Below are 125895 nucleotides of genomic sequence, written 5' to 3' on the forward strand. Positions count from 1 at the left end.
GCCCTGAAAACTTTTGCATTTTTGTCATGAAAAAGACAACAGAGCACTGCACGCTATTAAAGAAAATCTTAGAAAGTTTATATGAGTCAACAGTCTGCGATAATCACACAATGACAACAGATATGATCACTTGAGTAAAGAGCATCTGAAGACCCTCAGTAAAATAAAAACTAAATCATGAAAACGAAAATAAATGTTTGGAATTGTGTTGTGACAATATTATCAGTTTGACAGCAAGCTGCAGACTGCACAGTAACTGCTCTTTGTTAAAGAGGAACACAAAATAGGGAAGTCATTATGTACAATATTACATTAGGCTACCATAAATTAAAATATAGCACTTAATCCACAAAACCAACGAAATACATCCTATGTATATTTGACTTTTATGTGTGTGTGTGTTTGTTCTGTGGAACACTGGCAATCGTCTAACCTGGAAATAAATAAATAGAGTACCTGACAGCCGATATACGCGTTTATCATAGCAACAACATCAACGTGTGCTGCAGTAAAAGAAAGCAAATCATTGTTTTGAAAACTGTCTAAAATATTTACTAGGGGGCTTAGAATGAAAAATCTCAAGAAAAAAAAAAACTGGCATTTTTGACATGGGAATTGCCAAAGTAATGCGGCAGCAGGAAGGTTAAAGGGGAACTCAAGTGTGTGTGTGTGTGCGTGTCAGTGTGTGTGTGCGCATGTGTGTGCGTGTGCGTGCGTGCGTGTGTGTGTGTGTTACTGTGACAGAGATTGAATGATTCTTGGTGTTAGATCTCCCTCCCGACCTGCGAGGCAGCTGCTAAAGGGAATGGAATAGCCTGGAAATCAGCCATCTGGAAAGGGGGCAAAGCTACGGTATACAAACTCAATGACCCGGACGGGAACGACGTGGCATCTGCGGATTGGAGGAGCGGATGCGCTCTTTGACCAAGGGGTCATGGGTGACGTTATAAAAAGGGGATGTAGTGATGTGATCTGTTCTTTTGTGAATGGTTACGTTAAATGACCAGAAGGAGAACCTGTGTTGTGAAACGTGAGTGTTTTGTTTGTTTTTGTTTGTCATTAATAATACTGTCTGGATGGCTAACACGATCCGGAGCTGTCGTCAAAGGCCAGCACTAACACCACTGCACTTTGTTTTCACTAAAGAACTCTATTCACCACGAGCACTAGAACACGCACTGTGGGCTGGTGTTTGTGTTTGTGTTCCATGTGGTTATTATTTCGGGGCCAACCCGCAGATTACAAATAAACAATACATGCCACTGTATTGTTCATTACCATTGTTATTATTTACTGTTGTTTTGCCATCAGGCCATTGGATTTTAAAAAAAACATTAAACAACATTGCACAGGGGGCTCCCGAGTGGCACATCCAGTAAAAGCGCTCTGCGTGGAGTGCAGGATGTGCCCTATAGCCTGGACGTCACCGGTTCGAGTCCATGCTATTCCACTGCCGACCGTGGAAGGGAGCTCCCAGGGGGCACAACACAACTGGCCGAGCGTCTCCCGGGGGGGGGGGAGGGTTTAGGTTGGTGTGGCATTGTGCCCCACCCCTGTGTGTATTTTTGTGTTTTATGTTGTATGTAGTGTGTAAATGTTGGTGTATTGTAGTTGTGTGTAGGTGTGTGTAGCACGAGTTATTTAAAATGTATAATTGTATTTAGACTCAGGGATTGCACTTCACTTCACGTGCATTTAAAGTACTTAATAACATGTGAGCACGGGGTTGCACAGATTAGTTCACATGCTTGGATTCAAGTGAATAATTAATTGGTAATTGAATCCCAGCACAACAGTGTATATAGATGCACGTTTCATTCACTCGGGGTTGTGTGTTCGTGAGTGGAGAACGGGTGTGGAGAGAAGAATAAAAAAATTAAGGAAATAAATACTGAACGTCGCAGCGTCTCAGTTTCAACCACAGTACTGCCTGTCTGCGTGTGTGTTTCTTTCCAGCCTGACATCACCCCTACAGCCAGCCTGTCACAGTCGGCCAGGGTGTCACCGCGCATTCGAATGATATTGTTTCTTTCTTTTGGTTCATTTTGTATTTGCTTAGCTTAAAGTATTTCACAGTTGCAGTTGTTTAGCAATTTCTCACCTGCTCAGTGCATTATTTATTTTTGGTTCATAGAGGTTGAAGAGAAAAAGGGGAAGCAAAAAATGTAACTTGATGTATGACCCTAATCACACTTTATCTAAAGTCTCAGCAACTGTGCTTATTTTAGCTACATCAGAAATAGCAACTGCTCATTTCTGCAAAGTTGCATGCCAACCGCGTGAAGAAAGTTTTCTTGCTTTTCTGCAATGGTGCTCCGATGGGCAGGGACTGGAAGTATAGAGGTCTTACAAAAGGACGCTGATTAAATGAATTACCTGCAGGGCTGCTGGATGTACAATCCCTTGTTTGTCCATTGTCTGTGTTCCCCTTCATAGTAGTGGTGGAAGGGGTGGTACTTGAGCGTGTGGCACGAGTTGTGGTTGGGGGGGGTTTCGGAGCTAAGAAAAGGAAAATAAGTGAAAATTATTACACTGTTTCTACTGCTTAACATTCCTCTAATTCAAAATAAATTAAACATATTATACCATCAGTGCAGAACTATGTAAAAGTAGTCTGTGGGTTTCAGTAGCGGCTTGTGACAAGTGGGGAGGCTAAACAACCAAACCAAACCCTGAGCAGCCTCTTGCCTTTACTTCATTTGAGGTCTGATTACACTGGGCACGGCAGCGGAAAGCGGAAAAAATGGAATGTATTGTTTTGAATGGGTGCAATTACACTGAGTGCGGAACGGAAAAGCAGCACAGCGGAAAACCACACGGGATCGAAACCAGAGCGATCTTTTAATAATACCGCGAGGCAAATTTCCATCTAGACCAATCAACTGAAGTGTTGTTGTGTGACGTTATCTGCACTATATGCAGTGAGAGATGGTGAATGAAAGACTGGTTTTCAGGGTGCAAAAATGCCCTCAACTGTCCCATCCAGATTATAAGGATACGCTAAAGAAGCAAGACACCTGGGACACCATAGCAGCCAAACTAGACATGTCAAGTAAAAATATTTGGATTTGAAGAGCAACAGAAAACATACATTATATAGTGAACTCTATGCCATAGCCCTCCAAGCAAAACACTTCAAAGCTGAAAAAAAAGAGGTCTCAATAATGACGGGCTTCTTGCAGTATTTCATGGAGGTTTTTTGTACAGGTTTTTAAATTATATTGTCATAAAACTCTTGGATTCGCCATGCCAGGTAAACAATTCAGTCATGCAATGCACACTTTTTTTTTTAAATAGACACACATAAAAATATAGCATTGTGACAGGAATGGAGAGTGGTGACATCAGGCCAGAGTCAGGAAGCAAAACACACAAGGTACTGCACTTCAAAAAGACGCGGCGTGTGCCGTTTTATTTAAATAATACAAAAATAAAAGATTTTAACAAAAAGACTTTGCTTACAGAGCTAAAACAAAGCAGTTAAACAAAACAAATCTTGAACATAAAATAACAAAACCCAGGTCAGGCTGAACCTATCCGTTTTAGTTTCACTTTTATTTCTCTCTCGCTCCTCGCTCTCGTTCCTCCTCTGAACACCCACTTCAAAACTCCCACCTTGAGTGCAGAGAGCTGCAGGCTTTTATGCAGGTGACCATCTCCCGATTAGCAACAATTACACAACTAATTCAACTCGGGAGATGGTCACCTACTGCATGAGGTTTTTAATTATTCCTGGCAGAATACAACAACAAAACATATGGCGCTTCACCAACAAATATATACATAAATAAATCATAACAATCATAATAATAATAAACCACAAATACAACAAAACAAATACAAAATAATAAACTGCACAGGGGCGGAGAGGGAGACCCCTGTCAATGTACAGGGCTCCTCGCCCTGTTACAAGCACACACAAAAATATTTAACCTTTATTTCTTGACATCCTGCATCAAATTCATTTTTTCTCAACATTAACATGTGATAATACTATATCACATGGTTTAGTGCTTACTGCTTTCCACTACCGCTCCCAGTGTAATCAGACCTTAACACAGAGACCGGCCTAATGAAAATGAACGATTTCAAACAGTAAATATTGACAACATGAAAAGTTTTCTTTAAGACAATGAAAACAAACAGTCTATACAGTAAAGAAAACAAAATACGACGCAACACTCAAAATGAGACCCGATGTTAAAAATACCTTTGCCTGAATTGAATAGATACATGTAGTACAATACAAATGCAATGTCTCCTGTAAATGCATACGCGGCACGCCCAGTCCAGTAAATAACAGACTTTGAGTGGTACAGGCTAGCCTACTTAGGGACATATAGCCAATATAAAAGCAGTATACTTGACAGACAGGGGTGATTGACAGAACTGCAAACGCAAGTCAAAAAGGAAGTTAGAAAGGCCAAGGGGGCTAAAACCAATTCCAAAATGTTTTTCTAATATTATAACAGCAAGAGAACATTCAAAGAGGAGGTTAAATGTCTAAGAGATACAAATGGCAAAATCATAGACAAAGAAAAAAAATAGCAAATATATTAAATGATTACTTTTCACAAGTTTTTACAAAGGAAGATACAGACAACATGCTCCACATGTCGACCTGTTCCTATCCAGTTTTAAATAAATTTATCATAACAGAGGCAGAAGTATTAAAAGGACTAGGATCTCTTAAAATAAACAAATCCCCTGGGCTGGATGAGATCCTCCCAATAGTACTCAAATAAATGAAAGAAGTTATTTACAAACCGCTAACCAAGATCATGCAACAGTCTCTTGACACAGGGGCTGTACCGACAGACTGGAGAATTTCAAACGTGATACCGATCCACAAAAAGGGAGACAAAACCAAACCAGGTAACTACAGACCAATAAGCCTGACTTCTATTATATGTAAACTTATGGAAACTATAATAAGATCCAAAATGGAAAAATTACCTATATGGTAACAGCATCCTGGAAGACAGTTAGCATGGTTTTAGGAAAGGGAGATCGTGTCTAACTAACCTGCTTGACTTTTTTGAGGATGCAACATCGACATGGATAATTGCAAAGCATATGACATGGTTTATTTAGATTTCCAGAAAGCTTTTGACAAAGTCCCGCATAAAAGATTAATTCTCAAACTGAACGCAGTAGGGATTCAAGGAAATGCATGCACATGGATTAGGGAGTGGTTAACATGTAGAAAACAAAAAGTACTGATTAGAAGAGAAACTTCAAAATGGAGCGAGGTAACCAGTGGAGTACCACAGGGATCAGTATGAGGTCCTCTGCTATTCCTAATCTACATTAATGATTTAGATTCTGGTATAGTAAGCAAACTTGTTAAATTTGCAGATGACACAAAAATAGGAGGAGTGGTAAACACTATTGCAGCAGCAAAGGTCATTCAAAATGATCTAGACAGCATTCAGAACTGGGCAGACACATGGCAAATGACATTTAATAGAGAAAAGTGTAAAGTACTGCACGCAGGCAATAAAAATGTGCATTATAAATATCATATGGGAGATACTGAAATTGAAGAAGGAATCTTTGAATGAGACCTAGGAGTTTATGTTGACTCAGAAATGTCTTCATCTAGATAATGTGGGAAGCTACTAAAAAGGCCAACAAGATGCTCGGATATATAGTGAAAAGTGTTGAATTTAAATCAAGAGAAGTAATGTTGAAACTTTACAATGCATTAGTAAGACCTCATCTAGAATAGTGTGTTCAGTTCTGGTCACCTCGTTACAAAAAGGATACTGCTGCTCTAGAAAGAGTGCAAAGAAGAACAACCAGAATTATCCCAGGTTTAAAAGGCATATCATATGCAGACAGGCTTAAAGAATCAAATCTATTCAGTCTTGAACAAAGAAGACTACGCGGCAATCTGATTCAAGCATTCAGAATTATAAAAGGTATAGACAATGTCGACCCAGGGGTCACAAATGGAGATTAGATAAAGGGGCATTCAGAACAAAAAATAGGAGGCACTTTTTTACACAGAGAATTGTGAGGGTCTGGAACCAACTCCCCAGTAATGCTGTTGAAGCTGCCACCCTGGGATCCTTCAAGAAGCTGCTTGATGAGATTCTGGGATAAATAAGCTACTAACAACCAAACGAGCAAGATGGGCCAAATGGCCTCCTCTCGTTTGTAAACTTTCTTATTTTCTACTTGAAGAAAATGTCTGGCTTTTCTGCAATGGTGCTTCAAGTTAAAGTGAATTATAAGAAGCAGTTTAGAGGAGTTCTGAAGTGCAATTTAAAAATGAGGAGAGTGGGGAGAGACAGGAAACGAGAGGAGGGGGGACAAATAATACTGCACATAATAGCAGATAGTTAATGGCAGTACAGTAATTATTAAGCTACTCTACCCTTATATTTAACTAATTTACAGGATTTCTAACAATTAAAAGAAAGCATTATCTGTACATAAAGTAAAGTAAATGACTTGTCAATAGTTTACAATATACAGTACAAATTAAATGTGTACCAGAACACTGTAAATAAGAAGTATTGCCACCATGCAGCCAAGATAGCACCTACCCTAAAAGACATGACTGCAAGGTGTGTGGAAACTTGTAGATTGTTATACTTAAGGTTGAAAATCCTTCAGGGATAGCGTGGGTTAAATCTGTAACCAAGTCTGCTCTGTCACTCTAGAGACTGAATATGTGCAGTCATGTACTCTGATGCACCTGCCAACTGAGCATCTCATATCAAAGTGCAGCAGATGAGCTGTCTTGCACATCTGAAACTAACATGTAGTTTTTCATTTTTTTGCTCACTGCTCTCACATGTTTGCTAGATGGGTGATTATGTGTTCAGCTCCTCTCATTATATTGCTTTCATCAATATTCCAAAAAATGTGTCTCCATCTCATTAGGGTGAGTTATTATTACAATGATTTTGATTACATACCTTTATTGACAGTCACTTTCACTTCAGTGTATTCATCCACATTTATCTTTATATCAATTCCACAGTAATATGTCCCAGCATCTTTTTGTGTCAACTCTGTGATGGTCATAGTGAAGACTCTCGCTGACCGGTTATCATACAGAGAGAATCTCCCCTTAGTAACGAGGGTATCAGGCGCGCCACTTCTGATTACATCACTGCATGATGGCCAGAAACCACTACACAGGTACTTTTCATTCTCGTTATATTTAGGTTGATATGGGCAATCAATCTTTACATTTCCACCTTCAATCCCAGAAAATCCTTCAGCTGACTTCACAGAGCCTAAAACTGGTATTAAGAGACAACAAATGAGATCCTAATACAAATACTGAAATTCATGTGAGAACAGAATCAGAAACATGTTTAAAACCAGTGCTTCTCAACTCCAGTCCTGGAGACCCGCTGTGTCTACTAGTTTGAGTTCCAGTCGAGCTCTCAATTACTTAATACAACCCTTATTGCAACTATTAATGTGGCTAATTACAGTTTTTTGATATAATTAATATATATATATATATTGCGACGGGCGTTTATCATGTCCGTCCGTCACTGTAAAAAAATAAAATAATAATAAAAAAAAAACTATCTGGATCGATCACATTACCATTACATCAGCAATGGGGCGAAAGCAACCTCGACAAACTAGCATGCCCACTCCTCTCAATGGCTAACTTGCCTTTTCTAGCGTATGGAAAGTCAGTCTTTGTTTTGGTTTCCGGAGTGTTTAAACGGTACAGAAACTATTGCAGTGTAGGCCCTTATTTAATTATTTAAAAAAATACTGTATTTTAAAAACTGCGTATTATTATTTGTGAACATACTATACATACTATACATATACATATATACATATATATACACATACAGTAAAGCATAGAGAGAGAGAGAGAGAGAGAGAGAGAGAGAGAGAGAGAGAGAGAGAGAGAGAGAGAGAGAGAGAGAGAGAGAGAGAGATTTTTCAAATTGGGGGGATTGGGAGCCCTGAAAGACATTGATCAATACACAAAGAAACCCAATCACCGACTATGAATGAGTACAGCATCAGACTGAGCAGGACTCCCTACCTGATAATCAGGAAATCATCATGAGTGCGGTGTGGAGCATTACAGAAGACAACTATCACAGTAAAGCACTATAAACTCACACTGACACTCACGTGTTCATCTATCACAGTAAAGCACTATAAACTCACACTGACACTCACACGTTCATCTATCACAGTAAAGCACTATAAACACACACTGACACTCACGCGTTCATCTATCACAGTAAAGCACTATAAACTCACACTGACACTCACGCGTTCATCTATCACAGTAAAGCACTATAAACTCACACTGACACTCACGCGTTCATCTATCACAGTAAAGCACTATAAACTCACACTGACACTCACGCGTTCATCTATCACAGTAAAGCACTATAAACTCACACTGACACTCACGCGTTCATCTATCACAGTAAAGCACTATAAACTCACACTGACACTCACGCGTTCATCTATCACAGTAAAGCACTATAAACTCACACTGACACTCACGCGTTCATCTATCACAGTAAAGCACTATAAACTCACACTGACACTCACGCGTTCATCTATCACAGTAAAGCACTATAAACTCACACTGACACTCACGCGTTCATCTATCACAGTAAAGCACTATAAACTCACACTGACACTCACGCGTTCATCTATCACAGTAAAGCACTATAAACTCACACTGACACTCACGCGTTCATCTATCACAGTAAAGCACTATAAACTCACACTGACACTCACGCGTTCATCTATCACAGTAAAGCACTATAAACTCACACTGACACTCACGCGTTCATCTGTCACAGTAAAGCACTATAAACTCACACTGACACTCACGCGTTCATCTATCACAGTAAAGCACTATAAACTCACACTGACACTCACGCGTTCATCTATCACAGTAAAGCACTATAAACTCACACTGACACTCACTCGTTCATCTATCACAGTAAAGCACTATAAACTCACACTGACACTCACGCGTTCATCTATCACAGTAAAGCACTATAAACTCACACTAACACGCACGCGTTCATCTATCACAGTAAAGCACTATAAACTCACACTGACACTCACGCGTTCATCTATCACAGTAAAGCACTATAAACTCACACTGACACTCGCGTTCATCTATCACAGTAAAGCACTATAAACTCACACTGACACTCACGCGTTCATCTATCACAGTAAAGCACTATAAACACACACTGACACTCACGCGTTCATCTATCACAGTAAAGCACTATAAACACACACTGACACTCACGCGTTCATCTATCACAGTAAAGCACTATAAACTCACACTGACACTCACGCGTTCATCTATCACAGTAAAGCACTATAAACTCACACTGACACTCACGCGTTCATCTATCACAGTAAAGCACTATAAACTCACACTAACACGCACGCGTTCATCTATCACAGTAAAGCACTATAAACTCACACTGACACTCACGCGTTCATCTATCACAGTAAAGCACTATAAACTCACACTGACACTCGCGTTCATCTATCACAGTAAAGCACTATAAACTCACACTGACACTCACGCGTTCATCTATCACAGTAAAGCACTATAAACACACACTGACACTCACGCGTTCATCTATCACAGTAAAGCACTATAAACACACACTGACACTCACGCGTTCATCTATCACAGTAAAGCACTATAAACTCACACTGACACTCACGCGTTCATCTATCACAGTAAAGCACTATAAACTCACACTGACACTCACGCGTTCATCTATCACAGTAAAGCACTATAAACTCACACTGACACTCACGCGTTCATCTATCACAGTAAAGCACTATAAACTCACACTGACACTCACGCGTTCATCTATCACAGTAAAGCACTATAAACTCACACTGACACTCACGCGTTCATCTATCACAGTAAAGCACTATAAACTCACACTGACACTCACGCGTTCATCTATCACAGTAAAGCACTATAAACTCACACTGACACTCACGCGTTCATCGATCACAGTAAAGCACTATAAACTCACACTGACACTCACGCGTTCATCTATCACAGTAAAGCACTATAAACTCACACTGACACTCACTCGTTCATCTATCACAGTAAAGCACTATAAACTCACACTGACACTCACGCGTTCATCTATCACAGTAAAGCACTATAAACTCACACTGACACTCACGCGTTCATCTATCACAGTAAAGCACTATAAACACACACTGACACTCACGCGTTCATCTATCACAGTAAAGCACTATAAACTCACACTGACACTCACGCGTTCATCTATAACAGTAAAGCACTATAAACTCACACTGACACTCACGCGTTCATCTATCACAGTAAAGCACTATAAACTCACACTGACACTCACGCGTTCATCTATCACAGTAAAGCACTATAAACTCACACTGACACTCACGCGTTCATCTATCACAGTAAAGCACTATAAACTCACACTGACACTCACGCGTTCATCTATCACAGTAAAGCACTATAAACTCACACTGACACTCACGCGTTCATCTATCACAGTAAAGCACTATAAACACACACTGACACTCGCGTTCATCTATCACAGTAAAGCACTATAAACTCACACTGACACTCACGCGTTCATCTATCACAGTAAAGCACTATAAACTCACACTGACACTCACGCGTTCATCTATCACAGTAAAGCACTATAAACACACACTGACACTCACGCGTTCATCTATCACAGTAAAGCACTATAAACTCACACTGACACTCACGCGTTCATCTATAACAGTAAAGCACTATAAACTCACACTGACACTCACGCGTTCATCTATCACAGTAAAGCACTATAAACTCACACTGACACTCACGCGTTCATCTATCACAGTAAAGCACTATAAACTCACACTGACACTCACGCGTTCATCTATCACAGTAAAGCACTATAAACTCACACTGACACTCACGCGTTCATCTATCACAGTAAAGCACTATAAACTCACACTGACACTCACGCGTTCATCTATCACAGTAAAGCACTATAAACACACACTGACACTCGCGTTCATCTATCACAGTAAAGCACTATAAACTCACACTGACACTCACGCGTTCATCTCTCACAGTAAAGCACTATAAACTCACACTGACACTCACGCGTTCATCTCTCACAGTAAAGCACTATAAACTCACACTGACACTCACGCGTTCATCGATCACAGTAAAGCACTATAAACTCACACTGACACTCACGCGTTCATCTATCACAGTAAAGCACTATAAACTCACACTGACACTCACGCGTTCATCTATCACAGTAAAGCACTATAAACTCACACTGACACTCACGCGTTCATCTATCACAGTAAAGCACTATAAACTCACACTGACACTACAGAAGACATCTATCACAGTAAAGCACTATAAACTCACACTGACACTACAGAAGACATCTATCACAGTAAAGCACTATAAACTCACACTGACACTCACGCATTCATAATAGTGAACATATTCTAAATAGTCAGTGTATACAGTTTAGAGAAGATTGCCAGTTCTGTGTTACTGTATACAAAATCATTCAGAACAGATTACATGTAATCCAGGTTAGAGAATCACAGTGCTGTCAACAGTTTCCTGAAACTCAGACCTGTTCAAATCAACCTTCTTTAATAAGTAGTTGACAACAATTAAACACTCTTTACTGAATCAGCAAATCACAAAAACATACCTGTAATAAGACAGATGGTGACTTCAACAATGGCTTTCATCTTTAGATACTGAGCAGATCTGCTCCCCCTTTGCTTTTACACTGGGCAAAGATACTTCCCTTTTCAGAATATCACAGGAAATGACTTTTCAGAATACCACAGGAAATGACTGACCTTCTGTATTCTATAAATGGGTATGTGTACAACTTCACCACACCAAAGTGTGAAACACATCAAAACACTGCATGCAAAGCAAACATGTCACTAGAGCAGGGCTGCACAACTCTGCTGCATGATCCCTCGGCTGCATGTACTCTCATTTTAACTGGATTCAGGCATTTGAGGTGAGTAGCTGCACAGGGCTTCAATTAATTATTTTGATCCTGGCTGGGAAAACATAGTATTCTATTATTGTATTTATTGTTGGAAATGTTGAAAACCTCCAGTTTAACCGTGTCTGATGGACTGTTTTTTCTCCAAAGCGGAAGAATATACAATATATATATATTTTTTTTTTTTGAAAAAAAACAAACAAACAAAAAAAACTTGTTTTTTCCACGTTTTATCGTGTCAGTTTTATAAGCGGGATAACACACTCCAGGGCCTGTGGGTTGTGTTGCATTAACACACGGCTTTGCTTCGTGCCTCCAACCCAACCACATGTTAATGCAACACAACCCACATCCTGTCATGTGCTATCCCTTACTTAATAGGTACTCAACTGGAATGAAAACCTGGAATGGATCTCGAGGGCCGGAGTTGTGCACCCCTGCATTAGAGCCTCCTGTTGATCCAGTTAAGTAATTTAGGCACAGCTGGAATAGACACCAGCAGACACAGGGCGACCCCAGGTCCAGGATTGAGAGCCACTGATACACAGCAGTGCTTCTCAGCTCCAGTCCTGGGGACCCCCTGTGTCTGCTGGTTTCTGTTCAAACTGAGCTCTCAGAAACAAAGGGTGGAAGTAAACTGTTTATTTTAAATGTATTTCCCCCCATTGTGACAGGTAATGGTCACTAGTGGCCAGTATTGAGTTTGATTTGTTTTCTTGTTTCCTAGTTATGGGTAGAGGAATTGGTTAAGACTGCTGGTTCAATTGAGTAACGAGGGACCCAGCTGCAGCCTCTATAAGGAGCAAACTGAAAGACAAAAGCTTGCTGTGTGTTTTCTGGGTAAAGGCTGTGTAGGGAGGATGGGAAATCTCAGTTTAAAAGACCTGAGTGCCTTTCTATAGTTTGTTATTATTTGTTTTTTTAAATCTTTCTAATTCTGTTGAATTTCAATATTTGTATTAGCATCTAATGTGTTGTATCTTTATACCAGTTTTATTATTATTATTATTTATTTATTAGCAGACGGCCTTATCCAGGGCGACTTACAATTGTTACAAGATACCACATTATTTTACATACAATTATCCATTTATACAGTTGGGTTTTTACTGGAGCAATCGAGGTAAACTACCTTGCTCAAGGGTACAGCAGCAGCGTCCTCCACCTGGGATTGAACCCACAACCCTCTGGTCAAGAGTCCAGAACCCTAACCACTACTCCACACTGCTGCCCTTAAGAGCCAACACATTTTAGGTTCTGTGAAGTCAACTGAAGGATTTCTAGTAAATGGGATTGAAGGTGAAAATGTAAAGGTTGAATGCCCATATCAACCTGAATATAAAGAGAATGTAAAGTACCTGTGTTGTGGTTCCTGGCCATCATGCAGTGATGTAAATCAGAAGTGGCGAGCCTGAGACCCTCATTACTGAGGGGAGATTCTCTCTGTATGATAACCAGTCAGCGAGAGTCTTCACTGTGACCATCACAGAGCTGACACTAGAACATGCTGGGATATATTACTGTGGAGTTTATATAAATGGTTTGAAAAAGACAAACACACTGCAGTGAAAGTGACTGTCAGTAAAGGTATGCAATCAAATTATTATAATAAAAATTCACCCCATATCATTTTGATTAAATGGAATTATATATATAAAAAAAACTGAAATGTTTTATAATCTACTTTCTTAAACATTATATGTTGCTTAAATATATTTAGATATACTATACAATGTATTTTGTATGCATTTGATTTCTCAAATATATTCAAAATATTGTTTTATTTTTAGTATATGACACTAATATATTTTTTATTAAATGTTTTAAATATAAAGTATGAAGAATCTATTGTTTTTTAATGTATTAAATACATTTTATGAATTCTTATTATTTTGTGCACTGAAATGATTTATTATGGTGTTTTCTGATTAGTTTTTCTTTTTGTTGCTGCACTTTGGAATCTGCATGTTTAAATCACAGTTTATTTTTGTGCTCACACTATTTTACCATCTGCATGAGCACTTTCCCTACATTATCCAGTCCCCCGAATGAGAGTATCCAGGGTGATATAAAAGAGGAAGGACGGGCAGGAGGAGGGGAGCGGTGTAGGGAAGCAGTCTGGTAGAGTTTGCTGAAGGAAAAGGTGTTGCTGGAATAGTTAAATGGATGGATGGATGGATGGATGGAAGGATGGAAGGAAGAAGGACGAAGGAAGAGAGTCTAGGCTCCCCAGAAAGGAGGATTCTGGCTGTAGGGTAATTAACGGATTTGTTTTTGTTTTTTTTTCTTTGTTTTTGTTGTTTTCTTTGGGGGGGGGTTGTTGTTTCGGGACTGTGTTTCAATTTTTCTGTATTTTTTTTATTTTCTCTTTTTTTTGTTTATGTACCGCGCCATCTTTTTGTGACTGCTTTTTTCTATCCTGTCTCATTGGGCTGTTTTTTTTTTTAAAGCTACCCAGACACTGCGAAACTCATTGGGATTTTAGAAAGGTGTTTTTTTGTAACTGTATACATATTTTTATTTTTTGCTTTTGCATGCTTGTGTTTGGCTGGGTTACATTGCAGGGGCTGTCCAGGTTTGAGCAGACGATGCCAGGAGTCCTGTGACCGGTGAAGAGAGAGAGAAGGGAAGTAACGTTCATTATTCTCGTGTTTTTTTTTTTTTTTGAGTCTTTGATATATTACAAACTGTATCTCTAACTTATATTTACCCACCCTGAGTCGGCTCTGTGTTGTGTCAGAGTACGCCTGGAGCACACCAGGGTGATACTTGCTGGTTCCACGTCGGAGATCGAGAGAAGGGGTTGTAGCATTCTGTGGCCCGTGGTCCGGACCACTCAGCGCTGTGACGTCACAGTGGTCCGGACCACTCAGCGCTGTGACATCACTGTGGTCCGGACCATTCAGCGCTGTGACGTCACAGTGGTCCGGACCACTCCAGCTGTCGCTGTTATGTTATTATTTCACAGTTTCCTTTTCATTTTCTTTATTGGCAGTTATTTTACAAATACGTATCTTTCAGTAATTCATACCAGTGTTTAAGTTTATAATAATGTGCTTGGGACCCGGTACCATTATCATGTGTATTTAGAAAATTGACTTTACACTTCCAGAAACCTTATATTATGTAAGGTAAGTATGTTTTAAAACTTGCCGATATAATATATAGCCTACATATGCATTATGGTAGCCTTAACTACAAAATACACAATGACAATAATAAAACAATGTGTAGAGGGTTTCCTGATGAGTTTCATAGAGATTTAGTTGTTGTAGATGTATGGTTTCTAAATGTTGTTTAAAGTTATGTTGATGTTGAATAGTACTTTTGCACTTCTGTCAATGCCAGTGGCTTCTGTTTACTTTTGAAGAACTTTTCATTTCAGCACAATAACAGGGAATGATGCACTTGTCTGTGGAAATAAACAATTATAATATATACTACTAATTATAATAATCTTGATTTTGTCTTGTATTTTGTCATACTTGTACTTGCTAGAACCGAAGTCATTGTATTTATCTTGCTCTTAATTGTATTAATACTTGTATTGTGATTCTTAATATATTTTTGTTTACGACTGTAAGTCGCCCTGGATAAGGGCGTCTGCTAAGAAATAAATAATAATATAGCGCCTTTCATAACCAAATATCTCAAAGCACTTCACAAATAAGGGAAAAACTGATAAAATATCACTAAAACAACCATGACATATACAAAGTGATCAACAAAATACTATCACAATTAGAAATAAAGAATATAATAACAGGAGGAAAAAGGCAATTTCAATAAGAGGCTTTTTAGGCGAGATTCAAAAACAGACAGCCTAGGTGCGTAGACCAATGTTACATGAGAAAGGTTTGTATAACGGTTATTAACCAATGATATTGATTGAAGTAAGAATAACATGTTTAAAGCGTTGCGAGTTTGTGAAATTAATAATCACAATGTATCTTCCAATTATATAACATTCAGAAACAAAAACGACACAAATAGAATGTCTTTTGTGTGTGATTACGTCACCTACCAGCCCTACTGTTGCCTTCCCCTGTGCACGCTACTATAATATATATATATATATATATATATGATGTGTAAATTAAAATATGTTAGCATTGTCTATTAGTAAATGTCTGTTTTGCACTGTATTTGTGTCGTTTTTGTTTCTTAATGTTAATTAATTGGAGGAAGATACACTGATTATTAATCATTTGAAAGAGTATTTATGATTCCAGGTCTAGTTAAAATGTGTTCTATTAGCTCTGCCGCCCCTCCATTCTGACAACCTGTGCAACTGAAATGAACTCCTTTGCCTGACGCGGGAGTATTTTATGATGTGACGTCACTGACCTTGTTTAAATTTTCAGTATGTAGCGTATGAGATTTCACTGTGTAGTGTATGAGGTTTCACTGTGTAGTGTATGAGATTTCAGTGTGTAGTGTATGAGGTGTCGGTTTGAATTTTGTCCCTAACGGCGCCTCATACTAATAGCTAATTTCTAAATTAGTAAAGAATTGCGCTAATATAAGGAAGCTAAATTTGAACTCCTAGCTGGAGCAACGAGGGAGGGCGAGAGGGCGGGGCAGAGAAGGAGGGGGAGACGCTGCTAGGCAACCGGCTCGTGAACATTCCACTCATCTGAGCAGAGACCGTTAGGATTTAAAAATGCGAACGTTCCGAGCGGCGTTAGGCGCTTCGTTAAATTAACACACCGTTGCTAGCATTTGAATATAACCATATTTTAAATACTCAAATAGGACTGTATTAAAAATATATATTATGTTTTTCAAAGTAATGTGTTATGTGGAATATTAAAACAATCAAATTAAATAACACATGTTTGGACACAAAATATTTTTCAGTGAGGTTAACAAGTAGTCTGTTTACAACAAAAATGCAATTTGTGTTAGGAACACTATTTTAGTCTGATTTAAAATGGAAATTAAAATGGTATTGAGTGCTGACAAGAGTTTGGTATCAGCTGTTGATTTCCTTAAAACAATCTTTTCTAGTAAAATAAAGAAATGTATTCTTTTTAAAAATACGTAAAATTGAACTGTCAAAAGTGGGATTTAAACCCACGCCTCCATTCAGAGACCAGAACACAACATTTTTTGGAAAGACAGAGTCCTTGAGTCTGGCGCCTTAGACCACTCGGCCATCCTGACCAGCTGTGTTTGTTAATGTAGAAAACCGCATTATTTATTTCAGCACACACTAGGGTTCTCGTATCAAGGCCCGATTGGGTTTATTGCGCACATACGAATTGTTGCTCCATGAATGATGTTATGACAAGTGTAAAAAAAGAAACAGATTGAAGTCAACCCAAAAAAGTAAGATTATTTATTTCAATATCGTTATAGCTATAAACGATGCATGCATTTTTACAATAGCAATTGCTATTTGACAATGACCAATAAGTAATTTTGTTGCAATACTGTATACAATGTGAACATAATCAGACTTTGCTCCGTTGTCTCCAAGAAACATCTTCAATTTGTATTTAAAAAGGACGCCCAACGTGGGTCTCGAACCCACGACCCTGAGATTAAGAGTCTCATTCTCTACCGACTGAGCTAGCCGGTCTGACTGGTGCGTGTTTCTTTCACTGTAACCAACTGAGCTATTAATTTGTCATCTTTTTTGAGAATAGTGAATGACAGAACCAAAGATTCCAAATATAATCCACTGAACTGTAGCTTTATTATCATAATGAAAACAGATTACACATGACCACAGTTCTGTATCAAAATTAAGTCGTAAATATATGGTTTCCATTGTAGCTATTTACACACACTGTTCTGTTGTCTCCCAGGGTGTTATCTAACAAAACGACATATGCTGTGCTGCCATAATTGATTACATAGACTTTCCTGCCCCGTGTTGCTTTCATCTTAGATGTGATCTCAGGTTCTGCTGAGTTCTGCTCCCTCGATCACGTTCTGCAGCATCTCGCCTTGCTCATCACTCCCGTATGCTTTGGCGGCTTAACAGGTTGGTCTCTGTGGCGCAATCGGTTAGCGTGTTTGTCTATTAATTGAAAAGTTGGTGGTTCAAGCCCACCCAGGGATGATGCATTTTGCATTTCTTAATCACATGAGAAAATGGCACTCTGATACAGTGTTTTTTCTTCCAATTCCACTGAAGAAAAAAATATACTTTGTTTTTTATTTTAAAATAATACAAAACAAATATCGTCTTTTTGTTTGCCGAAACCTGGGATCGAACCAGGGACCTTTAGATCTTCAGTCTAATGCTCTCCCAACTGAGCTATTTCGGCTTGACAATCACCTTTTTGTCAATCCAGGATGTCAATGAAGGATGTCTATTGATATAGGGAGCCAGGAGGGAGCAGCAGGGAGGGGGGGCTCTTGAGGATCTCTCTGAGTGTCAGCAAACTGATGGGATGGATAGGAGTGTTGGAGAAGGGACGGAGATGAGGCGGCAGAAATACTGAATTCCAGAGATGTAGGCTTTAACGGTAGTGGGGGCTAAGTGAAGAGAATCCCTTGCATGGGCGATGGAGGCTACAATCCGCTGTTCATTAAATCGGAATGTGATGTATTATGATTTGAGTGCAGAAAGTTGTAAATGTTTTCCATCCAGTGGTAAATGAAGATTTGGTCACTGGGGCTAAGGGTGTGGCCATGTAGTGATGAGCAGATTGCAGAAGACTGGAGAGTGTTGTATGTAGTTGAACAGCAGAGGGTGTGGCTATGTAGTGATGAGCAGATTGCAGAAGACTGGAGAGTGTTGTATGTAGTTGAACAGCAGAGGGTGTGGCCATGTAGTGATGAGCAGATTGCAGAAGGCTGGAGAGTGTTGTATGTAGTTGAACAGCAGAGGGTGTGGCTATGCCGACCATCCTGTGTTAGTTAATACGGGATCGATCGGTTTGCTACCATCATGTCTGCTAAGCAATAAATAATGTCTGTTTGGACTGGAAAAGGTGAACTTGTAATCAGAGGTTTGGGTTTCACAACTCCAGTCAGTCATTCTCCTAATAGTGGAACTCCTTAAATCATAAATCAAAGCAGATTTCCAGTCTCATACCGTGTATTAAAGCTTGTAGTATCTGAGAGGATGAGCGGACATATGACTAAATTGCTGAGGAAATCAAGCGTGCCGTGTATATATATATATATATATATATATATATATATATATATATATATTTAGATCCAGGTATTGGGGGAACGGTGGAGCGTTGGAAGCTCTGGAGGAGAGCAGTTGCAGATTTGAACAGTAAACTAAAACAACTTTGTATGCTGCAATAGGAACAGATCTGAAGAGGGAGCCGAGATTTGCTTTAATGAGGAGATATTAACAGTAGAGGCAAGATCTGCTGAACGGGCAGCGTTCTGAGGGAGTAAACAATGGAATGCTGTCAGTAGTGTGCAGTGACCTGCTGTAGAGAGCAGAGAGCTGCTGAATGCAGTGGAAATTGGTATTTGAGAGTTAAGGCGTTTAAGATGATGTCGAAGATGGGGCTGCCTTTGGGCAGAGATAAAGAATGCATAGATCTGAGGCCGCTTTAGAACCTGAGAGGATGAGAATGCGTTGCTCGGAGGCTGCTGCAAAACCTATTGATTTGATCAGGAGCAGTCTAAGAGTGTATTGTCTATTGCAGTGTAGTCAAGCCATTTATATTTATTCTCAATTAACACAAACTCTTCAATTGCTAATAAATAAATAAATAAATTATGATTCTCCCTTTGTGCTTCTCGAAAGGCATACGATGGAGGGCGCACTGCAGTTTTTCAGTCGGGAATATTACAAATTAGCAGACTGTGCTTTAAAATACACATGTAGGGCAGGCGTCTGTTACAAAGAATTGTCAGACTGTATGTATCTCCATAATGATACACAGATACATTAAAACTATTTGGAGAATGCGGGCATCGATCCCGCTACTTCTCGCATGCTAAGCGAGCGCTCTACCATTTGAGCTAATTCTTCTTGAATTACGCCAGCGATTTTCATAGGCTACATCGCAGATTGAGACGAGCAATTCAGATTGTCATTGGCAATGTAGTGTAGACACATTTTGAGTGCGTATCTCATACTGGTAGAAACTCAGAAAAAAAGAAACCATCAAGCCTACAATTGTTCAGTTGTTTAAATCAATAAGCAAATTTCAAATTGATCATTGCTAATGTTAAAACAATTTAAGAACACTTTAAATAGGCCTTGACTAATATAAAAAAAATATAGTAATGTGATTTGCACTACGCAGACTAGATGATCTTAAATAAAGACATTATATCTGAAAATAACTTGTGCTTACCTCCACTTACAAGGAAAGTCTCAAACTTTGTATTCGTCCTCATAACGTGTTAGAAAATGTAAACAGCAGTTGGAGAATGCCGAAGTCGATCATCCTAGCATGTTAAACGAGGGCATTTCTCCTGTAAGCTGCGTCTAGTAATAGATCGTTTATACTGTTCTCAATGGTCCGCATCCCAGCCTGAGACCACGATCCAGTGGCCGACGGAGATGTTTTTCAAGTAATATGTTATTTGGAATATTAAAACAATCTTAAGTGAAATAACATGTTTGGACACAAAATATTAAGATTGAGATTAAGAGTCTCATGCTCTACCGACTGAGCTAGCCGGGCTGACTGGTGCTCGTTTCTTTCACTGTAACCAACTGAGCTATTAATTTGTCATCTTATTTGAGAAAAAAAGTGAATGACAGAACCAAAGATTCCAAATATAATCCACTGAACTGTAGCTTTATTATCATAATGAAAACAGATTACACATGACCACAGTTCTGTATCAAAATTAAGTCGTAAGTATATGGTTTCCATTGTAGCTATTTACACACACTGCTCTGTTGTCTCCCAGGGTGTTATCTAACAAAACGACATATGCTGTGCTGCCATAATTGATTACATAGACTTTCCTGCCCCGTGTTGCTTTCTTCTTAGATGTGATCTCAGGTTCTGATTTCTGCTCCCTCGATCACATTCTGCAGCATCTCGCCTTGCTCATCACTCCCGTATGCTTTGGCGGCTTAACAGGTTGGTTTCTGTAGTGCAATCGGTAAGCGCGTTAGGCTGTTAACCGAAAGATTGGTGGTTCAAGCCCACCCAGGGACGATGTTTTTTGCATTTCTTAATCACATTAGAAAATGGCACTCTGATACGCTGTTATTTCATCCAATTACGATGAAGAATAAATGTGCTCTGTTTTTTTAGTTCAAAATAATACAAAACAAATATCGTCTTGTTGTTTGCCGAAACCCGGGATCGAACCAGGGACCTTTAGATCTTCAGTCTAACGCTCTCCCAACTGAGCTATTTTGGCTTGACAAGACTGATGTTTCGAGATAGCATTCTTTTTGGCAATCCAGTAAACCTGTAATGAGAAACGTTCAACAGCTCGGCAACACCATAATAGAATCCGATGCCTTTACAAATGCTTTTCGAAACTGTTAAGTTTTCCCCCAAATGCGGTTCTCAACAAATGTTTTTTTTTTTTTTTTGTATTCCTTCCAGAGTAAGTCCAAAAGGCAAACACTGGAACTGGCTGCCTGAAAGTGCAGCGCTTGAACTGCCTCAACAAACGCTTAGCTCTAAAACGTGTACATTGAAAGTCTATTAACATCTTTAACACAATCATCTGTAGTGCAATAGCGGTTAATCCACAGGGTGATCAATAAAGTGACTGTTGGCTTTGTTTAAATATTAACAAGATGTTTTCAGGATTCACGCGTATTCTGAACAAGCACAATAGAATATGGTAGTGAAAGGACAAGAAAATAACAGGTTTATTGGCTCTGGTCTTGTATCATCACCCTGACTACTGTCCGTAAGAAAGTGGCATTAATAAAAACGTCATTATGCAAAGTTCCCAATGCGCAAATACGGAGCATATTTAAACTTCTTCACAATCTTAAACCTTCCCAAATGAATTTAAAATACTTACTGAAAGGTTATGCACATTTTCACTATCTCATGCAAGGAAGTGTTAATATGACTTTATTACCCAACTGTGTCAATGAAGACTGGTCAACAGTAATTTTGGATTCACTTTAGTTTATTGTGCTGTATCAAATGAAACATAAAAATGAATCGCAATACAATAAATATCTGTTTGATCGCTATACAATCAATATGTTGTATAGGCTAAATTGTATAAATAAATGTCCGGAAACAGTCAAATTCAAACACGTTAAAAAATAAAATAGTGCGGAATAAAAACAAAGGCGATTTTGACCTCGACGTGATTTGAACACGCAACCTTCTGACCTGGAGTCTGACGCGCTACCGTTGCGCCACGAAGTCCTGGTGTAATGCCATCTTATTATGCAATGCTAGAGTGTACAGCAAGCATGCCAAACACATGGTAATGCCGACGCTGATACGAGGAAAACACTCGGTATCACCAGGGTCATGGGAAACAGCCGACTCAATACTTGTTCGTAGCCAGCAGGGCTATGAAGTTGTCGGAAGTGTGTTTGATTCTCAGCTTTAAAAGTAAAGAAAACATAAAACAATGCGATTTGCTTTTATAATTTTCATTATTTGAAACGTGGGCATAAACACAGTTGTATTGGCTCGGAATAGTCTCTGGTCAATTACTTGGAAAGCAGCTATGCTGACCAATATATCACCAATAGGAGAAAGCTGGCAGTACTGAGTGACACAGCAGACGGATTCTCTCAGCGCGTCTCCTCTGAATGCGCACTGGCACAAAGGGACTTTGCTCATCTAATGACGTGGCAGAATGCAATAATGTATTGGGTTAATTTACCAACAAAAGAAACATAAATACATGTGTATGTATTTGATACAAATGACCCTATGCCTGTGTTTATTTATTTTCTTTTTGCACGTATTAATTAGTATTGTGTGAATATTTTATTTAGATCTTTTTTTTTTCTTTTCATAATTTTTTGTTTTCTTTGCACTGTGTTTTTTGCTGTGTTGATTATTATTTGTCTATTTTGTTTGGTGCACGGGTGAAACGGAGTTCATAATTAAAGTATTTTTTGTTTTGTTTATCACAAGCCGACACACGGACCTCAGGTCCCGCCCCAAACAATTGCAGGTACCTGTACACACCTGGAATTAGAAGGGCTTTGAGGAATAAAAAGGGCGAGGAACTAAGAGACTGGGAGCATGGAACTAGGAGATACCGGAATAGGAAAGAGAGAGAAGCCGAGGGAAGTAAACGAAAATAAAGAGGACGAGATTAGACAGCGAGTGGTTGGGTTTTTTTGTGCACGGACAGTGTTAGTTTCGTTTTGTTATTTTTTCTCGTGGACTCACTCTGGGAGGACTGCGGAACTTGGTGATTGAAGACATTTGAAAAGAGGTACTGACAAGAACCTTTGCGTTCGTGGTTTATGTCTCCTGAGGCCTTCAGCTGAAGCGCAGCACCCTATGGAGAGGGCTGCCCAAACAGGCGTCTGGACAGGAGCCCTAAGAGGAGGTCTGGACCAGAGAGTGGATGACGTATGGTTAAGTGAACAAATACACTTTAAAATGCATCTAATGGTCAAAAATAAAACAATAATTCAAATAAACAAACTGTCTGTCATAAAGGCAAGGAGGTGCTGAAGGTTTTAGGAGGTGAGAGAGATACGAATCTGGGCACAGAATGTGGTGAAGAAAGACCAGGCAGTAGAATAAGAAGAGCAAGTGGAAGGGGCGAAGGCAATGCTCCCTGAAGCTGCAGGCCGACTCGGGGAGGCTAAAGAGTGTGGAGTTTAATGGAACACCAGCTGATTGAAAGGAGGAACTTGCCGCGGGTTGGGGTCTGCTTCTGGGACCGGGCTGTGAATGGTTCACAAGACCTCATGGTTGAAATGGCTTAACGCTCCGAGTCTATTCATTGTATTCCCCTTGATGTCCTGGTAACTGTTGCCTTTTTTTCCCACTGGTAAATCACTGATGCTGTCATGATAAATTCACAGGGTGCACTCTGTTCCTTCAGGAGTCCTGCAGAGGAAGTGCTTCACAAGAGCAGTTAAACATAGTACTTCCATGGTCAGGTTATTGAATAGACAGAGCAGCCTTTTCTGAGGGTAGAGATTAAAGAGTGAAGGATGTCTATTGATATAGGGAGCCAGGAGGGAGCAGCAGGGAGGGTGGGCTCTTGAGGATCTCTCTGAGTGTCAGCAAACTGATGGGATGGATAGGTGTGTTGGAGAAGGGACGGAGATGAGGCGGCAGAAATACTGAATTCCGGAGATGTAGGCTTTAACGGTAGTGGGGGCTAAGTGAAGAGAATCCATTGCATGGGCTATGGAGGCTACAATCCGCTGTTCATTAAATTGGAATGGGATGTATTTTGTTTTGAGTGCAGAAAGTTGTAAATGTTTTCCATCCAGTGGTAAATGAAGATTTGGTCGCTGGGGCTAAGGCTGTGGCCATGTAGTGATGAGCAGATTGCAGAAGACTGGAGAGTGTTGTATTTAGTTGAACGACAGATGTTGGTGTTGTAGAGTTTGATGAGGGCTGAAGTGGCAGCTGGACCTGAACAAATATATGAAATCGACTGCCGAGTTGTTTCTGGAAACAAAGGCAGAGAGATGAGATGCAGACCATCCTCTCTTAGTTAATATGGGATTGATCAGCGGTTTGCTATCATCATGTCTGTTTGGAATGGAAAAGGTGAACTCATAAATCAGAGATTTGGCTTTCACAACTCCAGTCATTCTCCAAATAGTGGAACTCCTTAATTCATAAATCAAACAGATTTCCAGTCTCGTACCATGTGTTAAAGCTTGTAGTATCTGAGATGATGAGCGGACATATGACTAAATTGCGATAGAAAGTTTGGAGTGTGTGAGATACGCAGCGATAGCAAATCAGCTTAAATTATGTAGAGCTTGTGGTGTTATGCTGCCATCTAGAGGTTGCGATTGGAATTGAAACTACTGGCTTCAGTGAAGCAGGGTAGCATATATTTGGTTAATGCGATTAAAATCCTCGTCTGTGTATAAAACATTTGCTTTAGAACAGTTAGTGATGATATAAGTAAGTTAACGTAGGTCTAGAAGAGGAGCCTGCAGTATTTAGATGTCACAATTCGGCGAGTTGAAGCTCTCATGTTGCAAAAGCGCAGCAGCAGGAGCAAGAAGATTGCAGTCATGAGGCACAGGCTCGCATTGCCTGTTAAAGCTGCCTGGTCGCCATGGCAACTTACCACTGCCAGGAGTCACTCGATGAGGCATTGCCGTGGTAACCATGGTCTGTGAGGCGCCGGTGTGAAAGAGTTGCAGTGCAGCGGTGACATCAGAACAGTCTTTCTGATGAAAACGCAGAGCAAGCTGAGAATGACGCTGCGCTTTGAACGGCGCTGTAGCTGCGCTGGAGACTGGAGGGAGCAGAAAAGACTAACGATGGAGCTCCTGCAGAAAAATACAAAAGCTGAATGATGAAAAGAATCACCTGAGCAGGTAGGAAAATAGCTGATACTGTCTACCAGCGCTGAGCAGAGAAATGACCTGCAGTGAAAGGAGCGAACAACAAAAAAACAAACACAGACCAAAAACAAACACAGACGAAGGGCGGAAGCAGTGCTGGGTGTATAAATAGAAAAGAAGGAGAGATTGACATGCAAGCTACCTAACGGGATTGCCCATACCGCTCTGGTCACGGTCTTTTTACCTGACCAAACACAGCAGCGCAAGATAATGGCAGAGAGACTGGAACTTGATTGAAACTGAACTGCCCCCCCAGGAAGTAATTTGTTTGTCGCTATATAATCAATATGTTGTGTAGGCTAAATTGTATAAATAAATGTCCGGAGACATTCAAATCCAAACACGTTAAAAAATGAAATATAGTGGAATAGAAATAAAGACGGTTTTGACCTCGACGGGATTTGAACACGCAACCTTCTGATTTGGAGTCAGATACGCTACCGTTGCGCCACGAAGTCCTGGCGTAGTGCATGCTTCTTATGCAATGCTAGAGTGCACAGCGTGACGTGACAGAATTCAATAATGTGTTAATTTACCAAAAAAAAGAAACATAAATAAAAGTGTATGTATTTATTTGTGAATAAACTATCTTGCTTATACGATGGGACCGGAGACCTTACATCTGCATTCTAATGATCGTCCCACCCCTGAGAGACTTTGTCTTGACCAGGGATTAATATAATTTAAAAACAAACTGCGTGGTTCCACGCGATGGGAATGTGAATAGAGTCAGTTATATTTGCATCATTCTGTATGTGTGTGTGTATATATATATATATAATCTAAAGTAACTGTAGGTTTTTTTATTACTTTTTTATTTTATAACTGTAGCTTTATTATCATAATGAAAACACATTACACATGACCACAGTTCTGGAACTAAATGACAGTAACAAAGCCGTTCCCATATCGGGAGTCGAACCCGGGCCGCCTGGGTGAAAACCAGGAATCCTAACCGCTAGACCATATGGTAACGTGATTATCAAACTCATTTACACGCAACAGTAGCTACACTCTAAAACCATGTGTAAGTTTGGAACATTCATAAACACTTATCTGTAACACTTTTTAAACGCGTCAAGGCGTTTACTTTATAAACATGTTTAGAATATAAACGCGTTAAGGTGTTTGGATGAATATATTTTCTCCTAATTGAACTTTTATGCTCGCTCATTAATGCGCAATTGTAACTGTCTAGTAGTTTTACCATCATATTGCAAATGGCTAGGACAAGAACTCACATAAATGACATGAGTTGAAGCACAATCACTTGTAAGATACTGTACTCTTTTAATATTAATAATTAATGTGTTCCATGTTTCCAGTCAGTTTGATAGTTTTAATACTGTATTACATTCTGAATATGAATAGAGCTGAATTATTAATTGTAGATAATACTTAGAATACCAGATACATATTTAGCATTAAAAAGCAATACATGTGATTTATTTAACAGTCGTTCATTATTTTGTGTATCAGCCGCCACACAAAGCTGAGCGCAGTGCGGTATACTGTAATGATGCTCCAGTCAGTCTGCCCGGACTGCACCTGAACCATCTTAAAAACACGAAGCTTCTAATAAGATAATTTGTAAAAGTTAGTAAAGAATTGCGCTAATATAACGAAGCTAAATTTGAACTCCTAGCTGGAGCAAAGAGAGAGGGCGAGAGGGCGGGGCAGAGAAGGAGGGGGAGACGCTGCTAGGCAACCGGCTCGTGAACATTCCACTCAGCTGAGCAGAGACCGTTAGGATTTAAAAATGCGAACGTTCCGAGCGGCGTTAGGCGCTTCGTTAAATTAACACACCGTTGCTGGCATTTGAATATAACCATATTTTAAATATTCAAATAGGACTGTATTAAAAAATATATGTTTTTCAAAGTAATATGTTATTTGGAATATTAAAACAATCAAATTAAATAACACATGTTTGGACACCAAAATATTGTTCTTCCTCATAACGTGTTAGCAAATGTAAACAGCAGTTGAAGAATGCCGAAGTCGATCATCCTAGCATGTTAAACGAGGGCATTTCTCCTGTAAGCTGCGTCTAGTAATAGATCGTTTATACTGTTCTCAATGGTTCGCATCCCAGCCTGAGACCACGATCCAGTGGTAGACGGAGATGTTTTTCAAAGTAATATGTTATTTGGAATTTTAAAACAATCAAGTTAAATAACATGTTTGGACACAAAATATTTTTCAGTGACGTTAACAAGTAGTCTGTTTACAACAAAAATGCAATCTGTGTTAGGAACACTATTTTAGTCCGATTTAAAATGGAAATTAAAATGGTATTGAGTGCTGAAATGTATTATTTTTAAAAATAAGTAAAATTGAACTGTCAGAAGTGGGATTTGAACCCACGCCTCCATTCAGAGACCAGAACACACAATTCTTTAGAAAAACAGAGTCCTTGAGTCTGGCGCCTTAGACCACTCGGCCATTCTGACAAGCTGCGTTTGTTAATGTAGAAAACCGCATTATTTTTTTCAGCACACACTAGGGTGTCGTATCAAGGCCCGATTGGGTTTGTTACGCACATACCAACTGATGCTCCATGAATGATGTTAAGACAATTCTAAAAAAAAAGAAACGGATTGAAGTCAACCCAAAAAAGTAAGATTATTTATTTCAGTATCGTTATAGCTATAAACGATGCATGCTTTTTACAATAGCAATTGCTATTTGACAATGACCAATAAGTAATTTTGTTGCAATACTGTATACAATGTGAACATAATCAGACGTTGCTCCGTTGTCTCGAAGAAACATCTTCAATTTGTATTTAAAAAGGACGCCCAACGTGGGGCTCGAACCCACGACCCTGAGATTAAGAGTCTCATGCTCTACCGACTGAGCTAGCCGGGCTGACTGGTGCTCGTTTCTTTCACTGTAACCAACTGAGCTATTAATTTGTCATCTTATTTGAGAAAATAGTGAATGACACAACCAAAGATTCCAAATATAATCCACTGAACTGTAGCTTTATTATCATAATGAAAACAGATTACACATGACCACAGTTCTGTATCAAAATTAAGTCGTAAGTATATGGTTTCCATTGTAGCTATTTACACACACTGCTCTGTTGTCTCCCAGGGTGTTATCTAACAAAACGACATATGCTGTGCTGCCATAATTGATTACATAGACTTTCCTGCCCCGTGTTGCTTTCTTCTTAGATGTGATCTCAGGTTCTGATTTCTGCTCCCTCGATCACATTCTGCAGCATCTCGCCTTGCTCATCACTCCCGTATGCTTTGGCGGCTTAACAGGTTGGTTTCTGTGGTGCAATCGGTAAGCGCGTTAGGCTGTTAACCGAAAGATTGGTGGTTCAAGCCCACCCAGGGACGATGTTTTTTGCATTTCTTAATCACATTAGAAAATGGCACTCTGATACGCTGTTATTTCATCCAATTACGATGAAGAATAAATGTGCTCTGTTTTTTTAGTTCAAAATAATACAAAACAAATATCGTCTTGTTGTTTGCCGAAACCCGGGATCGAACCAGGGACCTTTAGATCTTCAGTCTAACGCTCTCCCAACTGAGCTATTTCGGCTTGACAAGACTGATGTTTCGAGATAGCATTCTTTTTGGCAATCCAGTAAACCTGTAATGAGAAACGTTCAACAGCTCGGCAACACCATAATAGAATCCGATGCCTTTACAAATGCTTTTCGAAACTGTTAAGTTTTCCCCCAAATGCGGTTCTCAACAAATGTTTTTTTTTTTTTTTTGTATTCCTTCCAGAGTAAGTCCAAAAGGCAAACACTGGAACTGGCTGCCTGAAAGTGCAGCGCTTGAACTGCCTCAACAAACGCTTAGCTCTAAAACGTGTACACTGAAAGTCTATTAACATCTTTAACACAATCATCTGTAGTGCAATAGCGGTTAATCCACAGGGTGATCAATAAAGTGACTGTTGGCTTTGTTTAAATATTAACAAGATGTTTTCAGGATTCACGCGTATTCTGAACAAGCACAATAGAATATGGTAGTGAAAGGACAAGAAAATAACAGGTTTATTGGCTCTGGTCTTGTATCATCACCCTGACTACTGTCCGTAAGAAAGTGGCATTAATAAAAACGTCATTATGCAAAGTTCCCAATGCGCAAATACGGAGCATATTTAAACTTCTTCACAATCTTAAACCTTCCCAAATGAATTTAAAATACTTACTGAAAGGTTATGCACATTTTCACTATCTCATGCAAGGAAGTGTTAATATGACTTTATTACCCAACTGTGTCAATGAAGACTGGTCAACAGTAATTTTGGATTCACTTTAGTTTATTGTGCTGTATCAAATGAAACATAAAAATGAATCGCAATACAATAAATATCTGTTTGATCGCTATACAATCAATATGTTGTATAGGCTAAATTGTATAAATAAATGTCCGGAAACAGTCAAATTCAAACACGTTAAAAAATAAAATAGTGCGGAATAAAAACAAAGGCGATTTTGACCTCGACGTGATTTGAACACGCAACCTTCTGACCTGGAGTCTGACGCGCTACCGTTGCGCCACGAAGTCCTGGTGTAATGCCATCTTATTATGCAATGCTAGAGTGTACAGCAAGCATGCCAAACACATGGTAATGCCGACGCTGATACTAGGAAAACACTCGGTATCACCAGGGTCATGGGAAACAGCCGACTCAATACTTGTTCGTAGCCAGCAGGGCTATGAAGTTGTCGGAAGTGTGTTTGATTCTCAGCTTTAAAAGTAAAGAAAACATAAAACAATGCGATTTGCTTTTATAATTTTCATTATTTGAAACGTGGGCATAAACACAGTTGTATTGGCTCGGAATAGTCTCTGGTCAATTACTTGGAAAGCAGCTATGCTGACCAATATATCACCAATAGGAGAAAGCTGGCAGTACTGAGTGACACAGCAGACGGATTCTCTCAGCGCGTCTCCTCTGAATGCGCACTGGCACAAAGGGACTTTGCTCATCTAATGACGTGGCAGAATGCAATAATGTATTGGGTTAATTTACCAACAAAAGAAACATAAATACATGTGTATGTATTTGATACAAATGACCCTATGCCTGTGTTTATTTATTTTCTTTTTGCACGTATTAATTAGTATTGTGTGAATATTTTATTTAGATCTTTTTTTTTTCTTTTCATAATTTTTTGTTTTCTTTGCACTGTGTTTTTTGCTGTGTTGATTATTATTTGTCTATTTTGTTTGGTGCACGGGTGAAACGGAGTTCATAATTAAAGTATTTTTTGTTTTGTTTATCACAAGCCGACACACGGACCTCAGGTCCCGCCCCAAACAATTGCAGGTACCTGTACACACCTGGAATTAGAAGGGCTTTGAGGAATAAAAAGGGCGAGGAACTAAGAGACTGGGAGCATGGAACTAGGAGATACCGGAATAGGAAAGAGAGAGAAGCCGAGGGAAGTAAACGAAAATAAAGAGGACGAGATTAGACAGCGAGTGGTTGGGTTTTTTTGTGCACGGACAGTGTTAGTTTCGTTTTGTTATTTTTTCTCGTGGACTCACTCTGGGAGGACTGCGGAACTTGGTGATTGAAGACATTTGAAAAGAGGTACTGACAAGAACCTTTGCGTTCGTGGTTTATGTCTCCTGAGGCCTTCAGCTGAAGCGCAGCACCCTATGGAGAGGGCTGCCCAAACAGGCGTCTGGACAGGAGCCCTAAGAGGAGGTCTGGACCAGAGAGTGGATGACGTATGGTTAAGTGAACAAATACACTTTAAAATGCATCTAATGGTCAAAAATAAAACAATAATTCAAATAAACAAACTGTGCAAAAAAAGGAAAACCAATCCAATTAAAATTCAAAAATCATAAGTGATAATACTGAATAAAATAATATTCAACACATTCGACACCCGTGACATTACCACCACTGCGATCTTGAAAATGTTTGTATGCCGCAGAATTTAAGATCTGAAACGGAATGTTTGGCATCTACAAAATGTCTAGCTAGTGGTGGATGAATATATTTTCTCCTAATTGAACTTTTATGCTCGCTCATTAATGCGCAATTGTAACTGTCTAGTAGTTTTGCCATCATATTGCAAATGGCTAGGACAAGAAATCACATAAATGACATGAGTTGAAGCACAATCACTTGTAAGATACTGTACTCTTTTTTTTCGTTGTATGGCTTGTGCATTTTCTTAGTTTTAAATGTATTATCACAGGCGGTACACTTACGATTTGGAAAAAATCCAGTAGATTTGTCCAGTACACCTAGATCTCTCGAACATGTAAACGAGTCAGCCCTTAATAAAGACCGTCCGTGTTCATTTCGGCGTTTATGACATTGTCTATACACAACAACTCTTATGTAATCCTATTGGTATCGAATCGATCGCAATTAATGTGTTCCATGTTTCCAGTCAGTTTGATAGTTTCAATACTGTATTACATTCTGAATATGAATAGAGCTGAATTATTAATTGTTGATAATACTTAGAATACCAGATACATATTTAGCATTAAAAAGCAATACATGTGATTTATTTAAACAGTCGTTCATTATTTTGTCTATCAGCCGCCACACAAAGCTGAGCGCAGTGCGGTATACTGTAATGATGCTCCAGTCAGTCTGCCCGGACTGCACCTGAACCATCTTAAAAACACGAAGCCCCTAATAAGCTAATTTGTAAAAGTTAGTAAAGAATTGCCCTAATATAACGAAGCTAAATTTGAACTCCTAGCTGGAGCAACGAGAGAGGGCGAGAGGGCGGGGCAGAGAAGGAGGGGGAGACGCTGCTAGGCAACCGGCTCGTGAACATTCCACTCAGCTGAGCAGAGACCGTTAGGATTTAAAAATGCGAACGTTCCGAGCGGCGTTAGGCGCTTCGTTAAATTAACACACCGTTGCTGGCATTTGAATATAACCATATTTTAAATACTCAAATAGGACTGTATTAAAAAAATATATTATGTTTTTCAAAGTAATATGTTATGTGGAATATTAAAACAATCAAACTAAATAACACATGTTTGGACACAAAATATTGTTCTTCCTCATAACGTGTTAGAAAATGTAAACAGCAGTTGGAGAATGCCGAAGTCGATCATCCTAGCATGTTAAACGAGGGCATTTCTCCTGTAAGCTGCGTCTAGTAATAGATCGTTTATACTGTTCTCAATGGTCCGCATCCCAGCCTGAGACCACGATCCAGTGGTCGACGGAGATGTTTTTGAAAGTAATATGTTATTTAAAATATTAAAACAATCAAGTTAAATAACATGTTTGGACACAAAATATCTTTCAGTGACGTTAACAAGTAGTCTGTTTACAACAAAAATGCAATCTGTGTTAGGAACACTATTCTAGTCGGATTTAAAATGGAAATTAAAATGGTATTGATAGCTGACAAGAGTTTGGTATCAGCTGTTGATTTAAATCAGCTTAAATTATGTAGAGCTTGTGGTGTTATGCTGCCATCTAGGAGGTTGTGATTGGAATTGAAACTATTAACTTCAGTAAGGTAGGGTAGCATGTATTTGGTTAATGCGATTAAAATCCTTGTTTATGTATAAAACATTTGCTTTAGAACAGTTCGTGATGAAATAAGTAAGTTAACGTAGGTCTAGAAGAGGAGCCTGCAGTATTTCGATGTCACAATTCGGCGAGTTGAAGCTCTCATGTTGCAAAAGCGCAGCAGCAGGAGCAAGAAGATTGCAGTCGTGAGGCACAGACTCACATTGCCTGTTAAAGCTGCCTGGTCGCCATGGCAACTTACCACTCCCAGTAGTCACTCGATGAGGCATTGCCGTGGTAACCATGGTCTGTGAGGCGCCGGTGTGAAAGAGTTGCAGTCCAGCGGTGACGTTGGAACAGTCTTTCTGATGAAAACGCAGAGCAAGCTGAGAATGACGCTGCGCTTTGAACGTCGCTGTAGCTGGGCTGGAGACTGGATGGAGCAGAAAAGACTAACGTTGGTGCTCCTGCAGAAAAATACAAAAGCTGAATGATGAAAAGAATCACCTGAGCTGGTAGGAAAATAGCTGATACTGTCTTACCAGCGCTGAGCAGAGAAATGGCCTGCAGTGAAAGGAGCGAACAAGAAAAAAACAAACACAGACGAAGGGCGGAAGCAGTGCTGGGTGTATAAATAGAAAAGAAGGAGAGATTGACATGCAAGCTACCTAACGGGATTGCCCATACCGCTCTGGTCACGCCCTTTTTACCTGACCAAACAGAGTAGCGCAAGCTAATGACAGAGAGACTGGAACTTGATTATTATTTGTTTATTTAGCAGACGCCTTTATCCAAGGCGACTTACAGAGACTTACAGGTGTGTGAACAATACATCAGCTGCAGAGTCACTTACAATTACGTCTCACCCGAAAGACAGAGCACAAGGAGGTTAAGTGACTTGCTCAGGATCACACAATGAGTCAGTGGCTGAGGTGGGATTTGAACCAGGAACCTTTTGGTTACAAGCCTGTTTCTTTAACCACTGGACCACACAGCCTCCTTGATTGAAACTGAACTGTTACAAAAAATTGTCACACTTTTATCTCCATAATGCGTTGGGACTAAATACGCAGATACATTAAAACTATTTGGAGAATGTGGGCATCGATCCCGCTACTTCTCGCATGCTAAGCGAGCGCTCGACCATTTGAGCTAATTCCCCTTGAGTTGTGCCAGCGATTCTCATAGGCTACATCGCAGCTTGATACGAGCAATTGGACTGAAAGCTGCAGGAAGGTTCTCTGTCTCCAGTGTAGGAACTGTTAGATCCCGAAACCCTTCGGTGTCAGCAAATCCATATATCTTCCTCCAATTCAATAGACAGATCAGAGCCAGCCTCCAACCTCTCAATCATAGCACCGTACTCATGGAGAAGTTCACTGTACCTGTGTATTTGCATGATCCAGTATAAGAAGGTACAATTTTTCTGGAGTTCTTGGTTGCTCAGTTCAGTTCTTGGTTGCTTCATTCTTGGTAGCTCTGCAAAATCTGATTGGCTCTTTTCTGGTTAATTCTTGGTAGTGACTCGGGCTATGATTGGTCAAAACTACCAAGATATTACCAAGATTGAACATTGACTTTTGTCTGGGTGGGAAGGAGAAGGTATTCGCCCATTAGTCTCTGTTATGCTACCAAGATATGCAAAAATAAAGCATGACATTAAAAACATGCTTCCTTAAAAATCAAATTTTCAAGAATTTGACTAAAATACTTATGCTATTAGGTAATATACTCTTCCATGAATGTTGTTGTTATTATTTATTTATTTATTTATTTATTAGCAGACGCCCTTATCCATGGCGACTTACACTGGTAAACAAAAGTAGATTTCTAGAATCACAGTACAAGTATTAATACAATTAAGAGCAAGATAAATACAATGACTTCGGTTCTAGCAAGTACAAGTATGACAAAATACGATTCAATAACAGAGAAGATAACAGTGATAGTTACATTAGGATATAATTAAATTCAAAATTCTAAAGATTAAATTACACTTGTGACAGATTACAGTCTGGCGCCTTAGAACACTCGGCCATCCTGACAATCCCATCTGGGCTGAAATGGTGTTATTAAAACGAACATTATTATCTTTTTTTTTTTCTTGGCGTTTGCTATGTCCGCTCATGCTAGGCACTACGTGCTCGAGTGCTGTAGCAGCAGCCATGAAGCAAGTTAGTTTTTCAGTTGAAATAAATATCTGTTTTGTTTTTGTGTATGGGTGTTTTGAAAAGATCCGTTACATAGCTACGTATTCTGAAATAAAGATGTATTCATTATTATGAATGTTGGCAGACAGGATATTGTATTTATATTTCCCACGTGTGCTTGCTTTGTACAAATCTGATAGTTTCAACAAAGGCATTTGACTTCGGTTCATTAGCTTATACTGCTCCCTCGATCACGTTCTGCAGCATCTAGCCTTGCTAATCCCTCCCGTTTGCCTTTGTGGTTTAACAGGTTGGTCTCTGTGGCGCAATCGGTTAGCGCGTTCGGCTGTTAACCGAAAGGTTGGTGGTTCAAGCCCACCCAGGGACGATGCTTTTTGCATTTCTTAATCACATTAGTAAATGGCACTCCGATAAATTGTTATTTCTTCCAATTACACTGAAGAAAAAAATGTGCTCTGTTTTTTAGTTCAAAATAATACAAAACAAAAATAGTCTTACTATTTGCCGAAACCCGGAATCGAACCAGGGACCTTTAAATCTTCACCCTAACACTCTCCCAACTGAGCTATTTCGGCTTGACAAGACTACTGTTTTGAGACAGCATTCTTTTTGGCAATCGCCTTTTTTTGTCAATCCAGTAAACCTGTGATGAGAAACGTTCAACAGCTCGGAAACACCATAACAGAATCCTGACAAGCTGCGTTTGTTACAGTAGAAAACTGCATTATTTATTTCAGCACAGACTAGGGTTGTCTATTGTATCAAGGCCCGATTGGGTTTATTACGCACATACCAACAGTTGCTCCATGAAAGGTGTAATGACAACTGTAAAAAAAGAAACGGATTGAAGCCAACCCAAAAAAGTACGATTATTTATTTCAATATCGTTATAGCTATAAACGATGCACGCATTTTACAATAGCAATTGCTATGACAATGACCAAAAAGTAATTTTGTTGCAATACTGTATACAATGTGAACAGAATCAGACATTTATCCGTTGCCTCGAAGAAACAACTTCAATTTGTATTTAAAAAAAGACGCCCAACGTGGGGCTCGAACCCACGACCCTGAGATTAAGAGTCTCATGCTCTACCGACTGAGCTAGCCGGGCTGAATTTGTTGTCTTATTTTAGAAAATACTGAACGACAGAACAAAAGATTCCAAATATAATCCACTGCACGTCACCAGAAACAGCTTTGATGACACAAAGTCGTATGACACGAACCCTAAGAATTTTATACCAGATTCATTGTCGCTTAGAAACAACTGCAGCCTCCCTGCCTCAATACAAATAATACCAATACAAAAATCGAATTACATGTATTGAAAAATGAATGGTCTCATCCATCTGGAAAGATTGGTTCTGCATTTATACAGTATCAACCTTAATCTGAGTTGAGAGGCACCCAAGCTGTGGAGGATTTTAAATGTGAGGGGATGTGAATAGAGTCAAATACATTTGCATCATTCTGTAAATATATATATATATATATATATATATATATATATATATATATATATATATATATATATCAATTAACTGTAGCTTTATTATCATAATGAAAACACATTACACGTGGCCACAGCACACGACCTTAGCCCGCTGCGCCACTCTGCAGTTGTTGAAATGCCTTCGTTTTTTAAGCTTACATCCAAGCCTGACCAGCTTCGATTTCCTGTGAAAATTTCTAGTTTTCTGTTTGTTAGGGTAGATACCAAAGAATGGAATTGCACACAAGAGTGGCATGTAGCTTCCTTGTCTAAATCTGTGATAAATTGTAGTTCCTCGTTTAATTAAAAATAAATAAAGGAATTATTTATTTGGTAGAAATAAATAAATGATTTAAATAAATGCATAGAGGAATAAATACATTTAGAAATAAATATTTTTAAATAAATAAATGTAGAAATGAATACATGTTTATATTATAAATGTATAAATAAATTAATAAATAGCAAGCTAGTAAACTACATGTCATATTAATTGATTTGGCTGATGCGTTTATCCACAGCAATTGTCATTTATATACCTATATAAAAAGTACAAGTTTAATGAAAAAAAAATAAATAAATGCAAGTTGCCTAAAATTAATAGCGCATCAAAGAAAGTCACTGAGGTTGAAACATTTAATGGTAGCTACTGAGTCAACATTTACATTGTAACGTTTAAAACAATTTTTTAAAATGTAACAAGCAAGTGGATTATATTTGGAATCTTTTGTTTTTATTTTCTCAGACGACAAATTCATAGCTCAGTTGTTTAGTGAAAGAAACTGCCACCAGTCAGCCCGGCTAGCTCAGTCGGTAGAGCATGAGACTCTTAATCTCAGGGTCGTGGGTTCAAGCCCCACGTTGGGCGTCCTTTTTAAATACAAATTGTAGATGTTTCTTCGAGGCAACGGAGCAATGTCTGATTCTGTTCACATTGTATACAGTATTGCAACAAAATTACTTAATGGTCATTGTCAAATAGCAGTTGCTATTGTAAAATGCGTGCATCGTTTATAGCTATAATGATATTGAAATAAATAATCTTACATTTTTTGGGTTGGCTTCAATCCGTTTCTTTTTTTACACTTGTCATTACATCATTCATGGAGCAACAGTTGGTATGTGCGTATCTACTTTTTGAAGAAATTGAAAACATACCTCGTCGAAATATTTGCTAATTTTTTTTTTTTAATTTGCAAATGGCAGACTACATTGTCAATAAAAAATAATTTTGCAAATCAGCTTCCCATATGGTCTAGCGGTTAGGATTCCTGGGTTCAACACCCGGTATGGGAACGTCTTTGTTATTGTCATTTTGTTACAGAACTGTGGTCATGTGTAATGTGTTTTCATTATGATAATAAAGCTACAGTTACTTGAAATATATATATATATACAGAATGATGCAATGTATTTGACTCTATTCACATCCCCTCACATTTAAAATCCTCCACAGGTTGGGTGCCTCTCATCTCAGATTAAGGTTGATACTGTATAAATGCAGAACCAATCGTTCCAGATGGATGAGACCATTCATTTTTAAATACATGGAATTCGATTTTTCATTTGGTATTATTTGTATTGAGGCAGGGAGGCTGCAGTTGTTTCTAAGCAACAATGAATCTGGAATAAAATTCTTAGGGTTCGTATCATACGACTTTGTGTCATCAAAGCTGTTTCTGGTGACGTCCAGTGGATTATCTTTGGTTCTGTCGTTCAGTATTTTCTCAAATAAGACGCCAAATCAATTAATATGATGTAGTTTTCTAGCTTGCTATTTATTAATTTATTTATACATTTATAATATAAACATGTATTCATTTCTACATTTATTTATTTAAAAATATTTATTTCTAAATGTATTAATTCCTCTATGCATTTTTTAATCATTTATTTCTACCAAATAAATGATTCCTTTATTTATATTAAATTTATATTTAAGTAAATACAGCTTGTCAGGATGGCCGACTGGTCTAAGATGCCAGATGCAAGGACTTTGTCTTTCCAAAGAATTGTGTGTTTTGGTTTCCGAATGGAGGCGTCGGTTCAAATCCCACTGCTGACAGTTGACTTTTACTTATTTTTAAAATAAATAAATGTGTTCATTTTATTATAATAGATTGTTTGAAGGAAATCAACAGCTGATACCAAACTCTTGTCACCACTCAATACCATTTTAATTTCTGCCTCGTCAAACAAGCTCGAGCCACAGCACACAGCGCTGCTGCATCGGGACAGAGGTGGATTTTAAAGCGACTAAATCAACGAGCTAAGACTACTTTTTGAAGAAATTGAAAACATACTTCTAGTTGAAATATTTGCTATTTAGTTAATTTATTTATTTTTTGAATTTGCAAATGGCAGACTGCATTACCAATAAAAAACTATAGGACAATCTGTATTGCTCATATCAAGCTGCGATGTAGCCTATGAGAATCGCTAGCATAATTCAAAGGGAATTAGCTCAAATGGTAGAGCGCTCGCTTAGCATGCGAGAAGTAGCGGGATCGATGCCCGCATTCTCCAAATAGTTTTAATATATCTGCGTATTTAGTCCCAACGCATTATGGAGATACATACAGTGTGACAATTCTTTGTAACAGACACACCCGCCCTACCTGTATATTTTAAAGCACAGTCTCCTAATTTGTAATATTCCCGACTGAAAAACTGCAGTGCGCCCTCCATCGTATGCCTTCCGAGAAGCACAAAGGGAGATTCTTTATATTTTTTAGCAATTGAAGAGTTTGTGTTAATTGAGAATAAATATAAATGGCTTGAAGTTTGCTTTAATTTGTAACGTGTTTGTAATGAAATATCAGTTTTCGTGGTTTTTTACCAATCATTGTACTATATACTAGCTACTTTTGCATGTCCATGATTTTGGTACTCAGCTTCCCATACGGTCTAGCGGTTAGGATTCCTGGTTTTCACCCATGCGGCCCGGGTTCGACTCCCGGTATGGGAACGTCTTTGTTATTGTCATTTTGTTACAGAACTGTGGGCATGGGTGTAATGTGTTTTCATTATGATAATAAAGCTACAGTTACTTGAAATATATATATATATATATATATATATATATATATATATACACAGAATGATGCAATGTATTTGACTCTATTCACATCACCTCGCATTTCACTGGTTGCCTACGAGGGCTTGAGAGGGGTGACGTAAAAGTGATAGAGAAAGAACAAAAGGACAGATCCTTCGCAACTCAGTGCAGCATCCTCAGACAGCTAAGCTGGCAGCTGGGCGGCGTGGAGAGCTTAGGAAAAGTGTCTCGGGTCCGTTTAGGAGAGACGAAAACAGAGAAACCCCCCCCCCCCCCCCTCGGGGCCGGCTCGGTAGGTGGAGGCACGGCCTACTGCATGAGGGGGCTGAAATGGAAGAGAAGAGATGGGACAGCAAGGTTGAGGCCTGGAAGGCTTAGCGCATAAGCAGCAGAAGAATAGGATGTGGCCGGGGGTCCCCTCAGGCCGGCGGCAGTGGTTGAGACAAGAGGCCGACCTGGACAGCCGGGGAGTGAGACTCATAATTCATAAATCAAACAGTTTTCCAGTCTCGTAAAATGTATTAAAGCTTGTAGTATCTGAGAGGATGAGCGGACATATGACTAAATTGCTGAGGAAGTCAAGCTCTCCGTGTATATATATATATATATTTTAGATCCAGGTATTGGAGGAAAGCTGGAGCGTTGGAAGCTCTAGAAGAGAGCAGTTCCAGATTTGAACAGTAAACTAAAGCCACTTTGTATGCTGCAATAGTGAGCAGATCTGAAGAGAGTGCCGAGATTTGTTGTAATGAGGGGATATTAACAGTAGAGGCAAGATCTGCTGAACGGGCAGAGATCTGAGGGAGTAAACGATGGAATGCTGTCAGTAGTGTGCAGTGGCTTGCTGTAGAGAGCAGAGAGCTGCTGAATGCAGTGGAAATTGGTATTTGAGAGTTAAGGCGTTTTTAGATGATGTTGGAGATGGGCTTGCCTTTGGTCAGAGATGAAGAATGCATAGATCTGAGGCCGCTGCAGAACCTGAGAGGATGAGAATGCGTCGCTCGGAAGCTGCTGCAAAACCTATTGATTTGATCAGGAGCAGTCTAAGAGTGTGTTGTCTATTGCGGTGTAAATGTTGATAATCGTAGGACATAGTTTCCATATGTGCCTGGAAGGTCAAATTGAATGAAATGGACTTTGAAAGTTGTATTAAGTGCCTTGATGAAGTTGGGGGCAAATGAGGAAGTGCAAATCCGGGAACAAGAAGGTTGCAGGAATGACCTGATGCAGGGAAGCTGGAAAATTAATGTGACGGTGGATTCTTAACATCTCAGAAAGCTGATAAGCATGGCTTCATGACCAGATCCTAAACGGGAGGGGTTTGGATTTCAAAAATTCAAGTTAATATATGAAGCAAAAGAGGTTGAGGCAGGAGGGGACTGAGAATCCCTTGGAATGACAACGAACTGCAGGAATTGATAGAAAGTTTAGAGTGTGCGAGATTCGCAGCGATAGCAAATCAGCTTAAATTATGTAGTTTGTGGTGTTATGCTGCCATCTAGAGGTTGCGATTGGAATTGAAACTATTGGCTTCAGTGAAGCAGGGTAGCATATATTTTGTTAATGCGATTAAAATCCTTATCTATGTATAAAACATTTGCTCTAGAACAGTTAGTGATGATATAAGTAAGTTAACGTAGGTCTAGAAGAGGAGCCTGCAGTATTTAGATTTCACAATTCGGCGAGTTGAAGCTCTCATGTTGCAAAAGCGCAGCAGCAGGAGCCAGAAGATTGCAGTAGTGAGGCACAGGCTCGCATTGCCTGTTAAAGCTGCCTGGTCGCCATGGCAACTTACCACTCCCAGGAGTCACTCGATGAGGCGTTGCCGTGGTAACCATGGTCTGTGAGGCGCCGGTGTGAAAGAGTTGCAGTGCAGCGGTGACGTCGGAACAGTCTTTCTGATGAAAACGCAGAGCAAGCTGAGAATGACGCTGCGCTTTGAACGGCGCAGACTGAGCAGGTAGGAAAATAGCAGAAACTATCTTGAGAGCGCTGAGCAGAGAAATGGCCTGCAGAGAAAGAAACGAATAAAAAACAAACAGACAATGAAGCGGAAATAGTGCTGGGTTAAAGCAGAAAAAGAGAGAGAGAGAGATAGACAGGAGGGGCAGCCAATAACATACGTGGAGCAGCGCTGGCCCTGCCCTAATAATTGACGAGCCCTCTACGCCATCCCCCGAATTACACCTAAACGCTAACATTAAAAAGGGCCGGCCCTTAGTAGCAGTGTGATAACACGGCAAAACAATTATCAATATCAAAAGAGGTGCTGAACACAATCCAAACATTCAAGTGAAAAAATAAAGAAAGAAACAACAAAACGAGTCTCAAATACAACGAGTCCCAACAGGGAAAAAACACAAAGCAAAATACATGAAGCGCACTTCTAGTAAAGTAATTAACTGCTATCAGGCTCTGGTACTTTAAACTATAGACTATCACGACTACCCGTGCTCTGTTAATCAAATGCACAATCAAACAATCATCTTCGAATTACTAGTTTAAAACACACACGTCATTGTCATTGCAACAACCATAACAATAGTTAATAGATAAACAAAAGCACAAACACAATACACCTTCCCTAATACGGAGCGTGGAGGCTAGAGTTGTTAGTATTAATTTGAATTTGGTACTTATCTCTACAGAATGCTTCAGCTGTAGATATCAAGATCACCAATAACACAACCAGCAAAAACAGAGAGAACGTCTCAATGCAATCACACGGAAGCGAGTTTTCAAACACTCACGACAAAACCACCCAATAATCCTGGCGTCTCCTGTTGCCTCCACACTCCGTTCACACAAAAACAACTCCTCTCTAATAATGATTGATTTGGTTTAAATATGTTTGGTACAAAGGGGAGACAATTAACACTTAACAAGCTGCCGGTATGTTCTCAATTGGCACTTGTGTTCTTAAAGGCATAGCGTGCATTTACATTAAATAGGTTCTACAATGCAAAAGCAAGTTTTGGCATTTTGGCCTCGTCAAACAAGCTCGAGCCACAGCAGTGTTGATGCATATATATATATATATATAGGACAATCTGAATTGCTCGTATCAAGCTGCGATGTAGCCTTTGAGAATCGCTGGCACAATTCAAGGGGAATTACCTCAAATGGTAGAGCGCTCGCTTAGCATGCGAGAAGTAGCGGGATCGATGCCCGCATTCTCCAAATAGTTTTAATGTATCTGCGTATTTAGTCCCAACGCATTTATGGAGATAAATACAAAGTGTGACAATTCTTTGTAACAGAGTCGCCCGCCCTACATGTGTATTTTAAAGCAGTCTCCTAATTTGTAATATTCCCCAGACTGAAAAACTGCAGTGCGCCCTCCAGCGTATGTCTTCCGAGAAGCACAACTTAACAGTTAAGTCTAGATGTAACGTATCAGATTACATAAACACACCTTGTGTTCAGATTTAAAAAAAAAAAAAAGAAATGTATGCGTCCTCTATGGGTAGAGGCAGATAAGATGCGTACCTGCCGTTTCTACACTTTAACATTTACGAAATACACACACTAAACTGAAATGTAATAACACAAAGTCTTGCCTTCAGTTAATATTTTAGAAAACCTACTTTGCAAACAGAAGAAAAACAAGCTAGCAGAGGATGGTTTTGATCCATCGACCTCTGGGTTATGGGTCCAGCACGCTTCCGCTGCGCCACTCTGCTACAGCTGCCTCATGACTGAATTACCAAGCAGCAGAAAAAAAACTGAACTCATCGTTTTAACCAGACACACGGCAGTGGCCGGGCCGAACCATGGAAACGTTGCAAATCAGAGATATGGTATGCAAAGTATGCAACTTTCTCTCTCTCTCTCTCTCTCTCTCTCTCTCTCTCTCTCTCTCTCTCTCTCTCTCTCTCATATAAATGTAATGTTTTGCACTGTAAGTCGCTCTGGATAAGATCGTCTGCTAAATGACTAAAATGTAAATGTAATAAACGGGGTGACGTTATCTAACTTTAACGAACAAACTCGCCTGGATAAAAAGGAAGAGCAACACTGCTGCTACTAATCATGCTCGTTATTTGGGATATTATTCAATCTAACGTTAGCTAACGTTACCCAGTTGACTACATTAGCTAGGTACCGGTGGTGCTTGCTAGCTGGCTAGATAACACTAGCTAGCTTCTAACATAAGTTAGCTAACGTTACTACTTCAACTTATCTGGGGGGCGGCTAGCGTAGCAAGATATGTACAAGCATTGCTGGGTCAAGTCGTTGGTTTTTTATTTTTTTTATCGATACTACTGCTAACTTACCTGTCCTCTCATTCGCAACTCGACTTGCTCTCAAAAGCGCGCTTTCGTTTGGCAATGCGTTGGCTGATGACGTTTCCAACTCATTTTCTATTGGCCAACTGACCACGTCAATCAAACATCGAATTTTCAGGCAATGCGATCCAATCTGATCTCGTGTCCGCGGCTCCGGGCAACTTCATCCTACAGCAGTTGCCATGGAAACGTTTAAAACTCCGCAACAAACTTTAATCAAATGCACAGCTGTACAGAACACACCCCCCTCAGACATGTGCTGTCTATTCAACCAGTTAGTTCAGATGATCGCTGATGATCCTTGTCGGTGACAGTCCAGTTTGATCCGCACGTACTTCTGCCAAACTTGAATTCAAAGTACAATCTTCTAAATGGGTTATTATTATTATTATTATTATTATTATTATTATTATTATTATTATTATTATTATTATTATTATTATTATTATTTATTTTAATTAACGTACTGGCTGACAATTAGAGGACTAATATGAAAGAGGTGCGTGCATCAATTGCAGCTAATCAGCTCCCATTAGCACCTGAACCTCTTTATAAACCCATTGCGCACTAAAGAACACCAAACTCAGCTACTGACGGTTTTGTTTTTATTATTGTTGTTTTTTAACGGTGAAAGAAGTTCACGGTCGGGGCTGCTTTGGATTTAATGATGCTGTGTTGTCTTAGATTTGGGTAATTGTTGATCTTTTCTCTTCTTTAGAAACGTTCATTTTATTGTGTGTTTCTCACTTGCGTGTTTTTGTTTCCAATGCAGAATAACATTGCTGTTAGCAGTGTTAGTCACTGAAGTTTGGACGCAGAACCCCCCTCTAGGTACGATAACGCTCGCTTCAGCAGAGCTGTTCTTTCAGCTTCCTGTTTATTTGCCGGTTGTGTGTTTTCAAGTATCGTTGTCTTCTGCAGGCTCGGTGAGGACAGAATGTCAAGGGAGTGTTATGATGATGATGTTGGAGAAGTCTTTTGTTGGAAAGTATTTTCGCATCATTGTGATTGGTGAGTGATCATTTTTCTTGAATGGAAAGCTTTTGATGTACAAAGCCTGTTGACTCGTAATGTAATAATTTGAATTAAGTACAGACTACTCCCGCACTGTATGGCAGCAACCAGGCTTTGTTTTTGTAAGATGCAGGGTATGAAAGTTTCTTGTTAGCTTTAAAAGCATGTTGCTGATCACACTAAATAGACCTGTGCTGCTACAACCTTAGTCAGACTTGTTGACTGCAAGTGCGCAGAAATAGGAATCATTTACTTTTAAACTTACTGTTTTGAATGGGTGTCTAATTCTACTAATATAAATCATTCTTACAAAATTGCATTTAGTAGATGGAACGTGAGTTGGGAGTGTACACTTTGTTACATCTCTACCTTGCTTGATCACGTGTACAGTTTCTTAAAAGTCCAACTGAATTTCTTTCCATAGACAATAAGGGGGCGCTTGTGTCCCTCTCTCCAAGACTGGCTGCACAGTGTGGATATAGCTTAACCGTTGACTTCTTGGGAAATGCCAAGTTCCTTGCTTCTGTGCTGAGCTGCTTTGCTCAGAACACAGTGAGTCATCATTTTATTTCTTGTAAACTTGTTTCTAATGGTGACATGCTGGGACTAACTTTAGCCTTTGTTTCCAGAATGATGAGACCTACAAGCTGACAGTACAAATCAGTGTCTTCTCAAACAGTGCTATGACTTCAGCTTCCTCCTATGTTCAGAGCATGACATGCCGCTATTCTCCATGGGTGGAGAGGGAGATTCTGTGTGAAAGAAACTACATGGAGGTAAGGGCTGTCAGGATGTGATAATGCTGTTCAGTATAACTTGTTGGGTTGCGTGGGTATTTTAATTGTCACTATGGAAGTGCTTCACTCATGACTAATGTGAATTCTCTTTAGGTTTCTGTGAGAAGAGGTGTGCCACTTATTGAGCCAAACTTTGTTCAAGATGATCCTGATTGGTCCCTTGCATACCCTGAGGTAGAATCATGTGACTTTGCATTTGCTTCATTCATGTCCCCTTGGTCTTGCCTATTGAGGGCTACTCTACTGTCTCATCTAGAGGAAGCAAAATCTAATTGCCCCCTTAACTTTAACCTGTCTCCCAAGAGGGTGGCCATAAAGGAATTGTGTGACATTTAAGGCATTGGCTTTGCATGCATGTATTCTGTGATTTTGCTTTGGTAGAAATTGATTGTGGAGAAGTTAACCCTTTCTTGTCAGTGTAAGCCTTGTATTTCAACCACTGAGGTAGTGGCTTCATATGTGCAGGGCTATAAATCCTTAATGATAAATGTGTCCTGATTTACCTTTTTTGAGGACTGCTGCATAGGAGCAATTTAGGTGTTGTCCTAAAGTTTGGTACACTGATGTATTAAGGTCCAGTACAAATGAATGGCTGTAAACTCTGCCTGTATCGGATCCAGACAACATGCTTTCACATAGGCTTTCGTACGCAGTTGTATTTGAGGATTTACTCTGTTCCCTTAGATGTCCGCTGAACCTAGAACAGTTTCAGTGATGTGTCATTAAACTTTCAACTTTCAGTTTTAGTTCCTGTTTAATAAACATGACATCCGTTATGACCAATCCTTTAGACTGGGGATGCTTTGTGTTCAAACTTCCTAATCTAATGAGATTTTCTTCTGCTAGGCAACTGCTGCTGACAACAGCATCTGGAAAATTGTGTTCCATCTCCCAGCAAATAGAAAGACAACTATGACTGTTGCTCAGGCCATGACAAATGGCTATGGCATAAACACTACACCAACTCGAATTCTGGTTAGAGCTGCATACAACTCCACAGAAAGCCAGCCTCAGTTGGTAAGTAGTCTAGGCTTCATTGTTGTCTAGTACAGTATATCCAGACTATGAAGGTAGATTTAGTCTTGCTTTTGTTTTAGTAAAAGTTCCCCCTCCCCTCCAACAGATCCAAACTGTACCAATGGCTGTGCTAAGATCAACCACCTTTTATAAGCAAAGATGGATGGTCATGATGGTGGACACTGCAGTTACATGTCCTACTGGTGAGTAAGCTTATGGAGGGCAACGGTGCTCAAGAACTGTTCTAGGCTGAAGTGTGAATTTTCTATACCAAGTCTATGGTGTTCCTTTCTGTCAGATGGCACAGCCTTCACAGAACAGATGATTACATGGAATGTTCCCCGTGTTCTGCCTCCTCTTGTTCCGACACCACAAATTACTACCCTTGATGTTCAAATGGGAGTTGATGGCCGCAAGCTTGACCCTGCAACGATTCATAATAGAGATTATAAACTGGATGTCGGTCCCCAGCTAATCACTGTAAAAATTCCTGTGGGAGCTGATGGTGGATATTACAAGGTATGTAGAAGTTCAACATCTTCTAAATCCTTCTCATTTTAAAGCTTTCCTCCTAAGATGCTTCTGTGCTTTCAGAGCCATGTATTGGACAACACCTATGTGATCTCTTACTCTATTGAACCAATGCTGGAGCATACCTGGCAAGATGGGCCTGAGAAGACCAAGTACACAGTACTTCATCCAATAACCACTCCTTTCATGCCTCGGCCACCAGTTGTCACAAACAGTATGTACAACTTGTCCACATGCAGTAAATCAAAGGGATGTGTTGCAGTGCTCCACTTCATATGCTTCATTTAACTGCATGCTTTAATTTCAGACACTGTTCCTAAAGCCAGAGTGTTCAATGTGACCCTGGGGACATTCCTGCCTGATGTGGAGCTGGTCAAAATTATAGTTGGACCAGAGACGTTAACTGTGCCAGAAGCCAACCTAAAAGGTTATAATGTCCAGGAGCATGTCTTTCCCAATGGATCCAAGACCTACACTCTCCAGGTGCCATTTGAGGACCCCAATGTGAAGCAAAAGGTAACATCCCACCTGTTCAAACATTCAATGGCTCATTTGAAAACACTTGCTTCCTGTGGATGTGTTGCTTGCTGTTTGACTTTGGGTTTAATCCTACAAACCCTTGCTCTTTCAGGTAACTCCTCCAGACACCAGAACCTACATTCTGCCCCTGACCTACTTACTGAATATAGTGCCAGAGAATACACCCTTTACTCATCCTGCTGTAGTTGAAGCCATTCTCAAAGACATCAGTAAGTGCCTGACTATTTGGTCTACAATTACCTTTTTCTAACCAATTTAGTCCATTGCCGTGACAATTGCTCTTCCTCTTGCAGTTCCACCTACAGTAACTGGCTACTGTGATGGTGCTGCATTCTATACCATGGTAACATATGGCAACATGGGTCGCAACTGGATTCCTTTTGTGGGCTCAAGAGAACTTGGTGGAAATCTGCTTGCCCTGTACAAGTATAATGCCAACTCTACCAATTTCTGGATGACTGTGCCATACAATTCAGTTGATGCCACATATGAAGTAAGTGATGGAAATTTAAAATGAGTTTAGCTGTTTTGGGTTCAACACATTACTGACCTGATGTATTGTCTCTGTAGGTGATCAGTTCTTCAGGCATCAGAAGCAGACTTGACTTGACCTTGAAGGATATTGGGACCATGGTTGTGGTGGCTGACTTCTCCCTGTCCTGCAGTTTCCCTACAAAGATGATTGGTAACTCTCCTGCAGACAAGTTAATCTTTTAGAATAGCTGCTTTTGAGATTGGCCAAAGGTTGCATGAAGTGGTATTGAAGCTATAATCTGTTTCCTTAACCTGGCTCCAAATGCTGTGTTTCAGATTGCTTCACCAATGGAACTATGGCAGCTCTTGCTGTGAAAGTGGAATCTGTCCCCAGCTTGTCTCCAAGTCAACTAACTCTAAGGGATCCAAGTTGCCGGCCTCTTCAGTCTGATGCTATCAATGCAGTTTTCTACTTCAATGTCAACTCCTGTGGCACAATTAGAAGGGTTAGTATTGACCACATTTAAAACCATATTTTGAGGAGGTTCAACATATTGACAAGTTGGCCCCAACACCCCTGGATCAATCTGGGGAGCCATGGTGACCGGTGTTTCTATCCGCTGAATTACTTGCATGAATTGTGGACATCTGAATGATGCCACCTTTTTGTATTGAACAACTTTTCCAGTTGAGAGGTGTTGTGACACATGACATGACTATTGGTTATGGCATTGCATGTGCTGCCTAGAGACCTTTTGGGTCAATGGCAGTGAACTGGAAGGAGTGTACTAACTGGGGATGATCCCGTGGTGAGGATGGGACTAAACTAATACATGAGTTAATACCAATTGCAGCTCAAGAGTCACCAGTTGTGTATTTGCAACAAATCCAAAATAACTGCTGTTGCCCTCCTAGAGGTTACTAAAACAATATTTAGTCTAGCAGTTTCTATAGACAGACTTGTGGTATTGTTCTAACATGGAACAAATATAATAAGTCTCAAATATTCAGTTATGAAACTGAACTATTTATAAACAAAGCTTTTATTTTTAAAATTGTGAAATTGGTTAGTTAGTACACAGCTGGGGATTATCCTGAGTACCATATTAGCTAGTCTGCAACTTGGTATACAGCTCCATACTAAATCTACAAGTTCATTGCAACCTGGGTCTTTGATTTCTCTTCCAGTTTGACAACAACCTCCTGACTTATGAGAATGAAGTGCTGTTCACATCTTACCGGTAAGGATTGCAATGAAAATTAGTATCCTTGTGGTTGAGGCTGAAACTCTCCTAACCCCATCTCCTCTTTCCAGGTTGAGAGTTGCCTGTCACTATCTGGTCAATGACACCAAGGTAGTACAGTTCTTGTACCAGAATAATCCTGCACCTGTAGTCCAGCCTGGCTTGGGGGACCTTGCAGTCATCATGCGGCTTGCATTGGGTAGGACTTGGCAATTGAAATAACAGAGATGCTCTAGTAGCGTGTTTCCAACTATAAAATTCTCCCTTGAATCTCTGCAGATTCAACCTACAACGACTTCTATGGAGCTCGGGATTACCCTGTTGTGAAGTACTTGCGAAGACCCTTGTATTTTGAGGTAGAGCTCCTGTACAGCAGGGATCCACAGGCTGAATTGTTTTTGGAGAACTGCTGGGCAACCTATTCTGCTGACAGGAATAGCTCTCCAAAGTGGGATGTTGTTGTGGACAGGTAAGATGCTGAAATATGATATTGCTGCTACAAAACCTAGGAGTTGGAGTTGTGGCTGATGTGCTCCTGACCTACTTTCTCTTTCTAGCTGTGAAAACTCTGCAGATGAGTACTTGACCATCTTTCACCCAGTCTCCAGCAATGCAAGAGTGCTGTTCCCTTCCCATGTGAAGAGGTTTGAAGGTTTGCTGCTTGCTTTGCAAGCAGCAAATAATCACTGTGCTCAAATCTTTAGTGAGTTTGGAATGAAAACAAATAACTGCACTTTTGCAAGAAACACTTACTATGATGCAATATATTTGTTTTTCAATTCAGTAATCCTCATTGGATGATGGTCCTGCCTGATCTATTGATGCTTGTTTTGCTTGACAAGGTGTGCTGTCTTTCAGATTTACTTCCACTGCAGTGTTGTGGTATGTGATTCAAACCGGCCATCAGACAGCCTCTGTAGTAGACGGTGCATTCCAGGAAAACAGAGGCTTGGTAAGAGCTCTGTCTGTTGGGGGGAGGGGGGACATTTTGCATGCATTTTTGTCCATTTGTGTTTATGGACTCCTCCTGTAGGTCGCAGTGCTGAAGGGATGGATGGTGGTGCAGTAAAGGCATTTGTGTCTTCTGGCCCAATTGAGCTGAAGAGAGATGGATCCCTTCACTTTATGCCTAGAAGCGGTAATATGTATGATGTGAACACAATTGCAGTTCAAGTAAAATATATAACTATCTCTTTATATTCCACTAACTATTTCTTTCTTCTTTTGCAGGCCAAGTCAATGTGTGGTCCCTTCTGGGAGCTGCAATGGGTGTGTGTTCAGTGGTTGTCTTTGTAGCTGGAGTTGTATATTTTTGGAAAATGCCCAAAAGTGTGTTTTGATAAATAAAAATCTTGCTTGTAAAGACTGTTTGGATTGTGTGGTTTTTTTTTTTTTTTTGGTGGGTGCTTGACTAATTCTACATAGATTTATATATTGGTGTGTCAGAATGGCCATGTTAATGGGATTCTCTCCTCTTACTGCATTGAATGCTTTGCTTGTTTCCTGATCAGGCCATTCTCAATATGGAGTGTTACTCAAGGACTCTTCACTAATTCACTGAGTGAACGCAGGGGCAAAGACTTTCCTTCTCCATTGAGTTGTAACCCTCCTTGTTCCTTCTTGCTTTGACATGCTGCTTTCAGTATGCAAGTTTAGGGTGAAATTATCAACACTCCTATATATATATATATATAAACCTTGTTCTAGCATCACAAAAAGTGTGTAGATTTATAAGGGCTGATTGCTTGTTTTTTTGTTATGAATACAAGTTTGTATTCATTTTGTTCACTGAGGTTAATACGTCTTTTACTGGAAGTGGTCCCTGGTGAGAGCTCCAAGTAAGGTATTAGTTTAACTTTTTTAGTTTTAACACTGTTTACAAATGAGGTTGTGTTTGTTTTTTTTTTGTTTTTTTTTTTTAGTAATTTGAGTTACTGGTTAAACAAACAACTACTTGGCAACATGTTCTCTTCATGTTTGTTTTCACTGTGGTTTATATAGTCTGTTACTGGATCAACTCATTTTACGAAACACGTTCCATAACAAACCGGTACACCTGATGCGGGGAATCTTTAGATCCGCGCACCAGTCCAAACCAGAAGTTCTATTCTTTGAGCTGTTCGGTAAAACAGGAGGACTAGAGAGAGTTATATATATAGAGAGAGAGCTGAGTAAAAAGAACTGAATTCACTACACCCGCTGGCAACCCCTTGTGTAATGTGTTTATTATATAGAGGACGCTGAGTTTGATGCGAGACTCGATCAGACACATTCATATTATTAAACCTGCTCGCAGACTCTCCGGCGCCGTCACTCTGAGTGCTCTTTGAAACGGACTGAGATCGTATTTATATTCATGTTGGGTTAATCAGAGATGACTATCGGCAGCCCGTCTGTAGTACTACCGGAGATTTTAATTGCACAGTTTGTACCGCTCTGTGCAGCGCCGTCCCGTTTGTAACACGGTACGTGAACTGCATTCTGCAAAACAAAACATCACAGCAGCAGCAGCAGCTCCATCTACTGGACAAAACCCAGACATGCACGTTGAAACAATGATCCAGTTCAATATCTACAAAGAATGAACAAGAAACTATTGGCGAAGCCCTGAAAAAGAAAATATTGTACAAAACAATTTAAAATCAAATGTTTAATTGTTAATCTAACCATTTTTAGTTACTGTGGAACTACTTCTCTCAGTGGAAGGTGACACAAATAACAATTATTAAAATAAGGTTTAAAGTCTTCTTTACCAACAACACCACACTCCTAGACCCATTTAATAATAGCAATAATACACTCCAGGGTCTGTGTGTTATCATGAGATATATCACCACTTCCTGGGCGGTTGAAGAACTCCACTTCGTCTAGTGCCTCCCAACGCACCCAAGGCGTGGTGATATTACCTCATGATAACACACACACCCTGTCGTGTATTACTGCTTCATTAATGTAGTCATTAGGTTTATATGTCACATTCCTTTGTTGTCACTGTATTGATTTAGATATTCGGGTTGGATACCTCGGAAGCCAGCGGAACTCCAGCGTTTCTCCGACAACCACTGATAACCCCTCCCGTGATGATCGACGCTGCCATGACAACCCATGACATCACCCGCACAAGTTACAACACGGCGAGTCATTTTTTGTAGCACAGTATTAACGTGTTATTGTTTTCACAAAATAACATCAATAAGATTATCAGATCACCTGCTAGTGTGTACTAAACAAAACCTCAAATATCAGTGAATTGATACAGAGACAAGCCGTGGCACCAGCAAGGGGTTCAAATGAAATTAATAAATACATTACCACATGAAACAGAAATACATCTGGGTATATTTTAATCAAAAATCCATGCATCCATAAATCTGATTATTTATCAAAATAATCTCACAGCTAATTCTTTACAAATCAATAATTTCTATATTTCTCAGAGTGCTAATGTGGTGTTATAGTTTAACATATTAATGGATTTTAGAAATCATCTATGCTAGTCTGCCCCTCAAACAGTTTTAAATATAATTTTGATTTAAATGGCAGGTAGTATATAAATCAATTTCTAAAACAGGTCGCATTTTGTAATTTAAATAGGCCTACGTATGAGCTACCAAAACGTATTTTTGTTTCATGTCGTTATTAATGTATTTACTTATTTATTTGGTTAAACTTTAATCCAGCCTTACATTTTAACTTCTTGAAGTTACCACAGCGTGTCTATGTATGAATTACTGACGAGTAATATTTGTGATTTGATTACTCTAGCAGATGAACTGATAATGTATGGATGTTATTTTGTGAAAACAATACAATATTAAAAAAAGAATTACCACAACATTTAATAAATAAATAAATTATACACCAAACTGTAGCACATTTGTTTAGTCTTAATATCATATCTTAATATCATATTATTATAAATATGTACCTCCTTTTATTTGTTGGAAAACGGTCTGGAACTGAAGTAAAGTTTTTTTTTTTTTTAATACTGTGCTATTTGAGTACTTAAAATATGGTTATATTCAAATGCCAGCAATGGTGTGTTAATTTAACGAAGCGCCTAACGCCGCTCGGAACGTTCGCATTTTTAAATCCTAACGGTCTCTGCTCAGCTGAGTGGAATGTTCACGAGCCGGTTGCCTAGCAGCGTCTCCCCCTCCTTCTCTGCCCCGCCCTCTCGCCCTCTCTCGTTGCTCCAGCTAGGAGTTCAAATTTAGCTTCGTTATATTAGCGCAATTCTTTACTAACTTTTACTAATTAGCTTATTAGAGGCTTCGTGTTTTTAAGATGGTTCAGGTGCAGTCCGGGCAGACTGACTGGAGCATCATTACAGTATACCACACTGCGCTCAGCTTTGTGTGGCGGCTGATACACAAAATAATGAACGACTGTTAAATAAATCACATGTATTGCTTTTTAATGCTAAATATGTATCTGGTATTCTAAGTATTATCTACAATTAATAATTCAGCTATATTCATATTCAGAATGTAATACAGTATTAAGACAGGGTCCAGTATTAGAAATAAATAAACACGCTTTAAGAGAAACAGCAGTGATGTTTATTGACCATTCCCATACATTCTCTATATGTTTCTACATTGTGGTTGCACAGGGACAAGGGACTCAGTGATGTTAAAAAAAAAAAAAAAAAAAAAAATAGAGCCCACAATTAACCAATATAGAAAGGAAGGGCGGAGAAATGTATTGCCTGTGTGCAGCACCTTCCACTTTTCTCTATTAAATGTCATTTGCCATGTGTCTGCCCAGTTCTGAATGCTGTCTAGATCATTTTGAATGACCTTTGCTGCTGCAACAGTGTTTGCCACTCCTCCTAATTGGAACTGCAAACACAAGTCAAAAAGGAAGTTAGAAAGGCGGAGAGATAGATATAAATGAACATTGCTAAGGGGGCTAAAACCAATTCCAAAATGTTTGTCCAATATTATAACAACAAGAGAACATTCAAAGAGGAGGTTAAATGTCTAAGAGATACAAATGGCAAAATCATAGACGAAGAAAACAAAAATAGCAAATATATTAAATGATTACTTTTCACAAGTTTTTACAAAGGAGGATACGGACAACATTATTATTATTATTATTATTATTATTATTATTATTATTATTATTATTATTATTTATTAGCAGACGCCCTTATCCAGGGCGACTTACAATCGTAAGCAAATACATTTCAAGTATCACAGTACAAGTAATAATACTTTTGGTTCAAGCAAGTACAATTGTGACAAAATACAATTCAATAATACAGCAGATAACAGTGTCAGTGATAGTTACATCAGGATACAATTAAATACAAAATACTACAGTTAAATACTTGGCAGATTACAGTACTCTGAAGTGCAGGATTAAATGCAGTAAAATAGGGTGCAGATAAGAGCAAGTAAAGAACATTTAAGGAAGGGGGATAAGTGTCCAGGTGGAAAAACAGAGGAGTTCTATAGGTGCTGTCTGAAGAGGTGAGTCTTAAGAAGGCGTCGGAAGGTGGTCAGGGACTGGGCAGTCCTGACATCTGTAGGAAGGTCATTCCACCACTGCAGGGCGAGGGTGGAGAAGGAGCGGGCTCTGGAGGCAGAGGAGCGTAGAGGAGGTAGAGCCAGTCTACTAGTGCAGGCGGAGCGGAGAGGTCGAGTGGGGGTGTAGGGAGAGATGATGGTCTGGAGGTAGCTGGGTGCAGTCTGGTCAAGGCATCTGTAGGCTAGTACAAGAGTCTTGAACTGGATGCGAACGGTGATCATGAGCCAATGAAAGTTGGGAAAGTACAGGAGGTCAGATTTAGAGAGGTTGAGTTTGAGGTAATGCAAGTGCATCCAGGAGGAGATAACAGAAAGACAGGTAGAGATACAGGAGGGGATGGTGGAGTCAGAGGTGGGGAGGAGAGGAAAATCTGAGCATCATCAGCATAGCAATGGTATGAGAAACCATAGGATGGGGGACCCAGGGAGCGGGTGTAGAGAGAGAACAGGAGAGGACCCGACTGACCCTTGGGGGACTCCTGTTCAGAGAGGGCGAGGTGTGGAGGTTGCTCCATGTCAGGTTACCTGGTAAGTGCGGTTGGAGAGGTTGGAGAGGTAGGAGGAGAACCAGGCCAGAGCAGTGCCAGAGATCCCCAGGTCAGCGAGACAGGATAGTAGAATAGAGTGATCAACAGTGTCAAAGGCATCAGAGAGGTCGAGGAGAATTAGGACAGAGGAGAAAGAGGCAGCTCGGGCAGACTTTAGTGAGTTGGTCACAGACAGGAGGGCGGTTTCAGTGGAGTGAGCAGAGCAGAAGCCAGATTGGAGAGGGTCGAGCAGAGAGTGTTTGGACAGGAAAGCAGAGAGCTGGCGGTGTACAGTCCGCTCGAGGGTTTTGGAGAGGAAGGGTAGGAGGGAGACAGGACGGTAGCTCTGGAGGGAGGTGGGGTTGAGGGAAGGTTTTTTGAGGAGGGAAGTGATAGAGGCTTGTTTCAAGGCAGAGGGAAAGAGACCAAAAAGGAGAGATGTGGAGAGAAAAGAGGCTGTGTGGTCCAGTGGTTAAAGAAAGGGGCTTGTAACTAGGAGGTCCCCGGTTCAAATCCCACCTCAGCCACTGACTCATTGTGTGATCCTGAGCAAGTCACTTAACCTCCTTGTGCTCCGTCTTTCCGATGAGACGTAACTGTAAGTGACTCTGCTGATGCATAGTTCACACACCCTAGTCTCTGTAAGTCGCCTTAGATAAAGGCGTCTGCTAAATAAACAAATAATAATAATAAAATAATAATATGTTGAGAACAGAGGAGATGAAGGGACGTAGAGCAGGAGCAGCAGTTTGAAAAAGGTGAGTGGGGAGGGGGTCCAGGGCACATGTGGTGGGTTTGTGACCCTGGAGCAGGGAGGAGAGGTCAGAGTCTGAGAGGGGAAAGAAGGTGGAGAAGGAGGGTGAGTTAGTAGGGGATGCAGTGGGTGTAGGGGTTGGAGCAGGAGGGGGTACGGGGGAAAGAGAGGTGTTAAAGAGTTTGCGGATATTTGAGATTTTAAAAGAGAAAAAATAGGTCAAAAAAGAAGTCATCAGAGGAGATAGAGGAGGGGGAGGGAGGAGAAGGTAGAGAATAGTTTACGTGGGTTGTTAGTGGAGGCTTAGATTACAGATTGGAAATAAGTACATTTAGCAGAGGAGAGAGTAGATGAGTAGGAGGAGAGAAGAGTGCAGTAGAGGTCTAAGGCAGCAGGGAGTTTGGTTCTCTTCCATTTCTTTTCAGCAGATCGCAGTGTGATTCTTGCTGAGCGGAGCGGAAAGGAGAGCCAGGGTTGGGGAGGGGCGAGTAGGTCGGGAGGTGAGGGGACAGGGGGAGTCGAGGGAGGAGAAGAGGGTGGAGGTAGCAGAGTCTACAGTTGTGAGAAGGAGTCGATAGGAGGGAGGTGAGAGAGAGCAGTGGAGGCAAGGACAGAGGGGGAGAGAGAGTGGAGGTTACGGCGAGAGGTGACAGTGGGGGTAGGAGCTACAGTAGAAAACCGCATTATTTATTTCAGCACAGACTAGTGTTGTCTATTGTATCAACGCACATACTAACTGTTGCTCCATGAATGATGTAATGACAAGTGTAAAAAAATGGATTTAAGCCAACCCAAAAAAGTAATATTATATATTTCAATATCGTTATAGCTATAAATGATCCACACATTTTACAATAGCAATTGCTATATGACAATGACCAATAAGTAATTTAGTTGCAATACTGTATACAATGTGAACAGAATCAGACATTGCTCCGTTGTCTCGAAGAAACATCTTCAATTTGTATTTAAAAAGGACGCCCAACGTGGGGCTCGAACCCACGACCCTGAGATTAAGAGTCTCATGCTCTACCGACTGAGCTAGCCAGTGGAAAAAGTTTCTTTCACTCTAACCAACTGAGCTATTAATTTGTAGTCTCAGAATTAAAAAAACACAACAAAAGATTCCAAATATAATGAACTGAACGTCACCCGAAACAGCTTTGATGAGACAAAGTCGTATGACACGAACCCTAAGAATTTTATACCAGATTCATTGTCGCTTAGAAACAACTGCAGCCTCCCTGCCTCAATACAAATAATACCAAATGAAAAATGGAATTACATGTATTTAAAAATAAATGGTCTCATCCATCTGGAACGATTGGTTCTGCATTTATACAGTATCAACCTTAATCTGAGTTGAGAGGCACCCAACCTGTGGAGGATTTTAAATGTGAGGGGATGTGAATAGAGTCAAATACATTTGCATCATTCTGTAAATATATATTTGTGTGTGTGTATATATATATATATATAGTATTCATATTTCAAGTAACTGTAGCTTTATTTTTTAATTTTGTTTAATACTTTTTTATTTTATAACTGTAGCTTTATTATCATAATGAAAACACATTACACATGACCACAGTAACAAAATGACAATAACAAAGACGTTCCCATACCGGGAGTCGAACCCGGGCCGCCTGGGTGAAAAAAAGGAATACTAACCGCTAGACCATATGGGAATCTCATAAACATAATCATGGACATGCAACAGTAGCTAGTATACAGTACAATGTTTCTTCAAAAAGTAGATACGGACATACCAACTGTTACTCCATGAATGATGTAATGACAAGTGTAAAAAAAGAGACGGATTGAAGCCAACCCAAAAAAGTAAGATTATGTATTTCAATATCGTTACAGCTATAAACGATGCACGCATTTTACAATAGCAATTGCTATGACAATGACCAAAAAGTAATTTTGTTGCAATACTGTATACAATGTGAACATAATCAGACTTTGCTCCGTTGCCTCGAAGAAACATCTACAATTTACAACATCTACAATCTTAGCCACAGCTGTGATTATGTAGCGTTGTTACACAGTATAAATAATTATTAATTGTAAAATATTAAAATCAGACGTGCAGGTTAACAGATCCATCATAAACTTTGTGAAATCAAATCCATTCAAGAAGCAAACATTTTGATTTTGCACATTGCTACTGTTGAGTGAAAAGTTTCCAGTTTTTTCCTGTGGACCCCCTGGACTGTCTCTGAGGACTCCAGGTTAAGAACCACTGCTCTGGATTAAAGAGCATCATTTTATTACTCTCGCTCTCTCTCTCTTGTGGTCACAGAGTGTAGTGCAGCCTGTGCTATTGGTCTGTGGAATTGCAGTAAAATCCCTTCCCATGCTGTAGTGTTTAGATGACTGGGTGTGAGGAGCCTTGTGTTAACAATGGGAGAACTGGGGAGGTAACTGCTGCCTATTTCAATTGTCTTTTTACTGTGTTATTACATTATTCATCCCCATGTTCTCTCTGGCTTTCAATGCTCTTCAAGCCTGATATCTGTTATTAGCTGTTGTCTAAATTGCTATTTCAGGTTTTTCACTCCATCTTATTCATATAATTCTGTATGACACACGGATCCACAATGTTTAGAAATCACATCCTAGCCTTGTATTTAATGTAATATGCTTGTATTTAATGTATTTGCATTGTTTTTTACTGTTTGTATTTCATGTACTATGCCCTGTATTTCACTGTATTTAATGTATTATGCATTGTTCCTCACTGTCTTGTAAAGCGCTTTGTGATGGTGGTCCACTTTGAAAGGTGCTATATAAAATAAAGATTGATTGATTGATTATGGAGAGCAGTGGTGCTCTGGCTCCCTCTTGTGGTCAGTGTTAATATCTGCAGTCTGTGTTGCTTGTCAGAGCTCTGTTTGATGTTTCTGACACGTCTCCAGGCTCCTGCTTCATCTGATTGCCACTCTAACACTCCAGTGTCCTGTGCAGTGTCCAATCCCACATGTCATTTAGAAACAGTGAGACACTGATCCAGTGTGGGGAGTGGCAGTGCTCTGATAAAGGCTTGTGTGCCACTGGGCTCTGTTCAACAGGGCTGCTGTGGATTCTACAGGAGAGAGGGGGGCAGAGAGAAGCAGACAGCAGGAATACACACAGGCTCCTTCTTACTGCACTGGGGAGGGGCTGGAGGAGAGAGGGGGTTGGGGGCAGTTGGGGGTGTTAGTGTTGCTCTGGCTCCCTCGTGTGGTCAATATTAATATCTGCACTATGTCTCTCGGAGGTCACATTAATGAGTGCACTTTATTCACTTGAGCACAGAGCAGCTCCTGTGTTTGCTGTCACTGAATCTCTTTATTTCATGATTTGCTGTATTGAGCTGGAGGCTCAGAGAGTGTTTCCTCTTTCCTATCAGCTGTGTGTTTTGTGTTTAAACCTCAGAGCACTCTGGATATTTACTGACACCCTCCTCCCCTTTCCCAACTTGCTTTTTGCTCTTTCTTTTTGCATTAGGACTCTATAGAGTCCTTTTATGTAAATGTAACACCCGCTAGGCAGGGCTTACGCAGAATTGAAATACATAATCACATTTGTAGTCGGTCTACACCAGATTAGTGTGTAAGACACTGGACAAATAAAACAGTTACAGGTTATTTTATTCTGAAAGCAAATCAAGGATGGGATCAGAAACACGGCCTCTTCCAATTAAAAAAGAATCTTTTATTTTATTGCAGATAAAAAGAAATGGAATGTTAGCAGCAGATTAATACACAGCAGGAAACGTTCAGCACCAGAAGCACACTAAAGTGCGCGGTGCAATAAATACCTGTGAAAAATGATTGATTTAACATTGCAATCATTACAAATAAATACAAATATAAACAACGACCGCTCTGAAAACAACACACAACACAAAACACAGCAGTGCGCGCAGGCAGGGGATGTGGGAGAGCTGCATGCATCATTTTCTGCTGCAGATCAATCTGTAACCCCATTCAACATCATCTCCTGCTTTACCAGACAAGGAGCAGACAAAAGCCTCACAAGACATGACTAGCTCCTTGCTTACAGTATATCACTATTACCCCAGTCTGCTCGTTGACTGACAATGTCCTGTATGGTTGACAATGAAGTCAGAATGGTTTCTTCCTCTTTCATTACGATGCATTGGTTGTATCAGCCTGTGAAAGCATGCATTCCACACAGAGCTTCACACTGATAGTGCCAAGTCCTTGCACATACAGCAGCTTCCACAGCTAAACATCTGGGGGTGTTCCTGTCAATGCTACACTTTATAGCAGGAAAACAAAACTGGTAAATTCACCATTGTGATATTTCAAACATTCTACATTTATTTAAAAACAGAGACCAAAACTTCAAACAACAGACGTGTTTCAACTCAAAAGAGCCGTCCTCAGTGTTTAACAGAAACAAAGCAATCCCAGCCCTTAATATCGTTATTACCAATTAGTGAACATGATTAAATACAGGTTTGTTAAGCAGACAATTCATTATCACAGACATACACTTCATCAAGTAAAGTTTTCAATCAGATATCCCAACATCAATGATTGGCAAATAAGTTACAATTTGTAACCCAAACAAACCTTAAAAGTTATTAATCAATTGATGAAGATGATTAGATACAGGTATTGTTAAACAGCCAGCTCATTACCACAAACATACACTTAATGAAGTGAAATTTACAATGAATTATCTAACCATCAACGATCTGCAAATTGAAACAAGAAACAAACCCCACCCTTAATATAGTTCTTTAAATTGCACAATGGTGAATTAACAATGTGTTTGTGTGCGTACTCCATGTTTACACACTATTAACACTTTTCTGAGCATCAACGCACCAAATACAAATGAATGAAATGCTTGAACTTTCAGCGTGAGGTTTAAATTTTGCAGCATTACTGATACACTTTATAGAAATAGATTTTTATTCATATTTATTTCACTATATTTATTTCTTTTATAGTTTCAATTAGAAATATATTAAATTGCTTTGAATATATGTAAAGAAATAAAAGAAATCTTGTATATTAATATTGAAATACGTTAATTTGTGTTTTAAACCATAGATTGTTTTAAAACCTGTAACGCAATAGAAATATGTTTGATTGTAATATGCTATGTATGTATGTATGTATGCATGGATATATGTATTAATTTCCTTTATGAGGAGTAAAGTGTCTGATTTAGTTTATTTTCAATTTGTATTTAAGTATCAGAAAATTAATAATGTTCACCTTTATCTTTTCCTTCCTGTAGATAAATCAATAATTCTATTTTCATTTTCATTTGAAACTAAATTAGTAAATATAAATCCAATGATAGCCCTTCAGCCTCTGCAATGTATTAGAATACATGAATAATCAAGATATTTACCAGATTAATCTTGTCTTTTATTTTGAGCCCTTGTTATTGAGCTCAGTGTTTTTGTGTGGAGTTGAGCTACTCCACAGGCCGGGTCCCGTTTCATTGCCTTCACCCTCAGCACCTGCAGTAGGTCCCAGCTGCAGCAGTGCAGTCGCTGTGCAGTCCAGCTGAGGGAGGTTTTTGTACAAGTGTGTAGCACTGTGTGAACACCCAGCTACTGCTGGGGTAGTGTTGACTCTGACAATAGTAATCTCCTGCATCTTCAGCCTGGACTCCACTGATGGTCAGAGTGAAGTCAGTCCCAGATCCACTGCCACTGAAACGAGTTGAGATCCCAGACTGAAGGGTACTTGCATGATAGATCAGGAGTTTGGGAGCTTCTCCAGGTTTCTGTTGGTACCAAGCTAGGCGTTGGTAATTGTTATAAGTGTACACTGCGGTGCTGGTTTTACAGCTCAGAGCGACTGTGTCTCCTGGGAGAACAGATTTCACTGCTGGAGTCTGAGTCACAGTAATCTGTCCACTGGATTCTGTAAATAAAATATAATGTGGAAAATTATAATAAACAAGTGAATTGAATTATAAAAAAACACATATTAAATGTCAAGCATTTTTCAGTTTCATTTCAACACTTGTACTGTATATTTAGAAATGTCCCACAAATAGATTTTTTAAATGCATTTTTCTAAATGATTCTTACCCTGAGTGCAGATGACAAGTGCCCAGATGAAGATGATGATAAAAGTCATTGTTGTTGTGGATTCTGTTGCCATGAAGGGCAGCTCTCAATCGTGAAGTGTTAAACTCACAGGGCTATAAACACTCCCAGAGCACTGAAGCATGTGCTGCCAATGCAAAGTGTCTTTTCTATGCAAATTGTCTTCCTTGGCACAGCAGCCACTTCTAGCCAAGCAGTGCTCTTAAGATTAAACTCATTTTCAGCTGATGCAGTTTCTTTGCTTTTCAGAAAAAAGCAAGTTTTTTCTTGCAAGTAAAAAGAGAAAAAAATAGCTCATAGGTTTTTTTTGTGCTGAGTTTGTACAAGCACAGCTATTTCTCTCTCTTCTCCCTTCTCTCAAACAATTCATCTTAGCCACAGCTGTGATTATGTAGCTTTGTTACACAGTATAAATAATTATTAATTGTAAAATATTAAAATCAGAGCTGCAGGTTAACAGATCCATCATACACTTTGTGAATTCAAATCCATTCAAGAAGCAAACATTTTGATTTTGCACATTGCTAATGTTGAGTGAAAAGTTTCCAGTTTTTTTTCCTGTGGACCCCCTGGACTGTCTCTGAGGACCCCAGGTTAAGAATAGGGGTTCTGATTTTAGGGTTTTGCTCGATTTAACCCGATTTCTCCCCCGAAAGTTTATCTCTGCATTAGGGTTAAAACATGAAACCTCCCTGAATAGGCAGGACTGTATATGAATAAACGCATGCTCAGGTGTCTGTTATTATTGTCTTAATTAAGTGTCTTATTCTTAATTATTAAAAAATCTACCCGAATTCACCTTATTTATTCATTAAATAAAAAAAAAACATTCACCCGAATTTAGAAAAATATTTCACCTGAAAATCAGAGCCCCCCACTGCTCTGGATTAAAGAGCATCATTTTATTACTCTCTCTCTCTCCCTCTTGTGGTCAGAGATTGTAGTGCAGTCTGTGCCTCTTGCTGTGGAATTGCAATAGGAATCCCTTCCCATGCTGTTGGAATGACATGCTGTATCAATCCATCAATCAATCTTTATTTGATATAGCGCACTTCACAATACATCGTCTCAAGGCAGTGTGTAACAAAGTGTAACAAAACAGTCATTTTTGTTTAGTAATAAATAAATAAATGAATAAATAAATAAAAACAGCCAATAATCATACAGGCAATAACAGATAATAAAAATATTCAATATAGAGATAAATTAAAATGCAGTACTGTACAGACAATAATTAATATTAAGATGTGAATGATAGATTATAAAAGTGTGTCTTTAATCGGGTTTTAGAAACTGCAACAGTTGGAGCCTCCCTTACAGAAACAGGCCGTCGATTCCATAGTTCAGGGGCCCTAAAACCAAATGCTCTAGCACCTGCGTTCTTTAAAAAATCTGAGGGACAGTCCTGGGATCGCAGTGGTCATCTAGGTATATATGGGATCAAAATATCATTTAGAGAGGAGGGAGCCAAACCGTTTAATGCTTTGTAAGTAATAAGCATGACCTTAAAATCCCCCCTGACCCTTACAGGAAGCCAGTGCAGGGCTGCCAATACCAGTGTAATGTGGTCATGTCTTCTACTTCCTGTTCAAACCCTGGCAGCAGGGTTTTGCACAAGCTGCAGTCGGGATAACACAGATCTGGGAATACCAGAGAAAAGAGCATTGCAATAATCTAGTCTGGATGTTATGAAAGCATGCATCACCCTCTCTGCATCTTCCATGGAAAGAAAGCGCCTTAGCTTAGCAATATTTCTCAAATGAAAAGGACACTTCAGTTAATTTTTCTAATATGAGGTTCGAATGAGAGATATGGGTCAAAACTTACACCCAGCTCGGCCAATTATGCGCCGCCCGGAAGGGGAGGGCTCGAGTCGGCTGGGTAATCCTTGTCTCACCGCGCACCAGCGCCTCCTGTGGGTGGTCGGGCGCCTGCGAGCCGGCTGTGCTGTCACCGGACTGCGTTGTCCTCCGACGCGATAGGTCTGCTTGCTTAGCTGTGGGCTTGCAGTGTGAAAAATAGAGGTCAGCTTGACAGAGCATGAGTCACTGCGGGGGTTGCAGCGGTGAGACAGGATCTTCAGAAAACAAAAGGATATTCCAAATTGGGAGAAAAATGGGAGTAAAAATAATTGCTGATTTAGAATTTTTTTTTAAATGTCACACTCAGATTTTTCACTTCAGATCTCAACTATAATGGAAAGCTGTCAACTTCAAAAACATATGAATTTGTATTGTTTAATTGATTTTTTGATCCCAATAACATTACCTCAGAATTCAGAGTTCAACAACAGATAGTTTCTTGACATCCATTGCCCAATGTCGGCAAGACAGATAGTAAGGATATTTACAATTGAGGTGTCACCTTGTTTAAGGGATGAATATAATTGAGTATCATCTGAATTGCAATAAAAATTGACGCCATATCTACAAATAACATCACCCAAATCTGTAACCTCTATGCTGACACACAGTGATGTTAGTCTGTAGGAATAACTGGGGTGTGGGACAGACAGCTTACATCAACTCTCAGAGAGGAGAGCAAGGGGAGAATCATTGTGTTTAAAATGCTGGCCTGATAAAGGGACATTTTAACATTCTTTAATATTCACTGGCAGGGGTGGTGTAGTAGGGGAAGCCCTGCACTCAGTGTAAAATGACTGATGACTCCACTCGATAGCAGTTCAAGAAGCTTTATTACAATGCACACAAGGGAAGAGCAGCAGTGAGAGCAACTCACTCTCTCTTGGTTATTGACAAGGTAGCACAATATTTATACACTACTAGTGTAGCAACAATAGGCAGATTAACACATCAGCATGGTTATAGAACTTTCTCGAGGATGAAGATCTCCTTATAAGGGGGTTGTTTATTAGTTAGGAAGTAGACATAACAACGCCCTAACCACATCCCTTTTTATCTTTTGAGAAACACATTTCAAGCAATTATCAAAACCCAAACAGTCATCTCGTACTAGAACATACTGTGTTACACAACATCACACGATTCTCTTTAACCCGGTAGATGCCAGCCTGGGTGGTGGCTGCCTCTTCAGGGTATATATAGATATCTATATCTATATCTATATATATATATATATCTATATATATATATATATATATATATATATATATATATATATATAATAAACTAATAATATATAAGCTAATAAACTTGCATTTGTTTGAATTTTAGCACGAGTGATGCAGTGTGAAGATGGCAGCTGGATCTAGAGCCGTAACAGCAGAGGAAATCTCCAGAAATATACAGACAAACAGAAATATTACCATTTCAATTGAAAACAACTGTGATTTCTCTCTAACAAACCCAAGGTAAGTGACCATAATCCTACTTTTTCTTGACACCGAAGGCTGTTTGGCATTTTTTTTTTATTTCACTGAAGAATTATTTTTATATAAATACAGAATTTTTAAAAAGCTGTTCTGCAGGGAATCCAAATGGAGTTATTTGTCATTATCAGTCCTATAATTACACAGAATAAATAACATTGCCTGCTTTGAAAATGAAAACAGTCTATTCTTGGTAATGCATTCATTTGATACACAGTGGGATATATGCATGGATTATTTAGAATTGAACAACTCTTTCTCAGAAGTACACAAAAATGATACAAAACCAAACACTAACAAACCAAAAAAACAACATTAAACTATACTATATCTGCACTGTAAGCTTTTGCTTAAGAAGTTCTGTTAGCAAATTGGAAAACCTGAGGGTTTCTCTCTGTTAAAACTTAAGAACATGTACGAGTGAGAGGAAGCTATTCAGCACATATACAGGCGTCCAGTTCCTAGTAGCTGATAGATTTCAAAACTTTGTCGAATTGGGTCTTGAAGGATCCAAGTGATTCAGCATCAACAACGACCACCAGTACAGGGAACCTGGATTCTGAGCTGCACTTAAAAGTATTAGTTAGTGTTAACTTTGTCAACTTCTTTTAAGATTTTACAGACTTCTGCCCCTCTCCTAATTCTTCTTTGTTCCAGGCTAAATAGATTCAGTTCTTTCAGCCTGTTTTCAAGGCTCATTCCTCTAAGCCATGCTGGGATTAGTCTGCTTCTCTTCACTGGACTCTCTCCAGGGCCACAGTGTCCCTCTGGTACTGTGGTGACCACAACTGGACACAGTCCTCTAAGTGAAAGCTCACTAGTGCATTATACAACCAAATCATAACCTCCTTTGAGTTAGTCATGAGTCACATTTTGTAAAGCTGTCATCTACAATAATATCCATGTAGATGAAATCTAAAGACTTCAGCCTTTGGAGTGATGTATTGGATTAGCAAACAACTGAATTTTATAATGATGTGAGAGCACACAAAGTTACACACCTGTATTAATTTCACCTATTGCCAGCATGGTATGTACACAGATACCATTTTTATAGGACTATTAAAGCACTTTGCATTTGGTTTTACTGAGTTTCATCACAATCAGGCCCATATAGTAGATTTAATTCAATCCTGCTAGATTAGCCAGCTGCAGTTTCATTTTTATTGCATTATTTAAAATAAATATGCTATATATTGAAACACATACATGTACTGCAACACAAAGACTGGGTTCCCATAGACATGGCTGTATTGGGCTCTGCATTGCTTCATTCTCTCAGGCTCCTGATTTGATTTGGTAGGATGATATGCAAACTGTGAATCTACAAACCAATCCTGAATCGTTCTGTCCATCTATCCAATAGAATTGCGGATTGCATCTGTCCCCAGGTCCTACAGCACTTCATCAGTCAGTTCTCTATTAAACCTGGAATCGAATGGCCCACCAGTACCTATGTTATGAGCAGGCATTGCTGCAACATACCCTGGAAATGTTGTTACAGTTTAGCCAATCTAATCTAATCAGTCCTATTTAATACAAGGATACTCAGGGCAGCAGTGTGGAGCAGTGGTTAGGGCTCTGGACTCTTGACCGGAGGGTCGTGGGCTCAATCCCAGGTGGGGGGGACACAGCTGCTGTACCCTTGAGCAAGGTACTTTACCTAGATTGCTCCAGTAAGTATAAATGGGTAATTGTATGTAAAAATAATGTGATATCTTGTAACAATTGTAAGTTGCCGTCTGCTAAGAAATAAATAATAATAATAGTAACAAGGCAGTTAATGTTTATAGTCAATGGTACCCATAATATTCCAGCTGCTTTATGCATGGATTACATTGCTTAAATAAAAATAAAGTGCCAGTTATAACAAATTAAAGTTCAAAAACAAGGAAACATCAGGTAACTAATAGACATCCAGCAAATCCAATCATTGCTTGTATCTTTGCTGGCACAGTTACTGTAAACAGCTTGGCCCATTCTTCCTGCCCATTCAGAAATGACTGTTACAGAATGTATCTTTGTTAGGAGCTCAGGGTTCCCCAGTAAACAGGGACAGGTACACAGGTACTCTAGCAGTACAGATCTTGGCTTGCTAGATACAGGTCCCTTGTATGATCATTGTAATGATGTTCTTTTTTTCATCAGGATTTACACTTTCAGTGGATATAATTTAAATCCTCCTCAGCCAACCATCAAAAAAGAATCCACGGCCGTGTGTTCCTTCAGCAAAACCAGTTATACAGCACGTGGAAGTGTGGGCGTCTTAACCTACGATGTCATCAAGAACAATGATCCTGTCGAATGCATTGCCATGATGTTTTCTGTACCATTTGATTACAATTGGTATAAAAACTGGTTCGCTATAGGGTCCTTTAGTGTTGGAAAAACCTGTGATCATGCCTTATACAATCGAATGTATCACAAGGGGGAGGATGGTTTCATCAGAAGACAAGCAACAGATGGGATCATAGAGTTTACTGGGAAAGCTGTTGTAATAAAAGCCACAATGTCTGCCGCCGGCAGGTCAATAATGAAAATTGAAGTGTGGAACAAACGTACATGTGCTTGAGACATACTGTGCTTGCTTTTCATTGACTGCCTGATATTTGCATGCATGAAATCATTCTACTCAGCTATTGTGAAACAGTCATATAGTGAGCACTAGATGCATTATACTTTTTATACTGTATAAAAGCATTTATCAACATGTATAACAAACTATGGATTGTGTTGCAGCTGTTGATATAAATGAACACTGTACTGTATGGACACTTCTAGCCTGTCAGCTTTTGGAGAGCTTGAGGTGAGATGGTTTGTGTTTTTCTCTGTCCAATCTCAATTAGCAAACTCAATAAAAGGTATTTTTCTTCCAAAGAGATGAAGCTTAAACTGACTGAAACACTTGAACAATGTATATGAATTTGCTATTTAACTGCTAACCCTATTTCCACGAACAGTTCTTACTTATTAAACTTGCATTAATAAAGTGATTTGTTTGTTTCATTGTTTCATTGCATACAGCTGGAGGGGTAGGGAATTACCTTTGGAAAAGTATAAGTGAAATGTATAGAAATCAACATGTTTGCAGTTCAAATCTATGGAAGGGATTTAAAGTTTGATATTGAGTACTTTGTTACTAAGTAATAAGGGGAAGTCCAGTTCTGCAAAATGAAAGCAGGTTGCTTGGCAATGTCTGCCTCGGCTGAGTGTATGAAATGCATGTGATAAAAGGTGTGAGCAATACAGGTGAATAAAGCAAGCTGGGGTCAAGAAGGAAAGTACAGGAGTGACCAGAATACTGCAGTCAACTAGTCAGTAAGAGAAACAGGTTAAAAAGCACGCAGGCTGTGCGATAGCTGGGTATACATTATTATTATTATAAGGTAACTTGCAGGTGTTACAGGGCAGTAATGTGCTCAGGTTAGACAAAAGAAAAGAACGTACATGCAACACAAAATGATGAGAATTATACAACTGCTGAAAGTATGTCACTTCTGCATTCAATGCCACTTTGTGAATCTTGCATTCATTCTAATTCATTGACAGAATGACTGGTTGAATAATTCAACAAGATATAAAGAGCCATGGGAACATTACAATAGAAATCAGAGGTGATCTGAACTGCCCACCAGAAACTTAAACTCGGCACATATACTGTCTAGTTTTATTTTCTTCTAAACTCAGTGACTGAGGCTGGCGGTTGTCATGCTGCTGAAGTATAAATTTGATAAATTACAGGAATTTTAAATATTTTATTTATTCAGCCGATAATCACGATTATCGTAATACTTCACAGACGATAATCGACAGCTGAATATGTTATTATCGTCCAACCCGACTCTACAGTCATGACTGTGTGACGTTGTCATGCGAATACATCATGAAACAGCAAAAGGGCGTTCTTGTGGCAGCTTGACTTTAAGGGCAGGGTCAATCGCTTTCTGTAAAAACCCATGTAAACCGGAGCAGGAAGCGTGCTTGTGGCTCACAAGGTTTCAGCAGTCAAGATCCCGTTCTTCTGACTTAATATCACCTAATCTCCAGCAGAAAGACCGTACAAAACACACACACAAAATGTACATTTATGGACTACTTTAACACTAAAACCACGGATGGCAGTCATTATCATGGTACATTTTAAACATAAGAAAGTTTACAAACGAGAGGAGGCCATTCAGCCCATCTTGCTCGTTTGGTTGTTAGTAGCTTATTGATCCCAGAATCTCATCAAGCAGCTTCTTGAAGGATCCCAGGGTGTCAGCTTCAACAACATTACTGGGGAGTTGGTTCCAGACTCTCACAATTCTCTGTGTAAAAAAGTGCCTCCTATTTTCTGTTCTGAATGCCCCTTTATCTAATCTCCATTAGTGACCCTTGGTCTTTGTTTCTTTTTTCAGGTCAAAAAAGTCCCCTGGGTCGACATTGTCAATACCTTTTAGGATTTTGAATGTTTGAATCAGATCACCATGTAGTCTTCTTTGTTCAAGACTGAATAGATTCAATTCTTTTAGCCTGTCTGCATATGACATGCCTTTTAAACCCAGGATAATTCTGGTTGCTCTTCTTTGCACTCTTTCTAGAGCATCAATATCAATTTTTGTAACGAGGTGACCAGAACTGAACACAATATTCTAGGTGAGGTCTTACTAATGCATTGTAAAGTTTTAACATTACTTCCCTTATTTAATTTCAACACTTCTCACAATACATCCGAGCATCTTGTTGGCCGTTGACCTCATCAATATTAAAATGAAAAGACAAACTATCAGATACAACTCAAAAGTTTTATTCAAGCACATCATATCAAACATCTGCACAGCCGAAATGCTGTATTTAAATGAACAATTAAACATAAAAGGGTTTATTTTCTAACTTGCCACATATAAGGCACTAGTTACTTAAAAATGAAAAACTATAATAAAATAAATATTTCAAAATAAACTAGTGTGTAAACAGGTATATGCACTACAGAATTGTAAAAACAAAAGTAGTTTTTAATCTAAAACGAAAGTAACATGTGATTTATCTTGTGTGTCACTTGCAGCACAGAATCCAGGTTGAGCTGCTGCTAGAGATAACCGCTTGTGTGTGTGTGTGTATATATATATATATATATATATATATGCACCACTCAGGTTTGTTGCCCCGTTAAACTCTGACCCAGGACACAGGAGTTTTCCAGCGCTGACGCGCTATTTTTTCTTTAATAAAAACCAAACACAAAAACAAAACAAACACCTAGCTCCTTCAGAGCGCTTACTACACAGTATGCTGGTCCCTGACTAGCTTGCAGGATGGCTATGCCGTTTACCTGGCATACACAAAAACAAACCACACAGTTTTAACACAAGACTTGCTTTTCCAGTTGACTGCTTGGACACAGAACACACCACCCGTCTCCTTCTACACAGCAGCCCTGAGCAGACTGACTGCAACTCTTAAATACCCCGCACCTGGTCCTAATTTACAATCACTACCAGGTGCAGGGGATAATTAACTATAAAACAATTAAATTAAACAATTAAACAAACAAATGTGCCTACGCACATGTTTTTCTGCAGGGAGGATTTAACCCACTCCCTGCTGTGTTACAATATATATATATAAAGAAATTGAATATTGTAGGTTATATTCAAAATAGAAACATGTATTGTAAAAGGCAGTTCTAGTGTTAATGAAATGTAACTTTTAGATGTTCCACAAACACACAAATATAAACTCTAAGTAGAAGAAATTAAATTTTATATAATTTTGTGTGTGTTTGTGTGTACACGCGTGCGCGAGAGAAAGAGAGAGAGAGAGAGAGAGAGAGAGAGAGAGAGAGAGAGAGAGAGAGAGAGAGAGAGAGAGAGAGGGAGGGAGACTTTTGACTTTTAAGATCCTTTATTAAATCACTGCAATTAAAATCCATCCAATAACAATAATAAGGTAAAACACGATTAATATACTTGCTGGCACCGGGGGTCAGCCGAAACCTCCCCAGCGCATCAGCATAAAATCCTAAAAAACAACAACATGTTCTCCTTTAAAAACAGATTTTGACCAAATAAAAGGATCATAAAATGTAAATAAAACAAAAATAGCCAATATTAAAAAAAATCCTAAACAGTGTTTTCCTGTAAAAACAGATTAATAGTAAAGTAATAAAAACACTGTAAAACAATAAAACAAAATTAAAACTAGAAGTTAACCAGCAGCTCTCCCTCCTCACTCAATGAGCACAAGGCGTCTCCCACACACCACCTCTCCTGAAAGCCCTCCAGGTTACTGACCATTTTAAAATAATTAAAATCCACCTTTACCCGGCTGATTGCTAAAATACGAAACAATTAGACAACGTCCGTTAGTCCTGCCTCTAAAATCTGATTTTTCCTGGATTTTAAAGTGGCCAATTTTGCCTGCCCTGAAATAAAGTTAATTAAAACACTCCTATTCCTTGATTTAAAACTATAGGGCAGGGGTGCCCAATTCCAGTCCTGGAGGGCCGGTGTTCTCCTGGCTTTTGTTCCAACTGCCCCCTAAATTACTTAATTGGACCAATCAATCACTTATTAGAAGCTTAATTGGTCCAATTAAGCAATTTAGTGTACAGTTGGAACAAAAACCAGACCGGAATTGGGCACCCCTGCTATAGGGGAACCCAAAAATAAAAATCTCCTTGCTAAAAGTCACCCCAAAAGCTTGCAGGAGCCCCTGCAGGAAGTGAAAGAATGACCCCAGCCTGACACAATCACTGAAGGTGTGGAACACTGTCTCCTCCTCCCCACAGAAGCAGCACTCCACACTGATGCTGGGGTCCACTCTGTGGAGGAACCGTCCCGTAGACACGGCGCAGTGCAGGATCTTCCACTGTAGGTCCCTTACTCTTTTAGTTAAGGGCAGTTTGTACAACACCCTCCACACTGGCTCTCTTTCTTCTACTACCTGTAAATGGCTTCTCCACTTTGTGTCTACAAGCCCTTTTTGCTGCTTGGACTGGACTGTTTTAACATGCAGCTCATATAGTTTTTTCCCCTCTCCTACGTGGAGAGCTATATTTTTTACTCTCTCCACTTTCCCTATTCTCGCTCCTTCCCCGCCCTCTTCCTCACCTAAATCTGGGGATAAAAAAAACTATAGAGAAAAAGGGGTCCCCCTCCCTGATCTGACCCCCCAGCTAGCCCCTCCCTCAAAGTCTCCTTGAGTTTTGGGGGGAGAGAGTTCCTCAGCTCATTAATCATTCTCTCAGCCAGCCTCTCCGAGCACCAGCCCAGCCGCCCGGCCAGCTGAGCTGCTGAGTTCCAACAGGGGTGGCCTGACACAATCAGGTGGGCCAGTCGGGTTACACCGGCCTTGACAAAACTGGCATACAGCACCCACGACTGAAAAAAATGAATGGGAAAGAAAGGATTAAAGAAGAGGGGCTCCTCTAATAAAGACTGCCCTGTCACTGACCCCTCCTCCCTCTCCACTCTTACTGTCTGCCACATTTTAAAAACATTAACATAAAAAGAGGGGAGACCTGACTTACCTAACCTGGAAAAATCAATTAAGAACAGGCTCCGATCTAACCCCGTTCCTTCTACTCTTCTCAGAAAATAAAAGGCTATCTCTCTCCAGTGAGCACCTTCCTCAGCATACAGGAGTCTTTTTACTGCCTGCAGTTTGAAGGCTGCCACCCTGCTGGCAATGCTGACCAGGCCTTCCCCCCCTTCATCAGTGGGGAGGTACAGAACTGCCAGCCTCAGCCAGTGTCTCCCGCTCCAGAAGAAATCCAGCAATATCCTCTGAATCTCCTCTACCATTCCCCATGGAGGGTCCAGACACGCCAGCTTGTGCCATAACATCGAGGCCACCAAATTATTGATGACCAGGACCCTCCCCTTGAATGACAGCTGAGCCAGCAGCCCCTGCCAGCTGTGCAGCCGCCCCCTCACCTTATACACCAGGCCCTCCCAATTCCTCTGCATGAACAGCTCTGTCCCAAAGAACACCCTCAGCACCTTAATCCCAGTCCTGTCCCACTGCAGGGCCTGAGGCAATGTGAAACACTGCCAAGCTCTCCTTCAGAGCCTGGACGTCCCCATCACTACATACAAACACGTTCACATCATTAGCGTAGGCCAATACTTTCACAGAGACAGGGACGGGTGAGGCAGGCACTGCCCAGCCAGACAACCTGCCCCTCAGAAGATGCAACAGTGGCTCTATAGTTAATGAATACAGCATGCCAGACAGAGAGCAGCCCTGTCTAATGCCCCTGCTCACAGAGAAAGATTTGCTCAACACATTATTAATCTTTAAAACACTAAAAACATTTGAGTATAAAAGCTCTATGTAGGAAACAAAAACAGGGCCAAACCCGAAGGCTGTCAGGACTTTCACAAGGTAGGTGTGGTCGACCCTCTCGAAAGCCTTCTCTTGATCAAGGGAGACCAATCCCATATTAAAATGACATATTTCACTCAAAGTTAAAAAATTTAAAATATTAAAAATAGATCTTCTTGTGATACAATAACTTTGATCTTTGTGTATTACTGTACTTAAACACTTTTTAAGCCTATTTGCGAGACATTTCGAAATGATTTTCGAATCGACATATAACAGCGAAACAGGTCTCCAGTTCTTTAAAAGGCAGAGGTCTCCTTTCTTGGGCAGCAGTATGATCACTGCCCTGCGGCAGCTGAGAGGCAGTTCTTTTCTCCCCAGACTCTCCTTCAGCACCTGGAAGAAGTCCTCCCCGATCACCGCCCAGAAATGTTTGAAAAACTCTGCGGGGAGGCAGTCTATCCCAGGTGCCTTCCCGCTGGAGAGCTGTGTCATTGCAGTGGTCAGCTCCTCAAAGGTCAGTTCTGTATCCAGTCCGCTCTGCTCCTCCTCACTCAGGCTGGGTAGATCCTGGAGCAGAGTCTCTGTGTCATCAGGATCACACTGTTCTTTAGTGAATAGCTGCTTGTAGAACTGCACAGCTGCCTCACTGATCTCCTCTCTGCTGTGTAGTTCTCTGCCGCAGGGCGTCCGCACACACCTCAGCTGCTGGCTGCATGCTCTCTTTTTCTCCAGGCTAAAGAAGAAGGAAGTGGGTGCATCCATGTCCCTCAGCTCCACGAAGCGAGAACACACCAACGCCCCCTTCACCTTCTCCTCCAGCAAGCTGCCCAGCACATTCCTTTTTTCTTTTATTTTTTGGAAGGTTTGCTCATTAGAGTGATCTCCATTATTCTCTATGTTTAGAATGTCTCTCTCTAACTCCCTGACTGCTTTGTCTAGTGACCTGTTTGCCTCCAGGGTGTACTGCTGACAAAAAAATTTAATTTGTTTTTTCCCCCCACCACTGCCTTAAATCTTGATAATTGTTCTTTTGTTTTTGCCAGATTTTCCAAAACTCTTTAAAAATATTTCCAAATTTACAGTCTTTTAATAATTGAATGTTAAAATGCCAATAAGAATATTTGTGTGCTTCAGTTGGAATAAGTACATTAACTAACAGGCAGTGGTGTTCCTACAGACTATTAGGAATGATACTTGCCCCTACAAAAACATTGAGGTGACAGCGGAATGAATAAAGCTGGTCCAGTCGTGCTCTAGATGTGTAGTTATTAAGAGACTGGGTCCACGTGTACTGTCGAGGGTGCAATCATTTCCATAAGTCAGCCAGGTCACTGGACTGTAAAACTGCAGTCAGCTCTCGGGAGGATTGAGGATGTGGCTCCTCAGTATTCCTATCCTTTGTAAAATCTACAGTGCAATTAAAATCACCCCAACCACTAATACGTCATTATTATTGCATTTTTAAAATTGTCTGATTCAACTTATTAAACAATACAGTTCTTTTTCTCCCTGTATTCGGTGCATAAATTATATATATATATATATATATATATATATATATATATATATATATATATATATATATATAAGTAAAGTTAAAACCAGCTATTTGCGTCTGTACTTTTAAAAGCCGCCCCTTCTCAATCTCTTCTACTTGCTTTACAGTGACAGCCAGGTCTGATTTAAAAAGCACCGCCACTCCCGCGCTGGTGCTGGAGCCGTGACTGAACACACACTGACCTCCCCACTCTGACAGCCAGACCGCCTCATTATCCTGCTCAGTGTGCGTCTCCTGCAGCAACACAACCCCAGCCCTTTTCTGCTTTAAAAAATCAAATAACTTTGCTCTTTTAAAAGACTGTCTACAGCCATTAACGTTAAAGGAAATAAAAATGGACTTTCCCATGGCGGTTAGAATATTTAAGACCAAGTTAAACCAAACACTAAAAAACAACAATAAAAAAGTCGTATTAAAAAAATCAATTTTAAAATAATGTTTTTAAACGTATCATTTTCTTTACCATCTGTACTACTGTTTTTAAACGGTATCTCTTCTGCTGATCTAGCTCCTCAAGTGTGGACTTCTTGGAGACTACCTGCGCAGAATGTAAAAACCATTTTAAATCGGAAAAAAAACTTTTATTTTCCACTCCCCTCTTACCTTTGGTACTGTCAAGAAAGTTGCAAATGTACTGCAGTGTATAGAGTTTTCTCCTGACGGGTTGGCTGTCAGGGACATCTGAGATTAACGAGGAATCAGAGAGTCCCCCGTCATCCGACTCGTACATGCCCTCGTCTTCCTCGCCGTCTGCCCCATCTTTTAAAGCAGCCTCGCTGCTCTCCACAGCCACAGCTTCAGCCTTGGTGCCCTCTCCTGTCTTGCTACCTGTCTCAGTCAGACTGGGGCAGTTCTGTGCTTGTGCGTTCTTCCTCAGGGCAAGGTGGCACAGCCTCCGGGGAAGACGTCAGTTCCTCTTCAGGCATCGGTTGGGGATCGCCTCCGCTCTGCAACTTTCACGCCGGGAGACTGAGTCTTCTCCCCGCTGCCCACAAACACTAACCCAGGGTCTTGCTTGGGCTCTCCTTCTTCAGACTGTTTGTTTTTCTTTTTCTTTTTTTTTAGCCACCATTTCAAACTCTTCTTGGCTTTGTCCAGTCTCTTGCCCTGAGGCTGTCTGCGCTTGGCTGTGGCTGTGTCTCTTATGCTGCGGTGTCGACACTGCTTCAGACACGACTGACGCTGCTGCTTCAGGCACCACTGCTTCAGGCACCGCTGCCTCGGGCTCTGCGGCTTCAGGCACCGCTGCCTCGGGCTCTGCGGCTTCAGGCACCGCTGCCTCGGGCTCTGCTGGTTCCGCCGACTCGGACTTTGCTGGCTCCGGGGGCTGCTCGTCCTCCCGCTCTCCCCGGTCACCCCTAGCCTCCTCCCCACCAGGAGCTCCCTTATCCTGCTGTGTTTCAGCCCGATCCCTGTTTTTCGCTCCACATTTAAAACACCTCATCATATCAGAACTAGCATAAACAACACAATTAATCCCCTTGACATTAAAATTCCACGCTACTTCAATAACTAAATTAGGATCGTGTTGTAAAATAAACACTTGTCTTCTAAAAGACAAGACATGTTTAACACTGGGAGTTTTACATCCTAGAGGAATCGTCTTAATGTGATACATCAATTTTCCATATCTTGCTAAATCTGTTTCCAGTAACTCGTTTTTTTAAGAAGGGAGGGACATTAGACAGTATTACTTTGGTTACGGGTGTTACTAAAGGTGAAACTTCAATAAAAGACCCCTGCACACTAAACCCCTCCTCCACCAGCTTGTTTACCAAATCCATATCAGTTAAAAAATGACTAGAGCTTTATTCATCCTTGAAGCTGATTTTATTTTATTGAAGCCCACAACCTCTCCTACCGCCACCAGGCATTCCTCCACCGACACCCCGATATCAGGCACACAGCGGCAACCGTGCCGGCGAGTCAGTACCCCCCCGCTCCCCCCGAACACGCAATATCGGCGTTTCTGCTGATCTACAATCAGCTAAACAAACAACAATGACTCACAAATATACTAAAACTATTACGATAGACAGATAAACAAACACATTTTACATAAAACACAAAAATATAAATATATATAAATAAATAATTGCAAAAGCTTAGACTCTCCTGAACCACAACTCCCGCGCTCCACTCACCACCTGGCTCCTCCCACAATCCCACAATCCCACAATCCTCGAGAGACAGAGACAGAGAGAGAGAAGGAGGGATTGAAAAAGACAGAGTAGACCTCAAACAGCCATCCACCCAGTCTGCCCTGCTGTGTGACGCCCTGTGATCAGAGAAAGGGAGGGAGAATAATACGTCTTCAGCAAACCACCCACCTAGGGAGCCTTTTCCACACTGACACCATCAACCTGTGAGCTGCTCTGTGACACCCTGATATACACAGGTAGGCTCCTCTGACACACCAAGAGTGCCGTACAGCTGGGTTCAGCCACAACTCAAACTCACTAATTCTCCACTCATGCTCCCACCTCCCCTGCCACAGACCTCACCAGCTGCCACTGAATGGATGACATGGGAGAGTGTGGAACAATGCAAGATCGGCTGGCAAGACCTATGGAACAAAGCAGGATCAGTTTCCTCATCAGGTCAACATATGATGTTCTCCCATCACCACAGAACCTAAACCTCTGGGTAGGAGAGGATCCCTCATGAACTTTGTGTTCATTACCTGCAACATTAAGGCACATTTTCACAGGATGTAAGGTGGCTCTTAGCCAAGGACAGTTTACTTGGTGCCCTGACCAGGTGCTGCGATGTTTGGCCTTAGCACTGGAAGACAGGCGTAACATGTCCAATAAATTGCCACCTGTTCCATCAAAACATTACACACAAAAGACAACATTCCTCCGCCCGGGAGACCAACCACCAAGAAAAGGTGTTAAAATCCTCGCCCAAGACAACTGGAAGCTGCTAGACTGGAAAATGCTGGCAGATGTTGGTCAACGGCTTATTTTTCCAGCTGAGATTACCACCACTAACCTTCGACCAGATATTTTCTTGTGGTCTGGATCAGCATGCCTTGTTCAACTAGTAGAGTTAACAGTGCCATGGGAGGATGCTGTAGATGAGGCGTATGAGAGGAAGAAACTGCACTATGCTTAACTAGCCGCTGAAGCGGAACAGCGAGGATGGAGAGTCCGGGTTTACCCAGTGGAGGTGGGTTGTCGAGGATTTGTGGCACACTCTACAAGTCGGTTTCTCAGAGACGTCGGATTCAATGGCCAGGAGTTGCGTCGCACAGTGAAGAACTTATCTACAACAGCAGAGAGGAGTAGCAGCTGGCTGTGATTGAGATGGAAAGATTCTGGTTGGGGATCTCAAGCACAATAGAAAGAAACGCTGATGTACAGGTAAGTAAGCTGGGCTGATTTGAGTGGGGGACGGAGGGGGGTGATGCTGGGACGCTAGAATCACTGCCGAGCCCTCTTGAGGTGGCTTAGGCTAGTCGACAAAACACAGAGGATGGAAGGTGCCCACTTGAAGATCACAGAGATGTACCCTACTTAGCTCAATCCAGACGGTTGTCATGCTGATGCACTGGTGAGACCGCACTGTGGTTGATCCCCGGAGCCAGCATCACAGCTGTTGTGTGTGCTGATGTGCTAGGGAGGCAAAATAAGCTGATCTCTGGAGCCAGCATTACACTTCAGCCATCAACACCAGACAGAAGGATACTTATATCATCATATGGAAGGAAACGCAAATGGATGGAGACACAGGTGGACACATTAGTTTACTGTAAAGCTATGTCTTAGTTGGTGCTTATCTTGGTGAGAGCCGAGTTCAAATCAGCATGAAGTTTTAACATCTACTCTCATGTAATGAAATCATAATCCTCAATCAATTCCAGCACACACAACTGTCAAAGTGGTGGGGGCCAAGGTTGCCCCAATTGTTTCTACTAACTCTGCTTGTGTTTTTCAGGCACAATAAATGCGGATCAAACGCATGAAAAACACAAGCCAATTTAGTAGAAACAATTGGGACAACCTTGGCCCCCATTGGTTTTACAGTTGTGCCTACTTGCTTTGTGCTGGGCAAGGTTGCCCCAATGGTTTGATCAAAAATGGTGTGTATGTGGTCTGAGTAGAAACAGGTGCAGAGGTGATGCAGTGCAGGGATAATCACACAAATGGAAACTGTAATCCGGTTTGGAAAAGGGGTCTTTATTTTGTAAAACTCCCGGTCTGGCGACCAAAGAATAATCCTCCAGCAATACACATCAATGTGTAAAACACAGAAGGAAACAATAATAATGGTTTGCAAAACCAAATAATAATAACACGTTATCCGCCCCACAATATTACTAAACACGGTCACCAGTCCGGGTGCGTGCAGTAGTGCTCAAGGTGGGTGATAACAATAAACAGTGACTGTGGTGTTGTTGTTCCGGGTAGTGCTGACCCAAGGCGACAGCTCCGGAGACGTGTTAGTCGTCTAGTGAATTTACAAAACAAAAGACAATTACTAACAGTGCTACAAACAAACAAAACACACATGAATACTGCTCACAATACACAGGGGATCTCTCCCGATCCAGTTACGTATGCTCTGAAACCCAAGCAAAGAAAAACATTTACAATTCTCCGTCCCCTTTGTGCTATCACGCATGACACCTTGGTAAACGACTGCAGCTGTCTCTACTGTCTGCAGCTGCTACATTGTTTCTCTTCCGGGTCAATACGTTCCTGCAATGGAGTCTTGTCTTCTTCCAGACTGACCAACTTCCCAGCCCGGGGAAAGAACTGTCAGGCCAGTCCATCCAAAGCCTTCCCCTTTCGCTGTTTAGCGCCCTCACAGGTCAGGAGGGAGACTTACAACCAAAACTCATTATATTTCTGTCACAGTATGTATGTTCCCCCAGAGTCTTGCTACGTTCTCCCCGAGACAGAGGCCTATATCGAGGTGGAGTGCTACCACAGCACCCTGGTGCTTACCTTCTGCGTGGTTGGGTACCTCTGCTGCCTGGCACTCTGCACTCTCCTGGCTGCCCTGAGGGGGACTTCCCTGCCTTCCAACTAGGGAGGGGACGACAGACCGATCAGTATCTATCGTGAGGCTGTTATTGATTTTTAATTTTTTTTTCATCATCGCGATAACAAGAATATTATCGATAATCTGTTTATTGCTTTTAATGGACGAACAGGTGTATATACCAATCTTGAAACAACACTATGTTGTTTGAATCACATTCTAGTTATCATAAATGAGATTTACCGTATAGCCTACAATTCTAACTGCACAGTATAACACAAACCAGAATAATTCCACTATAAAAACACCACCTGGTCCCAATTAGTTTGGAAAATAGAGGTTTTATTGTATATCAATAGGAGTGTATTAGGATTATATTCATACCTGCAAATCATATCTAACCTTCAGAGGAGCGCATTGCAAGCCAGCAGATATTAAATATTATCTAAGCGGTTTTAAACTGAAAATGTATTGTGAGATTAAAAACCAGTGGTTTAGAAATAATAATAATTTTAATACTGGTAACCTTCTTTGTTTGCTCATAAACTTGATGTTTATAAATCCAGGGATTATTTAAATAACTTTATTTACTATTGTATATTGGTCTATCTTTCAATAAGTGAGAATTTTGAGTTGACTTGACTGCATTCGTTTTTTTTTTATTTTGACAGTAAACCGGCACACACACTCACATAATCAATAAACATATTATTAAAACAACAGCGCTCTCCTGTAAAGGAAGAGAGAAAACACAGAGAAGCGAAAGTTCCTCCCCACCCTAGATGTTAAAGTTACTGAACTTGGAACGACGGGAAGTGCCAGAAAAACGTGGCGCTGGAAAGAAGCAGATACAGAACATTTTGAAATGGAAAGAACTGGCATATTAAATGAATGTAATTCAATTACTGTACTTCCTTATGTTTATATTCCATCTTCGAGACAGTGTATTTTAAACATACATACATAATTACAGGAAGGCATGTCAGAGAGAAATAGAAAATGTATGGGTCCCTCTTTTAAGATCCCACCTGTGTTAAGAAAAGGACATTATTTGACTGTCCCTTCTTGAGTGGTCTCTTAGTACAGGTTTGACTGACGTTGTAGTGGATTGTTACCCAGGTAAAAATGTCACTTCATTATTTTTCGCATGGGACTAAAAAACAGGGGGGTCCTCAAAGTTGGTCAAAAGCAGAGGAGGTCCAGTAACCTCCCAGACGAGGGCTGGAAGAGTCAGTACATTGTTAATGAAATGCTACATTGTGTCCAGAGTCCAGAGAGGTGCTTTTGCACTTGTGAACATGAACTGGATGTAAAATGTTCTTTCTATTTTCCTTAAACACAAGATTCACAGTAAAAATGACATTAAAGAAATACAAATAAATCTCATAACTTACCAGTTGAGTCCGATACGATCGTCTTTTAATTTTTCTTATATTCTGAATATTTTATAATTAAATTGCACCGATGTCAGTAAAAATTCCAGATCTAACTGAAAATCTGGTGACTTTTAGTAACGTACTTGCGGCTGTGTGATCAGGCCCTACCTTCACTCTTGGTTTTGCAAACTCTGACTGAAGCTGGAAGTTCTGGTGTGTACTGCTGATACAGTACAGTATATATGGACAGCTAGCATCAGCGTGGCATGGTTCCAGTTGATTCTGGGTAAAGGGTTTTGATCCCATTCATGTGACTGAAGGCTCGTTCAGTGTCTGGACTGGCTAACTCATGTATTCCTCACTGTTTTTTAAAAAGATGGCACCAACACGTTGCACTGCCCATTGTGTTATCTTCGAAAAACACTGAGTATTGTGATTCCAATTGAGAAACACTGATTTGATTTGAAAACTTTGCCCAGTTTTGGACAGCTCAGTTGAAGTAAATGCATTATCTGCTGCTCTGTTCTGACCTGACTGCAATGCGAAGACTAATGTGAATGGACATGGACAACTCTTACCACGTCCGTGTATGGACTCATCGCTGACGCCTGCTTGAAAATATTTTTAAATGATTAAACATGAGCTAATAATTCTTTTAAATATGTTTACACATTATTATTATTTTTACACATTATCATTATTTTTTAAATTTGGAATCAACAATTATTTTACCCCCATTTTCTCCCAGTTTGGATTATCCTATTGTTTTTAAGACCCTTTCTCAGCGCTGCAACTCCCGTATCGACTCGGGAGAGACGAAGACAAGCACGTGCATCCTCTGAAACGTGCACCATCAAGCCGACCTCTTTATTCACACTGCAAACCCACAGCCGAGCCACCTGACCTATCGTGCAACACAGATCAAGTGACAGCACCGCAGGCCTGCAGGCGCCCGGCCAGTGGAACAGCCCGGATTCCAAACAGCGATCTCCTGTAGGGCTATAGGGTGCACCTTGCACCCCGGCAAGACGCGTGAATTTAGAAACTAAAAGTAAAAGAAACAAAAATACTATGATCATTTTTTTGACTAAAGAAAATCTTTCTGAATGCAATTAATGAATTGAATGAGAACCTTATTAAAGAGTCATTATTACACACACACAATCGTGAAGTAATTTGTTGCTAATGTTTTATTGAGGGAATCAGAGTACACAGGACTTACTACATACATTACATTGCTGGGGTACGTCTCAAAATAATGACACAATCAAGTCACTTGGGCATGCAATTACAAGAGACAACAAAAGAAAATAACTAAGCAAACTTCTACATATGTGTGTACTGTTATTTTCAAACCACAGGTACAATAGTAACAACAATAATAAAAAATTTGAATTCAAAAGTAAAAGTGTCATGGTAAACAATAACTCTGCATTGCCTCATGAATGAGTTTACCCCGAATTCAGCAGCTTAAATTCTGTGGAAGTTTGTTGAGATTTACTGACACAAAATATCATGAAATTAAAAGCAGTGTTTCCCCACTACCCCTTTTATATTAATAGCAATCTGAGTTTAATGACACACTGATCACACATGGCAGATTGTTTCAGTGTGTAATGGTTATATGGAATGAGAAGAGAACAATCTATCCAACAAACCTGGGACAAGAACAGCTACAATACTTTCAAATATGTCTCTGTAACAATCAGTAATTAAAGCTTAATAATGAGTCTCCTGAATTCAATGTAGATAAACCTGCCCTGTCCTATTACACCTGCTGCTGCTGCCGCTATGAACAGAGCAGTTTGAAGAACAATTACACCTGCTGTGATGAACAGAGCAGTTTGAAGAACAATTACACCTGATGTGATGAACAGAGCAGTTTTAAGTTTACTTTTATATTTTACTAATATTTAAATATTTTCAAATAGTACTGAAGTGTGGAAACAATCTTTGACTATTTTCAAATAATAATTTGCTTTTGGAACAAATATTTGAATAGTTTAAAATACTGTAATAATAATGACAACTATTTTATTTTTACAAATCAAATCAAATCAAAAGATGAAATGTAACTATATTTGTCTCAGGTCTGCTATCCAAATACAGTTTCAGCTTTGCACAAAGCAAAATAATGGAAAAATAAGTTTAAGTATTGTTATAATTCTAAAATAAAAAATGGTTGGAGAATGATATAGTAAACATACATGTTGTAATAAACAGGAAACAACAATGATGAGACTGCAACTTGTCAAGCTGCCTTATAGATGTCTTGTGCCAGAAATTCACTGGTCAAGCACGTTATGTGGACAGTTTCAAACTTTCAATAGCTGCACTTTTTGTGATGGTCTTCCACTGAGCTGGAATCTCTCCCTGTCCATGACATTTTTTTGAATAGTACTTTTCCAGGTCTGATTGGAATTGACACACAAACCATTTCCAGTATGGTTGTAATGAGCTGTCGGGTGTAATGCTCCACTTTGCATAGCTGGGCCCAGCTTCCCTGTAATTTCTGAAAGGAATGAATTTGTCCTCACTCAGTTCCATCTGACAGTCACTCCCTACAAGGCTAGAGCAAATATCTATAATGAGATTGTCAGTTTCGTACCACTCCACACCACGTATTCCTGTAGGGCGATGGAAGTCAACACTGTGATCTCCATCGTGATCCGAGATTGTGTTTGTGCAGATCGCACTGCAAAAAGGACACTGCTCCCAGCATCCACAGAGATGATCAAACAGTTTTTCTTGAATTTCTGTCCTGGATGATTTTGTATTGGTTGAAGATTCCAGACGAAAGTCCTTTTCTAAATCTTCAACAACATGTTCCAGCACTGTAGTCATTGCTTCTTCAAGGAACCTGATATCATTGATCTCCTGGTATTCAACACTTTTCAGGTCACGTCTTGTGAATTCTAGGTCTTCTTTGAGCTCCCCACAAAACTCATCCAGCCACATTGGAACATCGCCATTTTTGTCTTGAACTACTTCGGTTGATTTAGAAATTGCAGTCAAAACACGAATCTTAAAGTGTTCAAGACTTTTTCTGAAGACTTTAAGTATCCTGGGATCTTTCCCATCCCAACAATAACTGTCAATGGATTGGTTAATAAATTCCTCAAAATACTGTTTTGGATGATGGATGTATTCCATAAACTTATCAAAGTTTTCATCTTCTGCCAGAGTTTTCAGAATGTGGCTTTCCAGATTGGATCTATTGCCTTTAAAGGCAGGAGTGTTGGACCTGATTTCACCTGCTAGGTCTGCATTTGTCTTATTATAGACCTCCTGACGGATTGCCTCTTTTAACTGGCTACCTACAAAGTCAGCCAGCCCAGTGGTGGATGTCGCACCCTTGCAGAAGGTTGCAAAAATCCCGAAGTAGCCCTCTTTCTTATTTTTAAGGTATGTAAGTGGATCATTAGCTGTTTGGAAGGCATTATGCATTTCTTGAAACCTCTGTGCTGCTTGATAACACAACATTAAACATAAATCGGTTTTGTAATTGTTTTTAAGCACAAATCGTTTTTCCTTAGACTGAAAATCTTGTATATCCTTCCCTATTTTGTTGACAATTTCATGTATGAAGGTTGGACTGTAGTCGACATTGGCACGCTCCTTAACTTTAATGCTTTCATTAACACTGTGGATTATGTCTTGTGTCAACCTTAGAGAAAGCTGGTTAGCTTCTTCTGATGTGATCATATTTTTAAAGAAACGTGTATTTATCAAAATGTAATTGGAGAAATTCAAGAAATACTGTAAGTTTCTATATGAGCCAATCTCCATTCTTTTACACAGTGACTCACCTACTAAACGCTCAATGAGAATTTGCTCCATCTCAATTTTGACATCAGTTTTTTTAGCAGGGGGCATGTCTGAAGACACATCATACACCCAAGTCGACCACAGCTTTCGAAATTCACTCTTCAGTTTCTCTTCATCCAAATCTTTGGCTTTAAGTCTCAGCGCCAGCTCTTTGCTCCGCTGCAGCAGTTGATCTTCATATTTAGATTTCTTTTCCTCCAAATCCCAACAACTTTTCTTCTGCTGAACAAGTTTATCAAATTTCCTTTTCGTTTCTCCAATTATCTGATCTTTAACATCTGCAAGTTGCTGTTCAATTTTTCTTTTCCATTGAATCAGTATCTCTCGGTCATTGTGTTCTGAAAAATAACATTCCATCTCTTTTGTGACAGCATTGTATTCTGTCTGCATGTCTGATTCAAGGTCCTTCTTTTCCACAACTTCTCCTCTGTCATGCTCAATTTTAATCTTCAGTTTGTTTTCAATGTCAAGCATCCGACTTCTCAGCCTCCAGGTCCAGTCTGCATACATTTCCTCTAACTTCCTGTATGCTGCAATCTCAAGTGTGTTCTTGAAGCTAAAAACAAAGTTTTCTGCAAGGAGTGCGCTCCAGAGATCTTGGACGCGTGTTTTAAACCCTGAGATCGTCAATGTATTCTGGTGTGTCACAGAACAGAGCAGCATCCGTTTCAGCTTCTGAACGTTTTCACTGTAGCTTGGATTAGGAGGTGCCATTGGTGGATTACCTTCCCAAAGATGAGCAAAGTAATGAATGTGTGTGTTAACATCAAATCTGATGACATCATTAAAGCAGCTAACATCACACAGCTCCTGCTTCGCAGCTGTACGGGACATGTCATCTAATTTTTCCAGCATTCGCCTTTTTCCTTCCATGTTTTTGTCTCCTGCAGTAACTTCTCCAACGTTCTGGTGCACAAACATGCAGCTGGGGGTCAGATGTATCTGCTTCATTCTCAGAAATGCCTGAACAGCAATTTGAATAACATCTTGCATATCAGAGGGGTTCTCTCCAAATATATTTATCAGGGTCATGTTACCAAGACCAATGACAAAGGTTGCTAACTCATTGTCATGGTTAAGGGTTGATTTGCCAACTTCTAAAGTCCGAAGACCTTCTGTGTCTACCACAAGAACATAATCCAACTGCTTCTCTCGTCTCAGATCCTCCTTCACTCTAACCAGCTGCATGAAAGCTCCTCGGGTGCATCTGCCTGCACTGACTGCAAACTGGAGTCCAAACATGGCATTCAGCAGAGTGGACTTCCCAGTGCTCTGAATGCCCAGAACAGAAAGAACAAAGACTCTTTGGTCACCAAGCTTCTCAATGACTTTGTCAAGAACTGAGCTGATCCATTTCAGGGGCACATGTGAAGCATCCCCATCCATCAGTTCAATAGGATATCCCGAAATCATCATATCTGCTGCAATTTCTGGGAGAGAAAATATTACTTTTTGTTTGCTGGACTGGGACTCCAAAGCTTCATAGATTTGACCGAGTTCCCTTAAAAAGTGTTCAAGGCTAAAAGTAGAAGCAATTCTCTCATTCGATAACTGGACCAGTTCGTTTTGTAAGCGGTCAGTGTTTCCCCCTCTTTGTTTTAAAGCTTGCATCTTTGACCACTTCTCATGCTGTGTATCATCAAGTACAGAAAGCTGTTCTGATGTAAGGTCATATAAAAATATTTCCATCCATTTGAGAAAAAACACTTTAGTAGCCTCTGAGTTGCACTGTAGATTTGTAAGAAATGTTCTAATTACATTGTTCATAGGAGAAGCTTTACTGAACTGTTTTTTTCTGATGTCATTTTTGGCCTGTTCAATGTGACTTTTGTGTTGTTCAACACTTATGTTTCCTTTGATCTGCAGATGTAAAAGCTCCTTGTTTTTCTTGCACCATGTATGCCACAGTTCCCCTTGCAGTGGTAGGTACTTGTCTTTAATGACAGACAACTTCTCACTTTTCAGTGGTGCCAGTAATGCCTCTGCTAAGGACTTGCCTTGCTTACAGTGTTCATGGTCCTCTTCAATCAGAAATCCAAGGTTCCTAGCAATACCTGTGCATGTCTTAATACTGAAGGTATGCTTCAGGCTGCCCAATAGACGCTTAATTGTTGTTACAAGATCCTCAACAAGGTCAGCCTCATTTCTGCTCTCAGCAGCTATTCTAACCTTTGTTCCTTGTTGTTCTTTTGGAGTTACTTTCATGTCAGCACAAAGACAGATTAGGGGCTTTGGAGAATTAAAAAGTTTCTGTAGAATTGCATTGCCTCTTTCATTTCGATCAGAGCCTGTGAGAAGGACTACATTGATGGTTGCAGTCTTGAGTAAAAATTCAAACTGTTTTTCATGTTCTCTTGCATCTCCATGAAGATTAGTGAATGCAACACAGTCATCAAAAACATCATCATCCTTCCCACCTGGGAAATACCACGATCTCTCCACAACCCCATCCATGAAGAGGCGAGGTGCACTGCTGCCTTTGCAGTGTCTGTGGAAAAAGGTATTGTGCTTTTGACTGTTCAATAAATTGTTCAAGATCTGAGACTTTGATGATGCAGAAGGACCAAACCGTATGAACGATACGGTCGGAAGTTCAGCTTCATAAAGAGATTGGCTTTTGCACTTTGCTGTCTTACTTTGTTGATCAGCTCTTTCTGAACATTTCCAGCTCTTTTTAAGCTGCACAAAAGACCATGAAGGAAATTCTATGTTTGATGTGAAGGGGTTGGGCACCAAACAAGGAAGTGCATACTGGCAAAATGAAAGCTTTGTTGCAATGTACTGCCACAAAAAACTGTCGGCACAGTGATAAATAGCCATTTGAACATCCATGGGATGAATGTGTTTTGGTTCATCTTCAGTATTTTTATTTATTTTTGTATTTCCATCACAAAAAAAGTCATCAAGACTCATTGCCACAGTTGGAGTACTGCTTGTGGTTTGCTGTGCAGTGCTTTTGAGATTGCAAAACACATCCCTCGCCTTGTAGTCCAACATCAAAAGCTTTTGCAGGAAAAAAAACAGCAATTCCTGTTCTGTGGAGGGCTGGCAGTCTTCTAAAGCCGATCTGTCAATCACAAGGATGTCGGACATTGACATTTTCTTTGGATAGTATTTCTGAAGCCCCAGTCTTTCTATTACACCCCACTCCTTGTTTGATAATGCTACAGAGATTTCTCTTGCCGTTGACTTTGGCTGTGTTTTCATTTTAGAAATATCCTCCAAATCTTTTGTTAAACATGCTTCTTGATTGTGCACATTCTTAACCATTGCTTGGTAGGTTCCTTTTGAAATATTATTCAAGTCTTCCTCAAGCCTGTCCCAACCACTGACCGGTTCAGCAGAGAAGTCAATTAGCATTGCAATTTCTTCAGATACAGTTTCTTTCAAATGAGCCTTCATGAAGGCCAAACGTAGTTTCTTCTCATAAGAAGATACTTCAGTGCAATCCGCTGCTACTGTCAACCCCGTGGAGATCAAGAAGGCTTGAGCTTTGGCAACACTTTCATTCCTAAGACTGGAATACTTGGCGTGGGCACTTTCTAATTTACTGAGTAAGAACTCAATTTCTGGCCATCCAAGAAGGTGATCAAAGGTGTTGTCTTTATCAGAGTATCCTTTCACTGCACTAATTGTCAGCAATAGCAACTCTTCCTCTATCTTCTGTGTGTTGATCAAACTCTTACGTAGAGTGTAGAGAGCATCAGTAATCAGACGGGTGCTTTGGACCTTTGCGCTACGTATAGAATCCTCAGAACCGCAAATGTAAGAAACTTCCTGGGTGTCATTTTTTGCTTGATTTAAAAGTTTAACCAACTGAGAAAATTCAGATACTGAAACTTCACTTGGGTGGTCGTTGTTGGACTGATGAATCCATTTCACAATGCTGGATCGATTTGGGAAGTTTTCTTTTCCTACATCATAGATGTTATCTTCAAGAAGATGACGCATTAGAAACCTGATTTTAACTGTGTCATCACAAGGGGAATTTGTATGTGTCGCAACAAGTTTTGTCAAGAAATCCTGAAAAACCTCATCAGAGAGAAATATGCTGGTCCATACACTGACATTCTTCTTTTCATCAGTCAGCTTCTTTTTAAATTCAATGAGTTTCATTAAGTGCTGCTCTGCAGTAGAAACATTCCACATGCGAATGCCATGAAGGACAGCTTGGGCCTCAACTTCTAGAGTGTTTAGTTCTCCCCCACATAGAACTTCTGCTTTTTTGTCATGCTTTGTTAACATGTCATATGCTGCCGAAAGACTATTGGCAAGTTTTACAGCATCTCTGAAATCCTCCTTATGATTGCAGATGATTATATCCCACACAGGTACAATCTGAAGGCCTCTGTCAATAACACACCATGTCTTGTTGCTGGCAATCAGACCAGTTTTCCACTGCAAGAGACTGTCTGCTTCAGCTGGACCCCCTGTTTTTGATACAGAAAGCTCTATATTACGCCAAAGAGCTTCTCTGCGATCATGACTTGCAAATCCTGCTGATTTTGAATGAGTTGCATCAACACCTGCTGAAAAGCTCAATACAGGTCCACTATAGCTGGCACCAACATAAGTACTCAATGCTTCAGATGTCAGTGTTTTCACCTCGTTCATCTCATGTGCACTAAAGCCTTCAGAAGACGCCTTCCACCAGAATATCCCTCCAAAGTGAAGAGGCCCTTGGTTTGCATGGGTGCCGAATCTTTGGAAGAATTCCAAACATCTTTGTTTGCTGAATTCTTCATTATTTTTAAGATATGCTTCATCTATGCTTTTCAGCTCTCTTAGTGCTGAATTTGATAGATGAAGTTGGTCCTTTCCAAAAAAGCAGGACGCTAGAGGAATGTAATTGTACTTTGTGGTGCAAGCGTAGCTGTGTGCAGAATCTGACTGGCATGTTTGCTCAGATTGTGAGGAAGATTTAACATTTGTGTTGATTTCTAAACCAAAACCCCAAAAGCCAGCTTTGGCTGAGCAGGTGATGCTAAGGCCTATTTTTTCCATGGCTTTCCTAAAAGTAGATTCTGCTTCACGGGAAGAAACGTCTTGTTGATTGAGCACAGGCATCTGTTCAGGGCCGGAGAAAGAGAAAGACTCAGGGACATCCAGAAGGCGCTCTCGTTTCACCATAGCATCCTCCAGTTGATTAGATTTGTAAATCCCCTCCAAAGCAAGTCCTCCTGAAGCACACTTCAAAACCTCTTCATCAGATAGATGATCTCTTTTTAACACTGAACAATCTGCAAGGTCTAACTGCTTATGCATGTTCTTTATCAGATCCTGAAGCGGTACCCCAGAATGCACCCAGTATTCTTTGGGTACCTGTAAGGCCAGCTGAAGCTGCTCTTCTTTTTCCTTCACAATGCCATCATTACGATTTCTTCCTTTTTCTTGCATATGTTGAAGCTCATTGAGTGCAGACCTGGCCTCCTGCTGTCTCTTTTTAAATGCCTCGGACCACTCATCCTGCAACTTTTTTGACTGTTTTGACTGATCATCCCGCCTCTTTTTTGACTGAGACTCCTTCTCTTGTATATTGAGGAGTTTTTGGAGGGCCTCTTTTTCCCATTCATGCTCACAGTAATGTTGTAATTTCTGATAGTCCTTGAAGCCCACGTATTGTAAAGCTTGTGCTCTGGTAATGTTAAGATGCCCCCGCAGTCTCGGTAGCCAGATGTGTGGATCGATCCCGACATCCTGGAGCTTCTTCTCAAGCTCTTTCCGGTCTTGATCAGACTCCTTCTGATGTTCTCCTTCTGATGTCTCCTTAAAAACAGCATGTGAAATTTAGCTTATTTTAAGAAACATTACGGGCTGGTTTCACAGACGCCAATTAGTATGACTGCTAGACTAGCCTATGTAATTTAACATTAGGTACAGTCAACTCTCGATTTTCCGTGGGTGGATTTTCCGGTTTGCAGATAGTTTCAAAATGTGGTTTTATTATGGTTTTATTATGGTGTGGCCACTGCAGTTGTACATATTTGCAAGCTGGTTCTCTGAATGTCTTGGCCAGGTGTATAATGTTTCATAATTTTTCATATTTGAAAGAAGAATAGAAAACAAACATACCTTCTCCATCATGCAAATCTTCTTTAGATCTGTAATAAAATGAAATTGTATTAAAGAACATACATATTCAGATTATAAATCTGGTTTTCTTCATATCCAAGTAGTTTAATTTTCAATTAATTACAGTAAAACCAGAATTAGAGAACGATTGAGTGTGAACAGCCAATCAGCTTCCAGATCTAGCGTGCTTCTATTTTGCATAGATGCCCACTGGAACGTTGAAGTGCTTAACTGTGAATTGGATTTTAAATCAATCCGCACACACACTGTCTTATCCCCTTAACATTCTAATCTAATCCACTCCCTGCCAGCTTGAATGAAACCCCGCCTCCAGCAACATGTTCCGACTCCATACTACAGAGACTCTGGCAATGTCCAGATCAATTACAATAAGAGTAAAACCCTGATGCAGCATGAGTGAAGGCAGTGTCCAGATCAATTACAAGAAGAGTAAAACCCTGATGCAGCATGAGTGAAGGCAATGTCCAGATCAATTACAAGAAGAGTAAAACCCTGATGCAGCATGAGTGAAGGCAATGTCCAGATCAATTACAATAAGAGTAAAACCCCGATGTAGCACGAGTGAATGAATAAATACAAGTGCCTGAATTCTTTAATGTTTACAACGAAAAGGCTGGAAAGTTTGAACTGTACACAGAAAATAATGAGGATATTGACAAACGAAAGAAAACCACATAATCAGCATTTTTTGTCAAGATGGCCTCCTCCTCCCCTTAGTCATCCGATCCTCCCACTTTAAGACTGCAGACTGACAAGCACATAAAGGGGGATTGAGCGAAACAAGCTACCATCAACTAATAAAGAGTACACCAACATGTGCATGCAAAATTATATTTTCCAATTGGTCTCATGAAGAATACATTCAAAACACCCTGAGAGTCAACAAAACAAGAGTTTGATTATTTTTTACTGACTCGATTCATTTGATTCGTTCAGTTTGGTGAGACGATTCAAAAGATTAGTTCATTTGATTCACTGATTCAGTGAAACGAAACCAATGAATGAAAACTCAATCACTTGGTTAAGACAGGTTATTTGAACGGGAAAGCCCAACTCGTTCATGAACTGCGCACAGCTAGAATTTAGCTAGACTTGTTTGTCTAAGCTGTAAACATGAAATGAAATATAATTTGACAAACAACAAATTGTTTTTGACAAAGTGGTACTTTGTCAATAAGTGATAGGCGTACCAAAACGTGACCCATGTAACATCAAAAAGTGGTAGATTGGACAGCGATTGTACTGCTGTCAAAAAGTGGTAGATTAACGTTTCTTTTATATCAATACTTGTAAGCGACAGGCTTTTCAACTACACAGGTGTGCAGTGATTCGTGTTCTTTAAACTTGATTTAATTAATCCACCTGTAAATAAACAACTATCACAGCCTACCAGCGGAAGCACCAGCCTTTATTTTGTAAGTGAGTGTGAGGAAGCACCCTCACTTGGATATTTTTTTTTAAAGGCAATGTATCAGTACTATTTTCTTTAAAAACCCTGACATTGTTTTTAAATCTGCAACTAAAGCCACGCTTGTTTATTTTCATGCTAGTTTTAGCCACAGAGTTGAATTGGCTACGGTAGGCTCTATTTTAAAAATTATAATAACAATGATGCTTAGAATTACAACTTGTAACGTAGTGGCTACTGTAAGCACGAGTGCATGGCATTGGAAAAGAATGGCTTTTATATTTGTATGTTTTATGTGTAAATATTTAAAAGATATATATTTTTGTTATAAAAAGAATGGTACTAAATTGTTTAATTAAGGTTGGGGAAATATGGGCGTGGCTTGCCCTTTAAGAGGCTGGCTGTCTGTGAAGATAAGGGGTGATCAATTGAGAGGACTGACCAGGATGAATGGTCACAGAGAGTGAGGGGCTCTTGGTCACTGTGTTGTTTGTGAATGTCTGTTACCAATGCCTCACTAAAAAGAACAAAGAAAATAAATATTGTACCTGAAAGTAAAGTGGAACATCGATATAGAAAACAAATTGAATCTACCGTACCATTTTCCAACAGGGCGGTTCCTGTCTTCATCGATTAACATGATGTGCACATGCATGCACAAGCGCAGTGGGCTTTCTACCACTTTTTGATGAGTACCGCAAAATGACACTACACCGGAATAAAAACAACACATATTTCACCTATTTGAGGGATAATGTATATGCTTTTTTCATACATGACAGTGTAAACGAATTACATATTTCACCTTTTTATGTTTATTCATGACAATTTGCAACCAGCTATTAATAATTTAATAATACTAATTTTATAATGACTGCAATTTACAGCCACAGGGTGATGTAACAGGAACAATACAACAGGTGATTGCAGTTGTTCCTAAAAATTGTGTATTATTTTATTTTGAAAAATAAACTGTAAAGAAAAACTGTAAAACCAAAGTCACGGTGTGCAAGCAATAAAACTGGACTAAATAAAACTATAAATAAATTAGACAAAGGTTCTTATGATAGGATTTGATGGCCAGTGTAAAGCAGCACCCTGCCAGTGACACGATCGCTACGGCTTGTAGTCTGGAACTGACGCCATTTTGGCTCACACAGCGTCCGCATCATGTACTAAATTAGAGAGAACTTGGATCCAACATGGCAGTTAAGACAGCCTGGTTTCCTCGTTACTGCGAATCAGAAGGACTGAATCATTTCATGAGTTTGATAGGCTGGTAACTCGACTCCTGTGTGCCAAGCAATTCGTTCACAGGGTGAATCAAAAGAGCCGATTCAAGGGGGACTTTGATCCGATTCCCACGATTCACCATCATGATTCACCATCATGATTCACCATCATGATTCCCATGATTCACCATCATGATTCACCATCATGATTCCCATGATTCACCATCATGATTCACCATCACGATTCACCATCACGATTCACCATCATGATTCACCATCATGATTCGGTCAAAAAGAACAAAACGTTCACGAACTGCACATTGTTAATGTATATATTGTATTTATAAAATATAATCGGGGCTTTTATTTTTTGGTTTTTATTTGAAGTAAAAACCCAGCTGCAAACCCAGTCACTTGTGGTGTCCCCCAAGGATCTGTTCTTGGGCCCCTTCTCTTCCATATCTACATGCTTCCCTTGGGTCACCTCATCCGCCAACACAGCCTCTTGTTTCACTCCTATGCTGACGACACACAGCTCTACCTAAAACTAGACTCTGGAAGCCCCTCTGCCATGGTCCGGCTCTCAGCTTGCATCCAAGACATCGAGGCCTGGATGTCTGCCAATTTTCTTCACCTGAACACTAGCAAATCTGAACTCCTTCTAGTAGGATCTAAAACTCAATTTAAGAATCTCAATATAGCTTCCCTGAACCTCATAAACTGTCTGCTGTTGCCTTCCCCCACAGTATGAAGCCTTGGTGTACTTCTTGACAGCAGCCTCTCCTTTGATGCCCACATCTCCTCCGTGGTCAAATCTTCCTTCTACCATCTTCGAAACGTCTCCAAAGTCCATCCCTACCTCTCCCTCCCGGATGCGGAGATACTTTGTCATGCATTTGTCTCCTCTTGACTTGACTACTGCAACTCTCTATATGGTGTTCTCCCGGCCGGCACCATAAACCGACTGCAGCTAGTTCAGAATGCCGCTGCCAGGATCCAGCTGCACTGGCTACCTGTAAAGTTCAGGATTATTTTCAAAACTCTCCTGCTCACCTACAAGGCCCTTCATCACACAGGTCCAGAGTATCTCTCCAACTTGCTGACCCGCTGTGTCCCTGCCCGCAAGCTGAGGTCTTCCGACTCTGGCCTGCTTGTTATCCCCAAGCAAAAGTGCACCACACTCGGAGAGAACGCTCGTTTAGCTTCATGGCTCCGACTCTCTGGAACTCTCTCCCAGCTTTGGTGCGTGATGCTCCCACCGTCGCTCGCTTTAAATCAACTCTCAAGACCCACCTGTTCTCTCTTGCGTTCCAGCCTGATATCTGCTATTAGCTGCTGTGTTGCTGCTACTATTTCATGTATTATGTTACTATCATGTATTCTGCACTTTCCACTGTATATAATGTATTATGCATTGTATTTTACTGTATATCATGTATTATGCATTTCTCTGTATTTAAAGTATTATGGATTTTCTTGTTGTTGCTGCATCTTGTGATGCACTTTGCATTGCTGCTCCACTATGAAAGGCGCTATATGAAATACAGATTGATTGATTGAAGTATTTATTAATTTATTCATTTTGGCACAAATTATCCTCCTTAATTAACAACAATAATGTAAAAATCTCAGAGATTAGTAACAAAATAGTAATAATTCATCATTTTCAACAGCAGAAAGTTGTACCTGTGTGAACGTATTTAGAAATATGAAGTCTTTTTTAAATGAACATTAACAGTAATTCTAGTCACAATGATGAAGTGAAAAACACAAATCCATTTAAAAAGCCTCATTTTTGTTGTATAGTGATGGAGTGAATTTCAATAAAACATTGCAGTTCCATTGCAGATACATTATCTCTGCTGAAAGACATTCAGGAAGCATTGCGTGCCAGCTAACTACTCTCTGTATATCGAAAAACAATAAGAATGAATGAATATCTATGTGTAAACAGCTTGGGTTAAAAAAAATAGGAAAAGAAATTAAGAAATTGTTAAACTTACTTGGGCCAGGGCTGGGTGTGTGAAACCTGTAAGAAAGAACAAAAGAAATGTGAGTGGGTTTTGAAATGCTTGCAGGTTTTGAAATGTGAGTGGGTTTTGAAATGCTTGCGGGTTTTGAAATGTGAGTGGGTTTTGAAATGCTTGCGGGTTTTGAAATGTGAGTGGGTTTTGAAATGCTTGCGGTTTTGAAATGCTTGCGGGTTTTGAAATGCTTGCGGGTTTTGAAATGCTTGCGGGTTTTGAAATGCTTGCAGGTTTTGAAATGTGAGTGGGTTTTGAAATGCTTGCGGGTTTTGAAATGTGAGTGGGTTTTGAAATGCTTGCGGGTTTTGAAATGTGAGTGGGTTTTGAAATGCTTGCGGGTTTTGAAATGCTTGCGGGTTTTGAAATGCTTGCGGGTTTTGAAATGTGAGTGGGTTTTGAAATGCTTGCGGGTTTTGAAATGTGAGTGGGTTTTGAAATGTGAGTGGGTTTTGAAATGCTTGCGGGTTTTGAAATGCTTGCGGGTTTTGAAATGCTTGCGGGTTTTGAAATGTGAGTGGGTTTTGAAATGCTTGCGGGTTTTGAAATGTGAGTGGGTTTTGAAATGCTTGCGGGTTTTGAAATGCTTGCGGGTTTTGAAATGTGAGTGGGTTTTGAAATGCTTGCGGGTTTTGAAATGTGAGTGGGTTTTGAAATGCTTGCGGGTTTTGAAATGCTTGCGGGTTTTGAAATGTGAGTGGGTTTTGAAATGCTTGCGGGTTTTGAAATGTGAGTGGGTTTTGAAATGCTTGCGGGTTTTCAAATGTGAGTGGGTTTTGAAATGCTTGCGGGTTTTGAAATGTGAGTGGGTTTTGAAATGCTTGCGGGTTTTGAAATGTGAGTGGGTTTTGAAATGCGAGTGGGTTTTGAAATGCTTGCGGGTTTTGAAATGTGAGTGGGTTTTGAAATGCTTGCGGGTTTTGAAATGTGAGTGGGTTTTGAAATGCTTGCAGGTTTTGAAATGCTTGCGGGTTTTGAAATGCTTGCGGGTTTTGAAATGTGAGTGGGTTTTGAAATGCTTGCGGGTTTTGAAATGCTTGCGGGTTTTGAAATGTGAGTGGGTTTTGAAATGTGAATGGGTTTTGAAATGCTTGCGGGTTTTGAAATGTGAGTGGGTTTTGAAATGCTTGCAGGTTTTCAAATGTGAGTGGGTTTTGAAATGCTTGCGGGTTTTGAAATGTGAGTGGGTTTTGAAATGCTTGCGGGTTTTCAAATGTGAGTGGGTTTTGAAATGCTTGCAGGTTTTGAAATGCTTGCGGTTTTGAAATGCTTGTGGGTTTTGAAATGCTTGCGGGTTTTGAAATGTGAGTGGGTTTTGAAATGCTTGCGGGTTTTGAAATGTGAGTGGGTTTTGAAATGCTTGCTGGTTTTGAAATGTGAGTGGGTTTTGAAATGCTTGCGGGTTTTCAAATGTGAGTGGGTTTTGAAATGCTTGCAGGTTTTGAAATGCTTGCGGTTTTGAAATGCTTGTGGGTTTTGAAATGCTTGCGGGTTTTGAAATGTGAGTGGGTTTTGAAATGCTTGCAGGTTTTGAAATGCTTGCAGGTTTTGAAATGCTTGCGGGTTTTGAAATGCTTGCGGGTTTTGAAATGTGAGTGGGTTTTGAAATGTGAATGGGTTTTGAAATGCTTGCGGGTTTTGAAATGTGAGTGGGTTTTGAAATGCTTGCGGGTTTTGAAATGTGAGTGGGTTTTGAAATGCTTGCAGGTTTTGAAATGCTTGCAGGTTTTGAAATGCTTGCGGGTTTTGAAATGCTTGCGGGTTTTGAAATGTGAGTGGGTTTTGAAATGTGAATGGGTTTTGAAATGCTTGCGGGTTTTGAAATGTGAGTGGGTTTTGAAATGCTTGTGGGTTTTCAAATGTGAGTGGGTTTTGAAATGCTTGCGGGTTTTGAAATGCTTGCGGTTTTGAAATGCTTGTGGGTTTTGATATGCTTGCGGGTTTTGAAATGTGAGTGGGTTTTGAAATGCTTGCGGGTTTTGAAATGTGAGTGGGTTTTGAAATGTGAGTGGGTTTTGAAATGCTTGCGGGTTTTGAAATGCTTGCAGTTTTGAAATGCTTGTGGGTTTTGAAATGCTTGCGGGTTTTGAAATGTGAGTGGGTTTTGAAATGCTTGCGGGTTTTGAAATGCTTGCGGGTTTTGAAATGTGAGTGGGTTTTGAAATGCTTGCGGGTTTTCAAATGTGAGTGGGTTTTGAAATGCTTGCGGGTTTTGAAATGTGAGTGGGTTTTGAAATGCTTGCAGGTTTTGAAATGTGAGTGGGTTTTGAAATGCTTGCAGGTTTTGAAATGCTTGCGGGTTTTGAAATGCTTGCGGGTTTTGAAATGTGAGTGGGTTTTGAAATGCTTGCGGGTTTTGAAATGCTTGCGGGTTTTGAAATGTGAGTGGGTTTTGAAATGTGAATGGGTTTTGAAATGCTTGCGGGTTTTGAAATGTGAGTGGGTTTTGAAATGCTTGCGGGTTTTCAAATGTGAGTGGGTTTTGAAATGCTTGCAGGTTTTGAAATGCTTGCAGTTTTGAAATGCTTGTGGGTTTTGAAATGCTTGCGGGTTTTGAAATGTGAGTGGGTTTTGAAATGCTTGCGGGTTTTGAAATGTGAGTGGGTTTTGAAATGCTTGCGGGTTTTGAAATGCTTGCGGGTTTTGAAATGCTTGCGGGTTTTGAAATGCTTGCGGGTTTTGAAATGTGAGTGGGTTTTGATATGCTTGCGGGTTTTGAAATGCTTGCGGGTTTTGAAATGTGAGTGGGTTTTGAAATGCTTGCGGGTTTTGAAATGTGAGTGGGTTTTGAAATGCTTGCGGGTTTTGAAATGTGAGTGGGTTTTGAAATGCTTGCGGGTTTTGAAATGCTTGCAGGTTTTGAAATGTGAGTGGGTTTTGAAATGCTTGCGGGTTTTGAAATGTGAGTGGGTTTTGAAATGCTTGCGGGTTTTCAAATGCTTGCGGGTTTTCAAATGCGAGTGGGTTTTGAAGCAAATTTATTTTATTTCAAACACATGATAAGGTTTGCTTTCAGTAAAGATTTAAACATGTTAAAAATCATAATAATAAAACGACTAAAAACTGTAGAGGCTGGTTAAATAAAAAATGACAGTGTCACCTCAGTCCTAAAAAAACGACTAAAAACTGTAAAAACTGTAGATGCTGGTTCAGAAAAAAAAACCAACAACAATGGCATCTCAGTTGTCAAAAAAACAAACAAAACAAGAAAACCTTGTTGCATAACTAATTGCTCAGATGTGGACACAGCAACTGGGGGGGGGGGGGCGGGGTTACTCAAAAACAAATCCATATATATATGGATTTATTTTTCTTTTCATCACTACCACACACACATACATTGAATGACTGTCTTGAAAAATGTTGAATGGCTGCATTTCGAAAAGTGAAAGTGAAAGAACAGAACAGCATCTCTGAACTTTGAGCCGCACCCGCTCTCTACCCGACCTATAAGCCAAGTTTTTCTCTAATGTTTTTGGAAAGAAAACCCTATAAAAATATTAATAAATCGACATTGAATAAAATATTAAAGCAAACTATCCGAACGGAATCTCTTGAAGTTATGATTTTAAATGTAGGCTACCGAACCCAAACTTTACTAAAGAGCTGAAAAGATTTTCTCCATATAAAAATAACATATTTTCCACTGCGCTTTTAATGCTTTTAAAACAGCAATTACTTACCGGTATCCAATCACGCGTGAAAACAGCAATGTAACGTGAGTCGGTCCTGCAGTCGGTCCTGCAGCTACGCGGTGTCTCTGCAGTACTGTGAGCGCGTTCACGCTGCTTTTTCGCTGGCTGCAAAACAGACGGGGCTGCGCCTGACGTCATCGGACTACGTAGGCGGAGCGCGGACAGCTTTGTCAGGCAGCAGCAGAGCAGACAGACGTCAGCTGACTTGTTCGACTTTTGTGAATTTTTATAGCAGAAGCAATTGAATTTCCCTTCGTGATCCCCGAGTGTTACTCTGACAGATCAAATAAGGCATACAGTCCAACATAAGAAAATAATAAACATATGAAGTACATTTTCAAAAGTGCATTTTATAAATCACCAGATTCTATACATATAGATGTGTGTGTGTGCGTGCGCCCGCCCGCGCGTGCGTGTGTGTGTGTATATATATATATATATACACACAGTACTGTGCAAAAGTTTTAGGCAGGTGTGAAAAAATGCTGTAAAGTAATAATGCTTTCAAAAATAGACATGTTAATAGTTTATATTTATCAATTAACAAAATGCAAAGTGAGTGAACAGAGAAAAATCTACATCAAATCAATATTTGGTGTGACCACCCTTTGCCTTCAAAACAGCATCAATTCTTCCAGGTACACTTGCACACAGTTTTTGAAGGAACTCGGCAGGTAGGTTGGCCCAAACATCTTGGAGAACTAACCACAGTTCTTCTGTGGATTTAGGCAGCCTCAGTTGCTTCTCTCTCTTCATGTAATCCCAGACAGACTCGATGATGTTGAGATCAGGGCTCTGTGGGGGCCATACCATCACTTCCAGGACTCCTTGTTCTTCTTTACGCTGAAGATAGTTCTTAATGACTTTCGCTGTATGTTTGGGGTCGTTGTCATGCTACAGAATAAATTTGGGGCCAATCAGATGCCTCCCTGGTGGTACTGCATGATGGATAAGTATCTGCCTGTACTTCTCAGCATTGAGGAGACCATTAATTCTGACCAAATCCCCAACTCCATTTGCAGAAATGCAGCCCCAAACTTGCAAGGAACCTCCACCATGCTTCACTGTTGCCTGCAGACACTCATTCGTGTACCGCTCTCCAGCCCTTCGGCGAACAAACTGTCTTCTGCTACAGCCAAATATTTCAAATTTGCACTCATCAGCCCAGAGCACCTGCTGCCATTTTTCTGCACCCCAGTTCCTGTGTTTTCGTGCATAGTTGCGTCGCTTGGCCTTGTTTCCACGTCGGAGGTATGGCTTTTTGGCCGCAAGTCTTCCATGAAGGCCACTTCTGACCAGACTTCTCCGGACAGTAGATGGGTGTACCAGGGTCCCACTGTTTTCTGCCAATTCTGAGCTGATGGCACTGCTGGACATCTTCCGATTGCGAAGGGAAGTAAGCATGATGTGTCTTTCATCTGCTGCAGTAAGTTTCCTTGGCCGACCACTGCGTCTACGGTCCTCAACGTTGCCCGTTTCTTTGTGCTTCTTCAAAAGAGCTTGGACAGCACATCTGGAAACACCTGTCTGCCTTGAAATTTCTGCCTGGGAGAGATCTTGCTGATGCAGTATAACTACCTTGTGTCTTGTTGCTGTGCTCAGTCTTGCCATGGTGTATGACTTTTGACAGTTAACTGTCTTCAGCAACCTCACCTTGTTAGCTGAGTTTGGCTGTTCCTCACCCAGTTTTATTCCTCCTACACAGCTGTTTCTGTTTCAGTTAATGATTGTGTTTCAACCTACATATTGAATTGATGATCATTAGCACCTGTTTGGTATAATTGTTTAATCATACACCTGACTATATGCCTACAAAATCCCTGACTTTGTGCAAGTGTACCTAGAAGAATTGATGCTGTTTTGAAGGCAAAGGGTGGTCACACCAAATATGGATTTGATTTAGATTTTTCTTCTGTTCACTCACTTTGCATTTAGTTAATTGATAAATATAATCTATTAACATGTCTATTTTTGAAAGCATTCTTACTTTACAGCATTTTTTCACACCTGCCTAAAACTTTTGCACAGTACTGTGTGTGTGTATATATATATATATATATATATATATATATATATATATATATTGTGAAAAGGTTTCACCTAACACAGGTTCGTGCCCCTTTAAAATTAGACCCAACACGACAGAAATTGATTTAAGCGCTGGTGCGCTATGTTTAATAAACACAAAATAAACAAAATACAAAACAAACACCTAGCTCTGTACGAGCTCTAACTAAACAGGTAATTTCCCTGACTAACTTGCAGGACGGCTAAGCCGTTTACCTGGCACCGACACAAACTCACAGGTTTACACAGCACTTACTCTTTTATGACTGCTGGGAAGCAGAGCACCTCTTTCTGCCTCCCTCTATTCAGCAGCCTTGAGCAGACTGACTGCTCCTCTTAAATACCCTGCACCTGGCTCTAATTTACAATAGCTACCAGGTGCAGGGGATAATTAATAATAAAACAATTAACAAAACTAATTAACTAAATACAAAAAGGTGCCATTTTTCCTTCAGGGAGGTTTTAACCCCCTCCCTGCTGTCTCACACAACACACTGCCTTACAATATATATATATATATATATATATATATATATATATATATATATATATAGTGAAAGATTTCACCTTCTCGGGTTCGTTGCCCCTTTAAAAATTGACCCAGACACAGAAATAGTGTTCAGCGCTTCCGCGCACTTTTAATAAAACAAACAAAAACACAAAACAAACACCTAGCTCTTATCGAGCACTAACTACACACGCAGGAACCTAACTAACGCAGGACGGCTAAGCCGTTTCCCTGCCCCACAAAACAGTTTAGTACCACACTTACTTTTCCACTTTCTTGCTCGTTCTCTCTGACTGCTGGGAAGCAGAGCACCTCGTCTGCCTCCTTCTCCTCAGCAGCCCTGAGCAGATTGACTGCTCTCCTTTTAACTGCCCAATCACGCTCAGGTGCGGATAATCATTACTAATAAAACAATTACACAACAAGTGCATTCGCACATCTTTTCTCTCTCGCAGGGAGGTTTTAACCCCCTCCCTGCTGTCTCACGCCACCTGCTTCCTCACAATATATATATATATATATATATATATATATATATATATACACAGACGTGCTCAAATTTGTTGGTACCCCTCCTCAAAAAATAAAGAATGCACAATTTTCTCTAAAATAACTTGAAACTGACAAAAGTATTTGGCATCCACCGTTGTTTATTCCATATTTGATAGAAATCAGACTTTGCTTTTGATTTTTTATTCAACATAATATTGTAAATAATAAAACAAATGAAAATGGCATGGACAAAAATGATGGGACCGCTAACCTAATATTTTGTTGCACAACCTTTAGAGGCAATCACTGCAAGCAAACGTTTTCTGTAGCTCTCAATGAGACTTCTGCACCTGTTAACAAGTAGTTTGACCCACTCTTCCTGAGCAAACTGCTCCAGCTGTGTCAGGTTTGATGGGTGCCTTCTCCAGACTGCAAGTTTCAACTCTTTCCATAGATGTTCGATAGGATTCAGATCAGGACTCATAGAAGGCCACTTCAGAATAGTCCAATGTTTTGTTCTTCTCCATTCTTGGGTGCTTTTAGTTGTGTGTTTTGGGTCATTATCCTGTTGGAGGACCCATGACCTGCGACTGAGACAGAGCTTTCTGACACTGGGCAGTACGTTTCGCCCCAGAATGCCTTGATAGTCTTGAGATTTCATTGTGCCCTGCACAGATTCAAGGCACCCTGTGCCAGGCGCAGCAAAGCAGCCCCAAAACATAACCGAGCCTCCTCCATGTTTCACTGTAGGTATGTTGTTCTTTTCTTTGAAAGCTTCACTTTTTCGTCTGTGAACATAGAGCTGATGTGACTTGCCAAAAAGCTCCAGTTTTGACTCATCTGTCCAAAAAACATTCTCCCAGAAGGATTGTGGCTTGTCAATATGCCCACTTTTGCTCAAAAAGTGACGGATGGTGCGATCAGAAACTGACGTACCTTCACCTTGGAGTTCAGCTTGTATCTCTTTGGCAGTTATCCTTGTTTCTTTTTCTACCATTCGCACTATCCTTCTGTTCAATCTGGGGTCGATTTTCCTCTTGCGGCCACACCCAGGGAGGTTGGCTACAGTTCCATGGTCCTTAAACTTCTTAATAATATTTGCAACTGTTGTCACAGGAACATCAAGCTGCTTGGAGATGGTCTTGTAGCCTTTACCTTTACCATGCTTGTCTATTATTTTCTTTCTGATCTCCTCAGACAACTCTCTACTTTGCTTTCTCTGGTCCATGTTCAGTGTGGTGCACACAATGATACCAAACAGCACAGTGACTACTTTTCTCCATTTAAATAGGCTGAATGACTGATTACAAGATTGGAGACATGTGTGATACTAATTAAATAAACTAATTAGTTTGAAATATCACTATAATCCAATTATTTATTATCTTTTCTAAGGGGTACCAACAAATGTGTCCAGGCCATTTTAGAATATCTTTGTAGAATAAGCAATAATTCATCTCTTTTCACAGCTTCTTTGCTTTATTCTATGACATACCAAAGGCATGCAAGTATACATGATAAAATAGCTTTTAATTTAATCACTTTTCAGGAGGAATGAAGCATTATTTCAATGAGCTGTAAGGGTACCAACAAATTTGAGCATGTCTGTATATATATATATATATATATATATATATATATATATATATATATATATATATATATATATATATATATATATATCATTAGAATGGAAAATAAATGATGCAAAGAGTTATTTCAGTAACCTCAAGAGTGTTTAATATTAATCTGTTTAATTGAACAGGAGCTACAGCAGAGCCTATCACTTCTAGAGCAGTACTGTCAGACCTGGGCCCTGACAATGAATTTGAAAAAGACCCAAATTATGATCTTCCAAAAGAAAGCCAGATCTCAGGGAAACAGGTACCACTTCACCCTGGGGAATAACACTGGGGAAAATGTGCAATAGAGACACTCCACATGGAATTATGCAAAAATATATTACAAGTCCACAGAAACACCCCAAATAATGCATGCCGAGCTGAACTGGGGTGTTCCCCTTAATAATTCCCATCCAGAAGAGAGCAGCCCATCTGAACCAAGCCGACACACAGAGCTGCCATTATAAAGCCCTGATGAGCAACAAGCTCTCCCCAGAGACAGACCCCCAGGGCCAGCTAGTACTGGCATTACCACACTCCGATGAGAACAGGGACACTGTGCACAATACAACAACAACCTGGGAACAAACTGACTCACATCTGAACAATAAATACATCCAAGGCTGGAGAAATTATATTATATCACAAAACCAATGAGAATGTTATCGTTCTAATATAGGAAGGTGTTATATGTTGTGAGAGTAATTGCATGTTATGGTGAATCTTATTAGTGGCTGTAAGCAATAATAATAACTAGATGGTAACTTTCCAAGTAAAGTTGTGGGGCTTGCTTTAGGGAAAGTGGTCATAATTTCAGTTGTTTATAAAAAGTTATAGAAAGTTTAGTTGATGTGGTTACGAAAACAGGTGTACCTCTTGATTGGTAAAAGTCATTTCTGTTTTGATTTCATATTTGAATAGCAGAGTAGAGGGAGATGTCATACCCTCTAACGTGTTGTCTTACTTGTTGGGAAAGTGGTCAAAGTACCTGATTTGTGTCAAAAGTTACATCGTTTACAGTAAATACAATGTTGGAAGTCTGGAAGTTTTAAAACAATGGGGAGCTTTAGAATGTTGAAAAAAATCCCATTAAAGTGAATGAAGATGGACAAAAAGCTTAATAGTTTAACAAGTATAAAATATATCAAAAAGTTGTATACAACCACACTATTCCAGACCGGTCTACACGTTTGAAAGTTTGAACGGCGTTTCTAGCTTAAACGGTCTAAGAGGAGTAGCGTGCGAAGAAGAAGAAGAAGAAGAAGAAGAAGAAGAAGAAGAAGAAGAAGAAGAAGTGCTAATTAGAACTGATATAGAACTAATTGAACTACTAAAATATTATTAAATGCTTTTCAAATACTGACAATTGAAAAAAAGTATTAAAATTCTGTACACGCTTGTGTGCTTATGCCGCTCACGGTAAATAACAGAACAAGTTTTACGGTCAATTTACACGTTACTTTAATTCTTCTTACAGGCAATTTTAAAATCCTGCCCTGTCTCGAAGTTTCATGTTATTATGGGGCTAGTTGGCAAACTTTGTCAAATTCCAGTTACAATACAGTTCCAAATACGATTATTTATAATGCTAAACATGGCCTAATTTAAACGCAATTCAAGTGCACAAAAACTAAACAAATGAACAGTGCGCACTGTAAAATCTGCGATACAGATGCACAGGTATCAATGAAACGCAGGGCCTGAGGCGGACCCTGTTGTCATTAATTAAGTATTTATTGCTAATAAATATTTAATTACTACAAGCCCACGTGCTTTAGCAAACTCCCCTCCGTGGTTGTATTTATTAGGAAGGGGATAGAGGAAGTGCGTCGTGCTGTCAGCGTCACGTCCCTCAGCGCGCTTATATTGACCTCTGAACCTTTTGTTTTGCAGTCGTAGAGTTTCTCTTTGAACTATACGTATATACACATTTACATGTACAGTACAACTTTTACACACAAAAAAACCTTTCAGCTCAAGCGAAACACTCAAATAAATTTCACTTCACCCTCCTGAAAAGCAAAACCAAAAACCTGGATTTCAGTTTATGCTCCAATCGGAGCTTTCCGCGATTGTAATATTAAATCCTGCGACGGAACCGGAACTTGGGGTGGGAACATTTGTATGTTGCGAACTATAGTATATGACATCGTGACTGCTCCAGCGCATTACCCCTCGGAAAAGTGCGCGGCTGTGCAGCCTCTGACGCCCGTAACCGCGTGACCTGGTGTCGTCCTTTCCCGCTCAGGAGTGTAGTAGACGACTACACTGCTGTGCAATTCTGCTACTGGAGTCTTCCTAACACTAGGTTTTAGGTGTCCTTTTGCAACCTGCATGCCCGTCTTAAAAAAAAGAAAATATTCCTCTAAATAATTTGGTACTCACATACTGCTGGATAGTTTGGTTTATATTTTGTTGGTTAACTTTATATTTATATTTTATGGGGCATGGGTGCCGGACCAACCATACATTTCAGTTTGCAATGTGCATGCTAATGCATCTGCACCGTTGCATACATGCCGACAGTCCCTATATGGTCGGGACAGTCCCGAATTCCTAGGAAATGTCCCGCATCCCAATGCATGGGAAGAAAGTCCCGATATTTACACATAGAAGAAAAATAATTTATTCTACATGTACCACAGGGATCAGTATTCGGTCCACTGCTATTCCTAATCTACATTAATGACTTAGGTTCTGGTATAGTAAGCAAACTTGTTAAACTTGCAGACAACACAAAAATAGGAGGAGTGGCAAACACTGTTGCAGCATCAAAGATGTTTGCCACAGTGTGGAGTATGGGCAATAGTGTGGAGTAGTGGTTAGGGCTCTGGATTCTTGACCGGAGAGTCGTGGGTTCAATCCCAGGTGGGGGACACTGCTGCTGTACCCTTGAGCAAGGTACTTTACCTAAATTGCTCCAGTAAAAACCCAACTGTATAAATGGGTAATTGTATGTAAAAAAATAATGTGATGTCTGTATAATGTGAAGAAATGTGATATCTTGTAACAATTGTAAGTTGCGCTGGATAAGGATGTCTGCTAAGAAATACATATTTTTTCTTATTATTTAAATAATAATAAGGAATCTATGAAAAAGACCAGGAGTTTATGTTGACTCAGAAATGTCTTCATCTAGATTGTGAAAAGTGTTGAATTTAAATCAAGGGAAGTAATGTTAAAACTTTACAATGCATTAGTAAGACCTCACCTCGAATATTGTGTTCAGTTGTGGTCACCTTGCTACAAAAAGGATATTGCTGCTTTAGAAATAGTGCAAAGAAGAGCAACCAGAATTATCCCAGGTTTAAAAAGCCATATGCAGACAGGCTAAAATATTTGAATCTATTCAGTCTTGAACAAAGACGACTACGTGGTGATCTGATTCAAACATTCAAAATCCTAAAAGGTATTGACAATGTCGACCCGGCGGACTTCTTTGACCTGAAAAAAGAAACAAGGACCAGGGGTCACACGTGGAGATTAGCTAAAGAGGCATTCAGAACAGAACACTTTTTTACACAGAGAATTGTGAGGATCTGGAACAAACTCCCCAGTAATGTTGTTGAAGCTGACACTCTGGGATCCTTCAAGAAGCTGCTTGATGAGATTCTGGGATCAATAAGCTACTAACAACTAAACGAGCAAGATGGGTCGAATGGCCTCCTCTCATTTGTAAACTTTCTTATGTTCTTACGCAGTAGAGTTAGTGAAAACCACACGCTGTGCTCTTCGTGCGTCTGACACATCTGCTGATCACTAGCTTACGGGTATATAAAAGGTAAGAACGCTTCATTGTGTCTGTGTTTACTGTCATGCTGGTCGTGTGGTGTTGAGTTGAGGGGATACGTCTATTATTATATAATAGTGTTTTTTTGCATATGACCCCTCCCATCTGTCTGATGCGTGTCCCGCTGAACAGTTTCCAAAAGTTGGCAAGTATGCGTTTGCTCATCTACTGCAGCCTGGCTGCAACATTGTTTGTGCCGTTGGCACACAAATCATTTCATTTGTTGTCATCAACTATCTTAATAAAGAATCTTTGTATTTGTGAAAACTTGCACAAAAAAACATTAAAAGGTGAAAGTTTCCCTTCAGAAAAACCCTCTGCCCTTTCCATACCTGACAGCAAATAAAACCCCTTTGGATAGAGAGAGGGACAACGTCTGCTCTGCAACACTGCCCTGCCGCGTTCACGACACTTTTTTGCCGGCTAGATTGCAGACGGCAGTCTGCGTCTGACGTCACGGTCTGTGCAGACGGAGTGTGGACAGCTTTGGTAGATGAATTAAACCTCGTTTCCACGAATTTTATTTCCATACTGTGTCAGCACGGTACTCAAATGGCATAGTAATGAAAGCATGCCAGGCTGTCCCCACTAGAAGTGTAATTCTGTGTAATGACGCAATACCTAGAATGGTAGCCATGGTAATAACTGTAAACGCACAAGTGTTAAGATTGAGTTTTTAAATGCGATGTTGTTTATTGTAGCGATGGTGTTCAACTTTATTATACATAAAACAATTACAGAAGAAATAAAAAGACAACGTAAAGCCCGCTACAGAAGATTGACATCATCACTCAGAAGCGAAGGATAGCAAATAGAAAGGTAGCCTACTTTTTTTTCACTTTTCATCTTTAGCTAGATACTTTCAGGTGGATTTTCAAAAGGGTGCAGTCCAGTCCTACTTAAATCCTGCACCAACTTCTCAATAAGATCATAATATCTGTATACCTTACGCCCCTGTCCACTCCTTTGGTTTAGATCCTTATATTTACGATAGTCAACTTTCATTTTTTTTAAATTTTGTCACGACACTGGACACCGCTTCTTTCAATTCCTGCGCTTCTTAATATCTGGGATATTTGGTTATACGCCTTCATGTTCCTGACTGCGGTGTTTAGCTGTTTTTGAATGTTATATTCACACCAGGTTTTTATCAGCATTTCAATTTCGTAATCCTCCCACGGAGCTTGTTTAACGACATTTTTTTTTTACTCTTCATTCTTGTGCCGTTGCATGGTCTCACGCACAACACTCAGCACCGTGCCGTGCCAGTATCACATATGAAAGGATGCTGGCACGGCATGGTGCTGACATGGCAGGGCACGGTATGGATTTGTACAAACATCATGGAAACAACTCTACACGCTTTCACAACAGTGACAGCACCATGCCAGCACGGTGTTGCAGTGTCATGGAAACGAGGTATTACAGGTCTGAGCAGAACCAAAATGGAGGTGGTGTTGAGAGAAATTCTAATCGCAGAAGTGGATGCAGTCGAAGTTCTTTGTGATCCATCAGCTTCATAATTTACAGCATGATCAGAAAATGTATAGCAGAAACAGTCCCTGCCATAATGAGATAATATAAACGTATGTTTATATTAGACAGTACTGTATTTTGATCTGGGACAAAAATAGTTCAAATACTTGCACATATGGTCACATATCTCACTTCAACTACCTGTTATTAAAGCTGATTTATTCTCCTTAATTCAAAGTAGGTAATTCCCTGTCCCTGATCGCCTTTCATCAATAACCAATTACACCTGCTGAAAATAACAGAGCGGTTTTAGGTTCATTTCAACCGTTTAGCATTATTATTATTATTATTATTATTATTATTATTATTATTATTATTATTATTATTATTATTATTATTATTATTTACATGTTTAAACCTTTAGAATAAATATCTGAATATTTAAAAAGTATAATAACTGTGTGGAAACAGTGTCAAATCATTTTTAATTTGTATTACAAATCATTCATAAGATAATTAATGGCATGACTCGAAGGCGATTCACACCCCCTGACTAGGTGTCAGTAGCACATGGAGTGAGGATTGGATCTGGTTTCCTACACACTTCTTTGTCAGTCAACGCTCCTCTATTGTTTTGCGCCGCGGCTGCTCCAGCGCAGTACCTCTTGAGAAGCTGCGCGGCTGTGCAGACTTTTAAGCCAGTGGATGCGTGACCTGGTGACGTCTTTTCCAGCTGAGTTCACGCAGATGATGAATTTGGACAGGTTTTCCGCAGAATCTGCGCAGAGTTAGCAATGTATGCGTATCGTGAACGCAGCCAGTGATTACTCAATACGGTCACGTGACATGGTAACAGGCAGAGGACTGGGTGGCGCCCTTCATTGAGTCGTTTCTTGGAAATTGAAAGTTGAAGATAAGGCACAGGGTGTTGCCAGACAATGTTATGATTCCAGCTCCTTCTCTTTTTGACAGCTTTCAACAACAAAGTTGTTTTGGAAATCCACACAGAATATGATACTGACGCTGTGTTAAACCCAGAACAGTCCTCGATCTGAGCCATGTAGAAGGGGTGTAGGCAGATCGCTGCCCCCTATCACACCTATTTACATAGGTGTGAACACCTATGTAAATAAGTTACACACACACACACTGATACACACACAAACACACACACTGATACACACACAAACACACACACTGATACACACACACACTGATACACACACAAACACACACACTGATACACACACACACACACACACACTGACACACACACACACACAAACACACACACTGATACACACACACACACACTGACACACACACACACAAACACACACACTGATACACACACACACTGATACACACACACACACACACTGACACACACACTGACACACACACACTGATACACACACAAACACACACACTGACACACACACACACACACAAATACACACACTGACACACACACACACTGATACACACACACACACACAAACACACACACTGACACACACACACACACTGATACACACACAGACACAAACACACACACACACAAACACACACACTGACACACACTGATACACACACACACACACACACACACACTGATACACACACACACACAAACACACACACTGACACACACAAACACACACACTGATACACACACACACACAAACACACACACTGACACACACACAAACACACACACTGATACACACACACACAAACACACACACTGACACACACAAACACACACACACTGACACACACACACACACACACACACAAACACACACAATGACACACACAAACACACACACTGACACACACACACACACACACACACACACACGCACGCACGCGTTGGCAGCACGAGAGTGAAGGGAGAGAGAGAGCGCGAGAGGACGAGCAGAACCACTGAACCAGTTAGTTCAGATGAGCGCTGGATACACAAGAAACAATCTGACAATTTCACAAATAAACGCGTTTGTGTTCAAACCTATGAGAGGTGGAATGTAACAAAAATGTGAACTGCAAAAGCCGGAGCGTCAAACATCAACGACAAAGTTCAACATTTGAATTGAAATAACAGCTGTCAAATAGACAAAGCTCAACACTCGAAGATAATATGCCGAATTGAAAATGCTCAACACACTAATTGAATGAATTATACATAAAATAATGAATGTAATTAAGCTCAAAAATTGAAATGGGAACTTCAGATCTTAAATAAATTGATTACAATTCAAATTTCCAGCACGCCATCCGATTTGTGTTTAGTCTGTTCTAAATCAATACTGCGCGTTGTATTTCAGGTTAAGCGCTGTGCTTTCCATTTGCCACTTGGTCATTCTATTCCCCGGGACTGCCCCTGTCATGGCAAATCTGACATGCTAGAGAGATGCTTTGCACTGTTTCTTAAATCGAGTGCCCTCAAATAAATTGTCTACATTAATGTCTGCTTAGCCTACCTGTCAGTCTGGTGAAATTGTAAAAATGTGTAATTGACTTGTGGATGTTCACAGCAGAACTCGAGCTGTCATTCTCGTCCCCTCAAACTGGCGCAGGCAACACATCTGCCTGGATTCCTGCATGATATAAATGTGTTTCTTCATTTGCGCGGCCTGCTTTTTATTATTCATTGGGGTTTGTTTACTACACGCCTCCATAGCTGAGACTTTAATCAGACAGTCCTTGTAGGTGACAGTCCAGTTTGATCCGCACGTACTTCTGCCAAACTTAAATTCAAAGTACAATCTTCTAAATGGGTTGTAATATAATTTCAAAAGTATTATTTATTTATTTATTTATTTATTTATTTAAATTAACGTACTGATTGAAAATTAGAGGACTAATATGAAAGAGGTGCGTGCATCAATTGCAGCTAATCAGCTCCCATTAGCACCTGAACCTCTTTATAACCCCATTGCGCACTAAGGAACACCAAACTCAGCTACTGACGGTTTTGTTTTTATTATTGTTTCTTTATAACGGTGAAAGAAGTTCACGGTCGGGGCTGCCTTGGATTTAATGATGCCGTGTTGTCTTAGATTTGGGTAATTAATTGTTGATCTTTTCTCTACTTTAGAAACGTTCATTTTATTGTGTGTTTCTCACTTGCATGTTTTTTTTTTTTTTCAATGCAGAATAACATTGCTGTTAGCAGTGTTAGTCACTGAAGTTTGGACGCAGAACCCCCCTCTAGGTACGATAACGGTCGCTTCAGCAGAGCTGTCCTTTCAGCTTCCTGTTTATTTGCCGGTTGTGTGTTTTCATGTATCGTTGTCTTCTGCAGGCTCGGTGAGGACAGAATGTCAAGGGAGTGTTATGATGATGATGTTGGATAAGTCTTTTGTTGGAAAGTATTTTCGCATCAATGTGATTGGTGAGTGATCATTTTTCTTGAATGGAAAGCTTTTGATGTACAAAGCCTGTTGACTCGTAATGTAATAACCTGAATTAAGTACAGAGCACTCCTGCGCTGTATGGCAGCAACCAGGCTTTGTTTTTGTAAGATGCAGGGTATGAAAGTTTCTTGCGTTGGCTTCAAAAGCATGTTGCTGATCACACTAAATAGACCTGTGCTGCTACAACCTTAGTCAGATTTGTTGACTGCAAGTGCGCAGAAATAGAAATCATTTTCTCTAAACGTACTGTTCCGAATGAGCGTCTAATTCTACTAATACAGTTTTAAAAGTTTCAATAAGTAGATGGAATGGGGCGGTGGGGGTGTTCACTTTGTTATATCTCTACCTTGCTTGATCATGTGTACAGTTTCTTAAAAGGCCAACTTAATTTCTTTCCATAGACAATAAGGGGGCGATTGTGTCCCTCTCTCCAAGACTGGCCGCACAGTGTGGATATAGCTTAACTGTTGACTTCTTGGGAAATGCCAAGGTCCTTGCTTCTGTGGTGAGCTGCTTTGCTCAGAACACAGTGAGTCATCATTTTATTTCTTGTAAACTTGTTTCTAATGGTGACATGCTGGGACTAACTTTAGCCTTTGTTTCCAGAATGAGACCTATAAGCTGACAGTACAAATCAGTGTCTTCTCAAACAGTGCTATGACTTCAGCTTCCTCCTATGTTCAGAGCATGACATGCCGCTATTCTCCATGGGCAGAGAGGGAGATTCTGTGTGAAAGAAACTACATGGAGGTAAGGGCTGTCAGGATGTGATAATGCTGTTCAGTATAACTTGTTGGGTTGTGTGGGTATTTTAATTGTCACTACAGAAGTGCTTCACTCATGACTAATGTGAATTCTCTTTAGGTTTCTGTGAGAAGAGGTGTGCCACTTATTGAGCCAAACTTTGTTCAAGATGATCCTGATTGGTCCCTTGCATACCCTGAGGTAGAATCATGTGACTTTGCATTTGCTTCATTCATGTCCCCTTGGTCTTGCCTATTGAGGGCTACTCTACTGTCTCATCTAGAGGAAGCAAAATCTAACTGCCCCCTTAACATTAACCTGTCTCCCAAGAGGGTGGCCATAAAGGAATTGTGTGACATTTTAAGGCATTGGCTTTGCATGCATGTATTCTGTGATTTCTTTGGTAAAATTTGATTGTGAAGAAGTTAACCCTTTCTTGTCAGTGTGTGTGTGTGTGTGTGTAAGCCTTGTATTTCAACCACTGAGGTAGTGGCTTCATATGTGCTGGGCTATAAACCCTTCATGCTAAATGTGTCCTGATTTACCTTTTGAAGTCTGCTGCATAGGAGCAATTTTCAGGTATTGTCCTAAAGTTTGGTACACTGATGTATTAAGGTCCAGTACAAATGAATGGCTGTAAACTCTGCCTGTATCGGATACAGACCACATGCTTTCATGTAGGTTTTCGTACGCAGTTGCATTTGAGGATTTACTCTGTTCCATTAGAGATGCCCGGTGAACCTAGAACTGTTTCAGTGATACGTTCTTAAACTTTCACCTTTTCAGTTTTAGTTCCTGTTTATTAAACATGATATCTGTTATGACAAATCCTTTAGACTGGGGATGCTTTGTGTTCAAACTTCCTAATCTAATGAGATTTTCTTCTGCTAGGCAACTGCTGCTGACAACAGCATCTGGAAAATTGTGTTCCATCTCCCAGCAAATAGAAAGACCACTATGACTGTTGCTCAGGCCATGACAAACGGATATGGCATAAACACTACACCAACTCGAATTCTGGTTAGAGCTGCATACAATTCCACAGAAAGCCAGCCTCAGGTGGTAAGTAGTCTAAGCTTCATTGTTGTCTAGTACAGTATATCCAGACTATGAAGATAGATTTAGTCTTGCTTTTGTTTTAGTAAAAGTTCCCCCTCCCCTCCAACAGATCCAAACTGTACCAATGGCTGTGCTAAGATCAACCACCTTTTATAAGCAAAGATGGATGGTCATGATGGTGGACACTGCAGTTACATGTCCTACTGGTGAGTAAGCTTATGGAGGGCAATGGTGCTCAAGAACTGTTCTAGGCTGAAGTGTGAATTTTCTATACCAAGTCTATGGTGTTCCTTTCTGTCAGATGGAACAGCCTTCACAGAACAGATGATTACATGGAGTGTTCCTCGTGTTCTGCCTCCTCTTGTTCCGACACCACAAATTACTACCCTTGATGTTCAAATGGGAGTTGATGGCCGCAAGCTTGACCCTGCAACGATTCATAATAGAGATTATAAACTGGATGTCGGTCCCCAGCTAATCACTGTAAAAATTCCTGTGGGAGCTGATGGTGGATATTACAAGGTATGTAGAAGTTCAACATCTTCTAAATCCTCTCATTTTACAGCTTTCCTCCTAAGATGCTTCTGTGTTTTTTCAGAGCCATGTATTGGACAACACCTATGTGATCTCTTACTCTATTGAACCAATGCTGGAGCATACCTGGCAAGATGGGCCTGAGAAGACCAAGTACACAGTACTTCATCCAATAACCACTCCTTTCATGCCTCGGCCACCAGTTGTCACAAACAGTATGTAGAACTTGTCCACATGCAGTAAATCAAAGGGATTTGTTGCAGTGCTCCACTTCATATCCTTCATTTTAACTGCATGCTTTAATTTCAGACACTGTTCCTAAAGCCAGAGTGTTCAATGTGACCCTGGGGACATTCCTGCCTGATGTGGAGCTGGTCAAAATTATAGTTGGACCAGAGACGTTAACTCTGCCAGAAGCCAACCTAAAAGGTTATAATGTCCAGGAGCATGTCTTTCCCAATGGATCCAAGACCTACACTCTCCAGGTGCCATTTGAGGACCCCAATGTGAAGCAAAAGGTAACATCCCACCTGTTCAACCATCCAATTGCCCTTTTGAAAACACTTGCTTCCTGTGGACGTGTTGCTTGCTGTCTGACTTTGGGTTTAATCCTACAAACCTTTGCTCTTTCAGGTAACTCCTCCAGACACCAGAACCTACATTCTGCCCCTGACCTACTTGCTGAATATAGTGCCAGAGAATACACCCTTTACTCATCCTGCTGTAGTCGAAGCTGTTCTCAAAGACATCAGTAAGTGCCTGACTATTTGGTCTACAACTACCTTTTTCTAACCAATCCAGTCCATTGCCCTGACAACTGCTCTTCCTCTTGCAGTTCCACCTACAGTAACTGGCTACTGTGATGGTGCTGCATTCTATACCATGGTAACATATGGCAACATGGGTCGCAACTGGATTCCTTTTGTGGGCTCAAGAGAACTTGGTGGAAATCTGCTTGCCCTGTACAAGTATAATGCCAACTCTACCAATTTCTGGATGACTGTGCCATACAATTCAGTTGATGCCACATATGAAGTAAGTGATGGAACTTTAAAATGAGTTTAGCTGTTTTGGGTTCAACACATTACTGACCTGATGTATTGTCTCTGTAGGTGATCAGTTCTTCAGGCATCAGAAGCAGACTTGACTTGACCTTGAAGGATATTGGGACCATGGTTGTGGTGGCTGACTTCTCCCTGTCCTGCAGTTTCCCTACAAAGATGATTGGTAACTCTCCTGCAGACAAGTTATTCTTTTAGAATAGCTGCTTTTGAGATTTGCCAAAGGTTGCATGAAGTGGTATTGAAGCTATAATCTGTTTCTTTAGCCTGGCTCCAAATGCTGTGTTTCAGATTGCTTCACCAATGGAACTATGGCAGCTCTTGCAGTGAAAGTGGAATCTGTCCCCAGCTTGTCTCCAAGTCAACTAACTCTAAGGGATCCAAGTTGCCGACCTCTTCAGTCCGATGCTATCAATGCGGTTTTCTACTTCAATGTCAACTCCTGTGGCACAACTAGAAGGGTTAGTATTGACCACATTTAAAACCATATTTTGAGGAGGTTCAACATATTGACAAGTTGGCCCCAACACCCCTGGATCAATCTGGGGAGCCATGGTGACCTGTGTTTCTATCCGCTGAATTGCTTGCATGAATTGTGGACATCTGAAGGATGCCACCTTTTTGTATTGAACTGCTTGTCCAGTTGAGAGGTGCTGTGACACATGACATGACTCTTGGTTATGGCATTGCATGTGCTGCCTAGAGACCTTTTGGGTCAATTGCAGTGAACTGGAAGGAGCATACTAACTGGGGATGATCCCGTGGTGAGACCGGGACTAAACTAATACATGAGTTAATGCCAATTGCAGCTCAAGAGTCACCAGCTGTGTATTTGCAACAAATCCAAAATAACTGCTGTTGCCCTCCTAGAGGTTACTAAAACAATATTTAGTCTAGCAGTTTCTATAGACAGACTTGTGGTATTGTTCTAACATGGAACAAATATAATAAGTCTCAAATATTCAGTTATGAAACTGAACTATTTATAAACAAAGCTTTTATTTTTAAAATTGTGAAATTGGTTAGTTAGTACACAGCTGGGGATTATCCTGAGTACCATATTAGCTAGTCTGCAACTTGGTATACAGCTCCATACTAAATCTACAAGTTCATTGCAACCTGAGCCTTTGTGATTTCTCTTCCAGTTTGACAACAACCTCCTGACTTATGAGAATGAAGTGCTGTTCACATCTTACCGGTAAGGATTGCAATGAAAATTAGTATCCTTGTGGTTGAGGCTGAAACTCTGCTAACCCCATCTCCTCTTTCCAGGTTGAGAGTTGCCTGTCACTATCTGGTCAATGACACCAAGGTAGTGCAGTTCTTGTACTAGAATAATCCTGCACCTGTAGTCCAGCCTGGCTTGGGGGACCTTGCAGTCATCATGCGGCTTGCATTGGGTAGGACTTGGCAATTGAAATAATATAGATGCTCTAGTAGCGTGTTTCCACCTATAAAATTCTCCCTTGCATCTCTGCAGATTCAACCTACAACGACTTCTATGGAGCTCGGGATTACCCTGTTGTGAAGTACTTGCGAAGACCCTTGTATTTTGAGGTAGAGCTCCTGTACAGCAGGGATCCACAGGCTGAATTGTTTTTGGAGAACTGCTGGGCAACCTATTCTGCTGACAGGAATAGCTCTCCCAAGTGGGATGTTGTTGTGGACAGGTAAGATGCTGGAATATGGTATTGCTGCTACAAAACCTAGGAATTGGAGTTGTGGCTGATGTGCTCCTGACCTACTTTCTCTTTCTAGCTGTGAGAACTCTGCAGATGAGTACTTGACCATCTTTCACCCAGTCTCCAGCAATGCAAGAGTGCTGTTCCCTTCCCATCTGAAGAGGTTTGAAGTGAAAATGTTTTCCTTCACAAGCGGCCGGGATGCACTGAAAGGACAGGTAAAGTGGAGTGTTGGGATGGGGATCTTGTACCACCATGCATGGTTTGGATTGCTTTGCAAGCAGCAAATAGTCACTGTGCTCAAATATTTAGTGAGTTGGAATGAAAACCTATAACTGTAATTTTGCAAGAAACACTTACTATGATGCAATATATTTGTTTTTCAATTCAGTAATCCTCATTGGATGATGGTCCTGCCTGATCTATTGATGCTTGTTTTACTTGACAAGGTGTGCTGTCTTTCAGATTTACTTCCACTGCAGTGTTGTGATATGTGATTCAAACCGGCCATCAGACAGCCTCTGTAGCAGACAGTGCATTCCAGGGAAACAGAGGCTTGGTAAGAGCTCTGTCTGTTGGGGGGAGGGGGGGACATTTTGCATGCATTTTTGTCCCTTTGTTTTGATGGACTCCTCCTAATTCCTCCTGTAGGTCGCAGTGCTGATGGGATGGATGGTGGTGCAGTAAAGGCGTTTGTGTCTTCTGGCCCAATTGAGCTGAAGAGAGATGGATCCCTTCACTTTATGCCTAGAAGCGGTAATATGCATGATGTGAACACAATTGCAGTTAAAGTAAAATATATAACTATCTCTTCATATTCCACTAACTGTTTCTTTCTTCTCTTGCAGGCCAATTCAATGTGTGGTCCCTTCTTGGAGCTGCAATGGGTGTGTGTTCAGTGGTTGTCTTTGTAGCTGGAGTTGTATATTTTTGGAAAATGCCCAAAAGTGTGTATTGATAAATAAAAATCTTGCTTGTAAAGACTGTTTGGATTGTGTGTTTGTGGTTTTTTTTTTATTTTTTTTGGTGGGTGCTTGACTAATTCTACACAGATTATATATTGGTGTGTGTCAGAATGGCCATGTTAATGGGATTCTCTCCTCTTACTGCATTGAATGCTTTGCTTGTTTCCTTATCAGGCCATTCAAGATGGTGTGTTATTCAAGGACCCTTCATTAATTCATTGTGGACCCGGGGCAAAGACTTTCCTCCTCCATGGAGCTGTAACCCTATTTTTATATTCCTTCTTGCTTTTGATTTGCTGCCTTCAGTATGCAAAGTTTTTAGGGTGAAATTATCAGTATATAATTTATCATGTTCTAGCATCACAGAAAGTGTGTAGATTTATTTGGGTTGTTCGTTGTCTTTTTCTGTTATGAATGGAAGTTTTTATTTTGTTCACTGCGGTTTTATACGTCTTTTACTGGAAGTGGTCCCTGGTGAGAGCTCCAAGTAGGGTATTAGTTTAGCTTTTCAGTTTTCAATACTGTGTGTACAACTGAGTCCTATTTTATGAGGAATTGGTTAAACAAACCACTACTTGGCAACATGTTCTCTTCATGTTTGTTTTCACTGTGGTTTATATAGTCTGTTACTGGTTAAACTCATTTTACGGAACGCGTTCCATAACAAACCGGTACACCCGATGCGGGGAATCTTTAGATCCACGCACCAGTCTGAACCAGAAGTTCCATTCTTTGAGCTGTTCGATTAAAATACAGTATATATGAGAGAGCGCTGAGTTATTGGAACTAAATTCACTACACCAGCTGGCAACCCCTTGTGTAATGTGTTTATATTATACAGAGGACGCCGAGTTTGATGCAAGACTCGAGCAGGCGCATTCATATTAAACCTGCTATCAGACTCTCCAGCACCGTCACTCTGAGTGTTCTTTGAAACAGACTGAGTTTGTATTTATATTCATGTTGGGTTAATCAGAGATGATTATCGGCGGTCCGTCTGTAGTACTACCGGAGATTTTAATTGCACAGTTTGTACCGCTCTGTGCCCCGAAAAAGAAAATATTATTCAAAACGGTTTAAAATCAAATTATTTGTTAATATCACCATTTTTAGTTACTGTGGAACTACTTCTCTCAGTGGAAGGTGACACAAATAAAAAATATTAATATAAAGTTTAAAGTCTTTATTTACCAACAACACCACACTCCTAGACCCATTTAATAATAGCAATAATACACTCCAGGGTCTGTGTGTTATCATGAGATATATCACCACTTCCTGGGCGGTTGAAGAACTCGACTTCGTCTAGTGCCTCCCAACGCACCCAAGGCGTGGTGATATTACCTCATTATTATTATTATTATTTATTTCTTAGCAGACGCCCTTATCCAGGGCGACTTACAATCGTAAGCAAAAACATTTCAAGCGTTACAATACAAGTAATACAATAAGAGCAAGAAATACAATAACTTTTGTTCAAGTAAAGTACAAGTTTGACAAACCACAATTCAATAATACAGCAGGTAATAGTGATAGTTACATCAGGATGTGATTAAATACAAAGTACTACAGGTTAAAAACTTGGCAGATTACAGTATTCTGAAGTACAGGATTAAATGCAGTAAAATAGGGGCTGATAAGAGCAAAATAAAGCACATTTACATGAAGGGTGATAGTGTCCCAGGATACAAACAGAGGAGTTCTACAGGTGCTCTTTGAAGAGGTGAGTCTTAAGGAGGCGCCGGAATGTGGTCAGGGACTGGGTAGTCCTGACATCTGATAACACACACACCCTGTCGTGTATTACTGCTTCATTAATGTAGTCATTAGGTTTATATGTCACATTCCTTTGTTGTCACTGTATTGATTTAGATATTCGGGTTGGATACCTCGGAAGCCAGCGGAACTCCAGCGTTTCTCCGACAACCACTGATAACCCCTCCCGTGATGATCGGCGCTGCCATGACAACCCATGACATCACCCGCACAAGTTACAACACGGAGAGTCATTTTTTGTAGCACAGTATTAACGTGTTATTGTTTTCACAAAATAACATCAATAAGATTATCAGATCACCTGCTAGTGTGTACTAAACAAAACCTCAAATATCAGTGAATTGATACAGAGACAAGCCGTGGCACCAGCAAGGGGTTAAAATGAAATTAATAAATAAATTACGACATGAAAGAAAAATACATGTGGGTATATTTAATCAAAAATCCATGCATCCATAATTCTGATTATAATCCCACAGCTAATTCTTTACAAATGATCAATTTCTATATTTCTCGGAGTGCTAATGTGGTGTTATAGTTTAACATATTAATGGATTTTAGAAATCATCTATGCTAGTCTGCCCCTCAAACAGTTTTAAATATAATTTTGATTTAAATGGCAGGTAGTATATAAATCAATTTCTAAAACAGGTCGCATTTTGTAATTTAAATAGGACTACGTATGAGCTACCAAAACGTATTTTTGTTTCATGTCGTTATTAATGTATTTACTTATTTATTTGGTTAAACTTGATTCCAGCCTTACATTTTAACTTCTTGAAGTTACCACAGCGTGTCTGTGTATGAATTACTGACGAGTAATATTTGTGATTTGATTACTCTAGCAGATGAACTGATAATGTATGGATGTTATTTTGTGAAAACAATACAATATTAAAAAAAGAAATACTACAACATTTAATAAATAAATAAATAATATACTAAACTGTAGCACATTTGTTTAGTCTTAATATCATAACAAATATACTTTATTATAAATACGCACTTCTTTTTATTTGTTGGAAAACGGTCTGGAACTGAAGTATTTTTTAAATACAGTGCTATTTGAGTATTTAAAATATGGTCATCTTCAAAATTAAAATATCAGCAACGGTGTGTTAATTTAACGAAGCGCCTAACGCCGCTCGGAACGTTCGCATTTTTAAATCCTAACGGTCTCTGCTCAGCTGAGTGGAATGTTCACGAGCCGGTTGCCTAGCAGCGTCTCCCCCTCCTTCTCTTTGCTCCAGCTAGGAGCTCAAATTTATCTTCGTTATATTAGCGCAATTCTTTACTAACTTTTACAAATTAGCTTATTAGAAGCTTCGTGTTTTTAAGATGGTTCAGGTGCAGTCCGGACAGACTGACTGGAGCATCATTACAGTATACCGCACTGCTCTTTTTAATGCTAAATATGTATCTGGTATTCTAAGTATTATCTACAATTAATAATTCAGCTATATTCATATTCAGAATGTAAAACAGTATTAAGACAGGGTCCAGTATTATAAATAAATAAACACACTTTAAGAGAAACAGCAGTGATGTTTATTGTCCATTCCCATACATTCTCTATATGTTTCTACATTGTGGTTGCACAGGGACAAGGGACTCAGTGATGTTAAAAAAAAAAAAAAGAAAACAGAGCCCACAATTAACCAATATAGAAAGGAAAGGGGGAGAAGTGTATTGCCTGTGTGCAGTACCTTAAACTTTTCTCTATTAAACGTTAGCCTTTAGGCATAATTCGGGGGGATGGCGTAGAGGGCTCTCTCCCGCTTTGCGTTGCTTTTTTCTTATCCTTTATCCTTTTCTTTAGCCTGTCTTTCCTTCCCTCCGTGGCGTCCTGCCCGGTAGCGTCCGCGATCTCTTCCGGGTGGAAGCTGATCCCAGTTCAGCCTCATTTAGTATTTCCAGCCAATCACACAATGCAGCGCTCGGCTCGTCAATTATTAGGGCAGGGCCAGCGCTGGTCCACGTATATTATTGGCTGCCCTTCCTGTCTATCTCTCTCTTTTTCTACTTTAACCCAGCACTATTTCCGCTTCCTTGTCTGTGTTTGTTTTTTGTTCGTTTCTTTCACTGCAGGCCATTTCTCTGCTCAGCGCTCGCAAGATAGTATCTGCTATTTTCCTACCTGCTCAGTCTGCGCCGTTCAAAGCGCAGCGTCATTCTCAGCTTGCTCTGCGTTTTCATCAGAAAGACTGTTCCGACGTCACCGCTGCACTGCAACTCTTTCACACCGGCGCCTCACAGACCATGGTTACCACGGCAACGCCTCATCGAGTGACTACTGGGAGTGGTAAATTGCCATGGCGACCAGGCAGCTTTAACAGGCAATGCGAGCCTGTGCCTCACACTGCAATCTTCTGGCTCCTGCTGCTGCGCTTTTGCAACATGAGAGCTTCAACTCGCCGAATTGTGACATCTAAATAGTGCAGGGCTCCTCTTCTAGACCTACGTTAACTTACTTATATCATCACTAACTGTTCTAGAGCAAATGTTTTATACATAGACAAGGATTTTAATCGCATTAACAAAATATATGCTACCCTGCTTCACTGAAGTTAGTAGTTTCAATTCCAATCGCAACCTCTAGATGGCAGCATAACACCACAAGCTCTACATAATTTAAGCTGATTTGCTATCGCTGTGAATCTCGCACACTCCAAACTTCTATCAATTCCTGCAGTTTGTTGTCACTCCGTAGTGCAGTCTGTGCTGCTGGGCTGTGTAATTACTCTCTCCCTCTTGTGGTCAGAGTGTAGTGCAGTCTGTGCTGCTGGGCTGTGGAATTACTCTCTCCCTCTTGTGGTCAGAGTGTAGTGCAGTCTGTGCTGCTGGGCTGTGTAATTACTCTCTCCCTCTTGTGGTCACAGAGTGTAGTGCAGTCTGTGCTGCTGGGCTGTGGATTACTCTCTCCCTCTTGTGGTCACAGAGTGTAGTGCAGTCTGTGCTGCTGGGCTGTGGATTACTCTCTCCCTCTTGTGGTCACAGAGTGTAGTGCAGTCTGTGCTGCTGGGATGTGGAATTGCAACAGAAATCCCTTCCCATGCTGGTGGAACGACATGCTGTAACCTCTATGCTGACACACACTGATGTGAGGGCAACAGTGTGTAGTAGTGGTTAGGGCTCTGGACTCTTGACCGGAGGGTCGTGGGTTCAATCCCAGGTGGGGGACACTGTTGCTGTACTCTTGAGCATGGTACTTTACCTAGATTGCTCCAGTAAAAGCCCAACTGTATAAATGGGTAATTGAATGTAAAAATAATGATATCTTATAACAATTGTAAGTCGCCCTGGATAAGGGTGTCTGCTAAGAAATAAGTAATAATAACAGTAACTGCTGGTTCGTTGACTTTTGTATTTCTTGTGTTTGAGAGGTGAGTCTGCAGGAATAACTGGGGTGTGGGACAGACAGCTTACAGCAACTCTCAGAGAGGAGAGCAAGGGGAGAATCATTGTGTTTAAAATGCTGGCCTGCTAAAGGGACATTTTAACATTCTTTACTGGCAGGGGTGGAAGTTGCAGATGTTGAGATGGGATAGTCAGTGTTTCCCAGCATGCATCACTGTGAACAGCTCTTTCCTCCAGACACAGACCACACTGTTGTGTTTAGGTGACTGGGTGTGAGGAGCCTTGTGTTCACAATGGGAGAACTGGACTGACTGGGGAGGCAACTGCTGCCTATTTCAATTGTGTTATTACATTATGGACAGCAGTGATGCTCTGGCTCCCTCTTGTGGTCAGTGTGAATGATGGCAGTGTGTTCAGCTTGGCAGGGCACTGATGCCTGTTTCCAGGCTATACAAACACAGAGAGGGATTCAATCAAACACTAAGTTCACAGTTTAATAGAAGAGTGGATTAGTTCTATTTGTATATGTGTTCTAAGCGCTGCACTTCTGTTTCAATAAGTGTCACAGACATTTCTATGAGATCTGAGCTGTGAACACAGGTGGGACTTGATAGGGTTGGGTGACTCACAGTACAGTTAGATTATTAGTGTCTTTTCTATGCAAATTGTCTTTTTTGGCACAGCAGCCACTTCTACCCAAGCAGTGCTCTTAAGTATAAACTCATTTTCAGCTGATGCAGTTTATTTGCCTTTCAGAAAACAACAAGTTTTTTCTGGCAATCAAGTTTGAGTTTGTACAAACACAGCTATTTCTCTCTCTTCTCCCTTCTCTCAAACAATTCATCTTAGCCACAGCTGTGATTATGTAGCTTTGTTACACAGTATAAATAATTATTAATTGTAAAATATTAAAATCAGAGCTGCAGGTTTACAGATCCATCATAAACTTTGTGAAATCAAATACATTCAAGAAGCAAACAT

At 40.2% G+C, this 125895-nt stretch overlaps 3 protein-coding genes, 1 long non-coding RNA gene and 11 other non-coding genes across 17 annotated transcripts; 6 read left to right on the forward strand and 9 right to left on the reverse strand.

Moving 5' to 3' along the window:
• Positions 1–17084: 17084 nt before the first annotated feature.
• On the reverse strand, positions 17085–17195 carry trnal-caa (transfer RNA leucine (anticodon CAA)). Its single transcript has 2 exons — positions 17158–17195; positions 17085–17130 (listed from the first exon to the last, which is right to left on the reverse strand). It is a non-coding gene; the product is annotated as a tRNA-Leu (tRNA).
• Positions 17196–18234: 1039 nt separating this feature from the next.
• On the reverse strand, positions 18235–18307 carry trnaf-gaa (transfer RNA phenylalanine (anticodon GAA)). Its single transcript has one exon. It is a non-coding gene; the product is annotated as a tRNA-Phe (tRNA).
• A 2961-nt stretch (positions 18308–21268) lies between these two features.
• On the reverse strand, positions 21269–21341 carry trnaf-gaa (transfer RNA phenylalanine (anticodon GAA)). The gene has a single exon. It is a non-coding gene; the product is annotated as a tRNA-Phe (tRNA).
• A 4515-nt stretch (positions 21342–25856) lies between these two features.
• On the reverse strand, positions 25857–25928 carry trnaw-cca (transfer RNA tryptophan (anticodon CCA)). The gene has a single exon. It is a non-coding gene; the product is annotated as a tRNA-Trp (tRNA).
• A 1884-nt stretch (positions 25929–27812) lies between these two features.
• On the reverse strand, positions 27813–27923 carry trnal-caa (transfer RNA leucine (anticodon CAA)). The gene is made up of 2 exons: positions 27886–27923; positions 27813–27858 (listed from the first exon to the last, which is right to left on the reverse strand). It is a non-coding gene; the product is annotated as a tRNA-Leu (tRNA).
• Positions 27924–28268: 345 nt separating this feature from the next.
• trnak-cuu (transfer RNA lysine (anticodon CUU)) lies at positions 28269–28341 on the reverse strand. Its single transcript has one exon. It is a non-coding gene; the product is annotated as a tRNA-Lys (tRNA).
• Positions 28342–28961: 620 nt separating this feature from the next.
• trnaf-gaa (transfer RNA phenylalanine (anticodon GAA)) lies at positions 28962–29034 on the reverse strand. The gene has a single exon. It is a non-coding gene; the product is annotated as a tRNA-Phe (tRNA).
• A 6388-nt stretch (positions 29035–35422) lies between these two features.
• Positions 35423–35496, forward strand: trnan-guu (transfer RNA asparagine (anticodon GUU)). The gene has a single exon. It is a non-coding gene; the product is annotated as a tRNA-Asn (tRNA).
• A 674-nt stretch (positions 35497–36170) lies between these two features.
• On the reverse strand, positions 36171–36243 carry trnak-cuu (transfer RNA lysine (anticodon CUU)). The gene has a single exon. It is a non-coding gene; the product is annotated as a tRNA-Lys (tRNA).
• A 1176-nt stretch (positions 36244–37419) lies between these two features.
• Positions 37420–37492, forward strand: trnak-cuu (transfer RNA lysine (anticodon CUU)). The gene has a single exon. It is a non-coding gene; the product is annotated as a tRNA-Lys (tRNA).
• A 2028-nt stretch (positions 37493–39520) lies between these two features.
• On the forward strand, positions 39521–39592 carry trnae-uuc (transfer RNA glutamic acid (anticodon UUC)). The gene has a single exon. It is a non-coding gene; the product is annotated as a tRNA-Glu (tRNA).
• A 10287-nt stretch (positions 39593–49879) lies between these two features.
• Positions 49880–50917, forward strand: LOC131703248 (uncharacterized). Its single transcript, XR_009309740.1, has 4 exons — positions 49880–50057; positions 50146–50540; positions 50622–50726; positions 50819–50917. It is a non-coding gene; the product is annotated as an uncharacterized LOC131703248 (long non-coding RNA).
• Positions 50918–65416: 14499 nt separating this feature from the next.
• LOC117395361 (DELTA-stichotoxin-Hcr4a-like) lies at positions 65417–68839 on the forward strand. The gene is made up of 3 exons (XM_033994246.3): positions 65417–65552; positions 65692–65828; positions 67995–68839. The coding sequence occupies exons 2-3, from the start codon at positions 65713–65715 to the stop codon at positions 68416–68418; spliced, it is 540 nt and encodes a 179-aa protein (XP_033850137.1). The 5' UTR covers positions 65417–65552; positions 65692–65712; the 3' UTR covers positions 68419–68839.
• Positions 68840–79877: 11038 nt separating this feature from the next.
• On the reverse strand, positions 79878–112818 carry LOC117965099 (interferon-induced very large GTPase 1-like). 3 transcript variants are annotated; one of them, XM_059006291.1, is made up of 6 exons: positions 100351–100483; positions 96647–96672; positions 91983–92011; positions 85892–91676; positions 80670–83127; positions 79878–80169 (listed from the first exon to the last, which is right to left on the reverse strand). In XM_059006291.1, the coding sequence occupies exons 3-5, from the start codon at positions 91992–91994 to the stop codon at positions 82811–82813; spliced, it is 6114 nt and encodes a 2037-aa protein (XP_058862274.1). In that variant the 5' UTR covers positions 91995–92011; positions 96647–96672; positions 100351–100483; the 3' UTR covers positions 79878–80169; positions 80670–82810. The 3 variants fall into 3 exon arrangements, with proteins under 3 accessions (XP_058862274.1, XP_058862272.1, XP_058862271.1); XM_059006289.1 differs by lacking the exons at positions 79878–80169; positions 80670–83127; positions 100351–100483 and adding an exon at positions 112801–112818 and having other exon boundaries at positions 83255–91676; XM_059006288.1 differs by lacking the exons at positions 79878–80169; positions 80670–83127 and having other exon boundaries at positions 83255–91676.
• Positions 112819–113292: 474 nt separating this feature from the next.
• Positions 113293–118482, forward strand: LOC117395338 (uncharacterized). Its single transcript, XM_059006298.1, has 17 exons — positions 113293–113385; positions 113476–113534; positions 113625–113714; positions 114138–114265; positions 114343–114486; positions 114601–114681; positions 115372–115542; positions 115649–115745; positions 115841–116061; positions 116138–116288; positions 116383–116591; positions 116707–116824; positions 116909–117108; positions 117186–117300; positions 117426–117595; positions 118280–118332; positions 118407–118482. Exons 1-17 carry the CDS (start codon positions 113360–113362, stop codon positions 118465–118467), a joined length of 2094 nt encoding a protein of 697 aa, XP_058862281.1. The 5' UTR covers positions 113293–113359; the 3' UTR covers positions 118468–118482.
• The last annotated feature ends 7413 nt before the right edge of the window (positions 118483–125895 follow it).

This window comes from Acipenser ruthenus, chromosome 32 (genome assembly GCF_902713425.1).
Source record: "Acipenser ruthenus chromosome 32, fAciRut3.2 maternal haplotype, whole genome shotgun sequence".
Lineage (NCBI taxonomy): Eukaryota > Metazoa > Chordata > Actinopteri > Acipenseriformes > Acipenseridae > Acipenser > Acipenser ruthenus.

Excerpts from the sequence above, each read along its gene's own strand:
- LOC117395361 (XM_033994246.3), top strand. The coding sequence starts at position 65,713 with ATGGCAGCTGGATCTAGAGCCGTAACAGCAGAGGAAATCTCCAGAAAT. Across the intron at positions 65,829-67,994 it reads TTCTCTCTAACAAACCCAAG|GATTTACACTTTCAGTGGAT; the intron begins GTAAGTGACCAT and ends TTTTTTCATCAG.
- LOC117395338 (XM_059006298.1), top strand. The coding sequence starts at position 113,360 with ATGATGCCGTGTTGTCTTAGATTTGG. Across the intron at positions 114,682-115,371 it reads GGTCCCTTGCATACCCTGAG|GCAACTGCTGCTGACAACAG; the intron begins GTAGAATCATGT and ends TTCTTCTGCTAG. Across the intron at positions 117,109-117,185 it reads CAGTTGATGCCACATATGAA|GTGATCAGTTCTTCAGGCAT; the intron begins GTAAGTGATGGA and ends TTGTCTCTGTAG.